General features: G+C 33.8%; 1 protein-coding gene across 1 annotated transcript; it reads right to left on the bottom strand.

Moving 5' to 3' along the window:
- Positions 1-19,358: 19,358 nt before the first annotated feature.
- On the bottom strand, positions 19,359-81,052 carry LOC143243961 (metabotropic glutamate receptor 3-like). The gene is made up of 9 exons (XM_076487838.1): positions 80,313-81,052; positions 41,636-41,852; positions 39,972-40,104; positions 39,658-39,812; positions 37,805-37,933; positions 33,564-33,755; positions 27,818-27,953; positions 22,837-23,755; positions 19,359-21,076 (listed from the first exon to the last, which is right to left on the bottom strand). Exons 1-9 carry the CDS (start codon positions 80,802-80,804, stop codon positions 20,762-20,764), a joined length of 2,688 nt encoding a protein of 895 aa, XP_076343953.1. The 5' UTR covers positions 80,805-81,052; the 3' UTR covers positions 19,359-20,761.
- Positions 81,053-103,032: the final 21,980 nt, after the last annotated feature.

The raw sequence follows: 103,032 nt of genomic DNA, 5'->3' as shown, positions 1-103,032 counted from the left end.
TTACAAAAGACACTTAGTCAAAATATATAGCAACATCAATGTAAGCAATTGAGCAAAAATGTATTTTGTGAAGTTACAGAAAACAGAAAAATATATCTTTAAATTTTTAAACGAAATAAATATTTTAATAATAAATATAAGACGAGACTCTTCAACTTTAGAATTTTTCGCTAGTTTATTACAGTATATTTATATAAAAGTGCTTTAAATGTAATTAATATATTTAAAACACGATAAATGTTTTACTAGTTATCACCCATTATAATAATTAATCTGAGGGTCGTGGGATCAAATCCCTGTCGCACCGAACATACACAACATTTCAGTTGTGGGGGCGTTATAACGGGCGGTCAATCCCACTTGTCGTTGGTAAAAGAGTAGCTAAAGTGTTGGTGGTGGGTGGTGATAACTAGCTGCCTTCCATCTAGTCTTACAATACTAAATCAGGGACGACTAGTGCAGATAGCCCTCGTGTAGCTTTGCACGAATTTAAAGAAAAACAAATAATTGATTAATTTTTCTGAAATAAGTAGCAGAAGGCAACTGTCCAGTTGTGAAAGTTTAGCATTTTAATGTTCATTTAGAGTCTTACTAAATAACTTAATAATGTAAGAAACAGCATCTACAAGGGGGAAAATGTTTTTATGCTAGCAAATAAATTTTATTACTAAAAATGTTTGTTTATATAATTAATTTTGAAGATTTACTAGCAAACGAAATTGCTAGTTAAATTATTAAGCCTTATGGGCTTTATTTAACAAACTGAATAATATGGTTAAAACATTTGTATAAGATATGTTAAATATATGTATATTGAACAAAATAGAAACTCGTAAGCTTTATGTATGTATATATATATATATATATATATTCACAGTAAATATTATTTTATCAATAAAAGTTCTAAGTGGCCAATTGTGTAATGTAACAAAGCAATAATAATTTTCCTTAAGTAGTAAGCCTAACCTTAAGCAGTGCAGAAACATTGACTAAATTTGAATTAACGTCCTTACATAAATTAATAAAAATTATATTTTTGAAGAACGACGTCAACTAATAAGGTATCTCAGCATCGCTTTGATATGGGGGAGTGAAATTTTTGGTTATTGCTATTTATGATGGTTAAGGAGCTTTATATAAGATACTGCAAATTGTATGCTCTGGCCTAGACTGTTGCAATGAGTGAAGGATCTCTGTTCGTGTGATAACAGGAACGTCGAATCTAAATTTATAAAGTACATTGTTTAACCACTTTGAAATGACTGGTAGGTCCGACCAGATAAACCAAAAATTTGCTAATACAATTAAAGATTTTTGTAATGTTATTGCATTAAAGATTAGGCTATATTCATATATAACAATATGATAATATAGGCACAGCGTAGTGATGAACGCCATTTTTAAAGGTACTCATTTTCTTTACCCTCAGTAGACTCAGCAGATAGGCCGATGTGGCTTTGCTATAAAAAAACTCACAAACAAACACACACACTCATTGTTTACGAGTTTGTTTGTTTTTAATTAGTCAGTAACGACAGGAATTCAAACCCGCGGCCCTCAGATGATGAATCTAATGTCCTAACCACCTGGTCATACCGGGCAGATGGTCACTGCCAAAACTAGATATATGTATAGATAAAAAAGTTTTCGTATTTTAAATATATATGTCACAAGAACTATCGGTCTTGGTAGCAGATGTCACTTGAAACTTTCAATATCAAATTTCATCGTAGTCATTGAATATTGAAATTATAAATGTGAGCCTTACTCTGTCATATGTAATTAAAAAATCATCTGATTTTTCCAAAATAAGCTATCATTAACGGAGATATTCATTTTAAGGTAATGTCATATTTTTATTAAATTAAATGTTTTTATACATAAAATATCAAATTTCAGTAATTGAAGTGTTCTCATTAGTTTGATTCTCCTATTTCCAATTCCTTTATTTTTTTGGGGGGAGGTGACAAGTATAATCTTAAACTTGTGGTCTGAAGCCTAATTTCTCATGGCATTCGTTGTCACATATGCAATTACTGAACCTAATGTTTATTTAAATATGCAACAAAAAAGTAAAGATATCATGAGCTGCCCTCGTATATAATGCTTGTATATTCATGAGAACTTTAACAAAAAAGAATAATTTATCGTTTTACTCTCCAATTTGGTTAATTTAATTATATGCTTTTAATATGAAGTCAATTGGAAATGCATATAATTTCTGTTGGCTTTGAACACAAACAACATTAACATTTTCATACCCTAAACTTTTTTTTTATTTTGAAATTAAAATAAATTACCCTTAGAATAACTATACAGTATCAAATTTGAGCATTCGTGCTTCTATTTGTGCAATATTACGTACAATAATTATTATGGCAAGTTAGCAGCTCATTATTATTGTAGTATATATAAATATTGTAAAGTATTACACGTGGTACGCATGGGAATTGCTCTATGCTCAACGTTTCCCTCATGGAACACTATGTATAAAATCACACCAGTTATATTTATTTCAATTTAAGAAGTGATGAGTTGAAAGATCTTTCGTGATTGTTCATATGTTCATGTGATAAAGCAATCGTTATTTTTCGAACTCATTTCTGTTTGTAGGTCAGTGTCCAAGAAATAAAAAAAAAAATTGAAAAGGGTTTTTGATGACATTTTATTATATCAAAGATCAGGAATAGTGCTGCAAGGAAACAGTTTATCTACCTCAAGTCTAATGGAAACGATAATCAGTGATGTCGAGAAAACCCACTTGTAGAGAAATATATATGCAAAAACGGCTCGTTTGGGTTGAGAAAATATTTTACATAGAAGAGCGAACAACGTTTCGACCTTCTTCGGTAATCGTCAGGTTCACAAGGAAAGAAAGAGGTAACTGACCGGAAGCTGACCACGTGTTTGGAAGGGATTGTGTAACTGGGTGTCGGAATGTAGAGGGCGGTGTTAGATGTTTGAATATATAATTTTATTTATTATATTATATTAATATACGTATAAAGACGTTCCTTTATATTGGTTTATTTTGGATTTAAGTTGTTGTATAAGTAAGGCTTCTTTAACTTCGCGTTTGTTTATGTATTAACATAGAGTTAATGTGATTGAAAAAATTAAGTATGTGTTCTGTAGATCTGAATCCCGCAACCATGTCATCTACATATCTGTACCAGTATAGTGGTGGATGTAATGCTGTGTTAATTGCTTGTGTTTCAACTTTTGTCATAACAATATTGGCTAGAACTGGTGATACTAGGTAGCCCATGCTTAAGCCATTTGTTTGTATATAGTTGTGGTTGTTGAACATGAAGTTTGTCGTTATCGTGGTGAATTCTATGAGGGTTGCTTATTGGTTGCTGGGAATGTCTATAGTTGGGTTAATCACATTAACTCTATACATCCCAACATTAACTTCGCATGTAAACAGGAAGAAAGCAATCAAATATCATTTCTTAACCTCAAAATTACAAGAACTGACACACAATTCAAAACAGAAATCCACCGAAAAATCACCCATAATGGACTATACATTCCTTGGGATTCAGCACATGAAACAAAACAAAAACTCAACATACTAAGAAACCAAATAAACACAGCCATAAAACTGTGCTCACCAGATAAAATTAACGATGAATTAGACAAAATAAAACAATGCTTCATCAACATCAATAAGTTTCTTCCACAAACCGTAGAAAACATTATACGCACACACCTAGACAGAAAGCAAAATCAACCAACAAAAGTAAATATATCTCACGAATCAAAAAATCACGAAACCATATACTGCTGCATACCATATATTCCCGACATCAGCAGACAAATAACCAACATTTGGCAAAAACTAGTACCAAAATATGACATTCTAGTTAATACCAAATTTATTCAAAAAACCAGGCACAAAACTGAGGTCTATACTATGTAAAAACAACACTGACAAACACCACACCAACATTACTTATAAAATACAATGTGATAACTGCCACGACTTCTATATTGCAGAAACAAGTAGAAAAATGGAAACTAGATTCAAAACTCACAGAAAGTCACCTTCACACGTTTTCGAACACTACAAGTCAAATAAACACAACATAACCATAGAAAACACTCAAATTCTAAATAAAGAAACAAACATAAACAAACCCATAATTAAAGAAGCCTTACTTATGCAACAACTTAAACCCAAAATAAACCAATATAAAGGAACGCCTTTATACGTATATTAATATAATAAAATAAATAAAATTATATATTCAAACATCTAACACCGCCCTCTACATTCCGACACCCACTTACACAACGCCTTCCAAACATGTGGTCAGCTTCCGGTCAGTTACCTCTTTCTTTCCTTGTTAACCTGACGATTTCCGAAGAAAATCGAAACGTTGTTCGCTCTTCCATGTAAAATATTTTCTCAACCCAAACGAACCGTTTTTGCATATATATTTCTAATGGATACACTTTATTTGGTAAAAGAGAAATTGAGAGATGTGTTATTGTGAAAACAAATAAAGGTATTAATATGATATCTTTGTTATGAAATAATTATGGCAACTTTTGGCATCTGCAAGAGTTTCTTAAATATGATGTTTTGTGAATTTTTAATTCATCAGTTGCTTTTTCAAAACATTCAGTCTTGGCTAAATGCTGTATATTGTTCTATACTCATGTTATTGAATGCCTGCATGAAGTACTTATTGAGTAAATGCCCGAGTAGTAATGGAGAAGGTAGCGTATGATTGAACAAATATGAACGAGTTGTTATTCTGGACTGTACATGTTCTTTTGAGCATATATTCGTCAAAACGCACATACGCACCTATTTTGTATAAAATTGTATGCTTTTCATATAATATTTTTCGAAACAGATCAACGCTTTGTTCACACTGTTTCTCTGTATTTGGTGTAGATTCATGTATAGTCACGTGCAAGATGTTATAGGACGTCAAGTTGTACGACTGTCCAGAAATGGTGTGAAGCAAATTGATATTGCCAGAACAGTAGACTACTTCCAGATTACTGTATTCACAATCCAAAAACTTGGGACTACTACAGGAAGCCTTTTTCCAGAAATGTATATTGGTAAACGCTTAGGAATTGCTGCCCAGGATGACTATGTTTTGATTAAGTTAATAAGTCAAAGTCGAAACAAGTCTTGCAACATCTTATGAGAGGAAAGGCATGAACATATTAATTTCAGGATAGCCAGGATAACAGTAAATACGATACTGACCCAATAAGATTACTTTGCAAGAAGGGCTATCTTTAAACCGATATTAACCATATTTCACCACCGTCACTGTAGTATTTAGGTAAGGCAGCATACTAGCTTATAGGTATGACACTGGCGACATGTCATCTTTTCAGATGAGTCCTCTTTTCGGCTTGTTAAAGCTGATAGTAGAATTATGTTCGTCGTTTCTCCAGAGAACAGATAAGAGAAGGTTGTCTTTCCCACAGGGAACACATAGTATGTGGTTCGGTATATGTTTGGGCAGCTATTCATCATCGTGGAAAAACATCCCTACCATTTTGGTAGGGTTACAGATGCAATATATAATAATGCAATGTTATATTTTGTCATTATCTTTGTTTTGGTAGGGTTTTGATAGGTGTGATGCTAAATTGCATATCTTTCTACAAGGGTCTAATGAAATTGTTTGCTGTTATAATAATTTTTTACGATCTTATCTCATTATACGAATGACATACATAGAGGGTCCCCCAGTGGCTCATCGGTATGTCTGCAGTCTTACAACGCTAAAAACCGGGTTTTGATACCCGTTGTGGGCAGAGCACAGATAGCCCGTTGTGTAGCTTTATGTTTAATTAAAAATAACAATAACATACATAGATGTTTAATATAATATATACTTCTCAGTTTGATATTACTAACTGTATTTATATTTTGTCTTAATAATAATGATCGTATTTATTCCAAAATATACAAATAGTTTGGTGAAGACTGTATGTGGGGTGATTTTGTATTTAGTAGAAAGGTTTAATTATTTGAAATTGTGCAGTTTGGAAAGTAATAACTTCCATTCATAAGCAGAGGACAGCAGTATTCTTCGATTTGAGAGTATGAAATAGATCTCAGTATTTTCAAGCAATTAAATTATTTTATTTTTAATAAATAATAGTAAACCCAAAAAAACTAGTGTTAAAGCTATTTGTATATAGCAAAGTTCGATCGACGTTTCGGGTTTAAATTGTTTGTTTATTTTTGAATTTCAAGCAAAGCTACACAAGGGCTATCTTCACTAGCCGTCCCTAATTTAGCAGTGTAATACTAGAGGGAAAGTAGCTAATCATCACCACCCACCGCCAACTAGTGGGCTACTCTCTTACCAACGATTAGTGGGATTGACCATCACAATATAACGTCCCCACAACCGAAAAGGCGAGCATGTTTGATGTGACGGGGATTCGAACCCGCGACCATTGGATTACGAGTCGAACGCCTTAACCCACCTGGCTATGCCGGGCCGAAAACAATTGCCAAAATATTTCTACAATACCATAGTTTACTAAGGTAGAGAAAATTACTCCTCTGCATTTTCACTTGCACAAGATCTATAAACTTACCATAAAAGTTGAAAGCAGTGCATTTACCTAAGTATGACCTTTTGTTTATAGCTGGAAATGGAACAAGTTTAAAAAAGCGATAGCTAAGCACAAAGCTACACAAAAAGCTACAATACAGGTATAGAAACCCGGTTTCTAGCGTTGTAAGTCCACAGACATACCGCTGTGCTACTGGGTGGTGGTGGTTCTAAAAATAATTAATTAACATGCTAATGAAAGGTTATAGAAAGTTTTGATCAAATAGTAAATATTTCATATTGTCAGGTTTTAAGAGAGCCGAATTCTTTAAAGAAGAAGTCGGTGATTTTTTGGCGATAAACAAATAGCACACAGTGCAGTTATTTTTAAAATAATATTTCAAAACAAGTCACACGAAAATACAAAAAAATCGTTACACTGTCGGTTATTCCAGTTGTATCCAGAGCTTTACATAATTGCCACTTTTTAGTCAGTATCCACACAGGATTACTTTGGAACACCATTTGACAAGATGAATTATTTCTTCTCTCCTCTTTTATTACAACGCTATCAATGATTAATTGACTTTAGAAGTTGTCCATTATAGTTAAACTGACGATCACGAAGTCTAACTTCACTTTATTCATTAGTCAAACTTGTCATAACTATTGTTTTTTAAAATAATTAACTTTTAACATTCTTGTTATGAATTACATATCGAATCACTAAATAAATTAAACAATAACTCTCAAACAATCTTACATATCCAACGATACACCCACCCATCTTCAAGAAAAAATATTTACAATATTTTTGTACTATATAAAAAGACAGTTTTCACTTCTTATACAAAGTACCATAGTATGGTCTACACTGACATTTGCAGTACCCTTATTGGTCTTTCATCATATGGGGTTTCTGATAAGGCTTTACCATGACAGGGTCTTCGTCTTGATTTTGTGTTGCTTGAAGTCTGTCTTGCCTGTTTGGACCTCAACAGCTTACACTTGTTAGGTCTTCCCTTTTGAAGTATTTCTTTAAAAGATTGACGTGGTAGATCTTTGTCTTCCCATCTACTTACACTTTTATAGTACATTATGTTGATAACTTCCTACATCGCAAAAGGTCCTTTCTACTACAGGGTGAATATATTATTGTTTGTCAGTATCCTGTTTGACCTTGAGATGTCGATCCTCTATATCTTTTTGTCATAGAAGTGCTTCTAACTGGTTTTCATGTGTTTAGCTTCACAAGTAGAACTGTTTTGACAGATACAATACAGCACCCCTTTCTGGTCCTCTCCTCTGTAAGTCTCTTTATGTTGTGCTCGAGTTTCTTTCTGGCATTGCCCCAAGGTGTTTCTGTAATGAAGGTTTTTCCTCCATTCACTTCAGCTCTTGTAAACCTACATTCAAGATATCACATTATAAGACTTGCAGAAACTTAATGTCTTGTTTGATTTTCTTTTCTTGAGCTATTCTGGGGACTAAAAATGCCTCATTTGTCACCTTTCTGCCTGGTTCCTCCAAACTGATATTGCCTTGTATATTTTCATTCATTATAGATTGGTACCTTGATACACATAGCTTCAAGGTCTCCCATGTAGTATGGAGCGTCTACTTTAATCCTTGATATGGGAAACCTTTTCATTGTCTGATCAATCACACATAAGACGAACCTTCCCTGTCAACAGATCATAAGATACTAGACCAGGGATGGGCAACTTATTTTTTATAGTGGTCACAACTGTGGCTAATGAAAACGACATTGGCGACACAATTAAAAAAAAGAAAAAAGATGTTAGTTTAATCAAAATAATTTCATTTCAACTAGCCTTTAATGTGACATTTGATGGGGTTTTCATTAACAAGTTTCATAAAATTTGGCTTAATATCAATGCTCAATGAGCTCTGCCTCTAAATTTATGTCAATAAGCCGAGATCTCTATCTAGACTTGAGAAAATCTAGCGTAGAAAATGTTGACTCACACATCCATGTGGATCCAAACATGGAAAATAATTTTAAAATTGCCATCTTTAAATTTGGAAGACTCATTTATCTGAATAGTGAGCCACATCTATCTGATAGAACGTTTTGTTTACCTTTAATGTAAGCATCTCGTATTCAAATCCACACTTATTCAAGTATGAAAAAGATGTAAATTACTTACTGAAAGTTCTTAAGTCAAATTGAACTGAATTATGCAAAAATTCAAATATCAATTTTAACTTTCTAAATTCGGAGAAATGTGATTCACATTTTTGAGATAGATTTTTGATCCAGTTTACATAGAGATCATCTTTAGCAACAGAGAAATCAGAGTCTTTATTATTTCCTAGAAAATTATTCAACTTTTCAAAATGTGTCGAATCATTCTTTTGTAATTGTTCCGCAAAGAGGTTTAGCTTTAACTGAAAGTCATGAATAGACTGTGATTGCTCGCTTATTATTTTACTTCTTCCCTGAAGCTTCGCATTCAAATTATTCAAGTGAGCCATGTGTGTGTGTTTGTATGCATATACATACACCCTACATGCTAAAAGTATGTGGACACTCAACCAACATACCCATATGTGTTTGTTGAACATCTCATTTCAAAACCATAGGCAGCAATATAAAGTTGGTCCCCCATTTGCTACTATAACAGCCTCCACTCTTCTGGAAAGGCGTTTCACTAGATTTTGGAACATGGCTGCGGAGATTCGCTCCTATTTAGCCACAAGAGCATTAGTGAGGTCATGCATTGATGTCGGGCGAGAAGGCCTGGCACGCAATCGGCGTTTCTTATTCATCCCAAAGATGGTCGATGGGATTGAGGTCAGGACTCTATGCAGGCAAGTCAAGTTCTTCCACACCAACCTCAGAAAACCATGTCTTTATGGACCTCGCTTTGTGCATGGGGGCATTGATGAGCTGAAACGAAAAAGGGCTTTCTCCAAACTTTTGCCACAAAGTTGGAAGCACCCAATTCTCTAGGATGTCATTGTATGCTGTAGCGTTAAGATTTCCCTTCACTGGAACTAAAGAGTCGAACTCAAACCAGACCATTATTCCTCCTCCACAAAACTTTACAGTTGGGACAATGGATTCAGGCAGGTTGCATTATTCTGGCATCCACGAAACCCAGATTCGTCAGTCAGACTGCCATATAGTGAAACGTGATTCATCCCTCCAGAGAATGTATTTCCACTGTTCCAGAGTCCAATGGCGGTGTGCTTTACACCACTCCAGCAGACGTTTGGCATTGCGTACGGTAATCTTAGGTTTGTGTTAGAAAAAAAACGTGTTTCAGAATAATGGTGTAAAAAATACATTGTCTTTCGTAGTTCTTTTTTTGAACACAATGAAATGCTCCAGCAAGTTACGAACTTTTACGTACAGAGAGAAAAGCCTCGTATAAGAATGACAAAACAATTAATCAACGTGCTGAGCTATTCTGGTCTGTGGCGTAGACAACTAATGCAGGCGGTTGCACCCTTAGTCTGCTCACTAATTGAACTAGTAAAAAATCATACAAGTTTAGAAAGAGTGAAAAAGGTTGAAGCTAATTGACATATTTAACTTCATGCTAACCCTGGAAACTCAGAACTGTGTGTGTGTGGTTTTCATTTTATCTATCAGCAGAAGTCATACAAGTTTCTGCTAGTAATGATATTATCTTTGTTTACAGAAGAGATAATACTTTCAAGTTTTTGGCAATAGGTTTATGTATTTTTGCCGATTTCCGTAAGTATTATCGGAAAACTGATTTCTGCTCAGTTATAATTTCTTTTAAAATTTATTTTCATTTGAGAGCGACAACTCATATTCATTCGAGAGTTTTGTTTGGTTTGTTTTGAATTTCGCGCAAAGCTACTGAGGGCCATCTGCGCTAGCAGTCCCTAATTTAGCAGTGTAAGTCTAGAGGGAAGGCAGATAGTCATCACCACCCAATGCCAACTTTGGACTACTCTTTTATCAACGAATAGTAGGATTGACCTAAATATTATAACGCCTCCACGGCTGAAAGGGCGAGCATGTTTAGTGCGACGGGATTCGAACCCGTCACCTTCCGATTATAAGTCGAGTGCCTTACCCACATGACCATGCCGGGCCCATCATTCCAGAGTACTAGGCCTGAAGCAAAGGGAATTGGCGTAGTTTAACAGTGAAGAGTAATGTTTGTTGTTGCTGTAAAATACAAGTAAAAGCTTAGATTTCACAGAGTTTAAGTGAAGGTTTATTGCACTGTTTAAACTGAACTTGGACTTATTTTGCATTAATTTAATATAAGGGGAGGGGAACACGGAATAACAAAATTTTGTTTATTTTTCTATTTACGTCATCAGTGTATCGCGCTAGTCCTTCGCTTTGAAAGTATACATAATTACTGTATTATTTATGTATTTTATTCATAGATGGCACTTAAGCCTTTTGTTTGGGTAGGCTAATCTGTCGCGTGCGGGATGTTGTGCAGATGAGAAGAATCAGTCCTATAATTAATAGACATTTCAGTTTCTAGTTTTACTTTGTTCTGTGCTAATCAGAGAAAACACAAAATGTAGAAGTCTTATATATCTCAGTGTGATTTTGTGTGGTATGTCATTATGCACAGTTCCCTTAAATTTTACATGAAAACCATTGACAGAGACAGATCACATGGTACTGAGTCTCCCACTTTCCTCTGCTACGTTTTCCTGAGCTAATCTGTCATTAAGTAGTTCCTGAAATGAGATTTGAAGACCTGCCCACTGCAAAAAGTAAAATTCAAAGGAAAATGTTGCTTTTTAAATGAAGTTTTTTTGTTTACTGTTTTTTTAACTAAAAAACGGCTTCACTTCTTGCTTCACTGAGATATCGCTATATTTATATATGTATATAAAACACGACTCTCGCATATCTTATGTTGTTTAAAAAATGTTTACATTTTTTTTTCATTTCATTTGCACTTGTGTATAGCCAATAGAAAGAGCATATTTTAAACAAAGTATTAGTGTGGTATACCCGATTGTTTGTGTGAAGAGCTTGAAGTGCTTAAACAAAAGACGTTGTTTTGTTCTGGGCAGTAGTCATTCGCGGGTTCGAATCCCTATCGTGCCAAACATGCTCGCCCTTTCAGCCGTGGGGACGTTATAATTTGACGGTCAATCCCAGTATTCAATGGTAAAAGAGTAGTCCAAAAGTTGATGGTGGGTGGTGATGGGTAGCTACCTTCCTCTAGTCTTACACTGCTAAATTAGGGACAACTAGCGCAGATAGCCCTCGTGGAGCTTTGCGCGAAATTCAAAACAAACCAGACAGTAGTGAATTTTTTTAAAACAATTTATCAGTTAGTCAGAAAGACACAAATTAAAATAATATTGGGACCTTCTCTTCTAATCCCTGATATACATTTTATGTTTCAAAATGCATATTTGAATTAAACGAATTATTTTTCAACAGCCAACATAATGTAAAAAAATATGCTTATTTAACATTGCACCAAAATATAATATGTCTCAAGTTTATATTGAGTTGAGGAATAATTCGTGAGCGTTTTTTCAAGTTAAAAAATATATTCATAAATGAAACGCTTTCGCAAAATATTTCATGTCATTTGGTAGATAATTTTTTGCTTTAATAGATGTGTGTTTGATTTTCATGTCTTTAATTTTTGCTTTCATTTTCAGCTCATTAAATGGAATGTCAAGTGGACAAAATCGAGCATTTTCGACACCATTTGCTTTTCGCATTTAATTTCTTGCAATTTCGTTTAAAACAATGCATACTATATACCTAGGTATTACATGAAATAAAGTATCATAAGAAATGTTTTGGGTGTAATGTGTTCATGCATTGAAGTATTGTATAGTCTTGCATGTAATGCTTGAATGAAACTATTTAAAAACGCTCACGAATTATTCCTCAACCTAATATTAAGTGCTAGAGTTATATGATGATATATTTGTAAATCATGCCAACAGTCATTACACAACATGTAAATGGGAGGAATTCCCTAAGAAGAGACAATGGAAGCATTGGAAAAAGCAAAGACTAAAAGCTAAATTTGATGTTTAGCACTGTCTAACCCAAGGCAGCGTGAGTATGCAGGAACCTGTTATGGCCTTAATTCATTTTCTGTGTTAAAGTGCATGTGTAAAATGATTTTGTATTTTGCATTTCATTGTTAAAGGGTTTTATCAGGTATTTCTGTAAAGGAGTCTTCTCTTTTGTACTATATAGTGTATTGTTTCTCGTTTTAAATTAAAGACAAGTAATGTTTATTTCATTAATGTTAAATGGTTTTCTTTTTATCGACTGATTTTCATTATATTGTATCATGCATTGAAGCTTCCAAATGGTGTTTATTTTAATCAATTAATTTTTGTCGTATTGTGCAGTATCTTACATTGACCTGATATTTAAACTAAAGCAAGAGAGTTATTTTTCTATGGATAAATGCACTTCTTTGTTTAAGATTTATGTCCTTCATGTGGCTTATATTTGCTATTAGGAACAAGGGAAATCAACGTGTTTCTTGACCATGTGAGATTAAATGTGATTGTTCTTTAAGTTAAATTTAACAGTCAACTTGAGGTTAAGCCTGAAACAAAGCTGAGGGGAAGATGTGATTTACAGACATATTATATATTGTCTGTTATCTTTATTAATATAGAAACGTTTACTTTTTTTATTTTCTGTTTCTCTGCAGTTTGGCATAAACAGGTGATATAGAAAATCATTGAAACTGTTGCGTTTTAGTTGCTTTCGTGTCTTTGTTGTTCTAGATAGCAAAAAGTGAATGAGTGGACGGTGTTTGGGTGTGAAAGCTAATGAATAGTGTAGGAGAGTGACCACTCACGTGGTGACACAGTTACATATAAAAGGTAAAAAGTTATTTTATCGGTTAAAGAGGCTTGTTTCTTTCAAAGATTTATCTGCTCGAGAGAGAAAAATCTGTTGATCTATTCAAAGATGCAGTAAAAACTAGTGTCTATGCAGGTGTGGATATCGTAGTTTTATGGTTTCTTTTTGCTTTGTCTTTAATAAAGATTGTTGTCAATTTTCAACATACGTATACAGTTTCCCGATTCTCCCATACTGTAAAACTTTGAAATTCAGATTACTTTGAACATTTACTGTGCAATTATTTTGGTTTTAAACGAGCATATCTAATGCTTGCAAGGAACAAAGTTCACCTGAAAATATTCCAGGGTTATCTACACTGCGTATTTGTTGAAAGTCATCTTTCAAGCTCGTTTATGAGCTTTTCACCAAGCAAGAGACAGTTTGTGTATAAAAGCTACATTAAACACGGAAATGTTTAATATGAAGTATTATAATATGTTTAATTTCATGTATTCATACTAGGAAAAAAAGGTGTAGCATGTTAAATCATTGCAGTAATACTTTGGAAAGGCGCCCAATATATTACCAAAACGGAACACACAGTGTGTTGATGCAATAATTTGTCGGATACTTGCAATTGGAAACTCGCTCAAATCTTATAGACGTATCTAGTAAAAAAACAAAAAAACACGAATGCAATTAGAAACCATGTTTGAACTGCTTTAGATCTCATGGTTCAAATGTTAAACTCAAAACCAACAATAACACTATGTAACAAAATTTTTACTTTTTCTTGTTCCTTGCCAGAAAGTGTTATTTCCCAATCACTTGTGCCTAAAGTAAATGGAAAAGACCTATTTTTCTCTTCAAACTTTGCTTTTGTGATCTGAGTAAAGAAATTTTCAAATGTACCCATTTTCCAAAACATTCCAGGTAGATTCAGTGCTGAGTAGCTGATAGAGAATTTTCTCGAACTTACAAGAATTTTCAAGAACTTTCTAGAATGTCAGAGATCTTGGTCTAACAAAGTCGAATGCCGAGCTTTTTACATCTAGGCTCAAGGAGTGAGATTTGTTAGATGAAAGTGTGCAAGTCTCAAGTCAGAGGAAGCGTCACCCACATTTTCAAGCTTCTTCACTCGTCAACGTGGGCTCTGCTTCTGCCACAATGCATCCGGTCTGTGTGAAGCAATTGAAATTGCCTGTAACCCGGACGAGTGGCGCCTCCTCATTGATAGCTCCTCTAGAAGCTTCAGAGCTGTGCTGCTCCATAACGGGAATAAGTATCCGTATTTTCTCCTGGCTCATTCGATGCACCTCAAAAAGGAATACAGCAGCGTCAAGATCTTGCTAGAAGCCTTGAAGTACAATGAGATAGCTGGGAGGTTGTCGGAAACTTCAAATTGGTGGCATTCCTGATGGGGCTGCAAGGAGGCTTTACCAAGTTTCCTTGTTCTTTGCCTCTGGGTTAGCAGGGACACCGCAATGCACTACAACAGGAAGCGCTGGCCACAACGGACAGAGTTCTCTGTGGGGAGGCATAATATCAAGTGTGAGCCACTAGTGGACCTCTAGAAGGCGTTGTTCTCACCATTGCACATAAATTTGGTCTTATGAAACAACTAGTCACAGCTCTTGAAAAGGAGTCTGCAGCCTTCAAGTACTTTTGAAACTTCTTCCCTCAGCTGTCTGAGACAAAGGTCAAAGCTGATGTCTTCGTTGGACCACAAATAAAGAAGCTCCTGGAATGCACAGAATTCACCAAGAAGCTCATTAGGAAGGGATAAAAAGCTTGGGGCCGCTTTGTCGCAGTGGTTTGGGGATTCTTGGACAATCACAAGGCCGAAAATTATGTGGAACTGGTTGAGGCTCTGGTGAAGAACTGCGGCAAAATACGTTGCAGGATGTCCCTGTAAGTCCATATCCTTGACGCTCATCTTGATAAATTCAAGAAGAACATGGAGCATACTCAGAGGAGCAAGGCGAGCGTTTCCACCAAGATATACTGGACTTTGAACGCCGCTACCAACGAGCGTATAAGGAAAACATGACAGGAGACTATATTTGGAGCTGATATGTGAAAGTGATATACATTTACAGTCACAAGTCTCGAAAAACTACTTGCTTGTAAACATTTTTGTTCATTTTTGTATAAATACATGTAAATCTTGATTCATATGTTGTTTTATTCAGATCTTATGTAAATGAAAATGCACAAATCTGCCCGTTTTTACATGGAAAATAGGTTAATTTCTAAATTTCATTATCCAATTCACAAAAGCAAAGTTTAAAGGAAATGATGGCCATTTTCTGTACTTTTACAACTTAAGCAATTGAGAAATAACACATACTATCCAGCAACAAAATATGTGTTACATAGTGTAATCAGATGTGTCTATGTGAGAGTTAAAACTGAAATTCAAACTGCAATAACAAATATTATTTTTGAATTTAAACAAGTACACAGAAATTGTTCTCGACAAACTAAATGAACAAAACTATATTGCTATGATAACCAAAGGAAAGCAGAAATATTTAACATGTTAACATGTGCAATTAACAAAAAGAATAGAATTTTGACGATTGCCACTTATGTCATACAAATGCTCATTACTGCCAAAGAGTAATTTAGAAATGAAATGTGGAAAACTTTCCAGTTTTCGTGACAAAAGTTATTTTAATAGATGTGAAATGGTTACGACATATTAAGTTTATTCAGAAAAGGGAAAAATGTAACATTTTGAAACTTTACTGGTTTTACTTTTTTGCATTATAAAACGTGTTCTTTGCCAGGGGCGACTCACCAAAACTCATCAAACCGTTGCATGTTCCTATACGATAATCATTGTACTAGATGAAACAGAAAGGTTTAAGCGGTGTTCTGATTGCTACATTAAGTGTAAGTACAGTAATCATCTCTCTACGCAACCCATCATTTAACTTCACTCTGTAAGGAAGACGTTTTAGCGATTTTTTTTTACAGTTTATTGAAATAAGTATTAAATTGCTTCGTTATAATATTTACAATTATGTTTTTATTATATATTACAATGAGGTATTTTGAGACTTGCTTTAGCCATCGGCTGAGTTTGTGAAACATCGTGTTCCTTCCTTATTGATCAAAACCATGGGTATACTACGCCTCTTTTTCATGTTGTTCGTTGTTTTGAATTAAGCACAAAGCTACTCAATAGGCTATCTGTGCTCTGCCCACCAGGGTATGGAAACCCGGTTTTTAGCGTTGTAAGTCCGCAGACATACCGCTGAGCCACTGGGGGGGGGCACTCTTTTTCATTTATAACTTAATTATTCACTTGTGTTTATTGATATGACGCAAAGAGAATACATTCGCCTGAGGAAATCAGGTATTTGAAACCGTTGGCTTGGAAATTGTTTACGCAATGTCTATGAAAACAAAATTATAAACAAAGCTGTTAATTTCCTTCATTCAGCATCTAAATTATAACTTATTTATTTTGAGAATATGATTTTTATTTTGTCGCAAGTAAACGCATATTGCGTATTGCTAATATTCTATTCTCGATCCACTTTTAACCGTAGACGTAATACATTGTGACACACATTAAATCTATGTCTTAAGTGGTTACAATATTTCGCAGCAAATGTCTAACAATAACGTGTGGTGTTATATACCAGAGTATTATTGTGGTATTAGATTTACTTTGATATTTTGTTATTAAGCTTTAGACTAGTGTGAGAACGTTGTTTATACTCGCTCAGTGAGTAAAAACTTGAGAAGTGAACATTTTAGCTGTGAAATTTATTCTTGATAAATTAATATTGGACTATTCAATTAAAACTGATATGGTAAAACGTGACGTCCCTGGCAGATTATCAACAAAAGGCAGGTGGCAGTGATATCCACCAATAATAGTTGCTATTAGTGGTCAATAATACAGCTTAACATTGTTAAAGTGTGAATGCTCATCGCTGGCTAAGCATGAAAATAATCAATCACAATGTTGTAATAATTAATCTTTATGAATTTTTAATCACTGTGTTATTTATTCAGTTCATTAGGATTATTTCGATAACACTGTATTCGCTGTTTCCATTAACAATGGCATGACTTCACCTATACTAATAGTATTATCCTGTACGACAATATTCAAAACAACATATTATTCAATGTTTCTAACAGTACTTCATGCAAGTTTTATTATTTATTATGCCTATTAAAATTTTTTAGCTATTTTTGAATAACCTCTAGTGATATGTAACTGTCTTCTTTCGATTAAAGGACAAACCAATATTCCATCGAAAGTTGTAGTATGTTTCACCATCAGTAGAACTTTTTCCTATGTTTATAAATTTTTTGTGTCAACTTATTATTATGCTAGAATAATATGATTCCTTACTCAAGGATTAGTAATATACTTACTCATAGCCAAAACAACTTTTTCAGCCAATTAGATACTTGGATGATTGATGTATACCTTTCCCACGAACGTGTTGAACAGTGTAATATATATTTATATTAAACATGTACAGATGTGTTTGCGTTAATTTTTCCTCATAACGTAAGAAACATTAAGGTGATTTATTGTACTCTCTCTGTATATATATTACAAGTAAGTGGTTTTATTTTGACATACTTGGGAGTATTTAGTTTTAGTGAATGATATATCCGTCAGAACATTGCAAATTTAATTTTTGAACCCATACAAAACCGAATTATAAGTAAGCGAAAACTTTGTAGTAAATATGCTCAATGCTTTCATTGTTAATATTTTGAGAATGAAGAATTTTTAACAAAATATTTGCATAATCTGTTAAAATATATGTAAATTATTTAATGCAGTTTTTCTTTGCAGTTCTATCATACGACAAAAACTCAAAGTTGTTTTTACTCTGTTTGTTTGTAATAAAGCACAAAGCTATACAATGGGCTATCTGTGTTGTGCCCACCACTGAGAACGAAACCTGGTTTCTATATTCCTAAGTCCAAATATATTCCGCTGTACCACTGGTGGGCGTTTTCGATACTATAGCATATGTTTCCGTTTTGTTGTAAGGCAAGAGCTCTAGGCCATTTTCCATTAAATAGTATCATATATACAAACATTTGTAACTCTTCAAATGTTAACAGAAAAGTTATTAAAAAAAGACACTACATTTTGAAAGAAAAACTATTTTATTTACTTAAACATATACAATACATAAAACTCTTTATTTTTGGTCTTATTGTTGGAAGTAAGACAAAAATCTAAAGAAAAACGTGCTTTACAAATCCATGTCTAAGTTAAAGCTGAGAAAAAAACACGAAAAACACAACTACAACATTTTACTTGTAAAATAAACGTACGTTGCTATTAAACTTACGAAACTATGATAGATTTATATGTAAAAACAGCAGGAAATAAATGAAAGACACAAATGGAAGAATCTATAAACTTTTCACTTCTTGAGAGAAGTTGATTTTAATTCTAAAACATCAAGTTGAAAACATTGTTTGAAGCAGTTTGGTTGTGACTAAAGTATTAACTGTTATCAGTTAATTTTGTTATTTAACCCTAAGTTTACAATTATATCCTAGATACAGTTATATTGTTTTAAGTATCTGATAAGGAAAACTGTGTTGTCTAAAATATATATGTAAAAACGGCTTGTTTGGGTTGAGAAAATATTTATTTATTTTTATTTTTTACGTAGAGGAGCGAACAACGTTTCGACCTTCTTCGGTCATAGTCAGGTTCAAAAAGAAAGGAAGAGTGAAATAACCGGAAGCTGACCACATGTTTGGAAGGGGTTGTGTAACTGAGTGTCGGAATGTAGGGGCGTGCTTAGATGTTTGAATATATAATTTTATATATTTATTTTGTTATTATTTATTATATTATTTTTAATATAGGTATAAAGGTGTTCCTTTGTATTGGTTTATTTTGGGCTTGAGTTATTGTATCTGTATTCACTAATTGTGTTCTAACAGTATATTTATATATGATTTACTTCTCTGAGTATTATTGAATCTTCTTTCTTAGGCCCGGCATGGCCAGGTGGTTAAAGCACTCGACTGGTAATCCGAGGGTCGCGGGTTCGAATCCCCGTCACACTGAACATGCTTGCCCTGTCAGCTGTGGCGGCGTTATAATGTACGGTCAATCCCCACTATTCGTTGGTAAAAGAGTAGCCCAAGAGTTGGCGGTAGGGGGTGATGACTAGCTGCCTTCCCTCTAGTCTTACACTGCTAAATTAGGGACGGCTAGCACAGATAGCGCTCGAGTAGCTTTGCCCGAAATTCAAAACAAACCAAATTATTTAAAAGGAAATTTAACAGTGTCATCGGTTAAAAAATATCATCGATTTGTCTACAGAACAAACTTTCCAATTATATCTTCAAGATCATTGTAGTCAGTAATATATAAATGATGAACAAACTTGTCTGTTATATCCCTTAAGACCATTCACAGACATATGAGCCCCAAAGATGTCTGTGAACAGTATCTGAAGGTTTAAATAAGAAGTTTTTTGTTTTATCTAGGACTATTCTGATTTACATCTCTAATGCCACTTCACTGGGAACTAGTTAAAAACAAATGACTTCACACTATTTAATTTGTAATATGCACCAAAAAATATTTACAGGAAATACTTAAGCTGTTACACATAGATTAATCAAATCAATATAATTTTACCACATTTCGTAAAACAAACATAACTGAAGCTCAAAATTTTCCGTTGATCAATATACGGTAAATACTCGTGAACCTTTCCAAAACAAAGCATGTCAATGAATCAGACGCAGACGTATGATCACATTCGTGACACTGCTTATATGCATATTTCTAAACATCTGAGTTTCATCTTATTTCTGTTTATTACTTCTAACCGTAGCTGAAGGTCGTATCAGTGGTTTGAGCCCTATAGTAATGCTATATAAAATATCAAGTTTTATCAGCTTATTCTGCAATAGATAAATGTTATAAACAGTGTAGCATCTACAGTTAGTAACGAATGTTATATTTAGTTGAAGTCACAGTATTAGAGATTCACATATGATATCAGTGTGGATCTTTCAGAACGTCTTATTGACCGCCATTATCGAAACGCGTTTTCTAAATTTCACTGATTGTCTGTGATAATTTGTTCAGAACTTATAAAAGTCTCGTATTCCTGAGATTTTCAGTTTGTTTCTTAATTATATATTTTTCTTTGTTGGAAAAAGTCACTTTTCAAACAGTTTTACACATGTTTAGGTGAGGAAGTTTTATAATATTAAAAAGTATTCCAAAAGCGTTACTTTCAAGCTTCACATTATTTAACACGAGAGATGACAGAGAATATCAACATTTTGTCTAGAGTGTGATAAATTTCGCCATTAGTTGTTGTCCAGAGGTGATACTTTCATTTTCATCGGACAAAACGCGTTACAAATGTGTAAAAAAGTATTAATTTAAACTGCTTTCATCCAAACTGGGAGACACTTCGTCGTTAGTTGTTGACCGAAAGTCTGACGAGTCTGTTGCTGGTCTAGTGGCACCAATAATTGCTGCAGTAGCGACGGAGGCCAAAGCGGCACTGGCACTCGATTTTCTAAACCGCATACTATGACAGTAAGATCCCGATGTGGTACTTTGCTTTCCAACTGGCCTGACGTTTTTATAAGGTTGGCAAAGGCAAATGTAAACCTTGGGTATAAAGAGACAGCCTAATGTCACAGTGGCACTGATACTTATACAGATGCACAGACTAGAGACTTGGACCTGTGATATAAAGAAATAACCTCATTTAAATAAACGTCAGTGTAAAATAAAGTAAGAATAAAAGTCCAAAAATTATATCAATGAATTTGTAGGATATTCATAGTTCTTGACGAATCTGAAATAGCGAAATATTGAGTCAATAAAGATACATTCTGGAAATACAGGTCATTATTTACATTAATAGGTATGTAATAAGCTTTAGTTTGTGTCAAACAACGTTACGAATAAAGGTTTCCAATAAAGTTTTAAATCAAAAGAATAATAAAATCTTTCGGTTTATAATTTTTACATAACTGGAGTGTTTTTGTGGAATTAATTACGTGTAATGTTAATTATGAAAAAAAGATACGAAAAGCATCATATGAATAATCCTATTTTAAAAAGCTTTTATAAAATTATTTTTTTTTAAATTTCCATTAAGAGAGATTAGTGATGTCCAACCAGTTTTGGAAATTGCAGAATCCTACTAGAAAGTGAATTTAAAACAAAACTTAAATGTGTTTAAAAGTGTGGAAAATAATATTTTTTAAAAGTTAAATGTCTCGATATCATAAGAGAATGTTCACTAAAATCATGGGCACTGGAATCTCAAAAGACTACGCTAAAATCAGGGGTTCGATTCCTCTTGGTGGGCTCAGCAAATAGTCCTATGTGGCTTTGCTATATGAAAAACACAAAAACACACACTCAAAAAACTAGAAAGATACAACATATTGACTCATGTAAATAAACATTGTTTTATAAATTAGAAACAAAATGCTATTCCTGAATAATTAGAAAGTAATAAATATTATTAATAACATTGCAATGTAAAATCTGAGTCGAATACACTTTGAATAATTAAGTTTTAGTATTAATCATTCCACTACAAACAAGTTTAATAACAATGTTATATAGTTTTAGTATTAACCATTCCACTACAAACAAGTTTAATAACAATGTTATATAGTTTTAGTATTAACCATTTTACTACAAACAAGTTTAATAACCACGTTGTGTAGTTTTAGTATTAACCATTTTACTACAAACAAGTTTAATAACCACGTTGTGTAGTTTTAGTATTAATCATTCCACTACAAACAAGTATAACGATTTTTACCCAAGATGAATAAACAACTATAAGATAAAATCGGTATCGTTTATTATTATAGAACAGTTGCGTACAACGTTTGATGTGCCGCCATTGGCACTCATTTCGTTATATTAGTTTGTTTTAGTACTAGAAGCTTGATGAAGACTAGTTTTACAGAACAATCTACGAAACGGAATGAACTGATTATAGTGTTTGATGTATTATTATTGGCACTTATTTGGTTATGTTAGTGGTCATATTTTGATTTACTACTAGAGTCGAATTTTTATAACAGCTACCTTAGGAATGGTAGAAATAAACATAAAGATATTGAAATATGGTACCAGGTATTCGTAAGTATGCATTTTTAGCCAGATTAAATGTCCAAAGTTACGGATGCGATATTAATCGCTGCTTGGTAAACTTATAAAAAAAACAACTCATAAGAAAATGTTAGATTATTAAAATAAAAAACGATTACTTCCATAAAATATTCTGTAATAAGTTGAAATAAGTATATATGTTTTTTCTCTTCATGGAACATCTTATCAATAAGTATATTATACATATATATTAATTTATGGTTTATAATGTGCTCGGAGATGTTTTATAAATAGAAATAAATAGTCATCCTAATTCCGTCATAAAATTTATATTTACCATTTGAACATATCACCGCTAACGTTACCTTGAAGTCGTTATTTGTGCTGAAGTAAATTGGTATGAAAGCCAACCACACGATGCACGTGGAATACATAGTGAAGCCAATGTACTTGGCCTCGTTGAAATTCTCAGGAATTTGTCGCGTTTTGAAAGCGTAGACAGTGCACAGTACTATCAACAGCATGTTGTAAATAAGAGACACGATCATTGAAATGCTGGAGATGCCACACTGTAGAACAGCTGACGTCCTAGTAGGATAAGTCTCTCGTAGCTTCGGAGGCTCCACTATAAGCCAAGCTATAGTGAATACTAACTGCACTGATACAAATCCGAGACAAATTAGTATCTGGGATCCTGGAGCAGTGTAGTTGGGTCTTTTGATACTACGAATACCCTGGTTAAATATTCGCGAGATTCGGTTTGTTTTAGTTAAAATAGCAGAGTAGCAGAGACTGAGACATAATCCTAAACCTATTCGCATCAACGTACAGATGAAAACAGTTGGTTTAGCCAGGATTATGAAACTCATGCAGTAACTAAGTGCTATTCCTAAGAGAAGCATATAGCACAGCTCTCGTCCTGATGCCATAATGATTGGAGTTTTACTGAAATACAGAAAAACAGTGAATGTAAAACATGTGCAAAAAACTCCTAACGCTGCAAAAGCCGCTGGGATAATAGTCCAGGGACTGTTCCAGGTCATGAACTTAAGAGGAACTTTGATGCAACTGGTTTTATTTTGACACGGTAGGTAACCTTTGGGACAGTAGGAACACTCGTTATTGAATATGTACTCGTCCTCTCGACAGGCAATGCACATCCAACAACATTCTTGTTGTTGGAACTGTTGGATGTGACCGAATGGACAGTGGTCACTGCAATTGGACATTGGAACCACCTTATCGTTTCCTTTCCACTGAACAAGATTCATGTTAAGGGTGAGCCTGAAATTATGAAAATAAAACGTATTTAAATGGTGATTATTCCGTAAGATTAAGGCGATCAAATTAAAATATGTCATTTGGTGTTACTTAAGAGAAACCCATTAAACATTTTATTTAACAGCGACATTCAGAACAAAGCGCTATAGAAATAATAATATTAAAACTGTGTTAATGAATTTTTGATATGCGTTGTCTAGTAAAACAAAGCTTCATTCAAGACCTAGACAGGGGTGGTTGGGCATAGCTTTTCCCCTCAAAGTTTCTTTCGTTCATACAAAAGAAAAAGAGAGATATTTTTTTCTAAAATACAATGTATGTGTGCAAACTGTATTTATCTTGAAAAAATAAAGTATTTTTGTAATAAGAATTTTCTATAGAAAGGAGCATCAGTCTTCTTTTTTATTTCGAGAAGGGAGGGTTCTTGGCATATCTCCTCCTAACAGAAACCCTGACTACGGCCCTGGTCTTATTAGATAAAGTTAGAATTATTTGATTTTTTAAAGGTTCACTTGTTTAGGTTAATTAGTTAAATGTTGAGTTTGGGGTTTTCAAGGAATTTTTAGATGTACTTCTCCAGTCTTTCTAGTGTATTATTCAATAAAAACAGTCAGTTCATTTATTTTGAATACGGAACAAATTAATAGCGAATGTATTGGGAGTTACTATAACTTTCTTTACACATAATTTCATACGTTTTTCGAGTGACATTACATCCTAATAAAACTGGTTATAATTGTAAACATATTTTTCTTCACTGATCGCGTACGGATTAAAAGAAACAACAGCATTTCGGCCACACAACTTGTGTATTGCACTCCAATGTTATACACTGAAGAACGAGGAGTCGCCCGCTGTAAGACTTACAAGGCTAAAATCAGGGTTTTGATTTACTTCGGTGGAATCAGCAGATAGTCCGATGTGGCTTTGTTATAAGAAAACATAAGAACGAGATGACAAATTAATGCATAATAACTCAGGCAGTTTCTATGCTGCAATGATTGTGTTTTTCATGTTGTCTAAGCTCTATTAAAGAGAAAACATGAGAAAGAAACTTAACTTATTCAAAGGCTACTAAAGACTTATGGTGAGTTTGTTATAATCAAACCCTCTCCATTAGTAGCTGGTGTGATTTTACACTAAGTGTAATGTATGATAGCTCTTAGTTGCATACTTTGCGTGCTGTATGACCGTTGCTGACGAGGTCTCTGTCCAGTGCCAGAGCTCATCAGAACAGCTGGGTTTAGAGGACACAAAACCTTGGTTTAAACGCTATTTATATCAGTTATAAAAGAGACGTCAAGTCTTATGTTGTATAATGTATCGAGTGTAACGTGTGAAGTATATTATGTTACTAGAAACCTGCGTAAAGCTACCATGTAATACTGGCCTCACACACAACTAAAGTTTTTACCTCACCAACTCAAGTGTTATAAATAATAAAAAAAATTCCTGAAACCATCTTAGTACTCTACTGAATTGTTTCATCTTCTTTCTGATGTACACTAGTGTGAACTATACTAAAACACATACTAATATTTTTCTATCAAAGCTTCCTATACATGTTGGATATTATTTTCATGCACTAAATAACTGTAAATTGTAAAGTTTGTAATGAACAAAAGTAGAACTTGTACTTGGGTAACATATTTCAACCAGCTTGCTGTTATTACTTATTTATCTGACCTCACCAATGCAAACATGACGACCCCCGCTAGTACAGCGGTAGGTCTACGGACTTACAACGCTAAAATCAGGGTTCGATTACTCTCGATGGGCTAAGCAGATAGCCCGTTGTGGCTTTGCTGTAAGAAAACACATGCAAACATGAAATGTTTCAAAATTATTTTCTATCTAATCTCAACCAAATAAAACAGAATCCATTCCACAATGGCATATAAATAATTTTTCATAGTTGTTAGTATCACCTTGTTACTTGTGTGGCCATCTACCATCTTGAAAAAAACAATCAAAGCTGAAGTTACGTTGTGTTATTTCATGTTTTCTGCTACAAAATATCTGATTAGAAACGAAAACAATTCTTGGTCACGTAATCATGTATATTTCAAGTTACTTACAACCTACATCGTTGTCTTTAGCATGGTTTTTATTTAATGCTAAGTAGATACATCGTCTAGTGACTGTAATGTGTGTATGTGTATTATAACCAGAAACCTTTAGGCCATTGAACAAAACACATCAAGATGAAACAATATTTAGCGTGTTTTGTTTCATGTTAATGTGTTTTGTTTATGGCTTAAAAATTTATGGTTATAATATAATTAATCAAATTTGGTTTATTCACTTAGCTTCTTCGGATGTAATTACTTAATTTCACAAATATACAGTTACGACAGAAAGTGTTCGTACCATTGCGTCGTAAGTAGTTATTTTCTTATAACTTAAAAAGTATCACAATTAGGATAATGAAAGTATGGTATATTATTAATATTATACTAACACACATTTACATGAATGTTATGTAAACTGAACCACAAATAAACTGTTTATAAACAATTAACCAAACATAAGAGGGCCAGAAAGAGTTCGTGCGTCTACTTTAATGGTCAGTTGTATAGTCTTTTAGGTGAATTACTTGGCGCAATCTCTCCTCATAGCCTCCATGATAGTTTGACAGTACTCGACTGGTATTTTCTTCCATTATTCTTTACAGAAAACCTCCAACTCTTGCAAGTCTTTTGGATGACGCTGATAAACCCTGATCTTCAACTCATGCCAAACGTTTTCAATTGGGTTGAGATCGGGTGACTGCGATGGCCACTCCAGAAAACTTATATGGTTCTTCTGCAACCAGGATTGCACATATTTCGATGTGTGCTTAGGGTCATTGTCGTACTAGGAGATCCAACGACGCCCAAGCCGCAAGTTCCGAGCATCATTCTTGATATAAGTGCCTAATATATCAACGTTCTCTTCTTTTTTCATGATTCCGTTGACGTGGTGAAGGCTGCCTACACCAGAAGAGCTGAAGGAATCCCACAGCATGATCAAGCCACCTCCGTGTTTAACTGTAGGAACGATGTTCTTTGGAAGATTTCGTTCCCCCTTCTTACGGAAAATATTGCGAACATCATTGTGGCAGAAAAGCTCGATTTTAGTCTCGTCTGACCAAAGAATACTCTTCCGATAGGTAAAGGGTTTATCTACATGCTTTCTTGCTTACCTCAACCGTGCTTCTAACTGAACAGGCTTTAAATATGGAGTTCTACGAGGACGGCATGCTTTGAACCCAGAAGAGCGTAACATGTTCGTAACTGTATAGGTGCTTACTTCAACCCCAGTTTCCCTTACCAGTTTCTGTATGTCATTACGTGTTAAATGAGGGTTCCTACTAACCTCTTTGAGAACCTTCCTCTTTGTTCTCTCTGGAATTTTGGTGGGACGTCTGGAACGAGGGAGGTTAGCAATTGATCCTGTAAGCTTAAACTTGGCAATTATGCTTTGAACAGTAGATTTGGGCACATTAAGTTGTGTATCAATACCGGAAAGAGACATACAAAACTTGTATTTTACAATAATTCGGTTTTGTAAATCACTGGACAGTTGTTTCTTGTTCGCCATGATGACCAAGCAGATAATGACGGATACGGCGCTAAATTGCCGGAAGTAATTTTTTTGCTGGCTAAATTCCAATAATTATGAACCCATTGTCTAGTTCTGGAATGGTATAATGTAGTTTATTCGCCAAACTAAACAAATTTTTTACGGGAATATCAGTTTTTTCACACGTTCTGAACTGTACGAACACTTTCTGCTCCTCCTGTGTTTGGTTATTTGTTTATAAACAGTGTATTTGTTGTTTAATTTACATAAAATCTTTTGTAGATGTGTGTTAGTATAACATTTATAATATACTCTACTTTTATTATCCTAATCGTGATACTTTTTAAGTTATGAGTACAAAACCACTCGGGATACGAACACTTTCTGTCGTAACTGTATATACACATTAAATTTTACGAGAAGAAGAAACAAATGGAGATATTTTTCCAGTCTTATGAACATGAAGCACAATTCAGACAGGATAACATAGTTTTGACTTACCTTTCTTCTGTCCACTGACCAATAACCTGGTAATCGTACTTTCCCTTTCTTTGTTGCTGAAACTGAAATATGTGATAACTTCCTGGAGCATCTCCGTTCTGGTTAAACCGAACAACCATGTTACCTCCCTGAGGACCTAGGAAACAATAATATTTCATTTTTTTCAAATAACAACATTTACTTGCAACGTTTTAAAATATATTTCGTATAGTTTTAGAGAAATTATCAAAACTGTGTTTTTAACATTTTGTTATTAGATAAGTAACGTTTCAAATACATTTTTTGTTTGCTTTTAAGGTCTCAAAAATGCAAAATTTCTATGGCAAAACTTTTAAATCGTGAAAATATTATTATTCAGCTAAACTCTTTTAAAACTTTTAACTCATGAAAAACCAATAAAGATTGGTCTGAAGCTGACACACCACACAAATTACATAGCAAAAAATTACTCGTGACCTACCATTGCTCAATATCTGTTCATACGATATGCTTTAAAGCAGTACTTGAACCATATTTGTACATATTATTTAACGTGCAAGTATGGCATATATATATTTTAATCTTCTAGTATAATTAGCCTTATATTTAACTCCTAAGAATGTCTAGGTGTGGTGTAATAATTGACATGGACTGACTATGAATCCCCATTCTATTGCCGCTTAAATACGCTTCACGTTTCTGGGCTGAATGCGCTGTTAAAGTTTCAATCAAATTCTAGTATTCCATCAGACAACAGTTTGATGAAGTGCTTTTGGCTGTTTGTATTCCTCCTAATTCCTCAGTTCAGTATTAGTTATGGATATACGCAGGCAGATAGCGATCTTAGGTAGCTTTGCGCGAAACCTGACACGGATAAAATATTTTAGATGTAACACTGCTTGCTTAGGTTTACATCTGCGATTTTTTTATATTTAACACAACCAGTTCAATACGTCGAATGGTATCTAGTACAAAGCTTTAAACTTGCAAGGCTTAGATAGATACGAATTTTATCTTAAAGGATCTCGCCCGAAAAAGCTCATGCAGAGATACATGGAAATTTACGGTTTCACCTCTTGTGTTTTGCAATTTCTATGTGCGTTTTTTACAATTACGTGTATAGGAAGCAGGTTTTCATATTTTAAAATAACCTTTCATTAATCATAAATTTGCGCAGTTTCTGTTCGGGAAACGGGTATTCCAACTAGTTATCTGATATATTAATTCTTCTATAAACTGAAAAGAATTTTACTCTCTATAATAACTAATACAATTAGTTCGGTGACAGAAAGGATACATAACGTCTTTGCGCAGCGATTCTTTTTTTTTTTTTAATAGTCACTCTACAGGAACTATCATATAACATGAGTAAGTGGAGACTAGACCAAAAGATTGATTGAGCCTTAGGTGAATCAATAGATTTTATCCATTTGAAATTATATCCAGTAGAGAAAGTGTTGGTGATATGCAGGAATGTTAGTTTTTGTTTTAACCTTAATAACTTGAAACTAATACCACGTTGCTATAATTCTAACTTCTATGAAAAATAAGTTCCTTAACAAAAGACAATGGCTCGGCATGGCCAAGTGGTTAAGGCAGTCGACTCGTAATTCGAAGGTTGCGGGTTCGAATCCCGTCACAAAAAAACATGTTCGCCCTTTCAACCGTGGGGGCATTATAATGTGAGGGTGAATCCCACTATGCGTTAGTAAAAGAGTAACCCAAGAGTTGGCGGTGGGTGGTGATGAATAGCTGCTATCCTTCTAGTCTGACACTGCAAAATTAGGATCGACTAGCGCAGACAGCTCTCGTGTAACTTTGCGCAAAATCCAAAAATCCAAACAAAAGACAACACAATATCTGGTTACTGTTGATGAACATATTGACGTTTATAATTAAGAAATATTTATTGTTATCCTGAGTAGACTGGTATTTGATATTTTAAACCTGAACAGTGTTATCTTGAGTAGTCTGGCAACTGGTATTTTCAAACTTAAAGGTATTATCCTGAGTATACTGATTTTTTTCAGCCTAAACAATCTTGTCCTGAGTAAACTGGCATTTGATATTTTCAACATGAACAGCACCATATGTCATGCATAGGCTATGCAGACAAGACAGGAACCCTAAATTTCAGGAATTATTAACTTAAAACTGCAGATGGAAAGAAAGGTAATTAGTAGCACACACCCCTTCTACTATACACCTATTCTAAACCCAAATGGTGTTATAACGCTCCACTGTTGAAAATGCTGAGCGTTTATTACGGTATACTTAAACTCAAAGCATGGACCTTCATATTTGCAATCCTAACGCTAACTGCTAGCCCACGCCTGGTCCTAACCAGTCTGAGACAGTGAATTAAGCCTGGCATGGCCAAGCGCGTAAGGCGTGCGACTCGTAATCCGAGGGTCGCGGGTTCGCGCCCGCGTCGCGCTAAACATGCTCGCCCTCCCAGCCGTGGTGGCGTATATTGTGACGGTCAATCCCACTATTTGTTGGTAAAAGAGTAGCCCAAGAGTTAGCGGTGGGTGGTGATGACTAGCTGCCTTCCCTCTAGTTTTACACTGTTAAATTAGAGACGGCCAGCACAGATAGCCCTCGAGTAGCTTTGTGCGAAATTCCAAAACAAACAAACAGTGAATTACCAGTTCTTTCACGGATTATATCACGCTTGTCAATGAGCATTACTAATTATTGAACTTTTCGTAATGTCTACGTGTTCGTAACTGGAGTAAGTTATAGAACTTCCCAAATTTAAACGTTATATAGTAAAAAAAGTCCAAATGTTTATCGTAAACTTTACGAATTACATTTTGTAGCGAGACATACCATTGCACGCAATACTTATAAACAAAAATTGGGGTATTGATAAAAACCAAAACACTAACTTGTTAAATGTGTGTGTGTTTCTCACGAACTATATATATATAAGAGGATTGAGTAAGTTATATAAAAATGCTTTTAATAGACAAATGAAAGTCATGTGACAACTACAGCAGATACAAAGTCGCGGCGGAATGAAATGTATCACAATTACATGAGGGTTTCACAGATAGTGTGATGACAAGGATATTTACTGATTTTGGCAAGGGTAAAAAACATAATTTCTCGACTCGATATGTTCAGCCCATGAAAATGTGTTCTGATCGAAGTTTTAAACCTTCTAAGATTGGGATATTCCTTTTACTTTATGGCACTGGTGAACAAAGAATTATGGATCAAAGTGAGGCGCTAGGGTCTTCCAGAAAGAGACAAGATTACCCAAACCGTAGTAAGTAAAGTACGACGTACTGTGTCGGGTGAGAATCCACGAACACAAAGTTCAATTCCGAAAGCATTCGACTTCTCCCATTCATGTTATTCTATATGAAGCGGGGCACAGCACCTGTGAATAACTATGAGATTCACTTTTGAAACTGTAATCTGGAAAGTATTTTATCAATTCAGAACTCAGAAATAAAAGAAGAAAAGTAATATGGAGAACTGAGTTGAAATGGATTTCGACCATGAAAGTACTTTATAGGAAGAAGATTACTTCAAGTTATTAATTGGAACACAGTAAAAATATTTTACACATTTAATCTTTTTGTTGAGAATGCTCGACAAATTACAACATCAACAAAATCGTGTTTCAAGACTAGTTCTGAAACTTCTAAAGATTTAAGCTTCTGTTTATGCTGATGGTTATTTTCATTTTTCTTGCTACCAATATTAAAATACTTGGTATTATTATTCCTTTTTATGTTTACAAGTAAGAATATGTGTATATATACACACACATTTATATAAATACGCGCATATGCCTGGGTGTTTGATATATGCTCTCTGAACATTGACCATCGACTGCCATGTCTTTTTCCGTCATCCACCGTTAGTGGTTGTCCCTAATTTAGCAATGATAGACCAGAGGAAGGCATGTAATCAACACCGCCTATTGTTAATTATTGGGCTAAACTTTACTCAGTGAATAGTGGGGTGAACATAATATTATAACACCCGCACGATTAAAATGGTGAATATGTTCGGTAACGGAGATTTGAACCAGTAATCCACAGATTGCAAGTCGATAGCCTAAACTATCAGGCAATGCCATGCCTACTATCTACTCTACATCAGATAAAGGAAGAAAATATTTTAATTTTCTTTTTAGATAAAACGTATTATGGTTTAGAGTGATTCATCCATATTTGTGAAGCTTGATGGAGGTTCTACTTTCATCAGAGAAATAAAATTGTAAATATATCTACTAGGATTAAATACCACCAGAAATAACCATTAGGATGTCATTCAGGGATTTCTCTGACCTTCCTAAAATATGTGAAGGAAAATGTCTGTTAAGACCTATAGTGTCATATATTAAAACTTATAATTGTGCTGTACTTCGCTACTTAGTTGTGTTTTGAAGAAATAATCTACTAATGCCTCTACATTGAAAGATAGTTTAAAAAGCTCTATTGAAGTACAGAACATAGATTTTAAAAACAAAGTTCGTTGCACTAGTTCTAACATTCTTTCGGAAGAAAAAGCACAGTTAGGTTTAAATTTAATTTGGTTCAAACGAGTTACACATTTCAAAATTTGTTTGAAACTTAAAAATAAGTTTTTTTTTGTGTTCAGTGGTATTTTTTATCATCAGATTGGTGGTATAGCTGTTGGTTCTGGATCAGCTTAATAAAAAAATAATGTCTTAATAAAAAACAGTTTTCGGAAAGTTGTCCAAAGTCCTTCAGATCGTTACGTTATCGGACTCACGCGAATAACATTACCACTACTTTCAAACACCCAGATTACGTTTCTCAATTTTCGAACCATTTAACCCTGAATTTCTGCTGTAGCGTACAGGTAAAAACTGTGTCTTTGTTGCTTAAAGTTCTTGAGTTAGATGCTCTTACTTCCAGGTAACAGTCTGAATTCTTGATGACGAGAAACCCACTTGAAATAAAAATGTATCTCAGCCGTTCTGAGGTAACCGCGGAATTATTTTTGATGTTTCTTCAATTGAACAATGTTACATTTATCTAGGATGCACCTATTTATAACTTACAAAAATGGATTTAACAAAAACATATATCTGTGCAACATAGACCTTTTCAGGTAAGAAATTCAAAGAAAACAATTTCACCGAATTTTTATAATGAGTGTATTAGAGGTTCAAAATCAAGCACAAAGGCGTTAAATTTAAACACCAGTGAGATGATAAACTTGCATTTGTGGACACGTTAACTCATAATTATGATTGTTATTTTGAAAGTCATATTTACACTAAATAAAATTCACAGGTATTTGAATTTTGCATGTTATATACTTCCTGTATTTGAATAAGATTTGAAAGGCTTAGTGCACTGTGTGTGTATATATATATAACCTCAACCACTTATGAATTTTTTGAAAAAACACATGTGAGTATCAGAACATATCTGATTTTCTTTTTTATTTCATTAATTGAATAATTGGTGACCATCTGAACACAATTAACTTTAGCAAACAGTCAGTGAAGTTTCTGAAGTCAATCTATATAACCTTGCAATACATTAGTAAATATTCTTCGTACGCTAACATAGAAGAGTCTCTCCATCTGTAAATATGTATTTTAAAACCAGATTTAATCTGATAAAGACAATTTGCAAAGGAACTTTAGTTTCTTAAGTTAGTTTTGATAATTGTAATTAAATTTAAAATATAAGGATTCGTGATTCGTGTTTAAATATTCTTGACAAAATATAAAATTACAATTTTAATAAAAAAGTCACATAACTGTACTTACTTTTAAATGAAACATTTCGAATATATGCTAAAAGTTCATTTCCTGTAGGAGCTGGATAAATTTCATCGCATTTCAAGAAAGACTCGCAACGATCTTTTATCATGTTGTGCAACGCATGCGCCATGGCGTACACAGCATCAATCACAAATGGCACTAATCCCTCCTGTTCATACTTGTTCAAAGTTTCATCTCCTAGAGTGAAATAATATCGGCAAAATCAACAAATGTAATTATTATCGAAATAATGTTTAACACACAAAAAAAATTGTGTTTGAACAAGTGAAAAAATTAACTAGAATCTAAAACACGAATTAAAGTATGGTCAAATTATCGATTTCAATTTAAAACTCATAAATTATTTTTTAAAAACATGTAATTTGTAAAATATCTATAACAGCATTCTCAGAAATTTAATTACTGTATTCACACACCTGAGTACATTATTAAAGAATTCAATTTTAAAATGATTTTAGAAATCTATACTAGAAGATATAATTAACTAATCAAACCATAAAAAGTTTCATGAAAAGAAAAATATTAAAGTAAGTTGTGTTGAAAGGGGCTGGATGGATAATTACTTGATAAAACTGAATTTTGTTTTCTAAGTAACAAAGTAACCGTTCGATTATAAACTAAATATATTCGTTATATTGAAAGTCTTAGACTTTTACGAGGACGATTGAGATATAAATTCTCGAACCATTCTTTGGATTTAAAAATAGAACATTACTCTGTGTTTGTGATAAAAATGTACAAGCATTAAAACATCCATCTGATAATATTACTAGATAACACTGAAATACGAACACTGTAAAATGTATAAAAACAAAATTTTTAATTTACAGGTGTCTCTAAAAATACTTTAAATTTAGAAAAAAACTAAAATTGCAGATAATAACTTAAGACTTAATCTGATAAATAATCACAAAACGGAAAAAATCTGATATACATATATATGATTAAATTTACTACAAGTAAATAATTTCATTTTTGGTATTTTTCATCCACCAGAGGGAGGTTCTAGAATTTTCATTTTACTTTGATCAGTAAAAGCAATTTAAGATACAATATTAGAATGTTAAAAATCAATGAAAGCAAATTTATTTAAAAAGATCTTTTAAATATTTATATAACTTTGTTTCTAAGAGGTGGTGACTTCAAGACACAATAATTACGATAACGTTTAGATATTCTATCATGTACGTGTATAGAAGTAATATGTCAACCAGTACATTACAGAATATTATGGTTTCACAATGGTTGATGAATATATTTTTGATATTGTATTCTGTAGATACTGATATAATAGTATTAAAGAGCACAGATATCTATAATCATACCCATGTGTACAAGTAAAAGATATATTTTAAACATGTAGCAGTGTTTATAGAAGTTCACCTGTTGTTAACACACTGTTTATTGACCACAACCTGAGGTATCTGTCCTTTGTCCAGGTTATGAACTTAACAACAAATTTGTGTGGATGTTACGAAAAATAATGCAAAAATCTCAACTTTCACACAATTTATTTCTAACATAATATATTATTACAGTATTCATTAATACCTTATCAAATGTTTTGTAATATCTTTATGAACTATGTATATACTTAAAACATGGTATACGATAACGTATCTAGATACAAAAGTTTTACCAACAGTATATTACAAAGTTTGAAACAAATGTACAGTGTTAACAGTTTTAAGTTATTTAATGTAAGCAAATGTAGTTTTCTGCTACAATTTGAAGTAATTCTGAAGAAAAAGGATACTTCTCATTTGTGTAAAACTTTTTTATAGTGGTTATAAGGCTGGTCAAACTGACCAACTTCACATAAAATTAGGGTAGTGTATTATAGCAAATAAAATGCACTTTTATCGAAAAAGTTGAAAATTTATTTCACAAAAAAGAAATTGTGCGGTTTTAGACGGAGAAAAGTATTTTTAATCTGAATATGGAAATCGCTTTACATTCGGAGCAGTAATTACATTGACCCCTATTTTGAAACATTAATGTTTAGCAAAAATTAATTTATTAGAAATTCTGATGTTTTCTGTATAAAAAATTTAGTATTTACCGAAGGTGTGGCAAATCTCGTGAAGGTATCACACATAAATCGAATCATATCGGACGATGTATCGATACAATCATATCAAGGCTTTACAATGCGATGCTTGTATCGTCACGCTGTATCCACATCCCTAGTATACATCATATGGTAATCAAGTTGCCTTTGTAGAAACAGGTAACGGAAAAGTAGTGGTGGTAGGGGTACTTTCTGTTATCCACTTTTAACACCCTGTTTTATCATCTTTTTCACAGTGTTTCATGTTATTAATTAATTAACGGTCATTGGCTGCAGAAGTGTCTTCTGAAATAAGTTGTAAGGTTGCGGGTCAAAGTATAAAGTAGGTATAAATCAAGAAACTGATTTTTATATCAGTGTTATGGTGGTTATTATTGTATCAGCCTTATCTTGGTCTACGTACTTCGCAATAACGGCGGCCATTTTTTTCAATGAGTTCCTGCACACTTTGCGTATGTTATGGAAAATGTATTGTGTGTGTGTTTTCTTGTAACAAAGTTACGTCGAGCTTTTTGTAGTGTTCAACGAGTTGAATCGAACTTTCGATCTTAGTTGTAAATTCGAAGAATTACCTTTGACCTACCGAGGACATAAACTTTGATAAAGTTTTTGTTTGGCGCAATCAATGAATGTACTTAATGTTAATTTACATCGAATAAAATAAACGTTCAATAACAGCAGTAATGGAGATGGAATTGTGAACACCTATTAACATGTCCCTTGTTTCAAGCTATCATTCTACAAATTGTGGTTGAGATTGGCTCAGTGACCTAGGAGTAGTTAGGTAAGAGACAAACAGACATTTACTTCCTTTTTGAAAAGTATTTTATTGGTGTATATTTTTATTTAAGTGTTTTTGTAGGTAAAATAAATAACTTAAATAATCTATATACTATGTTGTTAATCTATTGATTATTTATTACATGGCCAAGCGTGTTAAGGCGTTCGACTCGTAATACGAGGGTCGCGAGTTCGAATCCCGGTGGCACCAAACATGCTCGCCCTCCCAGCCGTGGGGGCGTTATAATGTTACAGTCACTTCCACTATTCGTTGGTAAAAGAGTAGCTCAAGAGTTGGGGGTTGGTGGTGACGACTAGCAGCCTTCCCTCTAGTCTTACACTGCTAAATTATGGACGGCTAGCGCAGATAGCTCTCGAGTAGCTTTTCACGGAATTCAAAAACAAACAATTACTTGTGTTTGCTATTTTCTTATAAAGTGTTAGCGCTACTTCTTCTTTATTAACATGACTGATTACTTGGTTTAACCTGCACTTTTAATTCAATGATCCTTCACTGAGAAAAATCGAATTACATATACAAATGAGGACCCTATCTAAAATCAACTAATTAAAAACAGTGATTCTTTGTAAGTTTTTTGCGTGTTTGAAACGAATTAAAATATTAATAATTACTGCTTCCTACGTCTGTTTCATACTAGCTGGGTTCAGAGTAGGTTTCTCGTGCTATCCATATAGAAACACTAATACCCCTGGTAAGTTTGGAGTAGATTTTTCTTGCTATCCATATCCAATTCAGAGTAGATTTTTCTGGTAGGAAAAACGTACTTGCAACACAGTAAAACGTTAATAGACTGTTATAGCGAAACATTGGGTTCTAAAATCATTTGTTTGTTCATAATTAAGCACAGAGCTATGCAATGAGCTATTTGTGCTCTGCCCATAAAGGAAATGGGCATAAAATGTAAATATTTAATTACATATTATATTATTAGAAGGAAAACAAAGATACGTATATAATATCATGTTTGTTAAAATTATCAACATAAGAATGTATTTATATTACCTACTTAGATAATCTATGTGACTGCAACTTATTTATGTAATTAAAATGAATAAAATAAATACCAGTTGATTTGAAACAGTTTCTGAACTTGAATAACAAGGTAACACATATGCATAGCTAGAAGGGAATATTTTTTAGCGTTGTATATCAGTCTATTTATATTACCAACTAATATTAAACGTAAAAAAACATACAGTCTAAAAGACTGTTTCTATGTGATCACTAATCACAAATTAGTTGTTGGAGCCACTGACCCAAGCCTTGTTCTCAGCTCAGCATTAGCTATTTCGCCACATTATATTATATCACACAGATCACGAAATAAATTCGTTTTTACACACATGAGCTTACCTGTGCAACGAGATGTATTAGTATTGTCGCTATCAAACTTGCAATGGAAGCGTTGCTCCCAGAATGGTTTAAACCATGGATTTCTTGTATTACTTTCAGGCCTTAGGGACTTGAAGTATTTGTTAAAATCTAGAAAATGCAATATAGTAGAAACATCACAAATATTGTACTTACACTTACTATAATGAACAAGCAGGTTTGTTAATGAACATCGTCACTTGAAAATTGTTTTCAAATACGTTTTCAATGTAACGTTTATACACTACATATCCAAAAGTAATAGCACAGCAACCAAACATGCAGTGGTTCATGTTTTTACCTGTGGATTTAACACGTAATAAATTGTATATTTACCTTTGACAGTGATCCCATATCATAGACCCTGTTACTAATAGTAATACTAACCATTAGGCTTCGATAAGTAACTGGTTTTGTTTCTGTTTGTTTCTTTTGAATTTCGCGCAAAGCTACTCGAGGGCTATCTGTGCTAGCCATCCCTAATTTAGCAGATAGCCCTCGTTTAGCTTTGCGCGAAGTTCAAAACAAACAATAACTGAAACTGTTTTTCTTGTCTGTTAAAGATGGTGGATAATGATATTTCATCAAAACAGTTAGAGAGTTTTTTTAAGTTTATGCAGTAAATTATTGTACTTTTCAATACATGGGATTGGCCAACTGATTTTAATTTTTACTTTGATAATAGGACTAAATACAATGGTTTTTATGTATAATTCTATATTTTTTGCTACATCATTCTTTATATCATAAATGTAAGGACTCTTGAGAGAAGTAGCTTTCAAATGAGGAGGCCCGGCATGGTCTGATGGTTAGAGGGCTTGTCTGGCAATCTGACGGTCGTGGGCTCAAATCCCCGTTCCACCAAATATGTTCACCATTTCAGTTGTATGGGCGTTATAAATGTGCAATCAATCCAACTTTTCATTAATAAAACAATAGCCCAAAGGTTGTCGATAGGTGGTGATGACAAGCTACCTTCCTTCTACTCTTACACTGCTAAATCAGGGACGGCTAGCGCAGATAGTCCTCTTGTAGCTTTATGCATAAGTAAAACCAAATCCAAATGAACAAATATTCAATTATCAGTTCTAGTTATTTTTTGTGCATTAAACATGAGAGAAATCTTAAACTTTCCTAATTATATTGTAACGTCGAGACCAACTGTCCTCTATCAATTCACAAAACTATATTTTGACACAAGGCACTTACTATTTTAATAAAAGAGGCAAACCATTACCTGTTGATTAAAAGAATAAATAAATAGCTTAGGCTTTGATCGCACTTGTTAGGCATAAAGTAACATTCTGTATATTTGAGGAGTAATATGTTAAAATAAAAGAATGTTAATACTGATGGAGGAATTTGTTTATTACAGTATGATAAACTTAACTATGAAAGTAAATTCCTCTGTTTGATTGATAATTATTCTGTCTTTAACCTGTTGAACTGCCAAGTATTTCAACTGTTACGGCAACTCCGAACCAAGTTCAAAATACAACTCTAATGCTTATTCATTTTGTAACTTTTTTGTGACGCCATTTTGGATCGAAAGTGAAATAATTTGTAAGTAGGTCAAATGCATGTATGGTGCTGACATCTAGCGTTGAAGTTAGGTATTATTGAGAACGAATTAACTCGTCCGTGGCACTGTGTTACCGATTGGCTTGAATGAGTTATCTCGTCTATGGCACTGAACAGGTTAAAGCTGATGGATGCTTTTGTAAGTAGTTTATCGCTTATCTTGTTTATTCGGTATTGAAAAAAAAGTATAATATTTATAGCTGATGATGTTTTTATAAAAACTATTGAACTAATATCCAATTAAGTCAGCTTACCTTTAATTTCGATTCTCTTTGGTAAAATTGTTATAGCACCCTCTGCCGCAACTTCTTGGTGTCTGACAGGATGTGCTTTAGCCCCCCAACTGTCACTTCCTATCCACAGAAAATGCCCTATCATGTTTACTTCAATTGTGGCCGCTAGGAGTTTTCTGCAAGGTATAGTAGATGTATGATTTGGTACAAAACAACTTAGTCTTTAAACAACAAAGTGAGTACCAGCATTAAACAATCAAATGTTTACAAAAAGGTTTATTCATGAACTAGAAAAATATTAAAGGGATACATTACTACACAAAACAATTGTTTACTTGCAGTTGTCTTCATCCACGAACAAAACTACTCCACGAGCACGAGCCTTGGTACTCAAGTTTTCAACGATTCTTATAAATTCTTCTGGTTTAGAGTTTCGGGAAATCTTTTCGGAAACAGCAATACATATTCCTAAATGAATAGATGTTTTAAATGTACATAAAACAGGCTGTGCTACATACTATAGCCTACTTCAGTGTTAGAAAACATTAATAACAGCTACTGCAGATTATTAGATCTAGAAGTGTAAGAATGTATTGACAAAAGTTATTTTAAATAACAACAAATACTCTTTCGATAATTTGCTTATCCTCTCAATATTTGTAAATTGTCCAAATAATTCATTCAATATACAAAAATCAGTGTGGTATGTTCTGTTTGAACTGAAATATAATTATCTTTGAGCTTATTGATTCAAAAAAGTAATGGTTTCGCATTATTTAACATAGAATTATGATATTATACTGGGCTTAGCGCACCCTTTATAAATACATTTTATTGCAAAGTACAAAATAACAGTGCTGTGTTTGATTTCTTTGATTATAAACATTGAATTCGATACACATGTATGTTTTTATTGGTTGAATAAAAATTAGTGCTCGGTAAAATAACATAAATATTGATAATATATTTTATGAAAAGTGCATAACTGAGAAATAGTCGAAGATAATAAAAACTAAACTGATTATGGAAATTATGAAATACAAAAATACAATTTATTTTAATCAGCAAAGTTATAATTTTGAAAAAAACGCTTAACATTTGACTAAAGATCTAACATTCAAAGTGTCTTTATGGGATTTCAGTACTATCCGTAGCTTAAGCTAAAACGTTTATGAAATACACTCTCTCGTTCCACGCTGGTACAGCAATAACTCTACGGATTTATCACAATAAAATCAGGCGTTCGATTCCCATCGCTATAGCTAGCACGATATGTATTTGCTTTAAGAAAATACACATGCGAATACAATCTCTTTAACCACACGTAATGTCAATTTTATTTATTTTTAATCAAAATAGTTTTATCTGAATTTATAAACTAAAATTTCAAAATGTAATAAAAAACAAAAAAAAAGATTTTGCCAAATTGTACATTCGTTGAATTCTAACAACGGACTTTTTTTTGTTTAAAAGTGAAAAGTTTGTTCTGGACTCAAATTGATTCATACCATATGAAACTTAATAAAAAACAAAATCATAGAGATCTTTTTTATTTTCAATTGCGCACTGAAAAGATTAAAGAGATTTAAATAATGTTATTACTTTTGTTGATTTTCTATTCATGTCAATCTTGGAGAATGAATTTCTGTTTATTAAGAACTTATTAACATAAGTCCACTCTTGGTTATACTAGTCATTTTAACCTTGATATTTACTTACGCTACTGTTGAAAACTTTATGAAATAAATAGTTGTTATTAGCCAGTGTAATTTATATAAGAAACTGATCCAGGATTTATGCTACTTTGTGTTGGCTACTGAAATTTATAGTAAGTTTGACAACTGTATGTTATTAAGGCTTCTACACTTAGGATATTTTTAGATTTTACGCGGTAAATATTAAGGAACACTTTTACAAACGTCAAAGAACGCGGTAAATATTAAGGAACACTTACACAAACGTCTAGGAAATGCTATCCAAGTACAATAGAAAGTCATACCTGATCTCCTAGCTAGCATCTTGAAGTATTCTATGCCCTTTTCTCCATATTCTCCGTCAACAGCAACCGTGGAAACATAGTTCCAACCTAACTTGTGGATGATGTCCACCATGGCTTGGGCCTGCAAGTTATCAGGTGGAACCACTCGAGAAAAGTAGTCAAACCTAGTCTTATCGCTGAGTTCAGTGCTGGTAGAAGCATAACTTATCTGTGGAATCTGTTGAATAAACGCAGTAGCAGTCAGGTGCTATGCTTTTGTACTAACATACTTACGTATATAAAGGCCTTCTGTTATTATAATAACACAGGCCTGTGACGGTTTTATTGCTTTGAAAATTTAACACGTTTTTCATAAATTCCTGCAAGCTGATTCCGAAAACGATATCCATTTTTCTTCATCACGTACAGATTTTTCACAAATCGTCATACGTTCTTTTATACAAGTGAATCAATTTCATTGTAATCGGGTCACGTTTTTGTGATACTTAAAATGTTAACAACCACTGGCTGTAGATTGAGAACATGAAAGTCTTAACTAGAGCCCATGAGAAACAGACTACCAGTATATAAGCGGTCGTGTTAGAGTATTTGTTTGTGAATGCAATTTGCATTTTTCTCTTTTCAATATTATTTATTCGTCGCTATGGCAACAAGAGATTGTATAAATGACCGAGACATATTCTGTTATATTTTGTGTTAAAATTGTTGTAATGGAACAATGGTAAAACATTACAGTATTCGTCAAAAAAGCTTATTGCACGTATTTTGAAATAAAACTTGGGGACGAAACAATTCATGGGCTCCGCATAAAGTTTGCACCGTTTGTGTCGAAGACAATGGACTAAAAGTAAGAAAAAGTCTTGGCCTTGTTATAATTCCAGTGGTTTTGTGTGAGCCTCGTCTAATATGCAAGTCTACACAGCTTGAAATAGAAAGAATTTTTTTATTCAAACTTTCACTCCATTATACTCCACTGGAGACTCTCGACACAGTTTCATTTGATTCTGAATCTGATATCAGTAGAAATGATGATAGGGATTGTTTCCAACCTGAAACGTCTGGTAAACCACAACTTTTCACACAAGGTAAACTTAATGATTTAGTGAGAGTTTTGGACATTTCAAACGATTTTTCATAGATTTTGGGGTCCAGACTTCGGGCTAGGAACTGACTTTCTCAATGGACATCATTTTATTGGCAAGAAATCGTGAGAAAGAGATTGTACCATACTTTTCGCAAGAAAGTTCTCTGGTTTATTATCACAATATTGCTGAATTAATATCAGTGTTAGGAGCTGCAATCTATTAACTAAGTGAGTGGGGATTTGTGCATTTATTCCTCCAAAAGAACTCTACAAAGTGTTCTCCTTCACAATGGAAACATATATTCATCTGTTCCCATTGCTCATTCGGTTCACTTGAAAAAAATTTACGAAAACCTTGAACTTATTCTTAATAAGGTAAAATACAAAGGATATTGCTGACTACTTTGTGGGGACTTGAATGTTCTTTAAATGTTATGGGGTCAACAATACGGTTATACAAAGTTTTCATGTTTTTCGTGTGTATGGGACACCAGAGCATGAAATCAGTAATTGATAAAGAAGCATTGGTCAAACAGAGTCAGCGTGTCAGGATTGAAAAACATTGAATGTTAAAGTTTGGTTAACATAAAGAAAGTCCTATTACCTCCACATAAAATTGGGTGTGATGAAGCAATCTGTAAAGGCCTTAGAGAAAGATGACGACTATTTCAGGCATTTATGTCGGCGCTTTCAGCTCTTTCAGAAGCTAAACATAAAAATGAGTTATTTTTGGGCCTAAGATTAGGAAATTCACTTCGGATAACAGTTTGAAGTGACAACGAGGAAAGTTAGTAAAGAAGCGTGGTTTACTTTTAAATATGTTATTGAGAATTTTTTAGAAAAAAATAAGGACCAAAGTTAAAAAGGTATTCTCAATAGCATGCTCGTTAAATTCAAAGAGTTGGGTTGTGATATAAGCTTGAAGATTTGTTTCTTACACTCAAATATTGAGTATTTCTCTGAAAATCTCGGTTCCGTTAGTGAAGAACGAAGGGAATGGTTTAATCAAGACATCAGGCAAATAGACAGGAGGTATTAAAAAAGGTGAAACATCAGGGTGATGGCTGATTACTACTGCTCACTGAAACGAGATGTTCCAGATACAATATATATATATATAAGACCACAACATATATTATTGAGACTAAAAGGCGTAGATTTTACAGACAAATCAGGATAAATGAGAATGCACACTTGTTGGACATCAGTATTCTTCCATTTTCTTCAGTTGGTTTGTATTTTTGTTAACAAACGTAATAATGAGAAATATTCATTGTGTAAATGAAATAAAAATTTCTCTACGTAAGAGTTTTTTTTTCTCTTCGCGATTTGTAAAATATTCTTACGTGATAAAAAAAAATATTATTTTCGAAAGCTGAACATCTAAGTTATGGAAAATCTGTTATTAAAACCAAATGACTTTTACGAAGTTTAAGTTCACAGGCCTGTGTAACAACCATAAATAAATACCATCGGTGTTGCAATCACGATTGTGCTATTAAGTATTCTAATTTTAAAACGACGAGCACACTTTCGGACAATAAAGTTTGGAGACGAATGAATGGGTAATAAATAAACACTTTATTACAAGTTTGACATAGGAAAATTTACATAACATTTCGAGAAGGCTTGGTTCATATCAACTTAAATAATAACGACAAAAATTTGCCAAATTGTTGAACGTTTGTCACTATGTTAAATTTGTAATAATTTCTCTCTTCACTACCCATTCAAGCCGTGTACAAACTTTCTATACCTTAAATATGTTGTACCCCGCTGGCACAGCGTTAAGACTACGGATTTACAGTACTATAATCAGCTGTTCGATTCCCTTTGCTGAACTCAGAAGATGGCCCGATGTGGCTTTGCTATAAGAAAAGAGACACACACTAAATATGTTATATTCTTTTCATTTTCCGTTTTCAACACATTTGAATTATTATTTAGAAAATTTGTTTTAACCGCAACCAAAATGTACCGTTACTTTGACCTGTACGATGCATTTTTGTGACTGGTTCTTTGCTGTCAAAATGACTTTAAATACATCTGTCCAAAGAAAGAGTAGAGGATAAAATTTCTCTGACCTGTGAAGAAAAACATTGACAAAAATTATAGTTAAACTTATTTATATACTCGATTGAAGGGATGTGACCATAAACAGACAGTTAAAAGTCAAGGACATACGATAAACAGATAGTTAAGAGTCGAGGATGTGACCGTAAACATACAGTTAAGAGGCAACTGGTCTGTTGACACTCTATTGTCATTTTGATGAGGTTTCCTCAAGTAACACTGTATGAAAGTTCATTGATCTAATGTTCGCGTGCGAGCTATTGCATGCGACATTAATCAATTATAAATAAATAAAACTTCTTCTTTGATGACTGCGTAATTTAACTGCGTTAAATACTGAAGTAGATGTTCTATACTAAATAGCGGTGTTGACTTTCAGTCTTATAATACGCACTCAGTTGAAACTGCTATGGCTGCTTGGTAGCAATTATTACGTCTTGAAGCTGAGGCTCTCGGATTGTCGCTTCGATATGTTAACCATCGGGCAAATATAAGGAACTGATACAAAAGTGAAATATGTAAGTGATATGATATAGTCTAGTCGCCCTCGGTGGCTTAACAGTAAGTCTGAGGGATTATGACGAAAAAATAAACGTTCAGTACTCCATGGTTTAGCTTTGCGTTTAAAATTACGACACTAAAATTTCCACATGCATAACATCTTATTTATATAATGTAAAAAACAAGCTACGCTCCATATGCTTCGGTGAACAACATGACCCCCCCATCTACAGGGCTGTCACATTAATCTACTGATCCAAATATCTTTTATGCAATAAATTCTGAAATTTAATATCTTACCACGTCTTTGGATTTTACATGAAACTGTGTTTTAGTTCGTTTTCCATTAAAAAAATCCACTATTATGTGGTAAAAGCGCGTTCCATGTTGTTTAGGGATTCAATTTGAGTTTCCGTTTCAATTCTGTGTTTTAGGATACCTCTTCTGTGTAGCTTTGTGTGAAATTCTTAAACAAATGACTACACTAAACTACACATCTATGATGGCAATGCGTTGTCTTCTTTTCTGTTTCTTAGTTCTTTTTTGTTTCTGGTGTATGATCCTAAATTATATTCTAATTAGCAACTAGCTGTTAATTAATCCTGATGCCATAGTGAATTAGCCTCAATTGTTCCTTATGATGGCAGCTGAAGGCTAGAAAATGAATGATTGTTGAACTTATTATATTAAATATGTTCCGAATAGTTTTAATTCATACAAAATTAATTATCTCAGGGAACACACTGAAACTGTTTTTCAGATTGAGACTTTGCATAAATTCTGTCATGAGTTACAAGCTCAGTCGGCAGCACATTTTTATTTTTGCGTAAAATCTGAAACATCTTATTAAAGTTATATTTTTATTATCAAAAAACGTAAATTCAGAATAACAAAATTAATTAAAATGTAAATAAGTAAGCATATTAAAAATTAACATATTCAATTAATTTAGTGGGTTTGTTTGGTTTGAATTTCGCGCCAAAGATACATGAGAACTATCTGTGCTAGTAGTCTCTAATTTAGCAGCGTAAGACTAGAGGAAAAGCAGCTAGCCATCACCACCCACCGCTAACTCTTGGGCTACTCTTTTACCAACAAATAGTGGGATTAACCGTCACATTATAACGCTCCCACGGCTAAGAGGACAAACATGTTGGTGTGACGGAGATTCAAACCCGCAACCCTCGAATTACGAGTCAAGTTCCTTAACCACCTAGCCATGTGTGACCAATTTAGTGAGAAGCTAGTATTGACTAGCTCTCTTCCCTCTATCACTTCTAACAAAGTTAGGGAATATTAGCAGAAGTAGGTCTTGTGTAGTTTTGCGCGAAATTCACCAAACAAGTAAACAAATCATTTACCTGGGACAGAGGTAAGTCTACCGATTTACAACACTAAAATCAGGGGTACGATTCCCCTCGGTAAAAGCAGTAGACAGCCAAATGTGGCTTTGCTATAATAAAAACACAAACAAATCATTTACCTTATCGTTAATGACCTCGTGTTGTAGTAAGAAAAACAGAAGACACAATGACAGTTGATGCATTATTCCTTTACATCTGGAGTATAAACACTTAAAGAGCTGAACATTCTTACCGACACAGAAGGTGTTAATTACGCGAACCTTCTTGTAGTTAAACGAAACAAAATATATTCTACTAGCTTGATGAAGTACATAAACTTCTGATGGTGTTCTCAATATTCCATATATATTGTATAGCTTTCAAAGTTTGTTTGTTTTTAATTTCGTGCAGATTGCGAATCGAGCACCTTAACCATCTGTTCACGCTCAGCCTATCTGTCAAAGTAGTTATTAAATATAATAAAAACCAATAAGTTAATACTTCGTCTGTAACCAGTGTTATTAATTAATTGAAAGGTTTGGGTTTTATGTTTTGTGCTAATAACATAACTAAGTATTTGCTCAGCATTTGGAGTTGAGCAAACATAAGCGACGGGTTGGAATCTCACGAACGGTCCGTAATAAAAAAAACTATAAGTGAATTTAGAATTCGTAGTAATTGCGTTACAGAAATGTTGTACATCTTAAAGTCTTTACTAGAATAACATAAAAAATGCCTTTTATATATTTCCTAATATATTAATTTTTCAAATTAATTGGCTGCTTATAAAAGTGATAAAAGATAAACCTATAATACATTTTTTTTATTTTAACTTTTTTCATGGCGATCTCTAACTGTTTTCTTAATTAATATAGAAATTAGAAAATTGACTTTCTGTTGAATTTCTCCCGTTTCCTCCTTGTTCGTAATTTATGTTTGGATGTATAATTTTACTCAGAAAGTTATAAGGCTTTCAGAAGTTTGATTAAAACAACTTTTGAATATCATATGATCTAATTAAGAACATCAATAACGAAAGTTTCACAGCATTCCCCCGAATTTGAAAAATAATTGCATACGATGTAATTCAACCATCAAACAAGGCGTTCCTGTTGTCCATCGTGTGTGGTGTTAGCAAGAATCGTTAAGTCAATGAGGCTTAACATAATTCGCAAAGTTTACAGAAGTAAATTCATTGGGCATTATAAATCATAATTATAAATTTAAACACAAAAAACGCGTATATGATTAAATAACCAAGTAAAATACTAATTATTTCGATAGTTTACTGCCAGGAACGCTAACTGGTTGGCGTTTTATGGCGCAAAGTAACTAGGCTATCTGCGCCAAACATGGTTAAAAAATTTAACAAGTAAAATTTTTCACATTCGTGAAAAAAAATCATGTTAAAACAAAACGAAGTCCATTTTTAATGAAAAACTCAAATAGCGTTATAAAGACCAATGACCCTTGAAAAGCTAAAAACATTTGTAAGGTGGACAGTGTCACCATCGCCAACGACACTGTCTAGAATCAGATGTAAACCTGTGGACAAAACATGTCTAATATTGTTCCGTCGTTGAGACTTGTATCAGCGGCATGACAATAAAATGTGTACTATTGAGTCACAAAGGCCACATATTGGTGTATCAGTCCCAAATAAAAGAAAACGATGAGTTAAAAAACTGTGACCGATGCGTAGTCTAGTCAGGACAACTTCTTTCCAATCCTTACGGAAATAAGACGGACAAAAACCAATGCATGGTTTTGTCTGGAAAAGCTTGTTTTCACGTTGCTCACTCAAAGTCGACTGCAAATTGCCGCAGAGCCGAGCCTTGAATATAGAACCATAGTCCATCCAGGGAACAGGCACAGCAGTGATAGTGCCAGAGCAGACAGACTTAGCTGCGGTGTCGGCGAGCTCATTCCCGGGGTGTGGGATCCAGAAAAACTAGATAAAAGTAGATATTAAAGTTAAATGTGCCAGTCGGATTTGAATATCGGCAAAAACAGGGTGAGAATGAACGTGAAGCGATTCTAGGGCCAGTAAAGAACTAAGCGAGTCAGTATAAATAGTACAATTTGAGTACTGCTTAGCTTCTATGTGATCCAGGGCAAGAGAAATGGCATAAAGCTCGGCAGTTAATACAAAAACTGTGGAGGAGATTCTGTGCGCAACCACCGAACCACAACAAACCATGACAGAGCCCACACAGTCACCTGATTTCAAACCATCTATATAAATAGAAATGGAATGATGGTTCGAAAGACGTTCGGCTAATAGAAGCCAGCACTTCCAATCAGGAGTATCCCTCTTTTTCAGATAACTCAAAGAAAGATCACATTTGGGAATGATAATAAGCCGTGGTGCGATAGGATGACCAGTGGATACAGCAATGTTATCCAAGGACACGCTAACTGAAAATCTTTTGAGTTAATTCAATAGACCAATGGTTCTAACGAAAAAGCTGTTACAGAAAAAAATCAAGGCTTGTAACTAAATGCTTTCACAACATTAAACGATAAATGGTTTTATAAGTTCCAGTACCAGAAAAACGTCGGACTGACTTAAACTAACACTACGCTTCAATTTAGAAGGTTACAATCAACAATGAGTTAGACGGATTTGGATTTAATTTCAAATTTTCAATAAAAAAATACCCAGTAGAGGAACGTGATGTTGAAACTTTTGTATATTTCGAACGATTTTCTTCATGCATGGATTTAACTACTTTAGTTTTGTTTTTTGTTTTGAATTTCGCCGTCCCTAATTTAGCAGTGTAAGACTAGAGGGAAGGCAACTAGTCATCACCACCCAGCGCCAACTCTTGGGCTACCTTTTATCAACGAATAGTGGGATTGACCGTCACGTTATAACGTCCCCACGGCTGAAAGGGCGAGCGTGTTTGGTGTGACGGGGATTCGTACTTGCGACCCTCATATTACGAGTCGAGTGCCTTAACCACCTGGCCATGCCGGGCCTTTAATTACTTTGGAGTTATAACATACATTAAAACACTTGTTATCTTATTTATTTGTTAATTATTTATCGTATATATTAAGTTACTTGTTACCATATATATGAAACTATTTTACGAAATTCATGTGTACAAGTTATATAGTGATTAAAAATTGAAGTATACACAATTAAAGGGGTACCTAGAGAGCGCCCCCCCTGCTCGTACAGCTGTAAGTCTACGGATTTACAACGCTAAAATCAGGTATTCAATTCCCCTCGGTTGGTTCAGCAAAGAACCCGATGTGGCTTTGCTATAAGAAAACACACAAGCACACACACACCTAGAGAGTGAAAACGTTTGTGGTGACTATTCTATAATATATATCAAACGATTAATAAACCGAAAAAAATAGCCAGAAGTGGAGAAAAAATGAGAAAGAAGGATGACTTCAGAACTTAGACTTGCATTCCAACTTTGATCTACGTTTGCTATGTGTTAACCGGCTATTCCTTGGAATTTACTTTTAAGCAGTTCGCAGACAACACGCATACAAAAACAAATTTGAGTAAATAATAAATATAACATGGTTTACATTGAGAAAAAAAGAATATAATTAATACAATTGTGTATTATTAGCTTCTAAGTAACATTATTTTACTTTTATTCTGTAGAGAAATTCATCTATTATATTTTTGTCTGTAGAGAGTAAAATTAAACTAGTTTTTTTTCTCTGTTTAATTGCTCAAGAATAGGTTCTACCTCTGACTTTATTTGAGTCATTATGAAAAGGGATAGCTTCATATAACTAAACGGAAGAAAAGCTTCCGTAATTTCGTTGTTAAAACAAAGAAAACATTCGAGTGAGGATATTAAACCTTGCTATGGCACACGTGCTAGTAGTTTGTTTAATGACACCAATTATCCTATTAATTCATTAAGCTATCACACAGCTTAGTTGTTGTTTGCATGTTTGTCAGTTGATGAAGTTTCAACAGCCAACTTTTTCTTATATCTAATGAATCTGAATCGCACGTTCTAGGATGTTCATTTCGTACATATAAAACCGAAACTACGAATTTCGTTTCTGCCTCAAACAAATAGAGAAAATGAATAGAAAGACTGTCTACTAACAATAGAATCAGGAATATTCAAAAACCAATCTCAAGGGGAGAAATTTGGAATTGTAAAGTTTTTACCATACTTAAATAACAAAAAATATATTTTTTGCAACATATCACAACAAATTTTCTTTGATTATTAAGTATACAAGTGCTATGCAGGAATTGAAACTTTAAGTATTGGCGAGAGAAATCGAAACAAGCATCTCTTAACACTGAAGAAAACACTGAAGGAAATGTTGACTTATTTTCAAATTTACTTTGCTTTAATTTGAAAGTCCCCCAGTGAGACAGTTTGTTTGTTTGTTTGTCTCGAAGTTAAGCACAGAGTTACGCAAGAGGCTACCTGTAATCTGCTTACCACATATATCGAAACCCGGTTTCTAGCGTTGTAACTTCAGAGACTTGCCACGGTTGAAAGGCCGAGCATGTTTAGTGGGACGACAATTAGAACCCACAACCTTAAGGTTATGAGTGAAGCGCCTTCCATCTGGCCATAACATCACTTGATCAGACAATAAAAACCTAAGGTTAATTTTTTTTTCCTTCCCTCATCAACTCAGAATTAGAGACGGTTTGGTTTGCATTTCGCACATAGCTACACGAAAGCTATTTGTCCTAACTACTCGTCTCTACTTTTCCAGTGTAAGACTAGAGGGAAGGAAGCTAGTTATCACAATCCACTGCCTACTCTTGAGCTACTCTTTTACCAACGAAAGGTAGGATTGACCGTAACATTATAACGCCCCTACGGCTGACAGGGCGAGTATGTTTGATGTGACGAAAATTCTACCCCGCGACTCTCAGATTAGGAATCGAGTGCCTTAACCACCTAGCCATTTCGGGCTAATTAAAGACGGCCGCTTGCACACATTACTTGTGTAACGGGCTAATTAAAGATGGCCAAGCGCACACATTACTTGTGTAACGGGCTAATTAAAGACGGCCAAGCGCACACATTACTTGTGTAACTCTGTAGGAACAAGTGAAACAAACAAAGAAGGAACTACTACCTGAATACAAAACAAAATGTAAATGTTGGATTTTAGTTTTCGGTACAGAGTGATGTAAACAAGCTCTAAAGATCTAGAACACTGATCGATAACAGGCGATTCAATACAATGCTAAACTTGATTACAACAACAATGGCGTCGAATGTAATAAGTCGGAATTTGAAAGCAATCTCGTAAAAGTAAGCTTGGCCAATCGGCTTTTGAGATGCAAAATCCGTTTTCGAACAACGAACTAAATTACCTGTGATTTATTAAATTCCGTCACCTCTCTGTCATCACTTATTTAATTTGTAAAGACTGATCATCTTGTAAGACGTGTAATCAAGGACTAGTTTTAACAGTTTCAATAAGTTATGAAAACAGTTTTTGAAATAACACTAATTGGTTTTTAATAAATTTGTCTTTTCACTGTATATTTCTTCCTAATATGGCAAGTTTTTGACAGTTGCTTATCCTATTTATTATCTGGAATATTTACATTGAAATTGGAACATTGGGATCAGCTATCTACTAACCAGATTCCAGTGGGCAATAACTCACTGTATCAACATCGTAACTAGAAAAGCAGTCAGAGAATGATTTTACAGTTCTTACCATGAAACATGCATCAAACAATTAGTTGATCTCAGGTTTATGTTTAGGGATAAAGATCCACTTCCTAGTTTAATTTCTTCCCAAGTTTTCAAAATTCAAGGTTGTTATTATTATAATAAATGTGGATGATCTTCAGTGTGATCTAGATCTCTGAGCTAAATTTACCAAAATTACCAGCTGGTACTTTGTGGACCCTCAGCCTTCGTGCTAAATTTTATCTCAAACTTAAAGATGCATAAATGTTATTTGCTTTAGCATTCCCTCACTTGGAACTGATGGGTTACACAGAAAGATACCCAATAGCATTCACTTCCAATTCTTTGGTTGCTTTAATCGAATAATGGGATATAACTGTCTTGCTATAATACACTTCTAAGTACGGTAACTGGACGCAAACTTTGGGCCTTCAAACTCTTTGTATAACTAACTCCAGCACTTATTAGCTTTTCTACTTTCTTTGGGTAACAAACCTACGCTCAGAACAGTTTTTAATACGTATAGTTTAAAGTATTCATTAAATTTAAAACAATTTAGTTGAAAAAAAACATTTCAACAACTAAGTTTCAGAAGTTGATACGATTACAATTTTTAAACATAAACACTAGAGATGAACATCAGCCTCGTGTTAACATTTACATCAGCATTACAAAATGATATTTGAATTTTCTGCATTTTAACAGACTTGGTTAATGCTGTACAATGATCTGTTAAACTCGTATATAATATGTTTTTAAGTCAATTTGATTTGTAAAAGTGTTGATAGTTTAAATTGGCAGACGTTGTTACAGCACATTAACTTGACCAAACAGTCTAGAAAAATATTAGTTACGTAGAGTTTAGAACTAAATCAGATATTTTCTTATTTCCTAGTTTTTCTTTAAATATCCAACAAAACGTCTTTTACATGTGTCGACGTAGTAATCAGAAATTCCACTAGGTTTGATCATTGTCGTTCGGAAAGAGGAAATCATTAATTTGTCAAGCTAAAATAATTTTCTAATATATTGTTCAAAGAAAATTCACATCAAATTTACAAATTATCCAGCACATGTTGTACAGTATAAAAAATATCTAAGAGATTTTGTCTAAGTAATGATTAATGAAACGTCTTTGAAATATTTTATATTAATCTATGATGATATATTGTCCTAATGTGTGCATAAAAATTGGTAAATACTAGGACTTAGAGAAGCAGCAGAAAGAAATTTCTACGTTATTGATTTCTGTATATGTGAGATTACTAAGTAAAAGTGAGATATTTAACAACACCCGTAATGTAAATTCATAATTAATGAAAAGTTATTTTAGGGAACGAAAGTTACTTTTACATATGTAACTGTAAAATTGTTAAAAGATCAATAAAACACAAACATATTTGATAATTTGTTTTCGACTAATTGGAATAACAAGATTTAAGAAGCTAGCAGGTGCACAATTTTTATGAGAATATGTAATTAAAATCATGAAAAGTCCAGGTATTTATGAAAGCCAGTGTTAAAATTAAGATTTGATATGATTTTTATTTCGATATTTAAAAACAAAAACTGCTCCTGTCTAGATATTTGTACAATCTCACTCTCGTTTCAAAGCAGTTATTCACTGCAAAACAATAGTTGTTTCATGTAGAAAATGGCATTTATCATAGCTTTATCATTGTATATCTTCCAGTTTAATATAATAGTGTTGGTCTTAAATTTTATAAGTGTCTCACTTTGTCATTTTTACTTTTAACGGTCGAAAACAGCCCCTCAATTTATACAAATATTGATGAGTCTATTACGTTTCACACAAAGACCTCTCTGAGGTAAATAGCTTATTTCGACTCAGGATGTGTCTTATATATGCTGTTATTATTGTATCATGACTTAAAAAAAATTAAAATATTGTTTTATTTTTGAGTTACTATCCATGGAACAGATAAACGTGATAAACATGCACTTTGTATCCACCCATCTTTCAATCTATCTGTCTGTGGTTACATTATAGTAACGTTTCCCAGTAGCACAGCGGTATATTTGCGAACTCACAGTGCTAGAAAACAGGTTTCGATACCCGTGATGGACAGAGCACAGATAATCCATTGTATAGCTTTGTGTTTAATTCCAAATAAAACAAACAAAAATTAAAGGAACTTTCGTTTGTTATACTTGCGTAAAGATAAGCGTTGATGACAACGATTGTTAAATTCTTTGTGGAATGGACGGCAACACCTGTTGTGGAGACGCCAGTTGCCGTCAATTCTACAAAGTTTCATCATGAATACTTTGCCGAAACAATCTATCAAAGAATGAGTTGATTTCATTTCGCCAATTCTTGTATTTTTTTAACAATAATATATATACATATATATAAACGTAATGTGTTTCGAGGAGTGTTCTTTGCAGAAAGCGACATCGATCCGGAGGTTTAATAATGAAAACTGCTGTCGTTAGTGGCAGAAAAAAAAACATGCTTGTATGTAACTTTAGCAGAGACTAGTTTACATTATTGTTGGTAGGTGATATGTTTTAAACTACAGAAAACTTAACCCTAATGAGGTTTGAGTTATTGCTAATCAATAATAACACTGTTTTAACCCTAATGAAATTTGAGTTCTTGCTAATCAAGCATGATAATACTGTTTTAACCCTAATGAAGTTTGAAGCTTCTCAGAAGTGTCACTAATAAAAGGTCCAGCATAAAGTAAATTATTTTTAAAGAGAGTAGTAATAAATAATTTAAAGTGAATGTATGATATTACACGGCTTTATATGCCACTTTAGACTACACGGTCTTATATGCCACTTTAGACTACACGGTCTTATATGCCACTTTAGACTACACGGTCTTATATGCCATTTTAGACTACACGGTTTTATATGCAACTTTAGATAACATAATTTTGTATGCCACTGTAAGTATTAGATTAACTCAAGACTGAAAAATTGTAAGAATAAAAATAATATTTCGCACATTATTATATGTGTTGTAAGTTCACTATGAACTTTTCTTAACATTTAAAAGAAATTATCGACCTATGATCTACATATTATATATACTGTATAAGACACCATATTTGATTTTGTTTACTGTGATATTAAATTAAAAATAACAAACGAATTGCCTCATTGGTAAGTCTCTCAGTTTTACAACTTTAAAAATCAGGTTTCGATGCTTGTGGTGGACAGAGCACAGAATACTAATTGTGTCGTTTTGTACGTAACAATATCAAACTAACTAACACTCGAATGATGGTACATATAACCAATCAACACTTTGAATAACAGTGTAATTTTTGTGTCACTCAGTCAATTAACTTTCTTCTAATTTTACGCGAATAATTTCAGATATTATACAGTTTTCACTAAGCTACAACAACAAAGTGCATGTATTTGAGCAAGCAAACCTAATTTCATCAAAGGACACGTATATTTTACTTTTGACCGAAAGCATGAATTTCGGAGTCACAAATCAATACAACATAACCACCGGACTTGATATGACCTGGTGGTTAGAGCACTTGATTCACGATCTAAGGATCATGGATTTGAATCCCGTTGCTGAATATGCTCACTCTTTCAGGTTTGGGGACGTTATAATGTACGATCTATCCCACTCTACTAGTAGTTAACGAGTTGGTAGTAGGTAATGTTGACTATTTGCATTCCCTTTATTTTTTTCACTTTTAAATTAGGAACATCTAACGCAGAATGCACACGAGTAGCTTTAAACGAAACTCATCAAACAAACTTGATTATAGAGCTTTAGGTTCTTTAAATCTTGCTATCATATTTACTTATTAGTCCACTAATTTATAATACCTGTTTATACTAATATCTTCTTTTACTACTGTTTCGAACTTCTCTAATCAAAGTTTATTCAATTTTGTTTAATTTTCTTTAGTTCTTAGTGAAATATTTGGTATTATTTTGATCAGTTGCTGGTGAATCAGTTGTATGTTTTCGGACTTATAATACTAAAACCCGGGGCTCCGATTTCACGTGGTGGACAGAACGCAAATAACCCATTGTGTAGTTTTGCGTTAAAAAAAAAAGTCCTAACAACATTAACCAACTCTTTATAGTTCGAGATTTATTTATAATCTCTTTGAAACTTGAAGACACGATATCCGAAAGAGATATTTACCAGAGGAAAACAAAACCTTAATGAAACGTGTTCAGTTTGAAGATTTTTATTCCAATTGCTAGTTTTAAAGAGATGTTGATGCCAAAAACATTTATTGATTATTTAGTCTAGCATAATTTGCTTATTCGTTATAAACGACGTGGGGTGCCTAAACAGATGGATTTACAACTTTAATAACATATTCTGAGTTGATTTTAAATGTTTTAACACTCCTTAAAAGTTAATATTATAGTAACATAGTAACACCAAAATAAAAATAACTAATGGCTCACTGTTTGCGAAATATATTGTACTAAAATAAGATGAGCCAAGATCTTCCACAAAATTATGGTATTTGATATCGAGCAGGTGGCAGCACTGCCTATGTATGGATGACTGAGATTGTTCATCAAAAGAGTATTTTAAATATTTCTTTCATAGAGAATCAGAACTTTACAACACTGTACACTGATTTCTTTTAGAACAATATCTATGAAACTAGAGAGTGCAATGTTTTTAAAGGGTTGATGTTAAACGTCATTGAATTTACTTAATTCAGTTCTATTCAATATTTTATAGTTTTTCTTGACATCTTATAATTACATTTAGTTCTAGTCATTATTTTTTAGTTCCATTTGCCATCTTATGATTACATTTAGTTCTATTGAATATGTTATAGTTCTATTTGACATCTTATAATTACATTTAGTTCTATTCAATATTTTATAGTTTTATTTGACATATTATAATTACATTTAGTTTTATTCAATATTTAATAATTTTATTTGACATTTTATAATTACGTTTAGTTCTCTTCAATATTTTCTAGTTCTATTTGTAATTTTATCATTACATTTAGTTCTATTCAATATGTTATAGTTCTATTTGTAATTTTATAATTACATTTAGTCTATTCAATATTTTATAGTTCTATTTAATATCTTATAATTGCATTTAGTTCTATTTAATATTTTATAGTTCTATTTAATATCTTATAATTACATTTAGTTCTATTCAATATTTTATAGTTCTATTTGACATCTTATAATTACATTTAGTTCTATTCATTATTTTATAGTTCTATTTAATATCTTATAATTACATTTAGTTCTATTCCATATTTTATAGTTCTATTTGACATCTTATAATTACATTTAGTTCTATTCAATATTTTATAGTTCTATTTGACATCTTGTAATTAGATTTAGTTCTATTAAATATTTTATAGTTCTATTTGACATCTTGTAATTACATATAATTCTATTCAATATTTTATAGTTCTATTTGACATCTTGTAATTACATTTAGTTCTATTCAATATTTTATTGTTTTATTTCATACCTTTTTTGTAAATGTGGAGGTTGGTTGTTTAATTAGAATGATGGCTTTATTTCAACTTAAGGGTAACTGCCTTTCAGAATTGACTATAGGCAGCTAAAGGCAGTAGATCAGAGGCGTTGTAGGTGTTAACATTTAGTTTCGTAACTTTATTTGACTAGTTTAACATCAGGGTTTGGATTTTGTCTGATAAATGGAATATCCCCAGTGCATTTCGGTACTATTACTATAGACATTGGGCACCATGATGATAAGTTGACGACAAGGATAGATAATGCTGATGCGATACATGTATGTGTTTGTACATACAGATATAAAGCGTTCCCAAAACTCGACCAAGTCAACAACAGTTTGTATTGCTCAGAAAATATTAGAATCCTAGGTATTTTTAGTATCCTTTGTGAATGATTTTTAGAATAAGTCACTACTTCTTTGTTCTCATATGTTTCTTGCTGATAAATACGCAACATTGTAAAAAAACTGTTTTGTGAATTAATGAAGACGTGTTATTTTACAAAAAAGTAAATGTGTTCCCAAACACTAACTTATGTTAATAGTAATGCAACTGATTCTTGTAGCGATATCAAACTTATAGTTTTAGTGTTTTCTAACGACGTAAATTACGAGTGGTTATAAATTGAAAGCTGTGTTTATTTACACACGTTGTATAGTCACTTTTACACGGAGTTCCGGTTTGAATTGTTTACGAGTCGTGTGATAAATGGAAACATATTGATCTTAATTTTATATCCTTCAAAACGCATGTTTACAGGCAGTCTTTAAATCTTAATTTGTGTTATGAAATGCCTTAAGTTGTTACTATCATTATTATGTTTGTGTAGACAGCGTTCAAACTAAAAGTTAGATAAATTATCAAAACAATAACTTTCAGACAGTGAATTTGGCAACTTATAATGCAAACAAAAATAATTTCTAATCATAATATTTGTCAGTAATCTAAATCAAATAGATTATATTGTTTAACTTTCTAAACTGCACGGCCTGACATGGAAAGATAGTTAAGGCATTCGACTCGTAATCTGAGGGTCGCGGATTTGAATCCCCGTCACACCGAACGTGCTCACCCTTTCAGCTGTGGGGGCGTTATAATGTGACGGTCAATCCCACTATTTCTTGGTAAAAGAGTGGCACAAGGGTTGAGAGGTAGGTGGTGCTTTTAGCATATCTTTATTCGCCACATAGAACCAATATTTAAATATAACTTTATAAAAATGTACAATTAATGCTACAACTTAATTATTCTAAATTATCCTGTACACAAGCTGCTCAAGGTTTCGAATATGTGTATGAAATTAAATCTGTAAATTAGTTCACTACTTATCTCTGAGTGCTACCGATTTCGGGTGAGTTCTCCATTCATCAGTGTCCGTGAAAAATGTCAAATCGTAAAACAAATCCTGTTAAAATTCGCGAACACTTTACTCATTAACGATTTGAATAGCCTGGTTTCAAATAAAAAAAAACGTTTTTTTCCTTACCTTCCACTGCGCATAATTAAACTCGGAGCGTCCAATGAATGTTAAATAATCAAATTATCGATTCGAGTAATTGTAGAAGTAAAACTCCGTCTGGACTGTCAAAGCGCATCAATAAATTTTGAGGATCGATCCATGCAGTGAGCATAATGTAGACAGACCATTATGTATCTTTACGCTTATGTCGTAAAAAATATATTGTGACACCTTTTGCATATACAAAGTGATGTACGTAAAACCTAACACTTGATTTTTCAAATGAGCATTGGCTGCTTTAGCTCTTTTTCTTGATGTATCTGCGATATGTTGATAATACACCATTATTCTATAATTTGTAAAAATACAAAAAAAAATACACGCCACTAGATTATGATGAATTGGATGTAGAGTTGCATCGTTTTCCGAGCTCAAATAACCTGAGTTCAGTCATGACGTAAACTTTGCTGGTGATACATTGTATTGTGAAAACAGAACTACAGCAGTTACATTTATTAACTGTAATAAGATATGACAGCATACCCACTGTATTCTGAGAAAAACAAAAGAGACTTAGAGCCTAAAATTAAACCATTTTCGACTGATTCTTTTTTGATATAAGTAACTCTGAAATGTCAATTGGTTTTGAATGAATTATGTTGAAAGTAAAGGAGGCACTCATTGTCCATAAAACATGAAGAGGTATTGATTATATCTTACCCAATACCTTCAGCTGACTTTAGGGTACTTGCGAAACATAAAAACTTTTCATTCTATTTATAGAACAAAGGATAGTGATCTAGTTCTATTTCTCGCGGAGACTGCTCGTGCTTAAGCACAAAACTCGAGGCTATAGCAGGAAATAAAGACACCTTCTTGTGATCTTGAGTTTCAATTGCCATCTAAAAGTGCAAATTATAACTGCATCGTTGTCGTCACGAACAGCTGTTACACACCTAGTAGTCATTCTAGTCTAGAAAGAGAGAAAATTATAACTATTTATGATTCGCACGACACGATAAAACGTATTTTTAGTGAAATAATTTAATTCAAGCGACCTTACTGCATACGAAAAAATTGCAGAGAGATCTGTCAGGCTGTCTAACACATTTTGAAAACTTAAAGTTAGGATTCTGAAAATAAAAATATAACCCACTTTGAAAACTGATTCTTATTGTAACGTTACATTACGAGTCATCACATGTTGGTTTCCTTCTTTCATGACGCAAATCCACACAATTAGCCTTCTGTAAATATGCCCATCCCTGGGATTGAACCCCAAATTTTAGCATTATAAACCCTCAAGCAGTGATGTCGAGAAAACCCACTTGTAAAGAAAAATATACATGTAGAAACGGCTCGTTTGGTTTGAGAAAATCTTTTACGTAAAGGAGCGAACAACGTTTCGACCTTTTTCGGTCATCGTCAGGTTCACAAAGAAAGAAAGAGGTAACTGACTGGAAGCTGGCCACATGTTTGAAAGAGTTTGTGTAACCGAATGTCGGAATGTAGAGGGCGTGCTTAGATGTTTGAATATATAATTTTATACTATTTATTTTATTATTATAATTTATTATATTATTTTTAATATAGGTATAAAGGTGTTCCTTTGTATTGGTTTATTTTGGGCTTGAGTTGTTGTATAAGTAAGGCTTCTTTAATTTTGCGTTTGTTTATGTTTGTTTCTTTATTTAATATTTGAGTGTTTCTATGGTTATGTTGTGTTTATTTGATTTGAAGTGTTCGAAAACGTGTGAAGGTGACTTTCTGTGATCTTTGAATCTAGTTTCTATTTTTCTACTTGTTTCTCCAATATAGAAATCGTGGCAGTTATCGCATTGTATTTTATAAATAATGTTGGTGTGGTGTTTGTCAATGCAGTTTTTACATAGTATAGACCTCAGTTTTGTGCCTGGTTTTTGAATAAATTTAGTATTAACTGGAATGTCATATTTTGTTACTAGTTTTTGCCAAATGTTGGTTATTTGTCTGTTGTTCGCATGGCCAAGCGTGTTAAGGCGTGCGACTCGTAATTTGAGGGTCGCGGGTTTGCATACCCGTCGTGCCAAACATGCTCGCCCTTTCAGTTGTGGGGGCGTTATATGTTACGTTCAATCCCACTGTTCGTTGGTAAATGAGTAGCGCAGGGTTGGCGGTGGGTAGTGATGACTAGCTGCCTTCCCTCTAGTTTTACATTGCTAAACTAGGGACGGCTAGCACAGATAGCCCTCGAGTAGCTTTGTGCGAAATTCAAAAACAAACAAACAAATCTTTGCGTAAAAGGGGCCTGACATGGCCAAGCGCGTAAGGCGTGCGACTCCTAATATGAGGATCGCGGGTTCGCATCCCCGTCGCGCTAAACATGCTCGCCCTTCCAGCCGTGGGGGCGTATAATGTGACGGTCAATCCCACTATTCGTTGGTAAAAGAGTAGCCCAAGAGTTGGCGGTGGGTGGTGATGACTAGCTGCCTTCCCTCTAGTCTTACACTGCTAAATTAGGGACGGCTAGCACAGATAACCATCGAGTAGCTTTGTGCGAAATTCAAACACAAGCAAACAAACAAATTTGCGTAAAAGATTTTCTCAACCCAAACGAGCCGTTTTTACATGTAAACCCTTAAACGTATCGCCGAGCCACCGTCGAACAAGTTTGTTTCCCGCGGTGAGATAAATCGTTTTAAAAAATAAAATAAACATTACCAGCAAGGAAAGATGTACAATGTTTAGTACTTGCATAAAATAGCGATATTTTCAATCAAGATACTTAACATTCTGATATGGAATTTACTTCAATACACACTGTAACTTAGAAACTTGAACATTACACAAGTCATTACATAACGCGAAATCAAATTAGGTTTACAATCTTCGCCATCTTATTAAACATCGCACTCTGTTGTTGTTAAGTAAATGTTAATGTAACTAAATGTTGTCATGAGCTCCTTTAATTATTTCCTGATCACTAAGAATGGAAAAGAGTTTGATACAAGTGAGACGTTTCGCTTCATAAGAATTGTTTGATTATGTGAAATATTTTGCGCGGACCGCGTGTGGCACGTGTTTAGTAGTCCATAAAATAGAAATTTTGTTGTCTCCGTCGCATTATCGAAAAAAATTCACGTTTGCACTTGGGGACCTTGGTGAGTTAGGTTATAAAAGTCACTCTCAAGTCACACACTTTAAATTGTATTAGCTCAAGAACAAACGATGGCTGCTGTTGACTTGCTACATTTTTTTCTCGGTTAAAGTGTCCCGGGTTCGAATTTCCGTTACACCAAACATGCTCTCCCTTTCAACCGTGGGGAAGTAACAATGTTCGATGAATCCCACTTTTTGTTGGTAAAAGAGTAGTCCAAGAGATGGCGGTGAGTGGTGATGACTAGCTAGTTGCTTTAGTCTTCTAAATTATGGACGTCTAATGCAGATAGCTCTCGTGTAGCTATGCGCGAAATTCAAAACAAACAAACAATGTGTAGCACACTTTCCAGTGGCACAGCGGTATATCTACAGATATGAACTGCTCTAGACCGGATTTCAATACCCCTTGCGGGTATAGCACAGATAGTCCTTTACGTTGCTTTGTGCTTAGTAAGAAAACATCACAGATTAATTGTGTAGCATAGCGTAGATATGCGAAACAAGTAAGTCAAAAATGAAACTGTTTCGTACAAATAAAATCTTAATTTTAAATTTAACAGAACTAGCAGACATTCTAGATGGATGGCGTTGGTGTTTTCGAACGATGTATACAGTTTTAGATGAAAGAAGAAACACGTTCACTGTTGATTAACATCACTGAACAGTGGATTGATTGTGCTTACTCATCCGTTTTCTCTGCCAAGAATTACAAAGGTTAAGTTTTATTTTTGTTTTTCAGAATGTCTGTTTAGCGTGTTGTATGGTATTTAACAGTTTTAGGTATTTTATGGAAATGTAATAAAATAATTATGTGTTTCTGTTATAAGTCTATACAGCATTTTTATGCTTTATTTGTTTGTTTAAAGTTAAGCACAAAGCTTTGGAATAGGCCATCTTTGCACCGCCCACACGGGTATCGAAACCTGAATTTTAACGTTGTAAGTCTGGAAACATACCGCTTCGTGCTACTTTGGGGGGAGAGGGGTTTGCTATGTGGAAGTATGAGACTGATTACTGTAGAGTCAGGTTTCTGTTATGTTAGTTTTTATTAGACATGTTTCCCCTAGGATTATTTGTTTTAAATTTATTCTTTTGATTTAGAGTTTTGAAAAACTAAGTAATTGCATGTTGTTAAGAATTTGTTAATTTCGTGTGATGAATCGTATTTTATTGTGCTGTGTATGCAGCTAATCCATGCTTCACATATTTCTTCTGTACAAATCTGCGCTTCGCACATTTCTTCTGTGTGAATCCACGCTTTATACATACCTTCTGTATGAATCCACGCATTATACATACCTTCTGTATAAATCTACGCTTCACACATTTCTTCTGTGTGAATCGACGCTTTATACACACATTCTGTATAGTTTACGAGTTAATTCGCGTCATGGCCAGGTGGGTGTGTTTTTGTTTTCTTATAGCCACTTCGGGCTATCTGCCGAGACCACCGAGGGGAATCGAACCCCTGATTATAGCGTTGTAAATCCTTGGACTTACCGCTGTACTAGCGAGGTGCATGGCGAGGTGGTTAATCTGAGGGGCGCTGGTTGGAATCTCCGTCACGCCAAACATACTCTCTTTGTCAATTGTGGGGGCGTTAGAAATGCGACGATCAATCCCACTATTCGTTGGTAAAAAAGTAGCCTAAGAGTTGGCGGTGGGTAGTGATGACTAGCTGCCTTTCTTCTAGTCTTAACACTGCTAAATTAACGACGGCTAGAGCACATAGCCCTCGTGTAGCTTTGCGCGAAATTCAAAAACAAACAAACCCTCTTATAAAAATACACATCCATGCTTAAATTAAGACGTCAGACTTGAAACTACTGATCCAGAGCTACAGATGATGCGTATGCGTTTCATGTAATGCCTAGCGATGTATCAAAGGTTAATAAATGCCCCTTGTCATCCGTTGTGAACTTCTGGTTCAAGGACGTTTATTACATTCTATTATTTTATCTATCGTTTATAATTAGCCTAATATGTCTCAGTAATCTTGAATATCACTGCATCCTAATGTTTTCCTAAGGCAGCAATGACAGAACATAATAATTCATTCCACTTGCGAGAGATCTTTTAATGTATGTGGGTAAAAATCCTCCTCTTACAGTACAACTGTTTTCCTGTCTTAAATTTTTATCAACGTGTTTCGTTTATGTCATGACTTAATCTAACTGTTATTATGATAATCAAAGCGTATTTGACATTTAATGTTTTCTTTACCATAGCGGTGAAAGATTCATGTTCATCATGAATTTTCTTCTTTTTTTTTGTACAGAGATATTTTTATCTGCGAGTGTGTTTATGCGGTCTAACATGGAATTTATTTCAAACCCCTTTTCTTCTGGTTAAAAGAAAAGTCCTGTTCTACGTTATCAGTTTCGACTTTTATTATTATTTAATAGAAATAACTGGTCACTTGTTTTACGTTCTATTTGTTCTCTTTTTTTTTTCAGCTCCATAGTATTTCTTAACATTTTTCTTACTACTGCAGTTGCTATTCATATCTGAATGGAGAGTATTGTACATGCAATTACGACACAGTAAATCGTAACGAGTTATTAAAGGATATTTTGTTTTCTTTACAAGTACCGTTTTCTTCGTAACTCTAGCTTTTGTGTGCTTGAAGTTTATTTGAAGGAAGTTATAGCCAAGAAAGTAGGTAGACAATGGGTGGGTTAAAGAGAAGTCTTTTCTCTGTCGATGACCAATTGCCAGAGCGACAAAGGTCCATAAGCATAATCCACTGCAGCTTGAACTGCATGAATGAGAAGTAATACAGACTGTAGCCTCCAGAGCCATGTTTAATGCACGTACGTCTTATCTTATGTCTACCGATATATTTTTGAATATAGTCCATGTTTAGCGGTAAGAAAGTTACAAAAGTGACAGCAAATCCTGCTTATAAGTTAAATTAGCCTTGCAGGTGATGGCTGCTGTTGGCTGGTTAGGGATCATTCTGATCTAACTTAAGGTTTGTAATTTGTTCGATTAACTCGTAGGTTATACATGAGATGCCGTTCTACGTTTTCTAACCTGTCTGATTAATTCATTAGGTGTCGTTCTAAAGTTTCTGACCTGTCATATTAAACCAGTGTTACATAAGATGGCGTTCTAAGTTACTTTGTTTGTTAGATTAGCTTATATGTTACATTCGTTGCTGTTCAAGTTGAAAATATCAAATGTCCAATTATCTTATATACTTGTTTGTTTACCTGTATCTGTTAGTTTCAACACTTTCCAAATTAACATAAAATGTTTTTATATTTCGATGTACATATTTGTAGAACTTGAGACAATAGTAGACGAAAATTTCAGACGTTTTCGTGAATTTCCGCTAGTTTAGAATATAAGTTTAGCAGCCACGGATTGGCTTAGATCTACGTGATAGCATAGAAATGTTACGGGTAGTTTAAGTTGTGAGTGCGTTATAAGTATGATAGTCAATTTATTAACGTGGAAGCTGAGTGGTATGGTGCTGATGACTAATTGCTTCGTATCAATAGTTCGAAATTATGGATAGCTGTAGACAGGCTTAGAGTTTTATATAGCTAAAAAATACAACTACAACTTCAGAACTACTAAGGATACAGAAGTTATAATGAAGTAGGGGAGGGGGGATACAGTGCTAAAAATCTTATAATATTTTATTGTCGGCTACAGAAAGGATATGACGACCGATCAGAGTGACAATGCTTGAATTATAAAAGGCTTTAAAAGGCGACACCTCTGATGCTTTTAAAAAAGAATTATTGTGTGTTTTAGGGACTGTTTGATTTGCTGGTACTAAGGAGTTTTATCATAAAACCTACATACAAGAAAAACATGATTCAGCCACGTATCTTAACTACAACCGAACTGTTACAGATTTAGGCCTACGACTATGTTCTGCAGTTATATCATGAGATACTGCTGGGACTACATCCGAAAATGTCAGTAATACTGAGGGTTCCCAACTGGTGAATCAATATATTATAAAAAAAATTATATCGCTAAGACAACTGGGCTCTCAACTGATGAATCAATATATTATAATATTTTTTTTTTATTTCACGCAAAGATACACGAGGGCTCATGCGCTAGCCGTCCCTAATTTAGCAGTGTAACACTAGAGAGAAGGCAGCTAGTCATCACCACCTACCGCCAACTCTTGAGCTACTCTTTTACCCACGAACAGTGGGATTCACCGTCACATTATAACGCCCCCACGGCTGAAAGGGCGAGCATGTTTTGTGCGACCGGGATTCAAACCCGCGACCCTCAGATTACGAGTCAAATGCCTTAACCCACCTGGCCATGCCGGGCCATTATTTACTAACAAACTATTTATTATAATAAAGACCTTGTATCTTTAAAACGACCTGCTGTCTATATCTGTAATGTTAATGACATTTTTACTTCACTTTCTATCGACTTGTTTTTTAGCACGTACAAAAACGCCTATTTAGCTGCATTAGTTTTGTTATAGGTATGTCAGGAAGTGTATTGCTTACAGTTAGGTATGTTGTTTCTTCATTTTGATATGATTTTAATTCAACACATAAAATAATCTGATATTTTTATATTTTTCAAATTTTAACACATACTGGTAGAAATAAATGACCACACTTAACTGTAAATGTTTAAGAAGTTTGGGATCGTAGTGACAATAATTGTGGTATAATAACAGTTGAACATAAATAAGGAAGAACATTATGTGTAGGCACTTAAAACTGTGTAAACACACGGAAAGGCGCATGAAACATTAGTACACATTAAGTTAAATATTCTTACTGACGTTTCAAAATAGGTGTACATATATATATATTTATATGCTCCCCATTCACAAGATACATCATAAAGCCATAAAACTTATAATCAAAAAGTGTGCGTGTGCGTTTTCGTATAGTAAATCCACATGGGACTATCTGCTGTGTTCACTGAGGGAAATCGAACCCCTGATTTTGGCATTATAAATCCGAAGATTTGCCGTTGTCCCATTGTTACAACGGAAAAATTGTTAATGCACAGAATTAACTGCACGATAAATTATTTAATTTTACACAAATATGATAACAACCTTAAATTAGCACACTTTGGAAATCCATTTGGGCCCGGCATGGCCAGGTGGATTAAGGTGTGCGACTCGTAATCTGAGGGTCGCAGGTTCGCATCCCCGTCGTGCCAAACATACTTGCCCTTTCAGCCGTATGGGCGTTATAATGTTACAGTCAATCCCACTATTCGTTGGTAAAAGTGTAGCCCAAGTATTGGCGGTGGGTTGTAATGACTAGCTGCCTTCCTTCTAGTCTTACACTGCAAAATTAGGGACGGCTAGCGCAGATTGCTCTCGAGTAGCTTTGCGCAAAATTCAAAACAACAACAGAAATCCATTAATTTCAAAATCTTGCGATTCTGTTTCTTATTAGGACAATTTTCATAATTAAAATAAGTACATATTTAGAGGGCGTAGTACAACCCGATAATTATGTAAAAGAGATAAGTAATAGGTCGAACAATCGCAAAGTTTTTTATATTTTTATTTAATGAAGAATGACGTTTCCAACTATCACTCTTCATCTAACCCTAAGCTTACGACCAATGACAACAATATATTTGAGACAACTCAGTATTTTTTTTTTTCACATTTCCCACGAAGGTAAATATTTTATATTTGTTTTAACTTAAGAACAAAGCTATACAACGGGCTCTACCCACCACGGGGATGAAAACCCGGTTTCTATCGCTATAAGTCCATGGACATGTCGCTGTGTCACTGTGGTGCCCCACGAACGTGAAGCAACAGTGATGCTAAGACATTGAGTATGTATACAACAACGTACAAAACTGCTGTTAAAGTTATATTACAAATACCTAATGAAAATACATACATTACAATGTTGTAATTAAATTATTATGCTGTCCCTTGACAAACGATGTCCAGTAATGTGATAAACATGGAAGATTTGATAAATATTCACAAGAAACAAAGTGGTTTATGATTTAAACACAAGGAAACTTATTGCAATCGACGACTAGTACGTGTATTAAACAAAACAAACAAAGAAACTCGGAATAATTTTGCTCACTTTTGTTTATATAAATAGCGAGCGCGTTACATGTTTCTACATGTAGCGGATTCTCAAACGACAGCATACTGGAAGCACGGCCAGCAGCAACAATACATCTGATTTGTTTTACAAATCCTGTTGCTGGAGTGATTCAATTAGCCTGATTGCATCTTAGCATGACCGAATAATTTTTCATGTATACGATTTGTGATTCTAGTCTTTAAAGTATTTTGTTTTATGACGTTGCATAGTCCCAACTATAGTAACTTAGCTGCATTGCTAAATGAATTACTTGTGTTCAGATCTGTATAAGTACCTTGCTTTGTTCAAATAGTATTGATAATACGGGATGTTCTTTTGCCCAATGTGGTTCTCGAAAAATAATTAATATACTTAATTTCAGTCTTTATTTAGTTCGTTTTATTAAATGTGGTCCATGAGCTATTTAATTTTGTACAAATAACATAGTATTGGAAATGATACAGACAAGTTACATAATATTTATGAACTTTGATTGTTTTTGGGCAGTCTATTCATTTGTGAATTACATTCTAATTTACGAAAGATTGTCTAATTTAATATTTGTAATTTAACTACAATAGCGACATGTTCTTTTTTTTTAGATTACCTCGACGGCCTCAGATATGCTTATTGATAGCAGTTGAATTTTTGTGTTTATTTTGTATTTCGTTATAATGGACGCTTGATAATTTAAATCATCCATAAGAATTGTCGTATCAATTTTTATTGAAAAACTTGCATTCACGAACTACTAACATTGCGAATTTTATAATAAAGCATTTATCTGGAAGGACATACCTCTTTAAACAAAGCACAAGGTTTCTGTGATTGGAGGAGCTGATGAACCAATATGGTTTTTATTTAAGTTATCTGTAGAATACAGATGGTAATATCGAGATAGGGTTCTTCGTGTCAACCTTGGATTATGGGTAACAGTGACATATATTACAATGTTAACAATTTACTTTTGCAGTTCTCAATGTTTAGTGTTGAATAATGCACTGCAGGTAGTGTTGCCTAATTAAAATGGATTCGATTCTCCGTGGTGGACAGTGCGCAGATTGTCTATTGTGTAGCTTTGCGCAAAAAGAAAAAAAAGCAAGAAAAGTAAATAAATAAGGAATTTGTACTGTTAAGAAGATTAACTAAGACGACCTATGTTTAAAATCAGCTTAATGTTTAGGTATGGAAATTTGTTAGGAGAAGATATTTACCTAAATCTGTCTCACGTGCGTTGTTAGTGAATAGTAGTTTCTGCCACGAGGTTTAACTTTATTAGTTCCCAACCTGGAAGCATGTTCCCCTTAGAGGTAAACCAAATATAATAAGGCGCTCGCCAAGCTTGGTTTCCTGTGAAGATAAGCCATTTAATTCAGTGTTGTTACAGGTATAATGATAGATATTGCAATACTTGTGAGACTTAACTCGTTGTTACAGATATAACAGTAGGTATTGCAACACTTGTGACAGATTTAACTCGTTGTTACAGGCATTACAGTAGGTATTGCAACACTTGTGACAGATTTAACTCGTTGTTACAGGTATTACAGTAGGTATTGCAACACTTGTGAGAGATCTTCTTGTCCGGGATTCTCACTAAAACAACAGTTTCTGTTTAACAAGGATGTTCACTTCTACATTTTATAATACAAGACAGGGTACGTACGCGCTGATTGCATGCAATGTGCATAAGGGTGATTCAGACCAATAAGAATGGGAACTACTGCATTACGTCATTAAACATCTCCGGCTCATGCTTCGTTCACTGGTTATGCCTAGGCTTTGATTGAGCATAACGCATTTTCAAAAATAATAATTGTCATTCCTAAATAAGATTTAATCTTTACCTGTTACTGTATCACTTATCAGTTTAGGAGACACATGACAAATAATTCCTATCCTTAGGTAATACTGAATCTTTACGAAGCAGATCAGAGTGAAGGATATATGACAAATAATTCTCATATTTCGATAATATTGAATTTTTATCAAGCAGACCAGGATAGGGGATATATGAAAAATAATTCTCATATTTCGATAATATTGAATTTTTATCAAGCAGACCAGGATAGGGGATATATGAAAAATAATTTTTATCTCTAGGTAATAATAAATCTTTACCATGCAGACCAGAGAAGTGGATACATTACAAATAATCCTCATCTTTAGGTAATATTTAATATTTACCAAGCAGACCAGAATAGAGGATATATAAAGAAATAATTTTTGTCCCTAGTTAATACTGAATCTGTCTCTATTTCACATGACAGTTACCAATTATACCAGACACATAACAAGTAATGTTTTCTGGCGATAACGTATTATTTTCACTAAAATTATTAATTACTATAATTCCTACCCTCAATTACACAGCCTCCTTCAAACATGTGGTCAGCTATCGGTCAGTTACTTCTTTCTTTCTTTGTGAACCTGACGATGACCGAAGGAGGTCGAAACGTTGTTTGCTCCTCAACATAAAAAAATTTTCTTAACCCATACCAGCCGTTTTTACATATATATTTTTCTCTACAGGTGGGTTTTTTCGTCATCACGAAGAATATGTTTGAACTACATTTGAACTCGTACCCGTTGTTTTATAGGTAAGACTAGCAGAGACCAGCAAAACATTTGTAGTCAAAGTAGTACCTTTATTGCAGCAATACTGTTTTAAACACATGATTCTAGAATATTATATAAAAAAAAACTACAGACACCGAAATATATTAGTCCACTTGCTCTAAGCCTTTTATGAGTAAAATCAATATTCGAAAAAGAGAAAAATTAACGCTCATATGAAAGTATACACGCGCATGCGCATTTTAATAGTATAGTTCATGCGCATTTTCAAGAGACAAAAACTGGGTATTAAAATAATACACTAACCAGAATTCGGAAACGTACAAATTTTGCAAGAAGTATAAATGGTAAAAATCAAGGAACCTCACCAGAGAATACAATTAAAATCTATAAAACATACATAAGACTTAGCGTAGAATGTGTATGTCCAGCATGGTTAAATATATAGCACCTAAACACATAAACACAATATAGAACAGGTTCTTTGACATATAATGTGCTGCTCGCGTAAATATGTTGGCTGAGCACCTTTCTGCATCACAGTTAATATAAAAGGTATATAAAAAATTTCAAGCTTTATAATTATTCACCGTGTATAAACTGAGAGTCCACTGGATTAAATCGCAAGTTTAATATTCATGGTGAGTAAATATATTTAATAACTTAAATTATAATTTTAATGCTAGATTTGAGTCAGGGATTAAAGACATTTCAGCAAGGATTCCAGAAGAATTGTGCTGGAGAATCAGTAATCATACAAGCTGGTCCTGACAATGTTAGTTTTAGTGGGTGTGGCTTGTAATCGTGTGATTGTGGCGTGTGTGGCTGTGTTGCGGGAAGTGAAATTAGCGAAGTGTTATTATGATACTGGTCGCTGTAAAATTTGGTTGCATTGCACGTGTTGGAGCTTATTGTTTCTTTTCACTTTAACCTTTTAGAAATGTCTGTGAAAATTTTGTGAAGGAAGATAGCATCATCAACTTGTAAGAAGCGAAAGTATGAAGATGAAACAGATACTTTAATCCAGAGTGTGAGGAAGATTTTAAATTCACTGATAAAGAAGTTAAACCTTTGTGTCTTATCTATAATGTATTACTCAGTCATTACAAAGCCAGTAACTTGAAACGCCACTATGAAACAAATCTCAAAACTTTTCGTCTGATTATCCACCTAAAACAGAAGTACGTAAAAACAAGCTAACTGTGTTAGATTCACCACTAAATAGACAGCAGACACTGTTGACAACGTTCAGTAAGAAAGTTGATACTACAACTGAAGTAAGTTTTCTTACATCATGGAATATTGCTCGTGCTAAACTCCAATATTTTAATGGGGAATTTGTTAAGAAGAACATGGCTGAAGTTGTTGCAGTGTTAGATCCATATAACACAAAACTTCAGCGATTAATAGCACAAACACCAGCTTCATGCTACACTACATAGAGACGTATCATCCAAATTAGTGTCTGATGTTGCAGGCAAAATGCAAACTGATTGAAATAATTTCCTTACATTTAGCTTAGCCCTTGACAAATCTACAGACATACATACAAGACAGCACACAACTGACGGTATTTGTGCGTTATATTTCCTCTGATGTAACTGTGAAAGAAGAGATGTTGGACTTAGTTCCACTAAAAGAAACAACTTGTGATGTTGAAATTAAAAGTGCGATTGAAAGAGCATTAATAAATGCTAATATTTCACTGGATAAACTCGTCAGTGTTGCAACAGGTGGAGCACCTGTTATGGTGGGAAAGATGTAGGATTAATTGCATTTATGAAAAGTGATCACAGCTTTCCAGAGTTTCTCCCTGTTCATTGTATTATTTATCATGAACACCTGACAGCCAGTTACTTTAAATATGGAGATGTTATAAAATTTGGTCTTGAAATTGTAAATTTCATACGCTTAAATGGGAAGACCCACCGACAGTTTAAAACTTTTGTCGAAGAACTGCTGCTTGAAGATAAACCCAGTAATGTTTCTCTCTAATGCATTCTGAGGTGACTGTTAACCAGTAATGTCTTAAATAGGTTTATGGGTATGTTGGAGCCTATTATTACTTTTCTTTAAGAAAAAAAAAAATTTTATCTTCAACTGGAAAATGATGAATGGATGCAAGATCTAATGTTTCTTACTGATATAATGAATCATCTATAAATTCTCAAGTTGGCACTCAGACAATTTTCAGTTTTCAGAATAAAATAAGACTTTTTCAAAGCATATTGTCAAGAAACTTCAATTACTTTCCCAATCTCAAAAGGAAAGTAAATACTTTCTTTGATATTGAAATACAATACTACAAACTGGAATAATACAAAGATAAATTACAAGGACTGCTGGATAATTTCCTAGAAATGTTTAAGGACTAGCATAAGCTGAAGCCCTGCTTCTCCTTTCTTGTAAATCCATCCATGGTCGATAATGTTACAGTCAATCCCACTGTTCGTTGGTACAAGAGTAGTCCAAGAGTTGGCGGTGGGTGGTGATGACTAGCTGCCTTCCCTCTAGTCTTACACTGCTAAATTAGGGACGGCTAGTGCAGATAGCCCTCGAGTAGCTTGGTGCGAAATTTAAGAAGAAACAAACTCAAAAATCTGAAGTTTATCATATGTGGCTCTTACGTTAAGCAAGTTTAGCCACCCCTGAATTATAGACAATACAAAACTCAATTATTATTACAGCATACAAAGTTCCTCGCAGCATTTCATCAAAAGTCATACACAAATATGCAAATATTCATGCCATGGCCAATAAACTCTTGCATACTTCTTTAAATTACTTTGGTAAAATTGGCAAAAATAATTTAGCATGTGAGCTTGATCGGCATTACATACATGATGAAAATAGGCCTAAGTACCTCTCTCCCGTTAATATCTATTTAAGAAATAAAAATGTTGTAAGGCCACCTATTACCAGACAATAAAACTCACACTAATTTAACGTTGTTACTTCAATAATTAAACAATGTTTTATTTTTATAATAATTTTTATTCAGTAAAAGCTGATACATTCACTCTCATAGTGCTATTTAAGTTACCCACATGTAACTTAAACAACCTTACAGAAAACAAATTAATAGCACAGACAGGAGGAAAAAGTCCAAGCAGACCTGACCTTCTCTGGTCTATAAGACCAGAGACCCAAAATGAAAGAGCAGTAGTAGAATAAAATGGGAGTTTCAGTAAACAATTTAAAAGCTCGAGGTCTTTCAAAGGATGACTACATCCTTATTTAGTGATTACATGATATGAAGAAAAGAAAAACCGTAATTCAGATTTGTTCTATTATAGGCTCAGCCAATAGGATGCAAAGAATATCTTATTTAATTAACTCATTCGACAGAAAATATGCAATTAATTAGTGATTACCTTGTATGCAAAGACTGTTAATATTTTATGTTCAGTTCTTAATTATGGAAGGAATAAGTTCTGTTCTTTTTACACATACATTCATGTGAAAAAGTTAGGACACCCTATGAAAGCCTGTGTATTTTTGTAACATTTTTGGATATATAGATATTTAATCTCAATTTTAACAACACCGAGAGATTATAGGAATATAACTAAACAATTAAAACTGAAGAAAAGACTTTTCAAGATCTTCTGTAAACGTAATTCTACAAAAATGCATATTCTAACTGAGGAAAAAGTTAGGACACCCCCACATTTATTCCTACTTAAAATGGCTCAATTCACACACAGGTGTATCACATCAGGTGCACATGATTATAAAATCGTTACTCAGCATTTTGAATGAGGGTTGCCCTATTTAAACCTCAGACATTTAGTTTGGTGTGCTCCTGACTGTTGAAGTGAGAGTGAGCACCATGGTGAGAGCGAAAGAGCTGTCTGAGGCTTTCAGAAAGAAAATTGTAGCAGCTTATGAGTCTGGTAAGGGATTTAAAAAGATCCCAAAAGAATGTGAAATCAGCAATTTCACTGTCTGGAAAATAGTCAACAAATGGAGGGCTTTCAAAACAACTGCTAATTTGCCTAGGTCTGGTCGTCCAAGCAAGTTCACCCTGAGAGCAGACCGCAAGATGCTAAAAGAGTTCTCCAAACACCCTAACATGTCATCACGGGACCTACAGCAGGCTCTGGCTACTGTTGGTGTGAAAGTGCATGCCTCTACAATCAGAAAGGGACTGCACAAGTTTAACTTGCATGGGAGATGTGCAAGTAGGAAACCTTTGCTCTCTAAGAGAAACATCAAGGCCAGACTGAAGTTTGCCAGAGAGAATGTGGATAAAGACCAGGACTTCTGGAATAATGTTCTTTGGACAGATGATTAAGGACTGGCTGAAAACTAAGAAATAGATAGTCCTGGAATGGCCGAGTCAAAGCCCAGATCTTAATCCCACTGAGATGCTGTGGGGTGACTTGAAACGGGCTGTACATGCAAGAAACCCCTCAAACATCTCACAGCTGAAAGGAGAAGTGAGGGCTTCTCCACAAAAAATTGAGGAGTGGGGGAAAATTTCTTCAGACCAATATCAGAGACTGGTAGATGGCTACAAGAAGCGTCTCACTGCAGTTATTTCAGCCAAAGGGGGAAACACTAGCTATTAGGGGGTAGGGTGTCCTAACTTTTTCCTCAGTTAGAATATGCATTTTTGTAGAATTACATTTACAGAAGATCTTGAAAAGTCTTTTCTTCAGTTTTACTTGTTTAGTTATATTCCTATAATATCTCAGTATTGTTAAAATTGAGATTAAATATCTATATATCCAAAAATGTTACAAAAATACACAGGCTATCATAGGATGTCCTAACTTTTTCACATGACTGTATAAATGCACGATCTGTCTCTTTCTCTCAAGTACAAATTCTTTCTTATTTTATCACTAAATGGAACAGAAATTACTTCTTCTAATTTCTAAGGAAACTCGAGAAGATCAGGTTTACTACAGATGGTACATATTTTACTTGAGTTCTTATGGAACATGGTTTACCACAGGTTTTCTAATGATACACGGTTTCATAGAGCTTTCCTTACAGCACCTGATTTGTTACAGATCACCTGATGGCACATTTTATCAGGGCACATGTTTTATTACAGATTTTCTAATTTCATTTGGCTTATTACAGAACTTTTGGTGGCTCAGGATTTATTATAGGGAACTTTTAATCATAAGTATTTCATACAACTTACGTTTTACTACATAATTTCTGATGGCACACATTTTACAACATGTCTTATTAAAATAACTTCAGATGGTATGTAATCCCTTGTACATTAAAACATAATTAACTTCTATCTTACTATACTTCAGATTATTTAGTCATAATATTATGGTTTTCATATGGTATCTTCTTTTACTTCCTAGCACAATCACTTATACGTTTATGGATGTAAAAAAATTATATAGGAGGAAATAAAAAATGTAAATTCGTGCTTACAATTAATTTCTAATATTTTTAAAATTCATATTTTGTTTCTTAATGTGTACATTTTGAAAAGTTGTTATTTTCTGAAAAGCTCTATTTTCATAAGTTTATAACAATTAAAATATTAGCAATTGTTTTTCTTAAATTTCACATAGAACATAAATCTCTACACCATTTACAAAGGTATATCATTCATACTAGCAGAATTTGTAATCGTTTCTTGCTCTACATTTACACCTCTGAGGCTGCGAGTTCACTTCTTTTCAATAAGAATGGTGCACTCGTTGGTATCAGAAGCAATCCACATGTTTTTCTCCTTAGAGTGCAAGTTTCATTGATGGTTCAATCAACTATTGACGTCATGCACCTTAATTGAGAAGAATTGATTTGTTAATCAGGAACTTCGTCTCACCGAAAAAGTTTGTTTTTCTGAATTTCCGCAAAGCTGCACAAGAGCTATCTGTGCTAGTTGTCCGTAATTTAGCAGAGTAAGGCAGCTAGTCATCAGCACCCACCGCCAGCTCTTGGGCTACTCTTTTACCAACGAATAATTGGACTGACCGTCACATTGTAACGCCTCCATGGCTGAAAGGGTGAGCATGATTGGTGCGACGGGGATGCGAACCCGCGATCCTCGGATTACGAATCGAGTGCCTTAACCACCTGGCCATGCCGGACCTCACCGAAAGAGAAAGGCACGAGAACAGAAGATACATTTAAAGATATGTGTGTAGTCAACAAGAAAAATAACGTAAACAACACATTGGTTTATTCTTCATTTCTTTCACGCTGTTGACTTATGTGTCTAATATTTCTACTGCGAAATATGATAGCATTTAAACAAAAGTCTTAACAATGTATCTCATAACGGCTGGTAAGGGTATTAACACTTTTATTGATAAGCAGAGAACAACGTTTCGACCTTACTAGATCGTCTTCAGTTTGACAAGTGGGTTTCTCGTCATCAAGAAATGTCTTAATAGTTGGTATACAAATTGTACAGTTAAATACCTTGTGAAACGTCTGAGTCACAGAAGGAAGGTTCTTTTGAAAGTGTTGTGAATTCACATTGGTGTTAATCACGTTCATTATAAGGCGGTAAAATTGTGTTGGATAAATAACTTTTGTTTTATCTTCTTTTATTATAAAACTTATTTCAAAAGTATTTTCCCGTCACGTCGTTAAATCGTATTACAATCAGCGTGCTGTGTCATTGTCACGTACGATTTGTTTAATATTTGTTGTGCATGCATTTATTTTTATAATATTGATACTTTATTGTGTTTAAGCCTTACAATGAACGTTACATACACAAACCGCTATAAAGCTTGTTTGTAGAATACATTTCTGATGTTCGAATCACTACAACACAAGATGTAGATCAAAACAGCACAGTCGTTATGAGCTAACAAAACAGAACACTAATTAATGAGTTAGCTGATGCGCAACGGGCCCGGCATGGCCAAGCGTGTTAAGGCGTGCGACTCGTAATCTGAGGGTCGCAGGTTCGCATCCCCGTCGCGCCAAACATACTCACCCTTTCAGCCGTGGGGGCGTTATAATGTGACGGTCAATCCCACTATTCGTTGGTAAAAGAGTAGCTCAAGAGTTGACAATGGGTGGTGAGGACTAGCTGCCTTCCCTCTAGTCTTACACTGCAAAATTATGGACGGCTATCGCAGATAGCCCTCGAGTAGCTTTGCGCGAAATTCAAAAACAAACAAACTGATGCGCAACAGTATTTATGTTGAAATTTGTGTAACCTATGTACACATAATAAAAATACGACTTCATAGTACAAAAATATATCTCAATAAAATACATAAAACCACATATCATTTGTATAGAACACATACACAATTTTTGTGTTTATATAACTACAACGATCAGTTGCGTTATAGTTTACACAGGTTTGTACTTGGGAAACGCTATCTGTGTTACTGTGAAATTGCAAAAGGTTTGTATTGATTTAGAACACAACTTTATCGGTATATTTTACGAATGTTGAGTGATGAGAATTCCTAACCCAATTGAAAAGAACTCTTAGTCTAAGCAGTACAAAAGATAAATATAAATTTATTATACAAAATATATATTATCAAAATTAATATCTTCTCAGCTGTTAAGTACAGACATTTGTGCTTTGTTATTTTTCTTTCATTTCGACTAAAGCCCGGCATGGCCAGGTTGTTAAGGCACTCGACTTGCCGCAGGATCAAACTCTCGTCACACAAAATATGCTTGCCCTTTTAGTCGTGAGGGCGTTGTTACTAATGGTCAATCCCACTATTCGTTGATAAAAGAGTAGTCCAAAAGCTGGCGGTGGGTGGTTATGATTAACTGCTTTCTCTCTAGCCTTACACTACTAAATTAGGGACGGCTAGCGCTGATAGCTCTCGTGTAGCTAGCTTTGCGCGAAATTCAAAACAAACCAAACTTTCGACTAAATGCGCAGTTTTAGTGTTAGTAAACAAATCGTAATATTTTAGGTAATTTCTGCTGATTAATAGATAAGAACTGATAAGAAACATTAGACTTATCTGCTATTAAAATATCTATTTTCATATTATTTGGCTGTAATAAGTAGAGTAAATTTACTACTGATTCACCGAGGGACATATGCAGAGTCAATATTCAATTTTGTATTATAAGGAAGTTTTCGTACACATTTGTTCAAAGTGCTGCTCATAAGTGTTCCTTATGTTTAATTATTTATGTACAAATTTAGGTCCAAAAAATTAAACACTTGAAACTTAGGTAATATTGAATAGCATTTCTATATTATATACAAGGGAACAAAAGAAAAGTAAAACGCACTAACTTTGTCTTTTTCCAATTTTTAGAGATATTTATTACGAAGAAATAAAAATATTTCACTGAAATACAAAAAGCTGTTTGATCTAATGGGCCAATTATTCCTATTTTATCGTAAGAAAGCATGCGCACGTTTTATCACAATGAAACCAATTTATTGAAACAGAAATTGCATCATTATAAAAATGCTTATGGATAAAAAAAGGCATAAAATACTTTTAAAACTTGTTTTTCTGAAAATACTTCAAAATATTTAACTGTTACAAGTACTGATTGGTTCGTATAAAGAGAATAAATAAATGTAAGGAGCTTATCATACACATTAATGGTGTGAAGATAGGGATTATAAATGTAGAAACATTATATGTACATGTTACATTGTGCACTGTTGTGTAACCATCATCATACAATAATGAAACTCATCCTTATATGATACTTTAAAAATGTTTTTATTGCGCTATGTGCAACCCTCAACTTCGCGAAATTTTTATCCTGTGTGCATATAAATTTGCAATAGGGGTCATGATTTTTCCCGTTTCTCCTCTGTTTCCCGTCACAGAGAGCTTTATTTTTCTCCATTCTCAGGAGGTAATATGACGTCATGAATACGTCACACTTTTAGACTAAATAGATAAATCTTGAAACATCATTACAATTACTTGAAACTTGCCGTGACAAAATCATTACGATTACTTGAAACTTGCCGTGACAAATAATGTGAAGGTATTGAACCCAAAGCAAGCGTTATTTAATTTTATTACGTTAGTGGAAATACGTGAATCTTCTGGCGATTTCTAATAGTTAAATGCAATTATGGATTCATGTTGACTTCTAGTATCATTGAAGACGTTATCCGATGTTGACTTACTTAGATATAGTTTCTGTATTGACTTATAATAAAAAAAACGTGTCTAAATATTTTGTAATGGTGGCTGATCCACGTTATTAGTTACATATATCTTTTCCTCTTTTTACTTGAACAAATTCCGTATGAAATGAGAACAAGTTAAAATTAACTTTCTAATAATTACCAAAGGTCTTAAAGTAAATAATCTCAGCTACCGGACGTATACAAAACCTCACCTTAAACAACCGTAGAATGTTTGCGACTATCACCGACACAGAACTAGAAGCTGCTCCTATAACCCCAACAACAGGTTTTTGAGGGTTCCAAAGGGGCTTGCGCCCGTCTTCACACTGATATTGAGAATTGTCCAAGGGGGTCAAAGATGCCTTCACGAACTCCATACTTTGTTCCAGAGCGTGGGTATCAAGAGAACAAGTATCCAAGATGAATGTTCCTAGAGTAATATTAGGCAATAGATATGCATTTCGGTTGATATTATCTAAAGCGTAAAGCATGGCCTCTAATCGCTGAATACCCTTCTCTTCCTTAATGGAACCACACGGTCTATTATCTTCTCCTAAAGCCTCGTGCATAGGGAATAGTCCCCCTAATACCAGGTCACCGTCCAATCTGAGTTGCGGAGTTCGAAACTCACAGGCAACCATTGTATACTGACAAAATGTGACTAGAAGTAAAATATTTAAATTCTTTAACTTGTAAAAACTCATGGTTATGTGAAATTCACCTGATGGTTTTCTTGGTAGTTTTGTGTGTATTTTAAAAAATCAGTTTGAATATCTCTTTTTTAAAAAAAAGGTCTTGATACCTCGAGAAATAAGTATCATAATGTCGAGTTAAGAGCTGAATAACTTCTTAAACATAGTGCGATAAAGTTTGGCATCTCTGATCGGGAAATTGTTTATTGCATTACATCACTCAATCTCTATTCTGTACACACGCAAAAAGTGCCTACTCGTTTTGCAGACAGGGAGGAGTATTCTGATAGCACACGACCTGCTACCACGCTTCGGCACCGGCTGCGCAAACTCTGTGTGACGTGCATGCCCAAACGAAAATTGTTACTTCCGACTTCGCACTGCCATCGCTGAGAGAATGATTAATTGCACAAACTGAAATACAGGAGCTAATAAGCTACTCATGTCAGTCCGATTAGCTTGGCAGCTTGTTGTGTTTTCATTGACTGCGACCGTTTTCAATGTTTTATTTAGACACAAACAACGAAGTGCTCGGTATGTAATGAAATTCGCATTACACTCACCTTTGTTGATTTTTCGGATTTTTCGTAAATCGTTAGTTATACAGAGATTTTGTTGACTAAATTGTTTGCACTTGTTTAGAGAAAGAAGTATTGCACATCTGTTACATACTACTAGAATTGGATTAAACCAAAAAAAGTATGTAACAAGGCAGTGAAACCCTGTCTCGACTGGTGTTCCTACACACTCAGAAATAAAATGATAACACAAGTGTTAACACACCTGCAGGCCTCCCTGTATTTTCAGGTGTAACGTGTTTAATTGTTGACATAATCCGAAATAACATGGTATTGTGTAAGTAATCAAGTATTTCTTGTATTAATAAGACTGTCATGGTTTGAGCATGCGTCAATCTTTACCTGACTTCACGATGCTTGAGTGTGTAGCAAGAGTTTCTATTTGGGCGTAAGAAAAAAAACAACAAAAAACTTTGATGTATCCTGAATAGAATGTCAGCACATTTTGCCCTAAAGTATGTTAGTTATGGATATGTACTTTAAATAGAAGAGAATATGTTAAGTAGTATTGTAAATGCTTTTAGTGGAATTTTTAGATCAAGATCTGTTAAAGGTAAAACTTTGGTTACTAATAAATACTACAATGCTACATAATTTACCCTTCTTCTTCTGAATAAATGTTAACTACTTACGTTTCTCCACAAAAGCATTTTCCTTCTCTTTGAAGCGAACAATGCTCCCACAGCCGACGATACTGCCGTAGGTGTTTGACGACGGCACGTCACGAAGTTTGGACTACTCAATAAGCAGCCCGACACATTAACTATAAGGTTTCACTGGGCTCAAAATGTGATTTATAAACTTTCTTCAGCGATACTCTTACCCGTTTTTTCGCTCGTTCCATCTTTCTTCCATATATATTATATAATATTTTTTGATTTGGTGACAATAATGCGCCGTTCCTGAACTTCTCACAAAATGTAGCTAATATTTTGATTTGCAAAACACTGAAAAGCTCACCAGCCGTAAAGTGAGTAAATTTTTTCCAAAATAAAAGATACATTACAGAAACAAAGAGGAGTATATATATTAACCATATAGGTGAAATTGAAATCTTAATAAAGTATGAACTAAACATTTTCCAACGATAACGAATGTGAAAGTGTTCTATTGGTCGTATATATATATGTATATATATATAGCTTATATATAAATATTTTCGACCAAATATATGATATTGAAACAGATTAAGAAGCAAATTTTGTAACAGTTAATACTGCGATCAATGTCTTAAACTTCATGTATTAATAAACTAAAACGTGAAAATATAATCTGCCTTTGGAGCAGAGACATAGATTTCATATTTCAATAGGTCTTTATTCAGGCTAAGCTGTTTTAATGAAAATATGTTCTCTCTTCTTTTTTTTTCCACACGAGTGGAGAGACATGTTTTCCACGTGTATCTGTAAATATTGTACTTTAAGACTTACAGAGTACCCTTTAAACATAAGAAAAATTATGAATGTTCGTTATTTTAGTGCACACAGGGGTACGTCAGATATGGAACTGTATTTCAAGTGTACTTGTCTGAAGTGACAACTATGGATATGTCAGTTTACCTAGCCATTTCAAGACGCGTTACTGCACACATCCACGAGATCGAGGGAAGTCATCCGTAGTGGACGTAAGGCGGCAAGGGCACAGAAATCAGTAAAACGATTTTCTCATAACCGTGTATAAAGATGACTTAAAGTTAAATATCACACATTTCAGTACTCTTAACCTAAGCTACAACATGACATATTATACCTTAATGGGTTGCATTAACCATTTCTTATTAATAATTATTTAGGCTTTCTCTTCAGTGTTGCTACTAAATCAATAAATGTTGATCATGCTAGACTTATACAACTATGATTAGTTTGTTTTGTTTTGAATTTCACGCAAAGCTACACGAAAGCTATATGCGCTAGCCGTCCCTAATTTAGCAGTGTAAGGCTAGAGGGAAGGCAGTTAGTCATTACCATCCACCGCCAACTCTTGGGCTACTCTTTTACCAACGAATAGTGGGATTGACTGTCACATTATAACACCCCAACGGATGAAAGGGCGAGCATGTTCGGTGCGACGGGGATTCGAACCCGCGACTCCCAGATTACAAGTCAAAAGCCGTAACCACCTGGCCATGCCGGACCACAACTAAGATAACACACGAAAATCCATCTTTGAAACTATGTATTAATTACAACATTTTCAACAGTGTCATTATAATGCAAATCACATATTTTTAACCATTATATCTTAAAATCTACCCTTTATACGGAACTGAACTTTACGAAAAACACGTTTAAAATCATGAGTTTTAATCAGAAAAGTTTAGATATTGTACTGAAGGCTTCGAAAACTGTCGCAAAAAGTGCTCGATATATTATTCATAATTCTCCACCAGAGTGTTAAGGCTATCCTTAAACGAAGCTACTGTAAGCACCATCTACTAATGACAGTGTTCTCTCTTCCTCGCATTCTGACAGACATTGTGTTCATATCACACAAGTTCCGTACTGCTAAAACAGAGAAATAAAAGCAATGCTAGTTTGTGTGAGATAATAGGATTTGAAAATAATCTTTAAAGCTTGCGATTTTTAATGGGATTTGAAAAACAAACTTAAAATCTTGTAATTTCCTATTGGATTTAAAAATAAACTTTGAAACTTGTGATTTCCAATGTACCTTTGATAATATTTTATTGTTCTAGGATAATTAGTTTTTTTAAAAAATACAATACTTTTAAAGAGAGGATTTCTTCATTATCACCCTGTGTTATCGACAGTAATTACATTGTAAAAGTTATAATTTTGTAATATACATAACAAAAGGAGCTACACGGTAGCCCAAAACGAGTTGAAAGAAGCAGAGACCCAGATTTAATACAAATTTATCATTAGTAGGAAAACGCTGCATAAGTAATTTTAGATACTGTAACTATTACAAGTGCTATGTGAAAATGTTTATGCAAAGGCGTCGCAAGTGTTTTTTTTTTCTTCTATTGTTTCTATTCAATCGCACAGCATACTTAATGTGCACATCAGAATAGAAAGTTATGCTGATTTGGCCATAAAGAAAATACTATGTCTTAGTACACAACTAAAGATACCTTCTTGTTGAAGACACGAGTCACACAGTCTTAAGTTGTTTTTTTTTTATTGTAAAGCAGTGGGGTCACAAGACGTGGAAGTTTGTCTTGATACACGAAGTAAGTGTTGTGTTTTTTAATTAAACAGGAAATGAAAGCTGTTGTACTTAACAACAACGTTAACAACAAATGCTTTTTGTATTTTATCGTGTTTTTTTCTGAAATATGGTTCTTTAACAGCATCTCTGACTGAGAAAAAAAAGGTTGGTACTTTGTATTACTTATAGACTTGGTATTTAAAGTAAGAGTTGGTATCGTTAATAGCACTAAAACAAGTTCACATCCGTAAAGTTTTACATGTAAACTATACGAAATCCAGCATTCTCAACAGCTGCTAAAATCTGAAACAACAATCATCCACGTTTTATATTAAATATTATCAAACCGGAAGTTCCAAACTGAAGAAGTCATTTGTAGCTTCGGTGGTCATTATTATTTATCAAACGGACCAAATAGGGGGCGTTTCTAATAGAAAAAGATCCCACTAGACTACCTTTCTCACAGAAAACGGAAACTCTATACTGCACACGTACAACTACTTGCTGTTTGTTCAGAAGTCATTAATATTACACGTGCGTGTGTGTGTATGCATACATATTGAATATTTCCTTCATATCGTGCCCACTAATTCTCTTTAATTTCTAGTTTTACACGCCAAGAGACATAATGCACTGAAAGCATCAATGCTTGGAAACATGAACATTTGAAAGGTCCAATATACCTATGTTATTGTCTTTCAGTGATACAACGGTAGATCGGAAAGCTTTTAACGCTAAAACCGTGTTTCGATACCGGTTATGGGCACACCACACCTCGCCTATTGTGTAGTTTAACTACAAAACAAACTCATGTTATTCACTGTGATTTCCAGATTTTGTTTCACCTTAATGTTATCGCATCAGTTTTAATATCATAAAGAAGCATGTATTGAGCAACAGGCTGTCTTTCAAAAGTTGTTTAAGCATAGTGTGGGCTGAAATCACCACGCATTTGGTTATATAAATCTGTACTTCTTTCAAAAAATGCAAACTGTGTTTAGAAATGATTAATTTAAAATGTGGTCTGAAATCACAATGCTCATAGTTGTTTAAATCTGTACCTCATCCGAAAAACAGACTGCATTTGAAAATGATTCAACCACAGCGTAAGCTGGAACTATCGTGCACTTGGATATACAAATATCTTACTTTAAAATGTATACAATTACTCTGCAGTAGCATAATGGCGAAAACCTTTAAATTCTACAGTGGAAATTTTCACACTGATCCAATAAAGGTAGTACAAGACACAGTTTTATCTCAGTTATTAGTATTTGTTATAAGATGATGTGATGGGGGAGTTTCAATGACCTATACAGATACAGCAAGTATTCGACAGATGAACTATAATCAGTCGGTTATCTTGAGTCGGACCCAGTTAAACACGTATGAGATATCTTGTTAAAATTTGTGTGAGCAGTATAGGGCTATTACATAATTTATAGACATTTCAGATCTAATTGCTAGAGGAATCACTACCCGCCCCCCAAAGCCTCCCAGTTATACAGTGGTATGTCTGCGGACTTACGACACTAAAAATCGGACTTAGATACCGGTAGTGAGCAGAGCAAAAATATCCCATTGCGTAGCTTTGTTCTTAATTTCAAACAAACACTACACCACAACCCCAACTCCAAAATAAAACAAAATCAAAATTAAAGCTGTGATTGTGGTCTGTACGAGGAGGCACTACTTCAAAACAAGGATCGAGTAAGTGACGTGAATCTATTCAGGATGACAATAACATGTGATCAGGAATCCCGTTGTTTGTAAACAGGATAGTTTTGTGTGTGATTAAGTGTGGTCACACGTGAGTTGACTGGCTGTTGGTTCATAATTGCAAAAGAGTCCAAAGATAAAAAAATTAATTTACTTAAATATATGATTTATTGCAATTGAACAAGTCCTTCCATTCCTAAATATATTTCAGATATATGGTCACGAGAGATTTATAACGTCAGATTGTTTTATAAAACAAGGTGTAACATTTCTTCAGAGTATGTTTTAATGTGTTCTTATTTCTATATGCAACATCTAGATTTGGAACAGCTGTTTTTCTACCCTACCTCCCTTTGAAATGACTTTAACATCAGGTATAACTTTGTAGCAGATAACTGATTAAAGTTTGACCCGTTTTGTGATTATATTTTTATTCCTGTATTTTCTGCATTGCTATTTGATACTTCTGTACCTTGTTTTAGACATAGTGGTTCATAATAGGGATCGCAAAAAATTGCACAAAACTCTATTGAACTTTCGGGCAAAAAGCACCTTAAACGGTAAAAATTCAGTTCAGACATAAGTTAAAACCATTACTATTGACTTCTAAATTAGAACTCATACAAAAATGTACACAAAACAAACAAGCACGTTTTAGACTTACAAGGAAAAAAAAATCTCTCAAAATGGTCGGTTTATAATTATTGTTATCTAGCCAGCCTAGAGCACAAATTGCTTGAAATGTAATTTTAGGTAACACTGTGGAGCTAAAACAGGGGTTTGTAATTTGAGTAAATAATGTCTACAGTATCTCCAGTCTTGTTTCCTTGGTGTGATTTTTTTTAAAGTCCCTATTTACAGGTTTTGCAGTTTTCAATTTTTTATTTATCTTGTAATAATTTATTTGTTTTCTGCATTAAAATTTGTATTTATGTGAATATACTTATGTATATTATACAAACATTTATTTGACAAAAGTATGCGTGTGTTCGCTTATAACTAGCGATGTGGTGGACCCAATGTCACCAAACCTGACGTATGCCTATAGGATCAACTACTGGACTATAAATAGAAAAATCGAGGTTCGGAGCTGACCTTCTATATCAACACATCTCCTGGGCACTCCTATGTCACCTCTACCAAGTTCTTTCACTGGTGTATTATTAATCATGGCCCGGCATGGCCAGGTGGTTAAGGCACTGGACTCGTAAACTGAAAGTCGTGGGTTCGAATTCCCGTCACACCAAACATGCTCGCCCTTTCAGCCGTGGGGGCGTTATAATTTTACGGTCAATCACACTTTTCGTTGGTAAAGTAGTAGCCCAAGAGTTGGCGGTAGGTGGTGATGACTAGTCCTTTAGTCTTACACTGCTAAATTAGGGACAGCTAGCGCAGGTAGTCGTCGTGTAACTTTGGGGGAAATTCAAAACAAACCAAACCAATTATTGATAATTAAAATATTTAACTAAAGTATTTTAACCGTCTCAATTTTTTCACGATTGTGATACTCTATTTGTATTACATAACTTTTATATGTTAGCCTTAATATAAGAAAGAGAGCTTTTCTTAACTTTAACTACCATCATATCTAATCTGAGCTTATAATCCTTTACAATGCTGTATATTTATTGTACATTACCGACAGAGCACGAGATAGTTATAAAGACGTTTGAAATTATTACATTTTAAACAAAACCTCCTTTAGAGGAACAACTTTGACAGGGACATACTGGGCCCCACAATCGTTATTTACGATAGCTTGTACTGGGCAAAGGACATTTCAAACACTGACAATGGAAAATTTTCAATATACTTTCCATCATTTTCAGTCAAAATATCAATCCTAAGTGAAGCTGCTCCAACAGGCAGCTATTTTCAACAAAGTTTATTGATCGTGAGACGCACGTTATTCAAATCACCAAGTTCGTGTTGTCAAAAGAGAGAGAAATAAAAGCAATAGAGTTGGTGAGAACAGAATTTTAGGAGTGTAATACAACATTGTTTTTAAATATCACAATACCGTACTGTAGTCTTCCCGACTAAAATTTGACCTTAAATCTACCACAGTCAAATATTAATATTCTAGGACAAATAGTTAAGGCATAATAATTGGGAATAACGAATTTTCTTTGTTATTTACCTGTGTATTAACTCGAATAGTTGTTTCAACTTCACATATTTATCCATAATATTCAAATTTCTCAGTCGTTTACTTATCCTCGATATGATAATCATATTTGAATTATTGGCTTCGCCACCTTAAACGTTCATTCTATTTTTTCATTTTTTTTTCTTGTAATAATCTGTCTTTGCAACAGTTTCTTACAGATCTGGCTACTTCACTCTCTCACACAGATAAAATTAATTTTATTCAAATGCTTTGAAATTTACTTGGAAGGATAATAAATGTTCAAAACCATATGATAATAGTGATTCATTAACCTCACAGTTTAACATTTGACTACTTTAATCTTAAGTTCTCATAGCTCTTCAAACTAAACGAAGTAAAATCCAAAGACCATTTTTTCCCACGTTTTTTGGGTGTTTGTTTGACAAATATTTTTAACTCGGGTGCTGGAATCTTCATTAAAAACGTTTTAAATATATCCTACTCGTTAATGTTTGAAGATATCATGATATAAAAAGTACTTACGTTATTATAAAATTATTTAGGAAAGGTTTAAAGACATTTTTGTCCAAAGCAGAAATATCATATATTTGGAAAACAAACATTTTAAAACTATCTCAAGCCCAGCATGGCCAGGTGGTTAAGTCGCTCGACTCGTAATCTGAGGGTAGTGGGTTCGAATCCCCGTCATACAAAACATATTCGCCCTTTCAGCCTTGGGGGCGTTTAATGAAACGGTGAGTACCACTATTCGCTGAGTGAAGAGTAACCCAAGAGCTGGCGGTGGGTGATGATGACTAGCTGCCTTCCCTCTAGTCTTACACTGCTAAATTAGGAACGGTTAGCGCAGATATTCGTAGTTTTGAGCGAAATTCAAAAACAAACAAACAAACTATCCCTAACAGTGAGAGGTCCCTCAGTAGGATAACGGTAAGTCTATAGACTTATAACTCTACCACTCGGGGTTTCGATTCCCGCGGTTGACAAGTCAGATAGCCCAATGTACATTTACTCTATAAAAACAAGTAAAAACACATTTACACACTTCTTATCGTATCATCAACTCGTAGTGTCAAAATATATAGAAAAAGATAAATAAAACAGTACTTGTTTATCCGAATTTAACAAACCAGTTATTTATTTCTAATAATATCTCAGAGATGACTAGACACATATCTAGTAAAATCTGGTAGTATTTGGTAGTATCTTTCATATCTACATAAGACAAACAAGTATTTAATAACTTTTTTGTGTAGTTAAAATTTGTGTGCGAATCAATTTCTTGATATCTGATACACGTTTTTATTTTCTTCCACATTCAGAATGTGTGAGGCCCGGCATGCCCAGGTGGTTAAGGCGCCAGACTTGTAATATGATGGTCGCGCGCTCGAATATCCGTCACACCAAACATGCTCGCCCAGTATTTGTTGGTTCAAAGAGTAGTCCAAGAGTTGGATATGTGTGGAGATGACTAGATCTGGTTTTACACTGCTAAATTAGGGACACCCCCGCTAGTACAGCGGTATGTCTCCGGATTTACAACGCTAAAATCATGGGTTCGATTCCTCTCGGTGAGCTCAGCAGATAGCTTGATGTGGCTTTGCTATAAGAAAACACAACACAACACACAAATTAGGGACGGCTAGCTTTGCGCAAAATTAAAAAACAAACAAACAGAATGTGTGTTTTAATTATTCGTTGCTAGAGAGCTTATCTTGGAAGCTTCCCCAATGTTCTAATAGTTGATGTGTAAGTTAGCAAAGCATAACCATCAAATTTTGTGGAAACACAACTGGATTGAAGTCCAGTTAATCTCCCTTAGTTACAGTGAAAGATTAACAATTTAAAAACGTTTTATGAACAACTACCATAATGTATTGAAGATTGTTGGAATGTAATGGGCTGTCAGATAAGTCCATTGGATTTTTGAGAAAATGTCAGAAAACGATTTCACAAACCGTGAAGCGCATCTACGGAGATTCTGTGTTTGAACCACAGCATTGAGCTAACGGTTTCTAATGTAACATTTGTTTAATTAGGAACTATTAGCTCAATGCTATTTCTGTATAGTAGAATTTTTGTTTGGTATTGCGTGCACTACCATGCAAGTTTGAATTCTACAACACACAAAAAAAAGAATTTCGGATTTGATTGTACACTTGCTCAATGAATGACGTCGACCAACTCTGTACAATGACACGTGTGCATTACCGTCCTCAATTTTGAAATATTAGACTAGATTGAAGAGAAGAAAGAGAAAAGCCTACTTTAACTTTTAGATCACTATCGCCTCCTCATTGCCTATGGGGATTTGACCATAAGTTTTAAAGGGCACCAACTGCCTTAAAAGTACAGAACACATTCTAATAAATCCTTATATTACGATATTTAAACACTGACTGTCGCCGATATTTCAGGGTTAACTTTAATTATGGTCATGCGTCTTGGTTTTATTGTTTTTAACTATCAGATAAGAACAACTAAAAACGTTTGTTTGTAGTTAAGCAGAAAGCTACACTATGGGCTATCTGTGCTCTGCCCAACACGAATACCGAAACTCGGTTTGTAGCGTTGTTAGTCTGCAGACATGCCGCTGTGACACCGGGGGAGGGGGGGATTGCCAAATTTTAAGCATAAACTCATCAAGACTTTTTATTTTCATATTCTCAGCAAACAATTTTTTCTACTTGTTTGTTTTTATGGTAATTTTCTTTCTAGAAATCTTCCATTTCAATATTTTCTTTCGTTTCTTTGATGTGTGCTGTAACATTTCTTTCATCTTGAGGAACTCTGTTTGTAACGTGTGAAAAAAATGGCACTATGCATAAGTATCGGAAATATTGAAATAAGGCTTTAATAAGGTTTGCGTGCTATTTGAATATACAGTTTACTATAAAACTAAGAAAAATTATAGCTTGCATTATTTTAGATATATTGGTTAAGAAAAAAATGAAGGATGTAATTTGAAATGTCTTTCTATTGGAAACCTTTTTAACTTGAAATGTCTTTCTATTGGAAACCTTTTTAATTTGAAATGTCTTTCTATTGGAAACCTTTTTCATTTGAAATGTCTTTCTATTGGAAACCTTTTTAATTTGAAATGTCTTTCTATTGGAAACCTTTTTAATTTTGGAATCCTTTTTAATTTGAAATGTATTTCTATTTTTTCTTCTGTTTTTTTTTCTTTTCTCATTTTACCAGAAATTACTTCACACTGAAATACAAAAAAAATGTACACGTTTACACAGCATTTTTGAAGATACTTACAAAACAAGAGAGCTTAGAAATGAGTTGTTATTAATGAAAAGTGTAACATTTGAAAGAAGGTTTAACCTGAATATCATTTATACAGCATTTACAGATTCACAGATGTGGTAAAAATTGACGAAGGTTGGTTGGTTGGCGTTTTATGGCGCAGAGCAACTAGGTTATCTCCGTCAAATAACCTGTAAAAATTACAAATAAAGTAAAATTAATAAATTTCGCAAAAAGGAATCACGTTAAAACAAAACAAAGTCCATTTTTTAAAATAAAAACTTGAATAGTATTAAAAAGACCAATGACCCTTAAAAAACTAAAAACATTTGTTAGGTGGACAATGTCACCATTGCCAATGACACTATCCAGCGTCACAGGTAAACCTGTGGACAAAACACGCCTAAAATGGTGTCGTCGTTGAGAATTGACGAAAGAACTGCCTTAAAACCCAGTTTTTATAAAATTGAAAAAAAGAACTGTTTAGTTTTACTATACTTTCCAGATTTAACTATTAGTTTGTTTAGTTTGTTTAATGTGTTTAATGCAAAAAAAACAACCATATTAGCTCATATTTGAACCTTAATACTAAATACGATATACGGTTAACGGGAAAAGCTGCAACTTATAAAATTAAATGTGAATGTTCAAATATATTTTAGTAGAACATAAGGGATTTGATTTAAAATTCGATCATAGTGAAGCATGTGCAACAGAAAAGCAAAACAATATTGAGAAAAACAGTAATACTGGTTCTACCAAAGGGCTTTAGGGCAATAATATCTGTAAATCTTCAGAAATAAAAAAGTTTTCAATTTCGCACAAAGCTACTCGAGAGCTGTATGCACAAGCCGTCCCTGATTTAGCAGTGTAAGACTAGAGGGAGGTCAGCTACTCATCACCACCCACCGTCAACTTTTGGACTACTCTTTTGCCAATGAATAGTGGGATTAACCGTAACGTTATAACGCCCCAACGTCTGAAAGGGCGAGCATGTTTGGTGTGACGGGGATTCAAACTCGCAACCTTCGGATTACGAGTTGAGTGCCTTAACCACCTGGTCATGCCGGGCTCTTTAAAATCTTAATGAACTACTTAATAGAGTTTGCTGAATATCTGTGTAAAAATGTGACTGGACCTTTTCTAACAATGCAAAAATAGTAAATCTATACGCAGGTGGCATTACCTATCTAAGAAAAAATAAATATGACATTTATATTTTACAAGCTCATTCCTGGTGATGGCATGAGAAGCGTCAAAACGTGAAGAGCGAACAAGGTTAGTAAGTCACACCAAAGCATGTAGAGTGAACAAAGTTAATGTTACAGATAACCTTTCTTAGTTAGTAAGTTACACCAAAACATGTAGAGTAAACAAAGTTAATGTTACAGATAACCTTTCTTAATTAGTAAGTTACACCAAAACATGTAGAGTGAACAAAGTTAATGTTACAGATAACCTTTCTTAGTTAGTAAGTCACACCAAAGCATGTAGAGTGAACAAAGTTAATGTTACAGATAACCTTTCTTAGTTAGTAAGTTACACCAAAACATGTAGAGTAAACAAAGTTAATGTTACAGATAACCTTTCTTAATTAGTAAGTTACACCAAAACATGTAGAGTGAACAAGGTTAATGTTACAGATAACCTTTCTTAGTTAGTAAGTTACACCAAAACATGTTGAGTGAACAAAGTTAATGTTACAGATAACCTTTCTTTGTTAGTAAGTTACATCAAAACATGTAGAGTGAACAAATTTAATGTTACAGATAACCTTTCTTTGTTAGTAAGTTACACCAAAACATGTAGAGTGAACAAAGTTAATGTTACAAATAACCTTTCTTAGCTAGTTAGTTCAGCATTTTTCATACGTTTTCAGCCAAGGACCAGTTTATTTTTGGAATTTTTCATAAGACCAGGCCTTCTCAAATATTTATTAGATAACCAGCTAAAAAATGGCTCAGTCTTAACATTAAGCTGGAAGTAATAGTTTTATCAATACATCATTGATTATAAAATATACAGGTATATTATAGTACTACAGTGTAAAAAGAAATAAAATAAATTATACTTCATTGTTATTTAATATTTACACTAACTCTATATTTATTAATGCTCTTTTAAGAAATAACTTAATTAATGAGAAAGATGATGCTGTTGTTCATCACACAGCAACTTCAAATCAGGAGGAAAAGAAGTCAATTTGATCCTCAAATCTAGCTCAACGTCTAATCTGTTTCTGTACTTGTTTATAAAGAAAACCAATGTTAAGAAACCTGATTCGCAATTATAAGTCGTAACAAAAGGCAAAATATATCTCTCTGCTTTTTCTGATAAATTTGGATACTCAGCACGACAGCTGAGTTAAAAATTAATGATCGAGACTTGATTAAAACATTCTTTTGGTGCAGTGTCACAGGACAGCTCAATAAAAAAATCAATTTTTCATTCACTGAGTTGTAAACATTACTAATTTTCAGTATCAACAGTAAAAGAGTTTCTGATCCACATTTTACCATTGTTAATTGGAGGAAAAGATTCCTTCAAGCATGATTTTAGCCACAAAAGATGCTCTTTGATCGATGAGGAAACCTCATATGGAATATAACCTTCTTCACCTTGGTTTTGTAATTCTGTTAAAGAAGAGAAAGACTTATAATTTCTCTTTTGAGCTCGATGCATCCAAGATAATTTTTATAATAATTTTTATAGCTGCTTCTATCGTTTTCTGGATTTTGAAAAATATTTAACATCTTGTAAATTTAAATTTAACGCATTTAAGAAGCCAAAAATGTCACATGACTAGGCCACCTTAATTAACCAATGCAAATTATGAAACCGGTCTCTAACTTTAAATATTTCATCCTTTGCTGATGGTGAATGTTGCTTAAAAAACACGATAACTTCATTCTTCAGTTTGATGAATCTTTTAAGACATTTCCTTTTAATAGCCACCAAACTACACAGTATAATAGGAGATACTCGTGTTAACTTCCTAATTCTTTGTACAAAGCAGTAAAGATTCTGAAATCCAACAAACCGGATGCTATATAGTTTCTGAATTTAACTCATTCTTGCATAGTTCAAGTAAAAAGTAATGAATTTTCTTCATTGCAAACGCCTCTCTGTGAATACCATCAGTACTCAATCCAAAACATTTATTTTGAATACCACTCTGAATTATAAAATTATTGATTAAATTAAAAATTTCTTCGGCTGTTTTTCTTGTTGGAAGTGATTTACAAACAATAAATCTTCAGGAATTGTGTCCTTATAACCATATCTTACAAAGCACATTAAATTGGTATTATCTGCTACGCCTGTGCTTTCATCTACTTGTAATAAAGGAAACTGACTACAGTGAATATGACGTATAAGAATTTCTTCAATAATTTTCACCATATCCACAATTCTACCTTCACTGGATTATTAGATAGGGTCAGTAAATTCAAATGCTTTTCTTGTTTTTTATAAACATGAGATGTAGTTATTTTTACTGCAGAAAGTGTCAACGTTTCACCAATAGTTTGCGGATAATCCGTCTCGGTTACTAATTTTAAAATTTCATATGAGGCCATAATCAAACTTTCATTCACACGTAGAAAAAGTGTGTGAAATTATTTGTTTGTAAAACTTATTTCATTTTTCTTATTTATGAAAAACTCTATTAACTTACTCGAGTATTCTGGATGTCTGGTATTGAAGTGGCGTTTCAATTTCGATGGTTTCATGTTGAACAACAAAGAACACATTATTACTACCACCATTTATAAAACCATAATTAAAAAATTCATCAAACACTGTCGAATCCAACAGGTCTTTGTTTTCTTTCTTTGCTACCAAGGTGCACATTACTTAAACATTTATAATTAAGCCTGTTATTTTCACTACAACTAGCCCCCCCAGTGGCTCAGCGGTATGTCTGCGGACTTACAACGCTAAAAACCGGGTTTCGATTCCTGTGGTGGGCAAAGCACAGATAGCCCATTGTTTAGCTTTGTGCTTAATTCAAAACAACAACAACAACACTACAACTATGCTGCATTTGCGCATCACTTGAGGTGTTCTTGTGTGATGCATGTTTCTTCAACCATGTATCAATATTGGAGAGGGGTTTTCATAAAAATGAAGGACTTAGAACATTTTAGTCAGTACAACTTAAGCTATAAACAATTCTTTCTCTTCTCAGAACAAATTGACGCTTCTATCATCGGCCACCATCAACCAACCTTTCTACTGCCACCTGGCGCTTCCAGACAGTACAACTTAAGCTATAAACAATTCTTTCTCTTCTCAGAACAAATTGACGCTTCTATCATCGGCCACCATCAACCAACCTTTCTACTGCCACCTGGCGCTTCCAGACCTAAGACCCAGTCTTCATATGCTTCTCAAATTCCATAAACAGAGTAACCATATTTAACACATTTGGAATAAAATTTCTGAAACTTTGGTGTCGAAGGACCGGTTTACTGAAATGAACAAATGATACTTTTATGTGAGACAAAATCCTTTCTTTGATCTTACCTGCAGACAGGGAAAGATCAGCTTGGACTCAGTAGGGGGCGTGTCTAGTTAACATGTGGTTTAAATTTAAGGCATTTTACAAGAATCTAAAAGTTATCAACACCATTAAACTTAACCTTTGTCTCCACTAAGTGAGAACACTTTAATTCCTGAAGACTAAGGGTATGAAGACAACCGTCAACTTGTGATTTTTATAGTTTTGTAACCTTAAGCACAAACTTTCACTTTTCAGTCATGTTATATCAGCTTAGATGAGATATTGAGAACTCCAAGTTAGATTAAATGAAAATTCAAATTAAATATATTTCAAAATATTAATTATACCAGAATATACTTATATTAACTAGATTAATTACATTTATTTCATGCATAACATGAACTTGGATAAAGTATAAAAAACCAGTTGGAAGTGACAGAGTTAAACGTAATTTTATTTTACTTTTTTAGTTTTCTGCAACCGTCATTTTTTTTCACGGACAGCTACCAGTCGCGGACCACACTGTGGGAAACGCTGATGTAGATCTACATTTCAGAAGGCAAAGACTGATCAAAACAAAAATGGTTTTAGTTGTATGTTTATATTAATTAACGTTGTTTGTTATTTATGTATTATTTTACTATTGTGCATTTAGATCAAACTATAATTTTATGTTGTTTTCAGCACAGACTACTAATTCGAAACATTCTTTGAGGTGACCAGCGCTTTATATCAAACTTTTCACTTTTGCTTCCATTTTATCTTGCATAATGACAAAAGCTCACCGCAAAAAGTTCTTTTATAAGTCAGTAGTACTTCTGTTGCTCTGCGCTCCTTAAAACTATAAACACAAAAAAAATTCTTATAAAGCAAATAGCGTTAAATGGTTTTGTGTAAAGTTATAGAAACAGAAATCTATAAAATTCGAACTACAGAACGATGGCTTATTGATAAGATTATAGAATATTAAACAGAAACTCATAAAACTCGAACTGCAATACAGTAGTTTTGTGTAAAGTTATAGAACATTGAATAGAAAACTATAACATTCGAACTGCAGAACGCTTTTTTTCCCCTCAAGGTTATAGAACATTGGTTCTCAAACCTTTCAGGGTCGCGTGCCACTTATTGTTTTTTTAAAAGTACAGACTCAGACTTAAATTTATAAATTAAAAACAAATATCAAAATTTCATATATTTAACACGAAAGATACGATTTTTTTTTCTAGCACAACTGAAGAATATGTTGGACCCTTTTTGTCAGTTTTAAGGGAAGAAACACTGATTAGTCTGTAAGTGAGAGAAGTAGTGTGTACATGGACATGTAAAGCTCAGAGAGGGCTAATTACAAAGGTTAGGATTTTTTAAAATATTGATTGTGTTGTATACCACTCACATTAGCTCTACATAACACCAGTGGGACACGTATTACAGTTTGAATATACCCGGTCATACAACATTGAATATAAGTTGTAAAAATTGAGCTGCAAACTAACAGGAAAACATGAATTTATGTCATGTTAAATAGATTAAACAGAAACTAGAATATGAATTACAATATTACGGAAGTATTTGAATACATAATATGTTTTACTAATTTTATTGAATACCATAAAGTATTTAAAGTCAAGACAGTAACTAGTTGTTTTTTACATTTTTTTTATATTTATCAGCAGTTATAACTTGAAATAAACGTAATTGACTATATAACATTTCTTCGCCATGTATTGCTTAGCAACCTTACAAAAGTAATTTAAGATATATATATACACATATATATGTTTTCAAGTGTTTGAAATTACTCAGAGTTCGACAAATTACGAACAAGGAGAACTATTCAGTACTTGTGTATGTTTAGGAACCGTGTTGTGATGTTGATCAACCTTATTGTCGTTAGGGCCCTTAATGACTTGGTGGCTAGCTCGAGCTCTTGAAACATCCTTGAGAGAAATTTAACAACTGTGAAAAAACCCACAAAAACAATACAACAACAAAAATTCTCCTTAACTGTAGTCTTAACAATATTAATGAGTCATACAAAACCTGGATTCGATCCCTGCAGTAAGTGCAGCACAGATAGTCCATTGTGCACCTATGGCTTAGTATCTGTTTTGGGGGTATTATATTAAGATGAATATTTATAACATTAAAGAATTTCGTGATTATGTAGGTTTCTATTTCGTTTAAATTATTCTGTAATTTATTTAGCTGTCCGTTATTAGAACTTGTTATTCATGTGCTTGTATTGTTTGTCTGTAATGTTCATTATGTTTCGTATTACATAGTACTTCCTGCCGTTTTTAACCGCCTTGTATGAAACATTGTTTCATAAATCTAAAATTAATTATATCTATCGCTGGTTAAATGTTCATTAAATTTGGAATATTAAAGTTAGATAATATGTGATTCTGAGTCGTATTGTGTAGTCAGTTGTTTAAGCTAAATAATATCTTCGTTTGTATTTGTTCTTATATATGTGATTTGCCAAATTTCTCTAATTAATCAAGTAGGAAAACATTCGTTTAAAATAATTTCAGTGTAAAACAGACAAGACAGTAGTGCCAGAAAAACCAAAGTGCATCATCACCTTCTATTGTCTGAGTTGTAAACAGTATATATTAGATTTTCAAAACTAACGTTATTCGTTTGTGGGTAGCATGCTCGAACTATGGTTCCAAGGATCCATGTAGTGCAATCTGTTGCCGAACGTACGTGATTCGTACTCTAGGACCATGTTTGCGTTATAAGAATGACAGTTAAATCTAAATATATTTAATCACATAAGAGTAACCCAGTAAACTAGCTACCTTCTTACTTTGGACGGCTTACACAAATAACCTCTGTCTAACTAAGTGTGAAGTTCTGAAAAACAAACAAACTACAACCCTTGTGGCGGATTTACTGTTACATATTTATTTTAATATCGATCTTTGTTTTAGTTAAATATATATTTAGAAATGCATCTAACTTATATTGTTAATTCTTTATTGTGAAATTACTGCTTATTCACTATATTTGTAGAAGATTTTCGAGCATAAGAATGAACGATATATATTTTACGAAAATATGTGTGTGTGTGTGTTTTTTCTTATAGCAAAGCCACATCTGACCATCTGCTGAGTCCACCGAGGAGAAACGAACCCCCTAACTTGCACATAATCACTATTACTGGGCCAACATAAATTTTAAAACCTCGCTTTCAGAAACTACACGAAATATTCAAGGTGTTTATGGTGCGGAGACTCAATAAAAGAAACTGCTGAAGGTGGTTTCAAAAGCTCAAATCAGGTGACGACAGCTTAAGTGATGCGCCACGTTCAAGTCATCCTTTTGAGTTTAATGGTGATTTGCTGTTGGCTGCACTTGATGAAGATTGTGTTTGTTTGTTTTGAATTTCGCACAAAGCTACTCGAGGGCTATCTCTGCTAACCGTCCCTAATTTAGCAATGTAAGACTAGAGGGAAGGCAGCTAGTAATCACCACCCACCGCTAACTCTTGGATTACTCTTTTACCAACGAAAAGTGTGATTAACCGTAACATTATAACGCCCCCACGGCTGAAAGGGCGAGCATGTTTGGCACGACGGTGAAGACTGTGCTGTAACAGTTGAAAAACTGGCACAGAAGCTTAATTCAACCCATTTAACAGTTCACCGTCATCCGCAACAGCTTGGTAAAGTGTCTACTTGGAAAATGGGTCCCCCATGATTTGACAGAAGCCAACCTCAGAGCAAAAGTAAACATTTGCACTTCTCTGAACTCTCTTAAACGTAACTCACATTTTTTGGACAGGTTAGTGACTGGAGATGAAAAATTGATATTTTATAAAAATGATAAGCGTCACAGCAATGGCTCAGTGCAGGTAAACTGGATAAAGCACAGCCCAAAATGGACTTCCACTCTAGGAAAGTCTTGTTAAGCGTTTGGTGGGGTATTGTTGGTGTGATCCACTTTTAGTTGCTGCCACTCAATGTAACGATTACGTCAGGCTTCTATTTTCAACAGTTAAAGTGCTTGAATGTTGCACTGAAAGAAAAGAAGCCTGCTTTGATCAATCGTAAAGGTGTTGTGTTAAACCAGGATAATGTAAGGTTCCATACAGCAAGGATCACATCTGCAAAGATTGAAGAGCTGGAGTGGGAAAAATTATCCACGTTCTCCTTATTATCCAGATCTTTCCTCATATGATTAATCATCTATTCCGAAGTTTGCAGAAATATTTTAATAGAAAAGAGCCTGGAACACATGAAGATGTCAATTTGACCCAGTTTCAGGCTGTTTGAAATCGTAATACATCATATAATAAATTGGAGGCTCGACTGTGATAAATCATAATGTGTAACAGTATACGTATTAAAAAAATATTACTATGAATATAATGTGTTATTTTAGGCACTTTGAACAAAAATACAAATAATAGTAATTACATCTTTAAGAATATACTGAATTATTTTAAAGGTACTATTTTCTTAGAATTTCATATAAAAAGTCCATTGTTCTACATGTTAAAATTTTTTTCCGTTATGGTAATTCTAATCATTGTTATGTCACTTCAAAACAGTTTTCACACTACAGAATCACAATTTGTAAAGTTTTTATCACAATAAATGTTTGTAGACCTTCTTTTATTTTATAACTCAGAAAGAGTATTTTAGAACGAGAAAATACATCAAATGTTAACGTCAAAAAGGCTGTAAAATAGTACATAGATAATTATTTATGTTAAAAATAGAATGTTGGGAAAATCAGATTTGCTAAACCCAGTAGAACGTTACAATTACACACTGATTATTATTTGTTTTATGTAATATGCCTGTGAAAATCAAAAAGCTAAAATCGAGAAAGGTCGATTGTGGCTATTGGTGTTAAAGTGCTGCTATTCCATTCTCTGCGATTTTTTACTGCATAAAAACATCCTCAAAGCCGTGGATGCGTTAAAAGAGTAACAGTCGAATCCTACTACTTTATTAAAGATGAGTAACCCACGAATAGTGGGTGGGTACTTTAGATTAAATTTTATCCATCTAATCGACCAATTCAGAATTAGGAACTACTAGTGCAAAATACTTTAAGTAATTTTATCTGAATATTCGAATCCCGGTCCACCAAACATGCTTGCCCTTTCAGTCGTGGGGGCGTTATAATGTGACAGTGAATCCCACTATTCGTTAATAAAAGAGTAACTCACGAGTTGGCGGTGGGTGGTGATGACTAGCTGCCTTCCCTCTAGTCTTACACTACTAAATTAGGGACGGCTAGTGCAGATAGCCCTCGAGTAGCTTTGCGCGAAATTCGAAAACAAACAAACAATCTGAATATTCGAAAATGAAAACGTAATATCGAGAAAGAAAGAGCAAAAAAAAATCATATTATTAGCTCTAAAGTTAAACACGTAACAAATATTAAAAACTTAAGTTAAAACATTTTCTTCTTCTTTACTTTACCATTCAATCATGCGTGACTTGATTTCTGCTGAAAGTACTAGATTAAATAATACCCTATCAACCTTTCAGTAATACTTAGTTTTTCTTGCTTTACTTATAGTCTCGGTTACAAAAAACTCTTTCTATAAGCCAGTTCAAAATAAATTTCTAGTTTGATTAACATTGTCAGATGCTTTTCCTTTCCAAATAAACTCTATAATATTTCATTGTCTTCTATCACAAGAGACGGTTTTATTAAGCAAGAGGGAAAGATAATATCTTAAATGCCATGTTGATTTTTTCAGTAGCAAAAAATAACCCATGGTAACATTGCAATATAAGATATTAATGAGACCCAGCTTGGCCAGATGGTTAAGACGCTCGACTCGCAATCTGAGAGCTCCGGGTTCGAATCTCGATCACACCAAATATGCTCGCCCTTTTAGCCGTGGAGACGTTATAATGTGACGATGAATTCCACTATTTGTTGGTAAAAGAGTAGCCCAAGAGTTGGCGGTGGGTGGTGATGATTAGCTGCCTTCCACCTGGTCTTAGACTGCTAAATTAGGGACGACTAGAGCAGATAGCCCTCGTGTAGCTTTGTGCGAAATTCAAAAACAAACAAACAAACACATTAATGTGAAAGACAACCCACAGTAACATTGTGACGTAACATATTGGCGTATGATCTCACCAGTCAAGTTAGGACTACAGTTAAAGATTTTTTTCTGCTTTTTTTTTCATTTGGAAATATCAAAGATGCGAGTTGTATGTGTTTGAAATTGAATAAACTTCTGCATACTGATATATAGCGTATATTGATAATTCAATATTTTCACCAAAATTAGAAACTTATCTACAAAGAAGTTACCAGTCTTAAGTAGAAATATTCTCTCTAATCAGAATATATTTTTTTTAAGTTTATTATGATAAGATGGTGAAAATTATACTTTTGTGACCTACCAGTAATATTGATGTTAAACTTTTAATTTTGTTAACCTTAACAATAGTACTACAAGGGTTTGGAAACTACAAAATTCTTTATTTGCCCTCACATTTGTGTAACAGTTAACCCTAGGGTTAATTTTGTTAAAACGTTTTAACACCTTTATGTCATTTCACTTATTTCTCAAATAAAAAATATAAAACATTTCGAACAAAAACTTAACAACTTCCTTTAACTGATTTAAATCCTCGTCTTTGAGATAGAATATTATAAACTAAAATTAAACATTATTTCTTAGAACTCAACAAAACAAACATTTTTTTTTATAGAATGCAAAAAACCTGGCACAGTGCCAAACAAAATGATTGTAAGAGTTTTAGTTTGAATAAGGGATTAACTGAAGACATGAAAGCTATTTTTACACTTACGATAAAATAACTTTTATGTAATTTTATGCTATTGAACAAATATAATTTCTGCATTTTGTGGTACTCACAAGCTAGTTCATGGTTTCAA

Source organism: Tachypleus tridentatus, chromosome 2 (genome assembly GCF_004210375.1).
Source record: "Tachypleus tridentatus isolate NWPU-2018 chromosome 2, ASM421037v1, whole genome shotgun sequence".
NCBI lineage: Eukaryota > Metazoa > Arthropoda > Merostomata > Xiphosura > Limulidae > Tachypleus > Tachypleus tridentatus.
The sequence above is the reverse complement of the archived record's forward strand: the minus strand, read 5'-3'. Positions and strand labels throughout refer to the sequence as shown.

Excerpts from the sequence above, each read along its gene's own strand:
- LOC143243961 (XM_076487838.1), bottom strand. The coding sequence starts at position 80,804 with ATGAGTTTTTACAAGTTAAAGAATTTAAATATTTTACTTCTAGTCACA. Across the intron at positions 40,105-41,635 it reads GATGCTAGCTAGGAGATCAG|GAATATGTATTGCTGTTTCC; the intron begins GTATGACTTTCT and ends CTATTCATTTAG. Across the intron at positions 23,756-27,817 it reads GGTCAGTGGACAGAAGAAAG|GCTCACCCTTAACATGAATC; the intron begins GTAAGTCAAAAC and ends TCATAATTTCAG.